General features: G+C 44.5%; 3 protein-coding genes and 1 long non-coding RNA gene across 8 annotated transcripts; all 4 read right to left on the minus strand.

Annotated features, from left to right (window-relative positions):
* Positions 1–1678: 1678 nt before the first annotated feature.
* LOC127775902 (uncharacterized) lies at positions 1679–10306 on the minus strand. Of its 2 annotated transcripts, XM_052302213.1 has the most exons (3): positions 9290–10300; positions 2129–2173; positions 1679–2011 (listed from the first exon to the last, which is right to left on the minus strand). In XM_052302213.1, exons 1-3 carry the CDS (start codon positions 10101–10103, stop codon positions 1887–1889), a joined length of 984 nt encoding a protein of 327 aa, XP_052158173.1. In that variant the 5' UTR covers positions 10104–10300; the 3' UTR covers positions 1679–1886. The 2 variants fall into 2 exon arrangements, with proteins under 2 accessions (XP_052158173.1, XP_052158174.1); XM_052302214.1 differs by lacking the exons at positions 1679–2011; positions 2129–2173 and adding an exon at positions 3789–5536 and having other exon boundaries at positions 9290–10306.
* Positions 10307–23287: 12981 nt separating this feature from the next.
* On the minus strand, positions 23288–27248 carry LOC127775637 (uncharacterized). 4 transcript variants are annotated; one of them, XR_008018009.1, is made up of 4 exons: positions 27021–27248; positions 26610–26939; positions 24886–24944; positions 23289–24776 (listed from the first exon to the last, which is right to left on the minus strand). It is a non-coding gene; the product is annotated as an uncharacterized LOC127775637 (long non-coding RNA). The 4 variants fall into 4 exon arrangements; XR_008018008.1 differs by having other exon boundaries at positions 23288–24499; positions 24886–26939; XR_008018006.1 differs by having other exon boundaries at positions 23288–24776; positions 24886–26939.
* Positions 27249–47734: 20486 nt separating this feature from the next.
* LOC127776936 (uncharacterized) lies at positions 47735–89176 on the minus strand. The gene is made up of 5 exons (XM_052303490.1): positions 89036–89176; positions 49899–50767; positions 48583–49229; positions 47873–48036; positions 47735–47782 (listed from the first exon to the last, which is right to left on the minus strand). The coding sequence occupies exons 2-5, from the start codon at positions 50765–50767 to the stop codon at positions 47735–47737; spliced, it is 1728 nt and encodes a 575-aa protein (XP_052159450.1). The 5' UTR covers positions 89036–89176.
* Positions 89177–100252: 11076 nt separating this feature from the next.
* On the minus strand, positions 100253–101610 carry LOC127776937 (uncharacterized; the record flags this gene model as incomplete). The annotated part of the gene is made up of 1 exon (XM_052303492.1): positions 100253–101610. A coding segment is annotated over exon 1 (603 nt), but the record flags the coding sequence as incomplete, so codon positions are not given.
* Positions 101611–141680: the final 40070 nt, after the last annotated feature.

Here is a 141680-nt window from a genome sequence, read left to right on the forward strand (position 1 = left end):
CGGACCTCCTCTTCAGTTTCCCCTCTTTTTCCCAAGCTGTCGTGCCCTAGCCGCCTCTCCCCGTGCTAGCCTCATCTCTCCGCCGCCGGCCATCACTCCAGCCACGCCATGCCGCCTCCCTGGTCGACGCCGCCCTATGCCATCGCCTCCATCTGCTCCGCAAGGACGAGGGCTACCTCGGCCGCCATTTCCCTTGCGCCAAATCTCGTCAGCAGCTGCTCGCCGACGTGAACCTAAGAGCCGCCGTTGCCGCTGCCTCTCCAGCTGCCATCCATCGTCGCTCCATGGTGGCCGGACCTCGCCACAGCCTCCGTCGGCATCGCAGCAGTGAGGGGAAGCCCGGCCGCCCTCTCGTCTCCACCAGAGATTGTTGTAAAGTCGTCGCCACCGTCGTCCCGATCTCGCCGCCGCTCGAAGCTCGTCACTGGCTGCTAGTCTTCGCCTTTCGTCGTCGTGTAAGTATCGGTAAGGACCGTCTTGCTCTCCTCTTCGTGTTGGTGTCATCGGTTCCCGCCGCCGTGCTATCGTTTGCCGTCGCTGGCCGTCTCCCGTTGCCGTTTCTCGTTGCCGTCGCCATTGGTGAGAATGTCGTCGCCTCCTCTCTCTCCCAGAGCTGTCGCTTGTCGCCGGAGCACCGTCGTTCAGTCGTCGCTGCCGTCCAGAGCCACCCGCTGGTGATGACGTCATCGCTGACATCAGCGCCATCTCAAGCCATTGCAAAATCAATATAAATCCTGTTATCTCATTTAATGATATATTATTCCTTTTTAATATATGTCATCTACCAAATATGATCTAATCTATTTTCGGAGGATGTTTTAATCTTTAATCCCAGTTATAAATCATTTGTAAATTGTTTAATTAATTTGGAATAGTCTTTTCTTTAATAGGCTTTAATTGGGATTAATTTTGTAAAATTGATAACTAATTCATACGAACTCGGAATGAGGTAGTTCGAGTCTCATAATTCATCTAAATTCAAGCTCTACCCATTTATGAACTTTAATTGTACTATTTATTTAGTTTTTATTAGTGTTTTTCCTTGTTTTGCGTTCTAGGTTTAGTTTTTGGTCGTTTCGAAGGAGCGTTTGTTCACTAGAGAAGTTCCTAAAAACGAATTGAAGACGCTTGTTTGTAAGACAAGTCACACAGATCTCAAACAACCCTTTGAGCATGTTCAACCCGTTTAAAGCTAAGTTTTATTTCAACTTATGCATTATTTTCGAATATCATCGGGTGGTGAGCCTTTCCCAAATAATTATAGCCGAAGATGACTTTATTTTCCTATAGGTTATAATTTGATTAGCTAGGACCTTATATATTGGTTTGGTTCAGCTATATGATTATTAAAGATGCTTAGCCATGCTTAGAAACAATAGCTCATTAATGGGGTTAATCATGTTTCACTATCACTTATTGTTATACTCTTAATGATAGCTCACGATGGTCAATCGTGTTATAATAATTATTTTGATAATTAAAATCTGATTAATGATGGGTTGTAAGCACATGGTTTTGATGGTCGTGCTCTTGACAATTAAGGATCGGTTCGTGAGCTACTGTTGTGAAACATTAACCGTGACTAAATGGCTAGTTCAAGTTGTGTTTAAACATCGACTTAACCTAAAACATCATTTAACCATACACATAATCAAATTTGCCACTACTTGTGTGAAAATAGTTGATAAATATTTATATATACATGACATAATAAATCAATTAATTCAAAAATTTCAAGTTATTCAAATGAAGTTCTCGAATATGACGAAAAGAAACAAGGGTGTTGCCATCCAGGCCTCTACCCTCATCAAAATATTCCATGTAGTCATCTCAAATTAAAAATATATATTCTCATTGCTTTGAACCCTCCTTGTAGTCATCTCAAATTAAAAAAATCTATTCTCATTGCTTTGAACCCCACAAGTCACCACTTTGGTCGATTTGATCTTGCGAATGTACCACACAAGTCCAGTGATACCAACGGCTGCTGAGATTGAGAACACAGCGCTTGCTGAAAAAAAAAATGACTGAAATCATTTTTGAAATCTCACTGTTTTATCCAAAGAAAATGTAGTAATCTTATTAATTCAATTCGGATCAAGATTGTATTTTAAGATGTGGTGCTCACCGGCAACAACTCCAGCTGATGAATGATACCTTGAGGCAGGACCATCTGCACATAAAAAGATCATACTGACATTAACTGCCTCTGAAATATTTTTTTTCTAAAGACAATGAAAGTAACTTTCAGTATTTGTATCACCTATCGATACGTATACCCATTAATTGCGAGCAATTACTCCCTCCGTCGTTTTTTAATATATGACATTATTGACTTTTGTTACAATTTTGACTATTTCGTCTTATTAAAAATTATATGCAAATCTTAAAAAATATAAATATTGTTTAAATTAAGCCAAAAAAATTTAACATAATATATAAAGTCAATGATCACATATGTTAAAAAACAGAGGTAGTATATGATACTCCCTCCATTCCAAAATATAAGGCATAACTACCCTTAACCCAAAGAACAAGAAATAATTATTATCATCTTTTAGTTTGGATTATTCTAATAAATATAATGCATGCATCCAATAGAATTAGATAACATGAGAGTGGAGGATTTAAAAAAGTAATAATTTAATAGAAAAGATGCTATAGTTAATTGCATGCTTGTATACATGCCTTATAATATTATAGAACATAAAAGTGGTTGTGTCTTATATTATGGAATGGAGAGAGTATAATTTAGGGATTTCTTTCTCTCCAAAGAAATATGAGGGACATAATCCGTAAGAGATCCAACATCATCGTTCATAAATTTCACCATCTTTATCACTTCATGCTACAACCAGTACTAACGGCTGATCACGGTGGCAACTGGAAACATGGAGGAACAAATTTAGAACTTGTTTTAGAACACAAATATAGTTTTTTAGTTATGCATCGTTTTCTGTAGAAATTTAAATTTGTGGTTATTTTTGGGTTGCTGAAGAAATTTAAATTTGTATTCATTATAGTTCCTTTTGCAAATTAGATTAAGATTAGATAAAATATATTATCCAGCAGTCAAGCCCCCCTATTTTTCTTTATTTACACGACCCAATATTCTCAATTTCAACCTGAATTATTTAAGAAAAGCTTTTTGGCCAAAAGCCAAACCGTCCTAGGCCAGATTGAAACAGTTTATTAACAGTATTATCATAGTAAAATTATCTACACAGTTATATATAAAATTAAATATATTGATATATGAACTTAAAATAGCTTAGAATAAGATCTAAATAATACAATAGAAGAACCGAGATAGTTAAAAGAACACAAATCAACTTATTTTGGAACAAATTTTAAACTCATCAACTATTTTTGGACATAAGTAGTACTATTTTGATTTTAGCACTTTAATTTTCCTTGTTCTCGCCTTTTGCCTCACCAAAATTTCCTGATTGATCATTGCAATTGTTAATTACTACCTATTGTTGACTTATACACGTGTTTGGTTCAACCCAAATTTTCGAAACAAAGGCAGAAGTTCAACCCAAATTTTCGAAACAAAGGCAGAAGCTCTGCCTCCCTTTTTTCATTGACTAGAAAAATGGCCCGTGCGTTGCAATAGCTGAAGATTTTTTTAAAAAAAATATGAAATTAAATTTTTAAAAATACAGAAAACCTAAACCCGAATACTATTTGGAAAAAAATAGTAGTAGCAGAGAAAAAGATACGACAGCAGTAGTTCCACAGTGACGCATGGACATTCTCTATTCTGCTCTAGTTCTCCCCACCAGCCTGGACCAAGTCATAATCTATGCTCTTTCTTCGGTTGGAAGAAGCACATGTTCATAATAAAGAGCGCATCAAGAGAGCAGCGAGGGAGCAGACCAGGCCAACCGAATGGGTGTCCCTCACCCAATCTCAAGCAGGCAACAAAGACACGCTCGGGGGCAAGCGACAACTGCTGGCAACCCGCGTGGAGCAGCAGAGCTATCGAGGGACCACAGGGCACAAGAGGCCGCCACTTTCCCTTACGCGGCGACGGCAGGAAGCCGGCATCTTGAGCACAGAGATCAGGGGACGATGCCAGACATGCGGATGATGTCGGAGAGGAGTTGGTGCGGGGGTGCAGGGGGCAAGGCCCCATCGGCGAGGCTAGCGGATAGTTGCGGGGCAGTACCAGTAGCCTAACGATGACTCTTGGCCTACGCAAAGGTTGGGGAAGAGTGGAGGAGGGGCCGGCTGTTGAGAACAAATCTGTGCTCGGCAGATGGTGCCAGATCCGTGTTGGCGTGAGAGTCCTACTTAGTTTCAGTGCAGGTCCAAAATATTGATGAGATGCAAATCGTGCTGGTCAGTTTGATCCTGTAACTGGCAAAATAAATAAATATGTTGATCACCAAAGAGCCGATCGGCTAACGAGCCAATGTCGATACCAGCTGATGTCGATAGGGTTTTGAGCAATCGACTGTACATGTCATCGGCTGGTGTCCTGATTTCATCACATCCAAATGATCAGATAAACGGTGAAACATTTGTTCCGATAGGCTATATTCAACTTGTATGTAATCCTCATAAGCCGATGCAACATCTAGATAACTCATCGGCTAAAACCTCGATAAAACCCTTATTGGCAATCAATAAGCAGGCTAGAGATTATGGTTCTAAGCACGACTTAGTAGATCAAACTTAACTGATGCAACACTAAGTAGGAAAACAAACATAATATATAGACAATCAAGCATTTGACTGGTTTCTAAGCCAACAATGTAATCTAGCCAATATCGACAAAACCCTAGATGGAGATTGGTCGATGCAAGTAGAAAACACTGTCAATCTATCTTATATAATGCATACGACAACTCGACGTCTTACATGGACAAGATTAGAGTGTCGAAGCGATGGAAGCACTAGTCGCAACAATGCAAGCTGCCATAACAAGCCTTACTCCTCGTCGGAGATCGAAGCCGATGCTGCCCAACTTGAAACAAGAACTCGTCGAATGTAAAAGGGTGGCGATGCGCCGAAAGTAGATTGTGTTGATCTATGGAGATAGGATACAGGGACAACAGGTGTACATATTTATACCCATGGGTAGATACTAGTCCTTATTGGACACGATACAAACTTTCCTAAAGATAAAAAGAAAAACATAAAGTCCTTATCGGACACTAAACACACTTTCCTATAGATAGAAGGAAATTACTAAATCCTGCCTAATTAATAGATAGAATTAAGCCGTCATGCCATAGTCTTCATGTTTCCTTTTGGATAAGTTTCTTCTGGATAAGTTTCCATTGGTTGATTGTGCTCTTTCCTTAACCAAATTCACTAAAGAATCTTACCAAATTTTGGCATTAACCGGGCAGGATAAGTCCCTCTGTATGCTGGCGGTGGAGAGTGTGTCATGGCGGCGGGGCCGACCGACGCTAGCGCTAGGTGGCGGTAGCATGGTGGGAGGGGTCAGCGTAAGGAGCTTGGTGAAGATGACCTAAGCGGAGGAAGTTGAGCTGGAGGAACCAATGCCCCTAGCGGCGGCCATCTGTTAACAACGGAATGTTGCATCAGACTCGGAACGATAGAAGCAAGATCGAAGCGGATTTGGTGCCCAAGTCGAGTTGGTTTCAAAGTCGGACAGCGCATCAGCTGGCATCATATCGGCTGGAAATAGAGTACATGTTTGATTTGGCCGATATAGCAAGTGGCCGATACAATAAGGCTTCGGCTCCGTGTGGTCCTAATTTGGAATAACCGCCATTGCCAATTAGAGATAGATCTCAATAAAGACAATTGTATCTATTAATTAGGGTATTTTTGTTGGTTTTTGTTAGAGATATGGTAAGAGATCGTCGTATGGTCTTGTTTGTATTTTATCTTTAGAAAATTTTGAGTCGTGTCCATAATGGACTAAGTTTGTACTCGGTGTATAAATATAGACCCCGGATCCTTGTAATAGAGGACAAAAAAATCCATTACAACTTCGGCACATTGCCACCCTTTTGTTCTTCTTTTCGGAGAGTTCTCTCGACAAGAGGTAACTTGTCTCGATGACTTATGCTATCGGGGATTACATCTGGATTTCATCTGTCTGTTTCGAACCAGGATGATAACTAAATAACACGTGATTTGTGATTTTCAGCGGAACTGCTCGCTATCGGGCAACCAGCGCGGCGGGAGCAAAATCGGGCGATCAACCCCCTCCCTCCCCCCGCCCCCCCGTCGACGCGCATGCCCCCCTAGGCCCCACCATTTGTCCTGCCTCCACTTGCCACGTGTCCCTACCAAACATGTTTCACCTAGTATACTCGCAATGTTTCACTATGTATAGATCTAATGTTGCAGTGAATTAAAATATTCTTTTGCAACAAATCACCCACATATTTTGGAAACCCTCTATTACGGGAATTCGTTTCATTTTTTGTTCCACAAAAAAATGTTTCACCTAGTGTACTCACAATGTTTCACTATGTATAGATCTAATATTACAGTGAACGAAACATTCTTTTGCAACAAATCACTCACATATTTTAGAAACCCTCTATTAAGGGAATTCGTTTTATTTTTTTGTTCCACCAACGATGTTTCACGTAGTGTACTTATAATGTTTCACTATATATGGATCAAATGTTGCAGTGAACTGAAACATTCTTTCGCTATTTGTTGAAACATTGTTTTTATATAAGGTGAAACAACGTCCGATTTAAACGATTGAAACATTTTCGATCTACTCAGTGAAACAATTCCGATATACCTGGTGGAACATCGTGCAACATTTAAAAATAATTCAATAATAAGCTAAAAAAAATTTTCATCGGAATAGATCTATGTGTGGTCTTGTTTTAAAGATTTAATTGCAATGAATTTAATGGTGCAATCGGATCATGATTTGGATAAATAATTTACGAGAAAAAATAGTTTAAAGTGTTTTTGCATGCTGCATGACACTGACAAAATGCTGACGGCAGCGCCCGATTTTACCCCCTCCCTATAGGGCCGCCGACCAGGTGTCGCCTCCGATTTTCTGTCGTAACATATTCGTTTTTTAATCGATATAACGTGCGCGATCCATTTTTCTGTTCTTTCCATTTGCTGCTTGCTGCCTGCCGGCTGGTCTTTGCTTGCTGCTGCCCTGCCTCCTCCTACTGCCTGTACTTGGCTGCTCTCCTTGCCCTTGACAGACAGCTTCCGCCGCCCGGATGGCCGGATGCCCTGCTGCTGCCGCTTCCTGCACTGCTGCTGCCGCCTGTAGCAGCTGTGCTCGGGTGCCCTGACTCCGCGACCTTTGACTGCTCCGCATCCCCCTGCCGATGGGTGCCTCGGGACGAGCCCCCAGCGGCCGGCGCCCTTCTGCGGCTCCACCCCCTCCCACGCACAAAGACGTACGGAGTTGGAGAATTTTGGAGGACACAGGTTTTGGGTGGACTGGAAGGACAGGAGGAGGAAAGAAGGCCAGAAATTCGAGTCGATTTCCAATTCGCGGTGGCGCGGGGTGGCGTTTGCTCACGGTGGCTATCGGCGGCAGCGGACGTATGGGATGAAGGAAAAGCGAACAGAGTTCTGTCGAGCAGATTTCTCTCGGGCTGGATTTGACCGAAGAAGGAAACTCAAAATACAAAAATACCCCCACGCAAAAAGATGGAAGACAATTTTACCCTTTTCAATTTATACTCTAAATTAATCTAAAGAAACATTAGATGAATCTACACCAATAGATCGTTTATACTGCCAGTATATACTTGCAGTATAGTGTACCGTAAAAATCCTCTACTTTTAATGTTGTTCACTTTACCCCGATTAAGTTTTAGCTGGTTTGATGCTATGTTAGACTCCAAATGTGCAAATATCCATGTTTGAGGGGGAGAGAGATGGGGTCCCACATATCCGTGTCACTCACTCACTCTATCTTCTTCCTCCCCATCTGTCACCACCCCTGCCCCTTTCCTAGGCTGTTGGGGACTCGGAGAGGAGCTCAAGCTCCACCGCCGCTGTGAGCCCCCTACTCACCTCTGTGCTTGATCCATGTGTTTATAATGAAGATACACGTGGGTATTGGGTTTATGACTTAGTGCAAATGTAGTAGTTAGTGGTACTGGACTACCAACAAACTAGAATTGGGAGCCGTATTTGCAATAGCAGCAACCGATGGTGTAGTTGGTGTGGGAGCAGGCTTTTGCACTAACCCTATTCTTCATGCTAGCTCCGTACGTTGTCGCCTCTACGTTACCTCTGTCTCAGCAACCACTAGGCAAGTTGGAGATGACAGCGCTCGCTGAGCCACTGAGGACTGTGGTCGAACCCATGGCTGGGTGTGCTGGAGGTGGTGGTCGCCTGGTCGGCGGTTGCTGAGTGGCCGGCGTGCATATAGAGAGGAGGGGAGAGGAACAGAGAAAAGAGTGGTAGAACTGGCATATGGGCCCAACGATTTTCAATTTAAGTTTGCTGACTGGATAACCATGTAGGCGTCGTATAGGCTAAAACCACCTATTGAAGGTGTAAACTAAATGGTTTTAGGAGTTAGGGTGTTAGATGTCAGATTTTAAAGCTGAGCGGTGTATTTTACGCAAACACAATAGGTAAGAGGGGTAAAATGTACTTACCCCTTCTGTTGAGAATTTTGGATTTATTTTGTTCATGGCCAGCTACTTTCTGAATTTGCGAGCCCACCATTCAAAATTTCATTTTCGTTCATAAGAAACTCAATCCGTTACAGGTTCCATCTAAACGCTCTAAAGGAGGTGGTTTACATGGGGAAACCAAACAAATCACGAAGCAAATGGATATAAGGGCAGTCCCAACCCTCCACCTAGGATGGTTTTTATGGCATTAACTATATTGCCATGTAGGACTTTTAGCTTATGTGGTACTATATTAATTAAGAGAGAGTGAAGAGAGAAAGAAACTGGGTCTCATGCAAGACCCAGCTTCGACCCAGCTTAACACGAGAACCTATGCACTAGACACTATCAAGTTTTGCATTGTGAGAGAACAGTGTCTTCATAATAGATGAATAATAAATATGATTGGTAGAGAAGAGAGATAATGTATTTATTAATGACCCACTTTAAGAAATTATGGGTTGTGGAGTCTAGTTTCTATTGTGATGCTTTATTGACATGGCACCATAGACACTGTTTATAGATATTATGGATTGGGACTGCCATAATGTAATCACTTGTTGCAATCATTTTCATGACCATTACGGTTACCATGTTCCAACCAAAAAGCACCATAGTGTAACTGCTAATTGTTTGGCCTATAAATACTGATTGAATAGGGGAGAACTTGGCGAGCGCACCTGCACAGTCCGTGGTGGAGTTCCTAGCGTCGTTGCAGATGCAGACGAAGTCCCTCGTCACCGGGTCGAATCCGCACGTGCCCCCCGCACCGCGCCGCCGGTCCTCGCACTGTAGGCACCGCGTCGTGACGGGGATCTCGAAGTCCACCCGCACACCGTACGCCGGCACCTGGTCGTAGGGCGGGAACTTGTCCCCGACCGCGCGCCAGTATACGCTCGTGTACGACTCGCAGTGCCGCAGCATCAGCCGCAGCGACTCCGCCGCCCGCGGCCGGTACGCGCAGCAGCTCATGTTGTTCTCCTCCAGCGCGCCCCGGCAACCCGGCAGGTTCCGGCAAAGGTACCCCGCGCTGTCGCACGTCGAGTCGCACCGCTCAGGGTACCGGTCGCAAACCGCCGGCCGCGGCTCCACGATCACGCGCTCCTCGTCGCAGTCGAAGAAGAGGTAGTCGTTCCTCGGCGACAACGAGAAGCGGGTGCTGGTGTCCAGGCTGAAGGGCGCGGCACGGACGGAGGTGAAGGGCCGCTCGCACGTCCACATGGAAGGGTCCGTCACCACGAGGTGCGGGTCCGCGTAGTCGGCGCCGACGACTGGGTACGTGCCCGACGGCGTGCGGAGGCGGAGCGTGGCGTTGTCGGCGCAGGTCAGCATGTTGCGGTAGTATGGGCTGCCGCACCCGTCGTCGATGCTCAGCGGGTAGCGCACCGGGATGCCTCCGCAGCTGTCGCGGCAGAGCCCACCGGCGGCGGGGCCACCCAACATCGGCACAACTACAAGGATCGCTAAGAAATGGAGATGGAGATGAATCTCCATTGGTTTGTTGAGTGGTACTGGTGCAATGCAACTGCAGCAAGGGAACTAGGGAAGTGACTGATCGATAGCTTGTTGCATGTTATGCGAGAACCAATTAAAGACAAATAAGTAAATTAAGGAGTGAGGGCCATGTAGCTTATGGTTAGGCCACTGCTTTTGCACTTTGGGTTTGGAGCTTTAAGGCTTTGGGCTTTCACTTTGCTCGGGTTAGTGTTAATACATTTGCCGGAATCTAATACTGTTGTCGTGTCTATGACTCTATGGTCGGCAACGTACCACCGAAGCAAAGAATAGCGCAACAACTTGGCTTACTTTCATGGCGAATCATATCTCCAGCAAGAAGACAATGATTTTGTCTACATGTCTTTATGTCTTTTGCCCTATTGATCCACTGTGCAGCCTTCAGCAGAGTCCGACGTTAGAATGGTGCTTAGCGCTTCTGCAAATGAGCACGCGAGAATGTGACCACATCAGAAGAGGGGGAAGAGGAGAATTAATGTTAGGGACAGATCCTTTCTTCCTATATAATTGATCGGTAGCGCTATTCCGTACTCTACAGCGTGGAATATTAGTTCGAGCACCGCACAATACCCTCTCCTTCGTTTTTTTCTTTTTTACCATTCCACTTTCCGTGTTTCTTTTTTCTCTTTTCCATCTAATCTGTATATTATCAATGGGCCCAACCAATCCGTATATTATCAATGGGCCCGGTGAAATATTAACCATGCAGATTTTTCTATTTTTCGTTCCTTTTTGTAGTTTTTCTATTTTCGCGTTTTAGTAGAATATTTACTGTCTAGTTTTTCTTTCCGAGTTTCCGTTTTTCTAGTATCTCCCCACGTTTGAAAAGTAACAAATTTACTCCGTGGAGTTTTTCGTTTACTCCTATCGTCCCACATCTGCTCACTCAAAAGTAATAAATTTACACGCATGGCTAATAATTCTTTTACCAATATTATAAATATTGTTTAGATTTCGTGGTCTATGAGTAAAACAATTATTACCTTTCTCTCCATATAGCCCATGATCTCGTAGCCACCGTGTAGTAATATGTTTATTGATGTGTTCAATACACAGTATAAGAGTAAAAACTGAGATTTCATGGTCTGTGAGTAAAACAATTGTTGGTATTTCTTAACGACATTACTAGAAATATAATTCCCAGCAATGGCGCATAAATAATCCTGGTATATTATGGTTACAGAGTTTATCCGCAAGCGCACGGATATACCATTGTAGCAATTCACCCGAAAGTATTCCAAGGGTATTGTATTTATTTAATCCCGTGGGAAGATCATGATAGAGAGAACTTGACTAATAATTTATATATTACTTATGATAATCATATCCTAAGTAGGGGTTAAGATAATCCAAGGGTAGAGTGACATACAAGTATTAAGCTACTCATTCTCATAATAAAATATCTAAGCTAAGTGGAAAGAAAAGAGAAAGATAATCTATTCCTATACTTCTAGTATACATAGTATACATACATTCTAGCCATCTGATATACTAACTAATACCCTCTATCTAATGCCCTCCTGGTACTTCGAGAAGCCACCCTGACTGCCGAGTTCCTTACGACAGCCTATCATGACCATACAACCGGGGCTAAATACGGAGGAGTACCCTCCCCTGGGAATTAACTTAGGACTATATACACGCGCGGAGGAATACCCGTATTGAGCTGTCACCATCAGCGGCACACCTCTCATCCACAGCATATAACCCCAAATAATGATATCCCGTAATCTAGACACCACGTCCGAACTACCAGATACTACTCTAATATCATCATCATGACATAGAGTAATTGCATAAGCAAATATTATATCCGCACCAAAACATCTCCCAGATAACCTAGCACTATAATCGGTATAACATGAAAATAATGTAAAGTAGGCATTCATATACTCGGAAAGTATTTCAATGCCATAAATGTATAAAGAAGAGTATTCTAAATAAAGTACAAAGCTTACAAAAGAGAAGAGAAGAGCTACCAGAGCCATACCCGAACTCTTCCGAAGACTTCTGGACTCCTGATTTCTACTCTATTCCAATTCCACTAGCTAGATAACACTAACTAAACTTGAGAGAATATGAGAGAGCTCTTGCTTGAGGTGTGTGAGTGAAGTGAGGATGAGAGCTCCTTTTATAGCTTGAGAATGATGGTTGTGACGGTTGGAAAGGTCGGTAATACCCACCAACCATCATTGGGGAGCCATCTCAGCCGTCTAGGAGAAACCTGGATCAAACGGCGCTGCGTGTGGTTCGGCCAAACCCAATGGTTCGGCCGAACCATGGGCTGGCCCAACCTGGCCTAAAATCAGCAGGTGGCCTCCTCCGTTGCTCTCTTTCGTAGACTTGTGAATTTTAGCCCAATTCGTCGTGTCAGTTCTGAGTTCTTGGCCCATTCATACATAAGTCTGGTTCTCGACATCGTCCGATTGATTTATCGTCTGAGTTGATGTCGATTCTCCTCCACTTTATGGTTATTCTCTGCAAAAGGGTTAGTGAACCAAATACTAGTGGAATATTATTATTCTAACATGTATATGCATTGCAAGCATAACTAGTTCTCCTCTATTTTGGTAATATTGATGGTCGAAACTGATTGCTAACGACTGTCAACAACATTTACCACCTTCCTCTCGATATAGCCATGATCTCGTAGCCACCGTGTAGTAATATGTTTATTGATGTGTTTAATATACAATATAAGAGTAAAAACTGATACTAAGAGTATTGTTGATCCGTATCACAAAATAGTCGTATGAATGAAAAAATTATAGGCTCAATCACACACAAGCGATAAAATGATTCAGACGAAAATCCATCTGGTGGCTTTGTTGGATCTTGCAGGATGAAGAGCACGGTCTGTGTCTTGTGACTGGTAGTGCAGAGGGCAACCGGGCGGTGAGCAGTAGTCGATGATGGAATCATGGAAGGATGTAGCGGTGTGGTATAGAGATGAGCACGACTTTGTGCAGTAGCAGCCATCCATCATCTAGCAAGCACGGAAAAAATGCAAAAACATTCTCGTTCATGTCAATAGAGCAAAAGAAAAATAGCAAACAACCTCCATCACCGGCGGACTCCACCCTATCCTCTGCGGCCAGCCACATGGAGCACGATGTGCAAATGTAGGACCTGTGCAGTCCATTAATTGAGATCAGGTAATATTGGAGATTGCACGTTAATTTGATTTGCAAACAAAAAAAAATTTGGGCTTCATGCGTGAAGTTGAAGGAGAGTATGCAGATGCAAATCAGAGTGTCATTTCCTTACTTGCTTGTTCTATCAATGTCGCCGACGTGGAGCAGCCGCTGGTTGTTGCTATTGGCCCGGTTGAAGACCTCCTTGCTAGTTAAGGTGTTGCCCAGCGTCCAGCAGCGAGGCCCGAAGCAATGCGTTCGCCTCAACCGCCACCGGCCACCGCTCGCTGGCCACCGCCATCAACTGCCACGGTGTCGTCGTCCTCTTCCATGGTGTGTCGCCGATCTGTGGGCTGGGATGGTGGATCAATTCAGATCTGAAAAAAAAGGAAAAAAATAAAATGGGGGCGAGAGTGGTTAGTTGGGTACGGAAAAATAGAATATATACCGGAAGCAGAGAAGTTGTTTTTATCGAAGTAAATCATTTACTCCGATAATGGCAGGAGCACGATGCAGGACGTAGGATGGGATCGGAAGCAGGGGAGTTATTTTAATTATCGAAGTAAATCGTTTAATTGAATAAAGGTGTGTGGTTGAGGCGCGTGATAGGAGTAAATCGTTTACTCCAACAACGGTAGGAGTGGGATGACGGGACGTGGGGTGGGGTGGGCCTGGGCTGATGTATGTTTGGCGCTTGAAATATTAGGAGCGCGATGTAGTAGTTCTATATAATCGATACCCACTATAAGCATTAACTCCTGTAAAGCAAGCTCCACGTTAAGCCACATCATCAGCACATTAGAGCCGCTGGATCTAGCACATTGGAACCATTGGATCAATTGCCATGTTGGTTTAACAAGCATGCATGAATTGTCCATTCAAGGGCCATTCAGAATTGCTAATAAAGGCCAAAATGAATGTAAACCAGATGGACTCCTAGCCTCCCACTCCAGCCCGGCCCGTGCGTTTGATCTTCCGCCTTCCGAAACTGTTGTAATATACATGCACATATTGTATTATTTGTGGCTGATCTATGTAATTATGCACAGGTTGTATTATCTGTGGCTGATATAGAAACTGACATTGGCTTTTGAAGAGTCAATTTGGATTGCACTATATGTATGCGGGACGTTGATCTTCCTCTGGATCAGCTACCTAGCCTCATGCTGTCATGCATAGGAAAATCCTTCCAGCACAGCCACGGCTCTTTACCTCTCCAATGTTGGCCATTCATTGTTTGCTTCATAGATAGCCTCTTCACAGCACATCCATCATCTGCATGTGGTTCACCATTGCCTTTTTTCCCCTCTTCTCCTGCCCTTGCTCTGCGCATTTTGATCGATCTATGTTTTTATTTGTGTTTTAGGACTGTTTCATACTAACTTCGCTTATCTTGTATTCCATAGAATTTTACTTCCATCCATAAAGCTTTTTTTTTCATTACATATCATATAGAACTATACTTTGACTCTTTCGATATAAATCATAACAGTTTTTTCTATGTATATTGTTGCAGATAGTTAGACAAGGAAATGCATACATATGTGGGGTTCATGAAGGAAATGCATGTTTGTATGGTGTACTGAATTGGAATATGAACTAGAAAAAGATTTGTCCATCTCTTTTTATTTGGCAACTCATATTTAAAAAGATTTGTCAGCTTCTTTGTTTAATTCGATAGATAGATCATAACTTGGCATTGCCAATTTAGTCTCCACACAGTTCCTCTCATTCACTCATTGATGAACATATTTCCGGAAAAATCATTACCATTTTGATGTACTCAACAACTATTTTTTAAGATCATGTATCATGTAGTAGCTATCGGTATTTTCTCTTAATTTGTCGTCTCGCAGAAAATCATGTTCTCTTTATTGTTAAAATATCACAATCAAGTCAATTAAATATTAATTAGTCATTTTAATACTCTCTATTTTATTTACATTATTTTGAACTAACCAACATGAAAAAAAAACAGAGGGAGTACATGATAAAGATACTCATGTTTGCTGGCTTCCATGATTCTTACTAATTGGATTATCTTAAGTGGAACTCATGTTATTTCTTTTCATAGCAACATAATTACGTCAAATGTTTATATCTCCATATGTTTCATTTTGTAGCCAAAGTACTCCTATCGTAGACGATATAAATTATAGAATTGCATCTTTTAATTATATATATAGATGTCCCGCGGTGTAACATACCCGAATTCTAGGATTAAGGAATTTCCATCAAAACTAGTTGAAAGGAAAGTTCTTCAATTTTGTGGACCAAAAATTTCCATTTTAAACCTAGGTAAATTTGATCTAACTCTTGCATGAATAAAATTCTAGGACAAATTAAAACCTTTTCATTTATAACCTAGGATAAAAATGTAAACCTATGTGTAAGCATGCATACTCTCATAGGACATGTTTAGACTTGAGTCCATATGCATTTGGATTTTCGATTTTCATTTCATAATAGGTCTCATGAATATAATTACAATCTAGACAAACAACTAAACCATTAGGGCCTAGTTCTAACTAATGGAAAATAATACATAGGAACCATAATACACCTTAAAAATATATCAACAAGGCCAATGTCAAGCCCCACTAAACTAATTTGGTCATCCATCTGAAGAAAAGTCATGAACACGGAAGTGAACAAATAAAATAACTCATACAAGGTATATTCTATCTTAATCATGTCTATAAGCATTCTCTTAATTTAATACTAAAGTAAACTTATTCAAAAATAGGTAAGAAGCTCATGACATGTGTAAGGTAAACTGTAATTCTAACATATCAACATCACCTCAGGTTAAGAAGAGTCCAAATAAAACTTTTATAAACATTTACATGCATTTAGGAAAAGGATACACATATAAGAGATAAGTCTTGCTAATTATCTAAAATAATTCGTGCAAGATAAAATCATGGGAAAATTCATGCAGGCTCTACTTAACACATGCAACTCACTGTAATTTTGGTATAATTTACTAACTAAATTTGTACCTTAAATAAATAAGTCAAACCAAACAATAGACTAAATATAGTTCTTAATCGGCTAAAACAATACCTAACTAAAATGTGCATTAGACTGTATAGAAGTGCATGAGTGAAATAATTTATTCAAATACTAGGTTAATTATCATGAATAAATATAATTTTTCCAGAATTTATCTTCTCTGTCTCCTAAAAATCCAAACTAGTTTCCAATGAGCCCATCTTCTTCTAATTTCTGTGTGTAATCTATCCATAATTCTTGAGTGCAACCAAAGAAAATGGAATCTGGGCATCTTCATCTACCTCCAGAAAAATCCACACTAATACATAATGTCCACAAATTAATCTATGAATTAACAAAGATGGGGAAGAGAAATAAATCCGGTAAATAATTGAAAATCGACTTTCACTTAATCTCTACCCATACCACTCTCACCCACCTAGCAACCATCGCCCTGGACCCACCTGTCATCGTCCCTAGGTCACCCCATCTCTGTATCTGTTCCCCAGCCGACCAAGAGACACTGAGGCTCTGATTGGCAAATGGGATGAGGAGTGTGGGAAATGGATGTTATTTCCATTTTTCATATTTCCACCATTTGGGTGTGGATGGGAGTGGGATATGGAATCCTGCTTTATTGAGGGTGGATTGACTGCTAGGGAAAATTACTGAATTACCCTCACCATTTGAACTTATAGCTGTGCTGTTTGTTTACTCATTTAGCATAGTTTGAAGGGGTATTTTGGTCATTCTTCTAGAAACTTATTTTTCCAATCCATCCAACCAAACATGGGATAAAATTTCCATTCATATAAACTACCACCACATCCTACCAGGGTATTATATCTATTTCCCAATGGGTATATATAACCCATTAGCCAAACGGAGCCTGAGGGAAAGAGAGAGCGAGGAGGAAGCGGTGCCGACCGGCACTGGACGCTCGCGACGCGTGGCCGAGACGTGGCAACGCCGAGCCGAGCCTCCTTCTCCTCCCAGCCGCATCGCCCATCTCACTCCTCACTCTAGTGCCGACCAAAGTCACCAAACCGAGAGAGAGAGCCCTCGGACTTAACATCACCCAAGAACTTGTCGCCGGCCGTGAAAAAGATGAAAGCTTCCATCGACGTCAAGCCGCGCTCGACATCAACTCTTTTCCGTTCCATACTCTTCTCTCCATGCCGAGAAAATCCTGTTTTGACTCCATCTTGTTTCGTCCACTACAGCGACGGGAACGCGACCTTGTCTACGGGAGCTCTGGAGCGCGCTCCAAGCGTCCCCGCAGCCGACATCGTCGTCGTTCTGACCGCTGTAGACCAAGCCAAGCCGAGCCGTCGCACCAACGTCTTCTCCTTGAAGTCCTCCTCAAAACCCCTCAAGAATCCCAGGCAATGAAGCAGCAAGTGCGGAGATCGGCCACCGTCTTCTTCACCTCCGGTCACCGTCGCCGTTGCCGAATCCACCTCCTCCGGTGAGTCCCAATCCGATTCCATGCATCAGTAGCATCCATGGGACCTCACTAATCTCATGGGCATACATGTATGGCAATCCATTGAAGGAATCGAGCCGACGCCGTTCAACCGGAGTAGAGCGCCGTCGCCAAGCCGTTCCGCAAGCCACCGCTGCCGCCAAGACCTCGGCAAACCTCGCTAGACTCACGGTGAGCATCCTTGAGGCTTTAGTGTCGCATTCATGCACTTTATTCATCTAGATCCGGCCCCTAAGGTCACATGCAGCACCACCCGAAACCATCCTCCACTCGGACTCACCGCCGGCGTTACTCCGATGTCCACTAACCGATAAAAGTGAATGGAATCGCAATAACATGATCTTCATTTTGTCTTTTGGTCGCACCCCCAAACGAGCCATCGTTTGCTGCTGGCGAGCTCGAGATCGAGCTCGGCCATGGCGCTCTGTTCTGTCCAGGTCGCAGGGACTTTGTTTTGAGAATTTAAATAAATATAAGGTTCAATATGCAAACATACTAAGCACTGACATATGGGCTTAGGACTGCGGGTTGGTTTCTAGAAATCTCAAGGGCCTTTTTTGCATATTGGCCATAGGACTGACAGTGGACCCCTAGAAACAAAATCTGAGATTATATAAGAAAAGTACCTAAACCTTGTAAAATCCATATAAAATCAAATATAACTCTTTTTGAGATGATTCGAGTTTGTGTGAACTCACTAAGTTATGAACTTTAATGTTATGAAATAAAAAGAGTAAATTGCATTGGTGGTACACAAACTTGTTAGGTGGTTGCAATTTAGTACATGAACTTGTAAAATGCTTGTTTTGGTACAGGAACTTATCTAATCCGTGTGAACTAGGTCCAAAATGGCTTGGCAAGGTTAATTTTACCTAGCTGATGTTGATTAGTATTTGGCGTGCATACGTATAGTGAGTATATATAAAACATGCTATATTTATAAATTTGTTCTCTACTTTATCTTGAATTTCGTATGTTTCTAACCCATGTATCATTGCTCGGTATTTTATATCTTTCTCTACAATCACTATATCTCATTCTATCTTTTTATTGAATAGGTGTATGTCTAAGTAGCAACCTTCTTATATATATATATATATATATATATATATATATATATATATATATATATATATATATATATATATATATATATGTTTACGTAGTATCCTAATCAGCACCTAAATCAACAAAATTAGTCATGTAATATCCTTTTGACCTTAGTTCGCACGCGCAAGATAAGTTCGTGAACCAAAATGAGCATTTTACAAGTTCATGTACTAGATTGCACCGACCTAAGAAGTTCGTGTACCGCCGATGCAATTTACTCAAATAAAAACTTGCACACACTGTACAAATTTTGTCTCTAAAATTTATCTAAGATAAATCACACATAAAGCATGTACAAACTTATAAAATGCATATAAAATTCATCTCAACTTATTTTTGAACAAACTTAAGTTCCACAGATTCACCAACTTACACTCTCTGGTTAGGTGAAATAAAAGCATATACTTACTTTATGCCGAATGCCTCTAAAACTATTATCTTTAAAATATTGAGATTTAGATAAGCTGAACTTTAAAGGTTTATATAAAATTCATTTCAACTCATTTTTGAGTAAACTCAAGTTCTGTAGGATCACCAAGATATGTACTTCCAAGTTGTAAAATTTAAATATATTCTTACTGTATAATAATAGCTCCTAAATATTTATGTAAAGAATAACCAACCTAGGGCAACCTTTAATTTGTACGATTTATAGAAAATTTATCTTTAGTTCAATTAGAATGAACTAAGTTTCTATAAAACCAGCAAATTGCATACTTCAACATAAAAAAATAAAACTTGGCACCTTTTGTAGAGAACATAGTTCAAAACCTTAATTTAGTGAAATAAAAGTTTAAACACATAGTGTTGTCAAAGCAATACATAGATATATATAAGTATATATATGCACTTTAGCTCTAAATAAACCTAAATAAAACTTGTTGGACCAGAGAAACCATACGTTCCATCCCTAACCACCAAAACTTGGCACACTTAGCTCATTTATCAATTGGGATGGAACCACCAAAACTTGGCACACTTAGCTCATATATCAATTTCTAGGTTGATATGTTACATGACTAACATAGGACACTCCCTAGCTTATAAAATATATGTAGTAGAGTAATATAAAGTCTAAAATTATGAACTAAGATTAGATTGGTTAACTGAAATATTCATTTTATACATCTCTAGCAAATAGAACATGTTCTGTACATAAAACTTCTAAAGCCATGTATACATAGAGACTATATGCCTAGAACACGTTATAAATTGTAAAATATATAAGGAATTCATAGTAACTCCAAAAATTGTGAAACCAACTGTGTTAGTCCTAGAAAACACACCACTACACCCCTGTGAAGTCTAATCTAATAAAAATCACTTGGCAAAAATATTTCATAATGCTACCAAAGCCAATACTACTATATATCATAACTTCTAAAATTCATAACTCTCAAATAAAATAAGATAAAATAGAAATTATTTCACATAAATTCATTTTAGACCAATACCTAATCATTGTGCACAAATCATGCATTTTACATTATTAAATCATGCATTTTACATTATTTTGGATTTTCAGCTCTTTCGGTGTTTAATTGCATAACATGTATTTATTTAGATAAATGCATAAATGGTGAAGGAGTGGATTAGGTGCTAACATTTCTCAATATCAAGGCAAGTTTTTCTCCTCCCATACTTTGAACACAATGAATCCCATGATTTGAGGAATGAAAATGTTTGTTTGCAAAGTTGCATGTAAATTTAGACTATATCGGTATTTAAAATTGGGATAAGGTAGTTATGACCTATTTGCTGCATACCCTACCTTGAATAATTGTGATCCTTTCTGCTTGAACCCCTATAAATGGTTAGAGTACTCTCGTTGTGCTCAAATGGGTTTATGTATGCTCTATGTGCAACTACTTGCTTAGCCATGCTTAGAAATATGCAAATGCTCATTCCATCTATGATTAAAATGTGATTTTGACACATGAACCTTTGCTGGAATAAAATGAATGTGATGGGTATTTGTGAACTAAAATGTGAATTTAGACTTGGGCGGCAAGTGATGTGCATATGATGTTTGTTGCATACCGACAGGGGGAGTGTTTGCCCAAGTCCGTAAGAACTGAACTTGTGTCACCCACTTAAAGTTATTCGTACATCTACATGTGCTAGTATGGGATGGCTTAGGCTGATTAATCTATTTAGGACTAGCCTTGCATTCTAGTAGGCCGGTGTGTATGAGTTAGTCGATAATTCTTAGGAATAAGTCGATGATTCAGAGGAACTTCCTATTTACCCCGACGTGGTAGTTTAGGTGACTAAGTCTGTCCAATACAACGGTATTGTGCCACGTGGTGGGTTCCCGTCGTGTCCGCCGCCACGGCCTTAAGTTTAAAGCATGGGCCCGCCACTTAACGATTCTAGGCATATTCCAAGTATGCCTAGGATGGAGTTCCCCTAAAAAAAAAGTATGCCTAGGATGGAGGAACACGCATCGTGCTGGTGCAAGGCTAGGCTCTAAGTAGTTTAAAGGCTTCGTTATGACCTCTAGACCACATTCAACATGAAGAGTGTGGTGGAGTTTTGCAAACTCAAAACAAACTGGAGAGTTCATATCATGTGGGTAAAGCTGTACAAACTCTGCAGAGTTCTAAATACTAATCGATTAATCGTGCTCACGATCATGAGCGCTTTGGTGAAGTGTCATGAGTACAGACTCTATGTTTTAAAATGTGAACATGTGACTTGGTTTGAAATTGTGTATGTGGTGATATATTATGACGTTGTCAAGGATGACATCAAGAGATTGATTATGATGGAATTATAAAGAACTTAATGTTGAAACTTAAATTTTGTTTTTGTTAATTGAAGCATCAAATCCTTTACAAAAGAATTGCGAAACAAAACTTACTTTACGCTGAAATTGAACTACATATAGGGTGTGTTTGAGGAGATGGGGATTGGGAAGATACGCAAAATGAGGTGAGCCATTAGCGTATGATTAGTTGAGTATTAACTATTTTAAATTTTAAAAATGGATTAATATGATTTTTTTTAAAGCAACTTTCCTATAGAATTTTTTTGCAAAAAACGCACCGTTTAGTAGTTTGGGAAACGTGCGCGCGGAAAACGAGATGTTTTCTCTCTCAATCTCCCAGAACACCTGGGAACGAACGAAGCCATAGTCTTCCTTTGAATATATGCCTTAACATGTAGTATGCTAGGATTGACTTGTGCTTGCCAGTAATGTACTGACTTTTGCTGTTGATATAACCTTTTGCTTGCAGGTATATATTTAGTTGCTGAGTGATGCGGGTTTCAATTGCTTCTTCTAGAATGAGAACTTAAATGAGGTGAACCCCTAGTCGGTGTGCTTGTGAAATATCCGTTGTTCTCTAATAAGTCTATTTGGTCGGTCGGCCTATGTATCTCTAAATTAGTTGTAAATTTTAATCGCTTTCATCTTATTGTGTGTGCTATGTATAACCATGCTTAGGATGAAAGTGTGAATCTAGTGCACATCCTAGGAACTAGATTCACATGAGTATGAGTTAAGAATATTTGAGATGTTGTAGATTTTTAGCTATTTTGTCAAGTCTCCTGAATTTGTAACACATATGGTCGCCGCCTTCGAGTGATTCGACGGGCATATCTCAGGCTGAAGTTGACTGGCAGGCTAAAAGCCTTGCTCCAATATTCCTCTCTCGAGACGTCGGATATTTCATTATGTTTGTTTGATGATTTGAATTATTCATTTTCATCTCTCAATTATAATGGAAGGTCCGAAGAGTCTACGACACGCGGCGACGGGAGGGGTACCAAGTAGTTCTAGATATAATTAGACCTGTTATTTATATCTAGCCTAAATAGTCATATATTTTTTTTAAAAAAGAATTGGATAGATTAATTGTTAGTATTTATCTATCCATACCTATACTAATTGGCACTTTCTACTGGCTCTCACCTTGATTAGAAAAATCTTGCCGTTGATTGGATAAATCCAATCATCACAACTGTAGATCTTAAATTTTATAAAACTACAGATACTTTACACAATCTATCATAAAACTACATATTTTAGAACTAGTTTTACAAAACTACAGATTCAATGTCTTCGTTTATCACAAAACTACATGTAATTTGAACAATATATCACAAAACTACAGATTTAAGAACTTGTTTCACAAAACTACAGGTTTAATATCTTCATTTATCACAAAACTACAGATTTAGTGTCTCCATTCTCACAAAACTATACTGTGAGAATGGAGACACTAAATATGTAGTTTTGTGATAATGAAGACACTAAATGTGTAGCACTGTGATAAACGAATACACTAAATCTATATTTTTTGAAACAAGTTCTTAAATATATAGTTTTGTGATAGATTGTATAAAGTACATGTAGTTTTGTGATAAACGAAGACAATAAATCTGTAGTTTTGTGAAACAAGCTCTTAAATCTGTAGTTTTGTGATAAATTGTGCAAAATAGCTGTAGTTTTGTGAAATTTACTCTAAAATTTAATTAATTCGGTTTATTGCGGTGGGCCACCATTAAAGTCGATGCAATCTACGTTGTCTACCGTATCTGATGTTGTTGCCAATTAACTAATTGGGTACTTTCTACTAGCTCTCACGTTAATCAGAAAAATCTAGCCGTTGATTGAATAAATCCAATCATTGTAGATCTTAAAATTTAATTAATTCGGTTTAATGCAGTAGGCCACCATTAAAGTCGATGCAATCTACGTTGTGTCTACCGTATTTGATGTTGTTGCCGATCGTATCTCCGATATCGTTAATACGAACACAACTACACAAAGCGTCCTAAAAAATTCATTAGCGGACGGAAGCTACGCAGTCGCCCTCTATCCTGATCGTCGCTGATCTTGAATTACACTAGAGCCTGGGACGCGCCAATGGCGCGCCGCTTGGAGGCAAGCAAGGTAACCATGGTTGCTTCGCCAGATGTATGTAAGCATCAAGCAAAGAAACTGTTTTGGTAAGCGGACAATACAATTAAAGCGTTGGAAAGCTTTTCTGTTAAAAGCAATCAAATATATCGCATTGCTAATTAGGTACAGAAACATTGGTGTTTAGTGGTCTTCAATAGTAGACATATAGATATAGATGTTGGCTTAAATTTACATGCAAGTGTATCAGGCACATTAGGTGCCTATAGTCCACTGATAGCAAAAGGTTGTTTGTAAGGTAAGGTAATTAGGTAAATCACTAAGTTGTTTTTCACAGGAGATCAACTGTTAGTCCAACGTGGGATCAACTGTTAGTCCAACGTGGGTTGCCTTGTAGAAAAGGAACATGCAAATTGCCTGGAGGCGTATGCCGTTGATTGCCGCAAAATCCTTCCATCTTTTTTCAAGTTGCAACGGCCATCTGTTGACATGCATATGAAGCAGCATGTTGGCTGAAATACCTTCTGGTGTTTGGACTTCAATACTGATGGTTTTCTTGTTTCCCATGAGCGGTTCTATATACTTTGAAAATTCCTTAGCTAAGTACTTTAAAAGACATCATATGTGAGCTATTCGATATAGTTGTAAGGAGAGGGAAAATAATTAATGTAGGTACAAGGTAAAATGATAGCAGGCAGCGGAACTCACAACTGTTTTGTTTCATGAATGAGTTCATAGCGACAACGTAAAGCTTTGCTTTAAGGATGTAGAGTCTGGGCAATATCTGTGATATAGTGTTTCATGCGAGATGTTAGCTAAACGTTTTGCGCACAGAAGCACACATCCCTAAATTTACGCCTTGTGTTGCTTGCATTGTATTTTCGGAAAGTATTTTCTTTGGTCACTGAGAAAGGAGTATGTGCTCTACAGTAACTACCATTCACAGATATTGGTAAGCAATTAGTTACAAATGATGTCATATTTTATCAGAATGCATACGATTCAAACGTAGATGCAGGTTCTAAGAAAAGTTCCCCTACTTCAATATAAGAAAAGTTCACCTGAAAACAAAGGGGAACATTATCTATAGCAGAAAAGGAGTTCTCTAATGAACAAAAGGGTCTATGCACTGTAGCATCAGTGATAAGATAGAAAGGACTAAGAGCATACCTCATAACTACCAACTCCATTTTTCTCATCACAAATCCTGTTGCCATAGATAAACTGCCCTGAAAAGACATGTAAAATATATCATATCTACCATATCAGATGTTAAATGAGCATACATTTGTAAAACTACTTGCCAATTTTATCCTGAAAAAATGAAGATTCTCAGTTGTATTACGTCCTAAATACTTTTGAAAGAGAAGAAAAGAGTTGGTTTCTATATAATTCCAGAAAAGAAGTTGCAGGTAAAAAATATATCCATATCCAAAATAAAAGGAAAATGAATAAAAAAATTAGGACAATATACTCACCAATTATTTAAACAATAACAAGATATAGTTTTCATTAAAAATTGGATTCAACATACCCATCAACCAACATAAGTAAGGTAGGGGTGGCAAGTAACCAGGAACAGGAAATTAGTAAAGAAAAACATGAATTTTATTCAGATGGTTGATCATGCATGTGCACTTAAAAAATATAGAACTTTCAGATGGTCATACAAACAAAGTAAAATCTGAGCTGTGCATATTCTTGGAAGGTTAGGGTATGTGTATATGAATCTGATTTCATTTAAAAATATTGAAAATCAACCCGGATTTAATAGAGGAACCATCATAAATTATTAATCATTTGAATTGTAGAATAGCATGTGAAACCAGTAGGTTATGAATCTGGGTTAAGTTTGCATATGTATCTAGTTCTTTACTACAAAACTCTGAAAAGAAACCATAGGATGAATTTTAAGTACATCTAAGTATGCATAGTGATAAATAGTCATAGTTCTACTAAATTTCAATAACTTAACAGAACATATAAGTTTTTTTTCTACCAAATCATTTACTGTAAAAATGGTTAGTTAATCAATAGTTTATTTTTTTCCTGCATCAACAACTCTAATCTAGTAAATTAAAGTCACAATATACAGTCAGCAGCAGTAAATCATCTGTATTCAAGGTCAGGTTTCATGGGGTTATAATTCCATTCTCTATAGTACATATCTTGTCATGATTTCAAAGTATAGAACCATGTAAAATACTGCATCATTCAATATGATTTATTCGAGAATATGATCCTGTTGATGTGCCAAATTCAATTATTTCATCATGCAAGCATATACAAGGACTTAATTATGTTAGTGTGTTTTTTATTAGCTTTTCTAGTTCCAGTACTGCACTTGCATCAGCATTCATTCATTCACTCATGGCATACAGAAATTTATTCATCCAACCCTAGCAAGCCAATTTATCTAGTACCCTAGAAACAGTAATTACAATCCTGACTATAACATCATCAAGTTGGTCGCTAGGATTAGTTCACAATCATCACAATTCAGAGCATGTTATTGCTAGTTATTGGATGATTACGAAAACAGAGAGCATATCCATGGTTTGCAGAATAGAAGCACAAATGAAGTGAAAATCATTGTGTATATGCAATCTTAATCTTCCCGATCATTTGCCCATTTATATCTATCAACCTGTCGAATTTCTTGTTCACTCATCCGATGTTTGATATATAAATTGCAACTTGACACCTAATCACTCAATTCAGTCAATAAAGTTTGATATATTTAAGATTGGCTAGTAACATGCATAAACCTGCAGTATAATCCTAGTGAAATATCATTGTTATTCGCTGAAATAGAAAAGGAACAAAAGGCTTCCAGAAGTTGGGAAGAACAGGAGTTTGCAAAGAAAAGAAATTTATCTCGTCGGTTGTGCTACCGGCATCGACTCAGTGCGGAAAGAGGCGTGGGCGAAGTGGCACAGTTTCGCATTGCAGCATTTTAAAAGCATATCCCTCTCCAAAACAAGTATATGCAGTAATAGTACTCGCTTTTGGCCTTGAGCCACCTGTGCCTCCACTCGCCGCCGCGCCGCACACCTACGCAACTCATAGCTGCCGCACCCTCGCCCACAGCCTCCGCCGGGGTTGACGCTCTACTGACCGCAATGCCACATGCATGTGCCACCCACAGGCAGCCGCCGCCACACACATGCATCTCCAACAGCATGAGAATGCACATGCATACAAATAATTTCAGGTTCCGTGGCCTGTGCAACATGAGAAAATCAACCAACTTATACATACAAAGACAACACAGGTGGGAAAGGATGGTGGATGGGGGTATTTACTTGTAGGTTGCGGCGACGGCGAGATACGACGATGGGGACAACGGTGGCGGCGAGATCCCCTATCCGGGCCGACAGGTCTAGGACTGGGGAAGGCGGCGGCCTCGACAGCGAATGACGGCGCGGAGGAGAAGGGCGACGCTGATGGATGGACGGGGCCGGCGGTGGGACGGCACCGGCGGAGGGCTGGATCTGGAGGGGGATCGCGGGCACTCGGTATGGGAGAAGCGGTGTTGGGAGGCGTACGGGACGGGAGTCGGGAGGGGAGAAAAGAAAAACCGTGTGGGGCCCATGCATGGGGCCCACGAAAGGTAGGGCGAATTTACGATAATACCCATGAAATTAATAGGGGTGTAAGGGCAATCTTTACAAACTCTGATGACAGAAAAGTAATTTAATCTCGAAATACTTTGAGCCCAGGCGCCTAAAGGATGCTTTTGGCTCCCGCCATACTGAAATGTTGAAATCTTTTGCGCCGAAGCCCATAATTTCCTTATTTTTAGCACATCAATTAATAAAATTAATACCTGAAATAATTAATAGAGCAACTAAGCGGTATATCTCTATATGAATATATTAATAAAATAGTATAATAATGAGTGAAAAGGGTTTAAAAGTGGATTTATGTTGTATTTCAAAACACCCATCTCTATCAGAAATAGTTGGGCCTTTTGGGCCGAAAGAAGCTTTGTTTCATTCCATCTCTATTTAACATTTTCCTTTTTCTTTTTATTTTATTATACCATTGTGAAGTAACACACAAAAATAATTATCTTATATACACCAATACATTTTTTATATGTGATAGACTGCGTATAAGTAGTTATGTAGAAGTTTCACGAATTTTGGAACTGGTTTATTATTTTCTATATGTTAAATAAATTTATACAATGTTATGTAAATTAATTCTAAAGCAAACTGTGTGCATCTAATGGTATACAAAAAAATTGCACAAAAATTATATTTCGGCTCATATGGTCCATTCTAACCCATGTCGTGGAGATAGATGAAAATTAAATTGTCTTCTAGGGGCAAACTTCTATCTTCAAATTACCATATAATAATTACAATAATATCTAAATTTGGTCACAGAATTCTAAAAATTGACATGACAACTTATTTTTGGTCCATACTATTACCATAAAAAATTTAAAAGGTTTTAATAAAGTGGTACCATATATTGTTCACAAATGGATACATTTCTCACATAGTTTCTTATAACACAAGTCAAACTTGGAGATTTGAATACCTCATAACATTTTCCAACTCGTATGCACCTCAAATTTTGATATAATCTTATGTTCAACATAATAATAGATAATATGAAGTTACATTAGCATTTGTTATGCAAAGACCTGTTTTTCTATTCTCTACTAAGGTGGAAGAAAACAAACCATATTAAAAAGATCCAATTAACATAAAAAAGATGCAACTACATGAAACATCAAGATTTTAAAAAAAATCAGAAAAAAAGAACCATCAAATTTGGAGTTATTATGAGAGAGAAATACCAATTACAAATTCTAAATCCAGATTAAAAAGAGAATAATGAGCCATATATGTGTTATTCATCTTAATCCACATTGCGGGCCCCATGTGCCAATGGCTGCAGCGACTTATCCTGCTCCGACTGGGCCGGCCCACGAAATGGCCCATTCTGGAGGGGAAAGGAGAAAAACTATTTTCTTTTTATTTAATTGCTCTTAAGTGTTTTTAATCAACTAAAATTAGTCTAAATTATTTGAAAATTCCAGTAAAAATTGTTTAAGCATTTGGAGTCATAAGGAAGATTATAAAAAAATTCCAAGACACAATTTCTTTTGTCTTGAGTGCTCGATTGCTGACAACATAGAATGCACTGTCCAAGCACCCGCACACTCAGTTACAAACCCCTATCCATTGGCATCAACCCGTCTTGCCTCGTCAGTCGCTCGCCATCACTACCATGGATAGCTGCTAGATCTAATGATGTGGCCCCATCCACCAGCCATATTGTTGAGCATCGCCGCTAGTGACAAGGGTTGTCGTCTAGATGCCACTAAACTTGAGGAACTTATCGAGAGAGTTAAGGTAAGCTCTCATGGCATTGAAATGTAGGAGGGAGTAAAAAAAATGAACATAGTATAATTGAGATTTGAAAACAAGCACTAGTCAATTTTTATTTCTTTTGAAATTTAAAAGTAATAGATCATAATAAATAATTTATTAATTACATGTAGTAATCAAGGTTGGGATTCGGTCCAAAAAGTTTGAATTTCAGTGAGGTCCAAGACCTTGGGTTTAAGAAGTAGTTGACCAATCTTTCTAGCTCCATTGTGAAACCACGCCCAAAAAGCAAGATGCAAATCAAGAACATTCACAGTTTGATCACATCTTTCTTCACTTGCTTCTTTCTAGTAAACTGAATTTTACCCTATTTCAGTACCATTTGATAAGCCCATATCCGTCTGACCAATTCACTCGTATTTGCCTAAATATGGATCAGTTTTACCAAAATTTGTCAAACTTGGTTTAAGTTGATCAATTTTCATTTGATTATTCCGAAATTCGTCCATTTCGGTGTACTCCGTGATAGTAATAGAAAAACATAGTCATGGTAAAAAAATAAATAACATTCAATAATGGCAACCTGCAGCCCTTTGTTGTGTGTTGTTGTGTTCGTGCATAATCCAAACAATGAAATGTTATTATAGGCGCTTTTAGAAATTTGTGGCTGAGTACATAAATAGAGAATTGAAAATCTTAGGTGAAGATCGGACGGCGGAGAATATGGCAGCAAGCACACCATTATACTCCATCGTAAAAACAATTCACTCAATCCTCTCTCTAGATCAGTGGCGCCAAATCCACCTCCTTGGCGGCAAATTACCTGCACTAAATTTTCATTGACGCACGAAATCTCTCTCATGGCACGCCTAATCTCTCCTCAATTTGAGCTCGCCACCCTCCCCACCTCGCGCAGATCGGGGGGAGTGGGCAGCATGGAGGAGCTCGCGGAGCTCGACAGCGGCGACCACAGCGGGGAGCTTGGCGGCGGCGCCAGATCCGTCCTCGAGTTCACCGCTCCTCCCCACCTCGCGCAGATCGGCAGGCATGGAGGTTGGCGGCGCAGCTTGGAGGAGCTCGATGTCCCCTGCGCAGACGCAGCCCCTCATCTCCCTACTGACTTCCTGAAAGTGTCAATTAGGCCTAGAGGGGGGGGTGAATAGGCTAATTCAAAAATTCAACTAAAAGCGGAAGCAGTAATTTTTGGATATTTCCGAATTTTTCAGATATATCCGAAAATTTTCGGAGTCAGCACAAACAACAAAGTAAATCCTAGATCTAGAAGCCTACAACAAGAATATGCTAGCACAAACAGCAACTAGACCTATAGCGGCTCAAACAAGCAAAGCTAGTGGAGAGGGAGGAAGTAAAGTCACCAAAGACGAAGCTCACGAGGTTGTTCCCGAAGTTCGAATCCTTGAGGGGATTCTACTCTTCGTTGAGAAGCTCACTAAGAGCCGGGTCTTAGCTAACCCTTTCCTCGAGAGGTTGCACTAAGCACTCTCCTTCCACTAAGGGTATCTCTTCCCTTTCGGAGGCGAGATCCGACCTTCACAAACTTCTCCCGGCCAACCACAATTAGATCGGTGGCTCAGGAGCGACACCTAGCCGCTTAAGAGTCCTCAACCTTCAAGAGTAACAAATGAAGCAAAGAACTAAGGAGATGATGCAAGTGCTCACAAATCTTCACGAAGACAACAACAAGCACTCACACAAACTCGAATCCACAACTCTCACACACACACCAAATCCAAATCGAACACGGGTGAGAGGGGAAACAAGAAAGCAAGGCTCAAAAGTGCTAGAGAGATAGAGCAAGCCAAGGGCACAAATGATTGGAATGGAACCAGCAGCCCTCACAAGTGAGGGGAGGGGGCTATTTATAGCCACAGCCCAGATTCTGCCCGTTATGCACAATAATTGAGATTTTCGGATATTCCGAAAGATTTTCGGACATGTCCGAAAATTCCAGCTCAGCACCAACAGCAAAGTCAACGAAAGAATTTTCGGACATTCCGAAAATTTTTCGGATAAGTCCGAAAATTTTCAGCACCAAAACATCATTCTGGATGTTTTCGGAAAAGTCCGAAAATCACTTTCGGACAAGTCCGAAAATACATAGAAGCGACTTTTGCCTTTGCTGAAGTTTTTCGGAAACTCCGAAAATCAGTTTCGGAAAAGTCCGAAAATGAACAGAAGCGAAATTGACTCTACTGATGGTTTTCGGAAAATCCGAAAATCAGTTTCGGACAAGTCCGAAAATATACAGAACCACTTTTGCCTTCGCAGTCATTTTCGGAAAGTCCGAAAATCACTTTCGGATATGTCCGAAAATTTCCAGAAGAGAAAATCTGTTTCTGTGTGTTTTCGAAAAGTCCGAAAATGAGTTTCGGAAAACTCCGAAAAAATCCAGAACACACCAAACTGAGGAGAAACACTTTTTAAAAATAGATTTTGAGCACTTTGATCACTCCTCATATGTCAATGCATCATCCCTCTTACTAGTGCGGCATTCCTATTGACTCAAACAAAAGGAAAAGTTACAATATACCATTTGTCCTTTGCCGCATCACATCTCATCAACGTATTTGACGGGATATGCATTATGCTAATTCATTGAGGACATAACAACCTTCACATTTGCTCAAATAAAAATGTTAGTCCTCTCTAATCGCATTGTAATTAATCACCAAAATCATTTGGGCCCTAGATGCACTTTCAATCTCCCCCTTTTTGGTGATTGATGACAATACGATTAGAACACAAGAGAGAATGAATATAATTTAAGGTTTTTGGTGCAAAGTTTTAGTGAAAGCTCCCCCTAAGAGTGTGCATAAAAGCAAGTGGAGAGCTCCCCTTAAATCATTGCATCCACATTGAAGCTCACAAGAGAATAAATATATCACATATGCTCATCACATCCAACACATCACATGCAAATGAATAATTACATCTCATCACAAGCACCATATAAAGAGGATAAGACATTGCACCACATTAAAGATAATAAGATCCATTACATCACAAGCATTCATAATTAAACAATAGTCTTACAAAGCTTTAAACTTAACATAAAAACCACAATAGTCTCAAACAGATAAAAACCAACAGTGCTCGACTCTAAGGACAAGATAGATAAACTAAAGCCGTGATAGATATTCTCCCTCTTTGGCATCAAGACACCAAAAAGAGAGGACGAGGAGACGATGACTCAAGCGAAGGGCGCCTGAGGAGGATCCTCGGGAGGTGGAGGAGGAGGATAGCCATAGCCATGGCCATATCCAAAGAAGTCGAAGTCGGAAGGCAACCCGGCAAAAGGATCCTCAATCTCTTCATCCTCTGGCTCATCGGGCTCGGCCTCGAAACCCGGAGGAGAAGGAGGGATATCAATGTGGTGGTCCTCATAATACCGTGCCTTTAGGAACTTGACATCACGAGACGTCTTCTTTGCCGAATTCCGCAATTGGCGGTTCTTTTTGGCCTCCGCGGAGCAAAGACGAAAAAGACTCCGCAAAATGCGGAATAAGGGAGACGGCTCACGACGAGCCGCAGAGGCAGGGCGCTCAGGAGCAGGAGGCGGCTAAGTGGAAGAGGAGGGTATGTCCTGAGCAGCCGAGGAGCGGGGGGCCTTAATAAGGCGCAAGTGCAGCTGAGAATGAGTCACATCATGGCGGAACTGGAGCTGAGTCACAGTCTCAATCACCCGCATAATGTGAGGGGCATAGACCAACCCCTTCTTGTACTGAATTGAAGCCATGCGGATCTCCTCCCACACAAAGTGATAGACATGGAAGCGATGAGGAGGGGGATCAAACCGGAGAAGCACGGTCCTAGAGAGGTGGTTGATGCTGCTAGCATCACCATCCTTGGGCACAAAAGACCGGCGAAACATCCGGTTCAAGTAGGCAAAGTACGGCTTGAGACCGTTGACTTTGCCCAACACCACATTTGGATCATTTGGAGTGTAAAGGGGAAGCAACTCTGAGTTGGCAGGAATTTGAAGATTATGAAGATCATCAAGGTTGAGCAAAGAACGAAGACGGAAGCCCCAGATCTCAGCCAACTGCTGATAAGAAACAGAGTACCAGGTCCCCTGAGTCATCCAGTGCATGGCACGATAGCGATCAAAGTATACAGTGGCATAAAACTGAGCAATGATCTCGTTGCACCAATTTTGCTGCAACGTCATGAAGGAGCGGATACCCATGAGATCACAATTGGCAATCACAGAGTTGATCACCGGATCATTGTGTGCCTGCAACTCTTCCCAATTGATCCATTGCATAGGAACAGTGGGATGAGCTTTGGACTTAATCACAGACTCATAAAAGTCTTGTTGAAAGAGAGTCCAAAACCGCGGATCCGTGGCGGTGCGGCGAAGGGAGCGCGGATCCTCATCCCGACGAGGAGCAACAACCTCAGACTTGCGCCGCCAATCATACACTTGGCGAATCACCGCCGGATCCCTCTCGGGGGTATGAATGCGGAGAGGCCCAATGGGGACATTGGGTTGGTGCGGCGGTGTTTGCGGTTGACGAGAGGAGCCCTCACCATCACCACCACCACCATGAGCATGAGTAGACCGCCGAGCCACCCGCGCAACCTGAGGAACCGCATCCTCTCCACCGGACCAATCACTGTCCGAATCATCATGAGAAGATGGAGTGGGAGAGCGATCCCTCGGGCGCTTGGACTTGTGGGAGGTTTGCTTGCGGGGAGGCATCCTTCAAACAATAGAGATACAAGGAATCAGGTATGGAAGCCAAAGAGACAAGAAACAAGTGATTGAGGGCAAGAAACATGCAAATCCGAAGTGATAGGGGTCGGCCAGGAATTTTCGGATATATCCGAAAATTTTCGGACAAGTCCGAAAAATTCCGGCCGAACCCTATAACTCAGATACCGCACAAATCCGCCAACAAAAACTTGTGAAATTGAATCTGCAGGGCCTATGGAACTAGGGGAACATCTCCACCAAAGGAAATCGCAAGATAAAACTTGAGGAATCTAGGGATTTGATTTTAGGGCAAATACCTCAAGAACGCGAAGAACACGTGAAGAACGCGGTGAAGATCGACAATGTAGGGCCCAAGAAGTGCCCCAAACGTGCTCCCTCGAGGTTGGAGAGGAGGGGAGTCACGGGAGGTCGCCAGAGAGGAGGAGGTCGCCGGGGGGTCGCCGGTGGGGAGGGAGGAGGGAGTCAACCCGTGGGGAAAAGAAGTGGAAAGGAGAGAGAAGGGAGTCCACGGGGTGATATATAAAGACCCCGAAATTTTTCGGATATTTCCGAAAATTTTCGGATATGTCCGAAAGGATACAGAAGAGTTGCGCACGGTTCTGATGTTTTTCGGACATGTCCGAAAATTTTTCGGAAAGTCCAAAAAATCCTGGGATGGCAGCAATGGAAAGAGCGACGGGACAGGGATTTTCGGAATGTCCGAAAATTTTTCGGAAAGTCCGAAAATTCCTGGAAAACTCAGTTTTGCAATGAGATTTCGCCGGGAATTTTGATGAAACTATTTTTCAAACATTTTAAAGGAATTTTGCAAGGGACAAGCACCGGGAATTTTGACCAAAAACAATTTTTTTACAATGATTTTTGATAGGATTTAGGAAGGAAGGGATGGTCAAGCACTAGAGGCTCCATTTGAATTTGTGACTAGCACACAATCAATCACACAAAACAATAGTCACAAGTCAAATGGACGATCCAAGGGATCAAAAGAGAGGGAATTATCATGAGACAAGATAATCCACCCTCGAGAGAGGGAATGTGTGAATCTATTTCAAGTTGTGCTAGGACCAAAATTCATTGAAAAATGAGATCCCCATACACATAGATTCAAAATCTCTACAAAAGTGACTAGTGTCCATCCATGAATTGAATGACCATTTTGTCACAAAGTGGTATGCAAACCTATTCTACCAAACAAACATGCATGCAATAGATCAAGACACATTCCGAGAATCCAAAATATTTAGTTCACTCCTCAACTCACAAAACCTAGCTTCATCTAGAGGCTTGGTAAAGATATCCGCCAATTGTTTGTCGGTTCTCACATGTTGGATGTCTATGTCGCCTCTTGTGGAATGATCTCTCAAGAAATGATGGCGAATATCGATATGTTTGGTTCGGGAGTGTTGAACGGGGTTGTTGGCTATCTTAATGGCGCTCTCATTGTCACATAGGAGTGGGATTTTGGATACATTGAGGCCATAGTCTCTCAAGGTTTGCTTCATCCAAAGAAGTTGAGCACAACAACTCCCCGCCAAAACATATTCCGCTTCGGCGGTGGATAGGGCGACGGAGTTTTGCTTCTTGGAAGACCAAGAAACAAGGGACCTACCCAAGAATTGGCAAGTACCCGATGTGCTTTTCCTATCCACTTTGCACCCGACATAATCTGCATCGGCATAGCCAATGAGATCAAACCTCGCTCCCTTAGGATACCAAAGACCAAGGTTAGGTGTGTGCACTAAATATCTAAGAATTCTCTTCACGGCCACTAGGTGACACTCCTTTGGAGCGGCTTGAAATCTTGCACACATGCACACACTAAGCATAATATCGGGCCTAGATGCACAAAGGTAAAGAAGTGAGCCAATGATGGAACGGTATACCTTTTGATCGACGTCTTTACCTTGCTCGTTGAGGTCGAGGTGGCCATTTGTTGGCATGGGAGTGTGAATTGGCTTGGCGTTCTCCATCCCAAACTTCTTGAGCATGTCCTTCAAATACTTTGTTTGGCAAATGAAAGTTCCTTCCTTGAGTTGCTTGATTTGAAGGCCGAGGAAGAACTTCAATTCACCCATCATGGACATCTCAAAACGTTTGGTCATCATCCTACTAAACTCTTCACTAAAAGACTTGTTAGCAGAACCAAATATAATGTCATCGACATATATTTGGCACACAAAAATATCATTATTATGTCTCTTAGTAAAAAGAGTTGAATCGGCTTTCCCGATTTCAAAGCCGTTTTTCACAAGAAAGTTGCGAAGACACTCATACCAAGCTCTAGGGGCTTGCTTAAGCTCGTAGAGTGCCTTGTGGAGCTTGTACACGTGGTTGGGATACTTCGGATCCTCGAAGCCCGGTGGTTGCTCCACGTATACCAACTTGTTGATAGGCCCGTTGAGGAAGGCGCTCTTGACATCCATTTGATATAGCTTAAAATTGAGGTTAGTAGCAAAAGCAAGCAATATGCGAATCAACTCAAGTCTAGCTACCGGCGCAAAAGTTTCACTGAAATCTAATCCTTCGATTTGGGTGAACCCTTGCGCCACTAACCTCGCCTTGTTCCTTATTACGACCCCGGCCTCGTCTTGCTTGTTGCGGAAGATCCACTTTGTGCCAATCACATTTTGCCGAGGTCGCTCCACCAAAGTCCACACTTCATTCCGGGTGAAATTGTTCAACTCCTCTTGCATCGCCATCACCCAATCCGGATCATTTAGAGCTTCTTCCACCCTTAGAGGTTCAAGAGAAGACACAAACGAGTAATGCTCATAAAAATTTGCAATACGAGAACGAGTGGACACTCCCTTGTTGATGTCTCCTAAGATGTTGTCGGTGGGATGATCTCTTTGGATACTTTGGTGGATTCTTGGGCGAGCTAAGTTGATCGGTGAGGGTGGCACTTGCTCGCCTTCTTCACCTTGATTCAAGCTTGAGGTAGAGGGAACGTCGGCTTGGGTTGATGTAGGTGGCTCCACTTGTGTTGAGGAAGAGTCTCCTTGTTGTGGCTCCCTAGGACGCACGTCCCCAAGAGCCAATCTTTTGATTGCTTCGCTCGGATCCTCCTCTTCACCTAACACATGTGAGTCAACTTGCTCTACTTGAGAGCCAATAGTTTCGTCAAATGTCACATCACGCGCGATCTCAACAATGCCGGAGGTTTTGTTGAAAACGCGGTATGCGCATTCATTTAACCCATACCCAAGCAAGAATCCCTCATCCACTTTGGGAGCGAACTTAGAGGATCTAGCCTTCTTATTAAGAATGTAACACTTACTACCGAAAACACGAAAGTAAGAGACATTTAGTTTGTTACCGGTAAGAAGCTCATAGGGAGTCTTCTTAAGAAGGCGGTGAAGATAAAGGCGGTTGATGGCGTGGCATGCGGTGTTGACGGCTTCAGCCCAAAAGTGGTCCGATGTCTTGTACTCATCCAACATGGTCCTCGCTATCTCAATGAGAATCCTATTCTTCCTCTTGGCCACACCATTTTGTTGAGGTGAATATGGAGCCGAGAACTCGTGCTTGATGCCTTCTTCATCAAGGAAACTCTCGATGCATGTGTTCTTGAAGTCCTTGCCATTGTCGCTTCGAATGTTCTTGATCTTGAGGTCGAACTCGTTTTGTGCTCTTCTTGCAAACTTCTTGAAGATAGCTTGTGTCTCACTCTTGTCATGCAAAAAGAACACCCACGTGAAGCGTGAAAAGTCATCAACAATAACAAGACCATATTTGTTACCTCCAATGCTTAGATAAGCAATTGGCCCGAAGAGGTCCATGTGGAGAAGCTCCAATGGTCTTGTAGTGGTCATCACATTCTTGACGGGGTGATGTGCTCCAATTTGTTTGCCGGCTTGACATGCGCTACACACCCTATCTTTCTCAAATTGAACATTTGTTAGTCCAAGGATGTGATCGTGCTTTAGAAGCTTGTGAAGATTCCTCATACCAACATGGGCTAGCCTCCGATGCCAAAGCCACCCCGTGTTGGACTTAGCCACTAAGCATGTCTCACGTTTGGCTTTACTTGAGGAAAAATCCACAAGGTAAAGCTTTCCCTTGAGAACACCCTTAAAGACTACGGAGGAATCATTCCTTCTATAGACGGTCACATCAACATCAGTAAAAAGACAATTGTAACCCATAGAACATAATTGAGAAACGGACAAAAGATTGTAGTTTAGAGATTTTACCAAGAGAACGTTGGCAATGGAAAGATCATTAGGGATTGCAATCTTACCCAATCCCATAACCTTTCCCTTTCCATCGTCCCCGAACACTATGTTATCTTGTGAAGTGCCATTTGGATCAAGAGTTGAAAACATTGATTCTTCTCCGGTCATGTGATTTGTTCATCCATTATCAATCACCCAACTTCTTCCACCGGAGACATATTCCTACAAGAGATCAATTTCTAGTTTTAGGTACCCATACTTGCTTGGGTCCTCTCATGTTAGTAACAAGTGCCTTAGGCACCCAAAGAACTCTCTTGATAGAAATATTCTTGCCCCTTGGGCCTACATACTTAGCAACAACACGACCACTAGCATTCTTCCTATGAATATAAGATGCATCAAAAGAACAATGTGAAGCATAATCATTAGGAAGGATACTTTTGGCCTTAACAAAATTGCTAAGACCTTGGGGCCTCTTGATCATCACACTCTTGTCCACCTTTCCTTTTGGTGGAGGAACATACCCAAGACCCTCATGGTTGAAGTTGTCCTTTTGATAGCCTAGGTACTCCTTTAGGGCCTTACTACCCATATGGCACTTAAGTAGGCCATTGTGAAGAAGTCCCATAAGCTTCTCATTTTGCTTTTGCAAAGCACTCAAGGAAATAGAGTTAGTAGCACAAGCTTCAATATCAATATCTTTGCATCTCACACATGGTTCATTGCTTGGGACAATTTTGGAACAAGATGGCTCGCCAGGGAGAGAGACACTATTCTTTAAGGTTTGAACTTCTCTTCAAGAGTGAGGTATGCTTTGTCCAAGCTATCCACTCTCTCTTGAAGTTGAGCGTTCGCCATCTCAAGATTAGCATGAGACTCTTTGGTTTGCTTGTAAAGCCGTACCTATGCCTCATTTCTCTCTCTCCTTAGCGAGCTCACTCTTGAGTTCATGAGACCGCTCTTTCTCACGAATGAGCAAAATCTCTTGTCTCTCAAGAGTTGCATATTGGTCCTCAATTCTCCCAAACAACTCACTCAAGTGTGGTGTCACGCCCAGAAATTCCCGAACAGAATTCCAAGCAGAATGTGCATTAAAATCCCCGTCCAGGACCGGCCGGGGTACACAAACGACAAAGTTGACATACAGATCCACGTCTTACAAACATTATAAAGTCTTACATAAATGCAGCGGAAAAACAAAGATAACTTGAGCTAAGCCTTGACTTGATCTGTAGCGGGAACACCACTCCATAGGCATCCTCGATGGCACGGACGAAGCCTACTCCTCGGAGAACCCACCATCTGACGCATACTCAAACTCTGGGGTTTGGGGAAAATAGAGCAAGACTGAGTACTACCCACTGTACTCAGCAAGTCATACCGGAATAGGGGAATGGTGCAGGGATTTATCAAGGGACAGCTATAATGGTTCATTTGCATAAAACTGGCATTTATAAACAGAAGTTGAATGCGGAAAAAATAGTTGTAATAATTAATCAATATTAATCATCCACTGTCCAACGCTATACCACGTTGCAACAGGCCCAACCATCCACCTATACTATCCAATTTCATTAAACTAAACTAGGATGAGACTAATCACGGTGAATCTGGTTGACCGCCCATAACCGCGGGCACGGCTATTCGAATAGTTTTACTCTGATCAGAGGTGTACAACTGTACCCACAAGACACAGCCCCACGACACGTTTCCGTGTGCCGGCAGCCACCACGACATACCGGAAAGAGGCCGTGACAGGACCCTTCGCATAACCTCCTCTAACCAAGCACACCACACCTCAGGTTTCACCCCCACTCCTCGCAAGGCAGCGGGCAGTCCCCTCTCGTGCCTAGGTGAATCCGGAAGCCGCAAAGGCCGTCGCAGGGCCCATCCAAACTCCATCACGCCCACCCTTGCCTGGATGCGTCAGCTAGAGGAAAGCTACACTACAAGCCCAGCCGTTGCCCATGCTGGCTTGTGGTAAGTACGATAAGTTCTTCCAAGGCATCCCGCGAACCGGTCCTTAATTGCCATGGGTGCGACTAGCAAAACCATGCACCCACAGCCCACCATGTGATTTATTTTAATTAACCAACACCAAAGCGGTGGTACTAATCCAACATTACCATTAGAACCTACAGTCTATATTTTAATAGGATTTTCCCCATTGTGTGCTAGTTGAACTAAGCATGGCTAAGCAATCCCTAGTCCAATGTCTATTCATGTTATAACCCAAGCTAACAAAGGAGCATGGTACCAAAATAGCATGGCTGTAACAATAGGTAAACATCCCATAGTATTATTGCAAAACAATGCAGTATTTGAAGGAAACATTAGAACATTTGCAATAACGGATCAACATGTTCAAGTAACAAGCATGACTTGCCTTGCTCTGCTGCTGGAGGAACCTCGGCGACTATCTCGAAGTACACCGGAGCGTCGGAAGAGCCGGAATCTAAGCGACAAACAAAGCAAACAATACATACAGGCTATAAGACTACTAAAACAGAGAACAAAACCATTTTAATGGATTCTACACATTTTTCTTGATTTACTGAGACTTGAATGGGCTTAAACGGAGCTCGGATGAATTAGTTATGATTTTTAGAAGATTCACTGTGTTTATTATTAGAAAAGAAAAGTCCTTAATGAATTATTGCGCAATAAAGACCCAGGGCTGATGTCATCAAAGGGGTGGGGCGGCGCCGACAGGCGGGGCCCGCATGTCAGTGGCGCAAGGGGAGAGAGAGGGGGCGCCGACAAGTGGGCCCCACAGGTCAGCGTGTCACGCCCTAAAATCGCCTAATTTAAAAATACATTGTTTAAGTCATTTTTAGAAATTAAATTAAAAGCCTACAAGCTAAACCCTAATAATCTAGGAAAATTTTCAACATAAAAATAAGCTAGATAAAATTTTATTAAATACTTTGCTTGTTCCTCTATTTTCTAGAATTTTCTGGGAATTATTTGAGTAATGGAAGTATTTTTAATAATTGGAACAACATTTCACAAATTATTTTAATTAAAAAGTTCCAAACCCCTCCCTAAGGTTGTTGGGCCGTTTTTGGCCCAACTTGCCTTTTCCCACCCGCGGCCGAGCCGGCCCAGCCGACTCAGCCGGCCCAGCCGAGCCGCCAGCCCCCTCTCCCCTCACGTGGAGGCCGACAGGTGGGGCCCACCTGTCGGTGGTGTCTCCCACCTCCAGCCGGCCGGCTGCAGCCGAGCCCTAGCCGGCCGAGCGCCGCCTTGCCGCTCCAAATCCGCACCCAATCCGGCCCCTTTTCTTCCGATTGTTTGAGGGGTTTTTATCCTCTCATCCGCCTCTATCTTTACCCCCAAAAATCGGAGCAAATCGTTGAGTATTTTATCCGAATCGAACTCGTTTTCGGGTTTATCTCCAAAACCGAGTTTTTGATTTCCCGGGCCGATTTCTTGTGGGAGGAGTCCGATCTCTTCAATCCAAGGCTATAAATAGGACCCGCTAGTCCTCCTCTTTCGTTTGCCCCAACTCCCAAGCTTTCCCATGCTCCGTAGCCTCGTCGCCACCGCCGCTTTGCTCGCCATCGCCGCCGGCCATCTTCCATCCGCGCCGCGCAGCCGCGTCCGCCGTCGCCGTCGGTCGCCGTCACCGTCGTGGGCTTCGCCAAGCCGTGGGGAAGCTCGGCCCCCCGTCCCCCTTAGCCGCCGGCCGCCGTAGCCCGCCGCCACCGCCGACCGAGCCGCCGCCGTTGTTCGTCGTTTGGCACGAGGGTGAGTACCGTTGGGTTCGTCTCGTCGTCCTCTACGTGTACATGTCCTCCAAATTCGCAGCCGACCATCCAATCTCCGGCGAGGTCGCCATCTTGGTTCGGCCGCCATTGATGATGTCATATCATCGGTTTTTTCTTTTTCCCGATTTTCTAATAGATTAAATCTTCAGAAAATCATAACTAAATAACCGTAGATCCGTTTCAGGTGGTTCAAGTTGCTAAATTTTTATAAAATCAAGATCTACATGTTAAAAATATTTACATGTACTGTTTATTCTTGTTTTTATATTGTTTTGTTGATTTTTGTTTAATTGCTTTAGTTTCCGACGTTCCGGAGGAGAGCGTTTCTGTTGAGGAAGGTTTCGAAGCGTTTGCGGAAGCTCAAGGCAAGTCACACAGATCCCAAACAACCCTTTGAGCATGTTGAACCCGTTTAAAGCTATTATTTTATTTCAACTATGCATTGTTTTTGAATTGTCATCGGGTGGTGAACCTTTCCCAATTAATTAATGGCCGAAGATGACTTTATTTTCTTATGGGTTATAATTTGATTAGCATGAACCTTATATATTGGATTGGTTCAGCTAAATGCTATATGTATGTTTGCTTAGCCATGCTTAGAAACATTAGCTAACTAAAGGGGTTAATTATAAACTATATTATATTATTATTATTAATTATGGTTATATTTAATGGTAGCTCACGATGGTTAATCGTGTGAGGTTAATTAAAGGATAATTAAAACCTGGTTAAGGTGGGTTGTGAGCATATGGTTTTGATGGTTGTGCTCATGACAATTAAGGACCGGTTCACGAGCTACTGTTGTGAAACATTTACCGTGCCAACCACAAGCCAGCGTGGGCAACGGCTTTATCTTTTGTATAGCATGATTCATTATAGTGTGCCAGACTGTGAAGCGGCGAGAAGTCCGTGGGGGTCGCTGGGGAGTCCATTGCCTCTGGTTTTGAGGGGGAGATTATGATCCAGGAACGGTGCACTGTGGTGAGTTGTGTTGTGCGAGGGGTATTGTCACAGTTCCTTTCCGAGGTACCGTGGTGGTGCTGAGGCGCATGGTAACATGTTGTGGGATTGTGTCTTATGGGTACAGTGGTACACCTCTGATCAGAGTTTAATCTATTCGAATAGCCGTACCCGCGGTTATGGGTGAGTTGAGCAATGTTTTTCGTGATTAGTCTCATATTACACATTAAATGGTAACGGTGTTAATTAATGTGACTCCTGGTTTGGAATGGTATATTCCTGGTTTGGAGGTTTGGTGTGTTCAACCGGGGTTGGTTGTTCAAATGAGGTAGGGTCTATGCAACACGGGTGTGTTGTATGGTGATTATTTAATATTGATTAATTATTCAACTGTTTTATTATTCTCTTAAATATTTATTAAATGTTGTTTATGCAAATGAGCTATATTATGCCATCCTTTGTTATCCTGTGCACTTGCATATTTGCTGTGTGACTTGTTGAGTATGTCATATGCTCATTCTTGCAATATTCAATCATCAGAAGAGGAGTATCTCAGCGAAGGTGATGATCTGGAGGATTAAGCTTGTTCCTGGTTAAGATGCCTGTGGAGTGGAGTCGCCATAGCTGTTCCGTTGTTTGCTTTAGTTTTATTTTCCGCTGCGTAGAATGTTATTCTTTGAGAGGAACTATCCACCTCTGTAATAATTTATTATTTGCGAATATTAAATAGTTATTTATTTGTATCTATTATCAATTTGTTATTGTGTGCCTTGGTTGATTCCTAGACGAGGGTTTAACACACATGTAAGCGTTTGGAATTTTGGATTGAAATTCCGGGCGTGACACAGCGGCACTAAGCGGCCGGTCCACCGTGGACTGGGACCACGCGGGTGGTCCACCGCCGGTCCACAGGACCGACGGCCCGGATCAGCCCGGGGCCGATCGGACGGTGCGCGTGGCGGCCTGGCACGGCTCGGTTCGGCACAAAGCCGGCCGGCCGGCCATGGGGGTGCGGCGGCGGCGCACGCGACCACCGGCGACGGCAAGCGGCGGCGTGAGCGGCGGCGGCGGACGGCGGACGGCGCACCGGACGGCGGCGTTGACCGAAGGCGACGGCGAGCGCGTGAAGAGAGCGGCGGCGCACGGGGAAAAGGGGAAAGGAAGGAGGGGGGGAAGAGAATCCTCACCGGCGAGTATGGCGGCTGGAGCGGAGGATGAAGGTAGCGGCGACGACCCGGCGACGAGGAGGAGCGGACGGGCGGCGGCGACACCTAAGGAGGAAGAGGAGAGGGGTTAGGGGTTGGGAGGAAACCCGCGGCGACAAAAATGGCCGGCCGGAGTTGGAGGGAATGGAGGGGCTCACCGACGAGCGAGGAAACCGGAGTTCCCGTGGGGTTCGGGCGATGCGAGGCGGCGGCCGAGATGCTCCGAGCGGCGGCGAAGCTAACGGCGGCGGCAGCTCTAGAGGCGGAGGGGCGCAGCTGGAGGCGGCGGCGTTGGCGGTGAGCGGCGCGACGGCGGTAGGAGGCGCGGGATGGAGCGGCGAGAGCGGAAAACGAGAGAGGAGGGCACGGGGAACATTTTATAGGCGGAGGGGGAGGCGGACGTGGCCGGGAGGACCTCCGATTTCGCCGGCGACGTGGGGAGGAGAGAGGAAATGGGGGGATTCAAAATGCGAATCCCGCCCCTTTCGTGCGCGCGCGCGGGCCGGGAGACGCGGGGAGAGGGCGGCGACGTGGCGTGGGCGCTAGGCGACGCGGCGTGGGCGCGGGAGAAGTGGAGGAGGTGGGCGCGGCGGTTTCGGTGGCAGCTTGGCGACGTGGGGCGGGCGGCCGGAGGAAGGGGACGACCCCGACAGGTGGGGCCCAAATGTCGGCGTCCCGGGGAGAGAGGGAGGCGGCCGGCTCAGCTGGGCCTCGGCCTGCGGCCGGCCCAGCGGAGAGGGGGCGAGAAGGAGAATGGGCCGGCGGCCCATTCGAAAAAAAAGGGAAAAAGAAAAGGAAAAAGGAGGAAATGAATTTCCTAGAATTAAATATTGCTTGTGCTCATTTTTAATTGGTTAAAATTATTTCGAGGGCTCTGAAAATTCCACTAAAATTCTTGTTAGCGAATTTCGACGTGTAGAACTCAAGAAAAATTCCACATGCCAATTCCGATTATTATTTGCATTGATTTATTAGGATTTACTCTTGCTTTTACACCGATATTTTCTTGGGACCATTTAAAAAATTAATTTAGGTTTGGGAGGAGAACTTCAGGGTGTGACAAATCTACCCCCCTTAAACGGAATCTTGGCCCCGAGATTCGGAGGAGCTGGCGAAGAGGTGCGGATGGGCGGCGTTCAACTCATCTTCGCTTTCCCAAGTTGCTTCCTCCTCTGAATGGTGGCTCCACTGAACCCGGCAAAACCTGGTGACCTTGTTTCTAGTCCTCCTTTCGCTGGTCTCAAGGATGCGAACTGGCTTCTCCACGTAGGTCAGATCCTCCTGGATATCGATGTGCTCCGAATCGGCCTGTTCTTCGGGTACCCTCAAGCACTTCTTTAATTGGGACACGTGGAACACGTCATGGATGCCGATCATATTGGATGGAAGCTCTAGCTGATAAGCAACTTCTCACTTTCGTTCCAAGATTTTGTATGGTCCCACGAAGCGTGGTGCCAACTTGCCTTTAGTTTGAAAACGGTGTACTCCCCGGAGCGGAGTAACACGAAGGTACACGTAATCCCCTGTTTCAAAAGTGAGCTCCCTTCGGCGGTTGTCCGCGTAGCTCTTCTGTCGAGACTGGGCAATTCTCAACCTTTCTCTGATAGTTCTGACTTTCTCTTCTGCTTCCGTTAACACCTCTGTTCCGAACAGTTGACGCTCGCCTGTCTAGTCCCAGAAGAGAGGTGTGCGGCACTTCCGACCGTATAATGCTTCGAACGGTGCCATTTGAAGACTAGCTTGGTAACTGTTGTTGTAAGAGAACTCCGCCTACGGCAAGCTTTTGTCCCAAGCTCCACCAAAATCAAGTGCACAAGCCCTTAACATGTCTTCCAATATTTGATTGACTCGTTCGGTCTGACCATCGGTCTGCGGATGGTAGGCTGTGCTGAAATTCAATCGGGTTCCCAATTCCTCTTGCAATTTCTGCCAGAACTTTGAAGTGAATTGGCTCCCTCGATCAGATACTATCTTTTTGGGTACTCCATGTAGACACATGATTCTCGAGAGGTAGAGCTCTGCCAACCTTTTGCCCGTATGCGTGGTATGTACTGGTATGAAGTGAGCCACCTTAGTGAGTCGATCCACGACTACCCAGATTGAATCGTGACCCGGTGATGTCCGGGGCAGTCCTGTTATAAAGTCCATTCCAATCTTCTCCCATTTCCATTCCGGGATTTGAAGAGGTTGGAGTAAACCTGCTGGCCTTTGGTGCTCTGCCTTCACTCGTTGGCAAACGTCGCAGAGTGCGACGAATTCAGCTATTTCCCTTCTCATGCTGACCCACCAAAACTTTTCTTTGAGGTCTTGGTACATTTTGGTGCTGCCTGGATGAATGGAGTACTGAGTCTGATGAGCCTCGGTGAGGATCAAATCCTTCAGTTCCTTGTCGTCAGGTACACACAGTCTTTCTCCCATCCAGATTGTGCCATGTTCATCCTCAAGGAAGTCCCGTGCTTTTCCAACCCTCATATTCTTTTTCAGTTCAGCTATCTCAGGATCCGTCACTTGAGCTGCTTTGACTTGATCCATGAGCGTAGGCCGTGCTTCTAGAGCGGCTATGAACCCGTGTTCAACGATTCCCACGTTGAGACGTTCAAACTCCTGCTGCAATTCTTCACACATGCCCTCGGTGCATAGGGCATTGCAGTAGCTTTTCTTGCTTAATGCATCTGCCACCACATTGGCTTTACCCGGATGGTAGTGAATGCTCATGTCATAATCTTTGATTAGTTCCAACCATCTTCGTTGTCGGAGATTTAGATCCGGTTGGGTGAAGATGTATTTCAGACTCTTGTGGTCCGTATATACTTTGCAGCGGTTGCCAATCAGATAGTGCCTCCAGATCTTCAAAGCATGAACCATTGCTGCCAATTCCAGGTCATGAGTTGGATAATTCCCCTCATGTGGGCGCAACTGCCGCGAGGCATACGCGACCACTCTGCCCTCCTGCATTAGAACACATCCAAACCCGTGGCGGGATGCGTCGCAATAGACTTGGAAGTCTTTCATCTGGTCGGGCAGAATCAGAACTGGTGCAGATACTAGTTTCTTCTTGAGCTCCTCAAAACTCTTGTCACACTCAGCTGTCCATTTAAACTTCTCATCTTTCTTAAGCAACTGAGTCATGGGTCGGGCGATCCTGGAGAAGTTTTCAATGAATCGGCGGTAATAACCCGCAAGTCCAAGAAAACTCCGAATCTGCGACACGGTCTTAGGTGGGGTCCATTTGGTAACTGACTCCACATTCGATGGATCAACTGCCACGCCCTGAGCTGTAATAACGTGGCCCAGAAATTAGACTTCCGACAACCAGAAGTCACACTTGCTAAACTTGGCATATAACTGGTGCTCCTTCAACTTCTTGAGTACCAGACGGAGATGTTGCTCATGTTCTTCTTCGGACTTTGAATAGATAAGTATGTCGTCGATGAATACCACAACAAACTTGTCCAGAAATTCCATGAACACTTTGTTCATCAGATTCATGAAGAATGCGGGTGCGTTGGTAAGTCCGAAAGACACACTCATACAACCCATACCGAGTGGTGAAGGCTGTCTTTGGAATATCCTCTTCCCGAATTCTCAACTGGTGGTAGCCTGATCGCAGGTCTATCTTAGAAAACACTTTAGCTCCTTTCAGCTGATCAAACAAATCATCGATCCGCGGTAAAGGATATTTGTTCTTGATTGTGACCTCATTGAGTGCGCGATAGTCGACACACATTCTCTTCGTCTTGTCCTTCTTCTCCACAAAAATGACCGGAGCACCCCAAGGTGAAGTACTTGGTCGAATGTACCCTTTCTGCAGCTGCTCATCAACCTACTTCTTGACCTCTGCTAGCTCGTTGGCTGCCATCCTGTACGGTCTCTTGTAAATTGGAGCGGTTCCCGATGCCAAATCAATCCGGAATTCAATCTCTCTCTTGGGTGGCATGGTAGTGAGGTCTTCGGGAAACACTTCTGGGTACTCGCAGACTATGGGGATCTCTTCCAATTTCCTCAAACTCTTCCCCTCGGTGACCACTGGGATTTCCACCTCAATCTGATTCAAGGAGACCCCTTGCTTTGGTGAGACTAGCGATTTGTACACTACTGTGTCTCCCTTCTCGTTGGTCAAGGTGACTGTGCGATTCGCACAATCAATGACTCCCTTGAACTTGGTCAGCCAATCCATCCCAAGAATGACATCTAGGTCCTTGGATTCAAGAAGGATGAGGTTGGCTAGAAATGGTGATCTTTGAATTTCTATTAGCACTGAAGGGCTATAACTGACCGAGGTTGAACTATTTCCCGGGGTATGAACCCTCATTGGTGTACTAAGCTCTTCTTTTCTTAACCCATGCATCCCCACAAATTTCTTTGAAATGAAAGAATGCGTTGCACCAGAATCAAAAAGTACTGTAGCAGGGACTGAGTTGACAGAAAACGTACCCAGTACGACCTCTGGTGCTGCTTGTGCCTCCTTTGCGGACGCGTGGTTGACACGAGCCTGGACGAACCTTGGCCCGGCACGCCTAGGCTTCGGGCATTTGTCAGCGAAGTGGCCAAGCTCGCCACAGTTGAAGCAGGACCCTGGCTTTGCTCCAGTCTCCTTCTTGGCTTGCGTGGACGGAGCTGACTGTACTGGTGCCATTGGTGGACGCGGAGCTGCACTGCGGTTGGGCTGACCTCCATGGTGGTTCTGGCTGCCACTGGCGCCCTGATGGAAGTTGCTTGAGTTGAAAGGGCGGTGCTGGCGGACGATCATGGTGGTAGGTCCACCCTGCTGTCCGGGAGTGAAGCGCGGTCGCTGATGGCTTCCTTGGTTGGACCGGAACTGCGCCGCCTTTCTCTTCCTGTCCATTTTGTTGCGCTGATCCTCCTGACGGATTGCCTTGTCAACCAACCTCTCAAAGTCGGCGTAGTCTCCAGAGATCAGCTGGTTGGTTATTTCGTCATCCAGACCTGCTAGGAATTTCTCCTGCTTCTCGGCGTCAGTGCGGACATCCTCCGGCGCATATCGCGCGAGGCGATTGAACTCATGGAGATACTCTGTCACTGTCCTGTTGCCTTGGTGGAGTGCCCGGAATTCCCTCTTCTTTTGTGCCACGACCCCGTCTGGCACCTGCGCCTTCCTAAAGCTGCGACAGAACTCCGCCCAAGTGACCACAGTGCCTGGCGGGCGGGTGGCCATGTGATTGTCCCACCAAGCTGACGCGGGACCTTGGAGCTGGTGCGTGGCGAAGGCGACCTTCTCCTGATCGTTGCATTGCAGGAGGTTTAGTTTCTTCTCTATGGCATGTAGCCAGTCATTCGCCTCCATGGGGTTGGTCGTGCTGGAGAAAGTGGGTGGCCTGACGCGTAGAAACTCTGGCAGTTTGGACTGAGGGGGAGGGGGACCAAACTGCTGCTGATGCTGCTCGGCTTGCTGCTGCATCCTCTGGTGCATCTGCTGGTGCTGCTGCTGCATTTGCTGCATCATGGCTGCCATCATCTGAGTCTGATGAGCCATTACTTGGGCCAGAGTCGGATTCTCGGGGAGTGGTGGCGGACCATTGCCGGAATCGCTGTTGGGATGCACACCGTCAGTGCGCTCTTCGCCGTTGCTGCCCTCGCCTGTTGTGCGGCTACCATTCCTGGTGTAGACCATCTGGAGGAAGAGCACACCGGGGGAGGGGGGGTAGAAGAAAAACAGATGCTCAGGAACTAAGCTTTATTATATAGGAATTTTAAACTGCAATTGTTCTGATCTGAATTAAAACACTTAAACAGCAAGGAAAATCCTTATTAAGACAGCCATATCATAGGCACATGATATCGACCGTCGACTGACCCACAAGCGAGCAGACCTAAACACACAAACTAACAGACAAATACTAAACAGTCGATAAACTAATGGAAAGCGAGCCTAATGCTCGGAACGGCTCTTGCGGTCGGTGGAGTCGAAGGCGTCCTCCTGCTCGTCACCAGGTCCCTCTGAGCGGCTCCTGGAGTCTAGCAGATACGTCTCGCCGCTGCCCGGCTCTGAGCCACTGGAGCTGCTGCTACTATGGTCGCGGCTGCCACTGGGAGTGGCAGGCAACCAACCCCCGTTGCCACTGGCTGGGCCCCTGACGGCTGATGCTGGAGCGAAGGAGAGAGCAAACGCGGGAGCTGACACTAGAACAGGAGCTTGAACTGGCGCTAGAGCTGCAGGAGCTACGGGAACTGCGGGCGGAGCCGGAGGAGCGGCGGGAGATGCAGGCGGAGGTGGGTTCCTGGGCGCAAGTTGAATGCGCACGGGTGCCGTCGTCGACTTGCGGGGCGTGGTGCGGATCCGGACTCCTCCTGGCGCGGGGAGACCCTTCAACTGAGCATTCTCCCTCTTCAGGCGTGCTATCTCATCCTTCAGAGCTATGATCCTCACGAGCTTCCCATCATTCAAGGCCTTGGACGCCTTGTGCAGATCCGAGTGCATCCTGTCCATCCCCCTCATCACGGCGCACATGTGGCCGAAGGTGGTGTCGTTCTCACCGGCTGTCTGACGGAAGGTACTGACATCGTCGCCGCTGGCTCGACGAGGGTGAAACCGGTACGCCGTGTTGCAGAAGATGTAGTTGTGGCGCTCCCCTAGTCTGGCCATCATCTGGTATGCTGCCTCCTGACAAACGTGATCTGCTGTGCCTCTGGATGCCTCGACCACCATGTTAGCGAGGCAGGTACCCACATATCCATGGACCTCCAGGCGAACACGGTGAGGAAGCTCGCCACTGAGCGGTGGAACCGTCGAGTACTCTGGCGCGTTGGGGTAGCCCACCACCAGTGTCATGCGAGCCAATTCTGCCACGAAATCATCCATGCCTTCTCCGCGGTGGTTGGGTGGGTGCTCGGCCATCTAGAGAAGACAAAGGGGGTAGGATCAATGCATGCTCAAATCCAATTTTAAATAAAGCAGTAAAGGACTCAAATAAGAGAAGCTAATAAGAGCGGAATTTTATGCATAGATCATTTTGCATGAGAGCGAATAAATAAGACAGACTTACATAGCGGTAAAATAATCAGAAAATTAGATACATACTAATAATAACAATAAAAGCATAAATACCTTGCAACCCATATTCCTGAGCTAGGACCTAATGCATTTCACCCATCAAATCCCAACTGACTGTCAAATATATCTCAAATAATTTTACTAAAACCCTAGACTGACTTGTTTCGACAAATCTCACTTAAACGAGCGACCAAGATTTTTCCCTTGAACCACAAGAACAGATCCCAATTTTTCCCGGAACAAATCCAATTGCAAAGAACATATGCAATGAAAAGGATTCAGAGGGCTTTTAGGTTTTCCATTTGGCTTGTCCTACGGTCAAGGTCGGCTCTGATACCAACTTGTCACGCCCAGAAATTCCCGAACAGAATTCCAAGCAGAATGTGCATTAAAATCCCCGTCCAGGACCGGCCGGGGTACACAAACGACAAAGTTGACATACAGATCCACGTCTTACAAACATTATAAAGTCTTACATAAATGCAGCGGAAAAAAAAAGATAACTGGAGCTAAGCCTTGACTTGATCTGCAGCGAGAACACCACTCCACAGGCATCCTGGACGGCACGGACGAAGCCTACTCCTCGGAGAACCCACCATCTGACGCATACTCAAACTCTAGGGTTTGGGGAAAATAGAGCAAGACTGAGTACTACCCACTGTACTCAGCAAGTCATACCAGAATAGGGGAATGGTGCAGGGATTTATCAAGGGACAGCTATAATGGTTCATTTGCAAAAAACTGGCATTTATAAACAGAAGTTGAATGCGGAAAAAATAGTTGTAATAATTAATCAATATTAATCATCCACTGTCCAACGCTATACCACGTTGCAACAGGCCCAACCATCCACCTATACTATCCAATTTCATTAAACTAAACTAGGATGAGACTAATCACGGTGAATCTGGTTGACCGCCCATAACCGCGGGCACGGCTATTAAAATAGTTTTACTCTGATAAGAGGTGTATAACTGTACCCACAAGACACAGCCCCACGACACGTTTCCGTGTGCCGGCATGCCACCACGACATACCGGAAAGAGGCCGTGACAGGACCCTTCGCATAACCTCCTCTAACCAAGCACACCACACCTCAGCTTTCACCCCCACTCCTCGCAAGGCAGCGGGCAGTCCCCTCTCGTGCCTAGGTGAATCCGGAAGCCGCATAGGCCGTCGCAGGGCCCATCCAAACTCCATCACGCCCACCCTTGCTTGGATGCGTCAGCTAGAGGAAAGCTACACTACAAGCGACGGCGGTAGGAGGCGCGGGATGGAGCGGCGAGAGCGGAAAACGAGAGAGGAGGGCACGGGGAACATTTTATAGGCGGAGGGGGAGGCGGACGTGGCCGGGAGGACCTCCGATTTCGCCGGCGACGTAGGGAGGAGAGAGAGGAAATGGGGGGGATTCAAAATGCGAATCCCGCCCCTTTCGTGCGCGCGCGCGGGCCGGGAGACGCGGGGAGAGGGCGGCGACGTGGCGTGGGCGCGGGGCGACGCGGAGGAGGTGGGCGCGGCGGTTTCGGCAGCGGGTTGGCGACGTGGGGCGGGCGGCCGGAGGAAGGGGACGATCCCGACAGGTGGGGCCCACCTGTCGGCGTCCCGGGGAGAGAGGGAGGCGGCCGGCTCAGCTGGGCCTCGGCCTGCGGCCGGCCCAGCGGGAAGGGGGCGAGAAGGAGAATGGACCGGCGGCCCATTCGAAATAAAAGGGAAAAAGAAAAGGAAAAAGGAGGAAATTAATTTCCTGGAATTAAATATTGCTTGTGCTAATTTTTAATTGGTTAAAATTATTTCGAGGGCTCTGAAAATTCCACTAAAAATCTTGTTACCGAATTTCGACATGTAGAACTCAAGAAAAATTCCACATGCCAATTCCGATTATTATTTGCATTGATTTATTAGGATTTACTCTTGCTTTTACACCGATATTTTCTTGGGACCATTTAAAAATTTAATTTAGGCTTGGGAGGAGAACTTCACGGTGTGACATGTGGTAGGGATTCCTTAGTTATGGACATGAACAATTCATCATCCATAACCTCATCAACCTCATCCTCCTCATCACTAACAAGATCAACATTAAATGACTTGAGGGGAGAAGGTACCTTAGGCTCCTTTGCTGATGTGACCATGGCTACCACGGATGCAACCATTGCTCACATCATGGATGAACAAGAAGGTATTGAGATCACATCGTCCAAGTGCTGGAATCCGATTCGGCCACCTGCTACACTGCTGACTTCAAACGGCCGCCGAATCTGCATACGACCTCCGTTTTTGGCCCGTGAGTACTTGATGGAAAGCTCTCGGATCCCTCTTTCCAACGGATCCAGCCTCATCTCCGAATTCCATCTCGTGTGGCCGGAATCACAGGCACAAGGTGCTGCGTCACCTATAATGGGCCTATGGGCTTGTAACTTCATTTGGGACCCCGGCCCAGGTGGGGCCCATGTGGGGTGCGCCCCAACCAGGTGGAGCACGACCCTAGGCACCCCTAGGTCGTCCTCCCACCCCTATATATAGCTAGGTACCCCTTCAGGGTTTCTTGGGTTTTGATAGATTAAAGTTTAGCCATTGCTACTTGCTTGCAGCGCGCGTGTCGGCTAGACCGTCCGTTTGCTTGTTCTTCGGAACCCCAACTTATCATTTGTATTAAATTCCTATTTGCAATATCAGATTGCTTTTTATCTTGTTCTTGCTTGTTTCTTTGATTTGCTTGCAGGAATAGGGTTGATCTGCATCGGCAAGATCAACAACCCACGGAGAGGTGTATCGATCGCTAAGGCGCAACACAACGTCTAGTACGGTTGTAGTCAGATCGTCAACGTTTCTCCCAAATCGTAGTTATCACAACTCACCGAAAGATCGGGCCAACAACAGCCTTGAGTGCCGAGTGGAGCTCAGGGTTCATCAGGTGGTATCAGAGCTTTCGTTGCTCGGTGAGTTTTTATCTTCCTATAACCAGAAAATAGCCATACAAAAAAAATTGCATCATTTACCTAGCCATATTTGTGCCATTGCATTGTTCATTTCAGTTTTTGCTTTGTTGAGTTTGCGTTGCATCGTCTAGTCCTGTTGCTGGTGTTAGCGTTTAGTCCGTTTAGAGTTTCGAGTTCTGGTCACGTTTAGTACCACTGTCGTGTCTTTGTTATCGTCGGGACCTACAAAAACGGAATCGTCTTTCCGCCAAGGTTCCATTTTTCTAGTTTTCAGAAGCTTTTGTCGGTCGGTCTTGGAGTTGCTGAGTTGCATCAAGGGTTTGTCGTCTGTATTTGGCCGTGCTTGTTTCTTTTGCGCGAGGAAGAGGAGAGAAAGAAAAGATAACAGATCGGTTTTTGGAGGAAGTTTTGCAGATTAGATCAATCAGGTTGGTTAGTTTCCATCTAAGGCCAAACTTTCCACTTGGGCCGAGTCTATTTCCTCCCCCACGTGTGAAGACCGGTTGGCGCCATCTCCTTTTGTCGCCCACTATAGCTGAGTCCGACTCCCTCCCTCTCACGTCGGTTTCACCTGTTCCGAGTTGTGTCAAACACCTTGGTGAATTTTTGTTTGGTGTCAGTTTCGAGATCCGTTTGGAAAAACGGAACCAGTATAAATTCAGCATTCCATTTTTGTATAATTTTAATTTTTGGGTTTAGACTTTTACATTTGAGTCCCTGTAATTTTTATATTTACGTTTGAGTCCCTGTAGCCTTACATTGAGGTCCTTGAATATATTTTTGTAAAAAAAATCAAAAAAAAAGAAAGAAAAAAAAAGGCAGTAAGGTGCATAAAAAAGGTGAAAAAAAAGCCGCACCGAAAAAAAAAGAAAGGAAAGAAAAAAAAAGGGAGAAAAAAAAGAAAAGAAAGAAAGAAAAGAGAAAATATTGTTATGTTTGAGCTGAACTTCATATATCAGAGTTTCATATATCATAGTTGTGCATGAGTTGTTCCTAGTGCTATCTTGTGGTATCGTTTGTGTCTAGGCTCGCGTCTCTAGTACGTTCTAGCCTAGGACCAGCACGGTACTTGACTTTGAACGATCATTCAACTTTGCATTCTCTGATTTGAGCATTTGCTATCCCTTTGCTACATACTTAAGCCTACCCAGAGCTCCACAGATCTGATTGCAGCCGTACAGCAAGTGTTTGCCAAGGCATCGATACATCCAACCTCCATTGGGGTGCTTGGTTAAGTCGGAGTACGTCACCTTTCCGCTTGCTTTGTTAAGAACTTGTAAGAGCTTGGTTAAAAGCTTGAGTGTGTGTGATATTTGAGCTGCCACTACCTAGTAGTTGATAGGAGCGTGCATATTTTTGTGTGTTTCTTGTTTGCTACTAACCATGGCAGGATTGCGTAAGGGAATACGGGAACATCGACTTCTACACCTTCGACGAGATATGACGACTTCTCCACGTGATGCATATGAGGTACATGACTATAATTTTGAACAAGTTGCATCTAAGTTACCATTCTAGGATGGGAAGTATAATTCTGTTGCATACATTGATTGGGAGCTAGCAGTAGACAATGAATTTGATATATATGATTTTTCTGATGCTCAAATGATTAAGGCTGCTAGTAATAAGTTTACCTCTTCTGCATAATTTTGGTGGACTTATGTTAGTAATAAACCTGAAACTTGGGATGAATTGAAAACCATGATGAGAAAACGCTTTGTGACATCTTATTACAAATGTACTCTTCGGGAGAAATTAGAACATCTGAAACAAGGTGATAGAACTGTTAGGGAGTACATTCATGAATTTAAGGTCTGTATCATCTACAGTGGTCTCAAAGAGTGCAATAAAAATACAATGCGTAGATTTTTCAATGGGCTTAATTCTGAAATTCAGGTTTTGCTTGATAATGTGACATATAATCATATTGGGCACCTATTCATGCTTGCTCGTAGCATTGAGAGTCAGATCATATCAAAGGCGAGGATGCATGACCAATGTGATTTATCTCCTATTTCTGAATTCCCAATATACTTATGTAATGATGATGTGCAAACATTGGAGGAGCAATCTTTTGTCTCCCCTGTTACTAACGTTTTTTAGGAAGATCAACACATCCAAGAAAAGGAGAATGGTTGTCACACCCTAAAAATTTCAAATATATAAATTTCTATTTAATTGGAATTATTAGAATTGATTTTAAAAGCCTAGAAGAGAAGATCTAATTTTTAAATAATAAATTCCAATATAAAATGGGGCTAGATAAAATTTTATTAAATACTTTGCTTAATTCTATAATTCCTAGATTTTTCTGGGATTTATTTGAGCTAAGGAAGTATTTTTAATAAATGGAATTGCATTTCATGAATAATTTAAATGGAAAAAGTTTTTTTAAAAGTCTCTTTTGGCTTTGGGCCGAAAGTCGGCCCAAAACCTTCTCTCTCTCCTCCTCGGCCCAAGTCGGCCCAGTCCGCAGCCGCAGCCGTCGCTCGCGCGCGCGTCCGCCCGCTGACAGGTGGGGCCCGCCTGTCAGGGTCGTCGTCTTCCTCGCGCCGCCGCCGCCCGAAACCCTAGCGCTGCGCCGCCGCCGTCTCTTTCCAAATCCGGCCGATCCTTTCCGTTTCCGGTGAAATCAATAGAGGGGAAATGATCTTCTCGATCTCCTCTACCTTTTCCCTTTTGGAACTTCGGCTAAAATCGTTTGGAAAGCGGAGGATTCGATCTCGAATCTGATCGGTCTCTCTCCTCCGAACCCTAGACTTTCCTTCTCGTCGCCGGCCGCCGTGGGCCTTCGCCGCCGTGTTCTTGCCCCTATAAAAGGATCCCCGGTGTCTCCGCTACCCGTCGCCACCCTCGCCTTCGCCTCTCGTCGTCCGTAGAGCCCTAGCGCCGTGAGTCCTCGCGCCACCGTCGTCGTCGCCGCTCCAGCCGTGCGCCGCCGTCACTCCAGTCGTCGCCGTCGCTCGGGAAGGCCGCTGTCGTGGTCGCCGTCGCGTCGCCGTCCTCGTCCGCCCCTTCGCCGTCGCTGTCGACCGCCGGAACATCGTCGCCGTCGTCAAGCCGGAGGTCGCCGCCGTTTCTTCCTCGTCGCCGACGTCGTCCGGTCATCGTCCGCCGTCGCTTTGGTCGTCGGTGAGTTCGCCGTGCCGTCCGCTACCCGTAGGTGCTCTCCGTTCGCGCCGCCACGCCGTCGTTCGCCGGCGAGCTCGCGCGGTTCGGTCGCCGCCGGAGGTGACGTCATCGCCGACGTCATCGATGCCGTCCGCCGTGGTCCGGCCGTGGACCGGTCGATCTCGGCCGTTCGTTTTGGATGGATCGATCTCGGCCGTCCAATCTTGTGAACCGTCGCCGTGCACCCGGTCCACCGCTAACCCTAGCCGCTGACGCAATAAATCCTCTTTTCCTTTTCAAAAATAATTCATTATTGCGTCATAATTCAATTAAAATCCATATAAGTGTTTTAATCCGATTTAATCTTTAAAAATTCATAACTAATTCATCTTAGCTCGGATTTAGTTGGTTCAAGTCTCTAAATTTTTCTAAAATTGAGATCTACATGCTAAAAATATCCACATGTACTGTTCATGCTTGTTTATGTGCTGTTTTGGTGTTTTGCTCTTTTCTGTTTAGATTCCGACGTTTCCGGAGAGTCCGTTTTCGCAGGAGAAGAATTTGAAGAGTTCCAAGGCCAGCAAGGCAAGTCACACAGATCCCAAATAACCCTTTGAACATGTTGATCCCGTTTAAAGCTATTGTTTCTATTCAACTATTGCATTTATTTTCGAATGTCATTGGGTGGAATTAACCTATTGTTTGTTATAGCCCTTTTGTTCTTGATTACTTTATTCCTTGATACCTTGGGTTCTTATAAATTGACTAGTTGAGCTTACTGGTTCAGCTAGATATTAGATGTGATTGCTTAGCCATGCTTAGAAACATTAGCACACTATTGGGATAACTTATGACTCCCTATTATAACTCATGATGGTTAATCATGATTGGTTAATTAATTAATTTGCCAACTAAAACCTGTTAATGGTGGGTTGTGAGCACATGGTTTTGATGGTCGTGCTCATGACAATTAAGGACCGGTTCACGAGTTTCGGTTGTGAAACATTAACCGTGCCAACCACAAGCCAGCGTGGGCAACGGCTTTACCTTTTGTATAGCATAGTTCATTGCGGGGCACCAGACTGAGAAGTGGCGGAGATAAGCCCACGGGGGTCGCTGGGGAGTCCATGCCTTGTTTATAAGGGGGTGATTATGATCCAGGAACAGTGCGCTGTGGTGGATTGTGTTGTGCGAGGGGTACTGTCACAGCTCCTTTCTGAGGTACCGTGGTGGTATCAAGGCGCATGGTGACATGTCGTGGGGCTGTGTCTTGTGGGTACAGTGGTACACCTCTGGTCAGAGTAAAACTATTCGAATAGCCGTGCCCGCGGTTATGGGCGGGTTTAACAATGTCTTTCGTGATTAGTCTCATACCTCTCATCATAATAAAAGATACTATGACTGGTAATAATTTGATTAGCTCCTGGTTTGGAATGGTATATTCCTGGTTTGGAGATAGAACTGTGCAGCCGGGATTGGTTGTTCAGAATGGTTGGGCCTATGCAACAGGGTATGTTGTATAGCGTTGGAATAATATTGTTTAATTATTACTCAACTGTTTTACTAAATTCTGAAATGTTTATTAAATGCTGTTTATGCAAATGAAACCCTATTATGCCATCCTTTGTTATCCTGTGCACTTGCATATTGGCTGCGTGGCTTGCTGAGTATGTCATATACTCACCTTGCAATCATTCATCAGAGGAGGAGTTCTACAGTGATGCTGATGGTGTGGAGGATTAGGTGTAGCCCTGGTCAAGCTGCCTGTGGAGTGGAATCGTCTGCGCCGTTTATCTTATTTTCCGCTGCTTAGATCTTTATTGATTGAGAGGAACTATCTACCTCTGTAATGACATTTTATTCGCTTATTAATTAGAGTAAAAATTGTACTCTATTATCAATTTGTTATTGTGTGCCTCGGCTGATTCCTGGACGAGGGTTCGCGCACATGTAAGCGTTTGGAATTTTGGATAGAAATTCCGGGCGTGACAATGGTATACTTGAGAAGAAAGAGGATGAAGCACCTGCGATGTCTGAAGAAAGTTCGCAAGGTAAATTAAATGGTGCTGAGAGAAATGAAGGTGAGTATTCTCAAGGTGAGCTACACTTGTCCACTTTTCATGCTATAGTAGAGCTCATTAGTGGAATCAATTGCTGAGTTGCCTTTGTCACAAGTTGATTTACTTGTTGTTCCTTGTGATAAAGAAGAGTTGTGCGATAATGCTTCACTTATATCCATGCCACAACTAGTGAATGAACATGCTATTCCTGTTGTTAATACTAAGTGCGCTGATTTTAGGCATGTTGTTCACATTGCTAATAGAGTAGAGGAACGTGAATTGACATCTTCTTTAAATACTTTGGGCTATATTCTGTTTGATGATTCTTGTGAGCTCAATTGTTTGAAGAACAAAATATTTGCTCATTCTGATTTGCCATGTCCTCGTAATGTTATATTTCACATCTTTGGTGAATATAATGATCTTGGAATATATTTGGTGCATAGAGTTTATATATGTTCGGATTTAGAACCTCCTGTACATGTGGATAAAACTTGCAAGCTAGAGAGGCATGTAATTTCTAATCATATTACTTCCAGTTTGTCTTGTTTTGATTGGATGAAACATGTTGTTTTAAATCGACCACGCGATGAGAACCATATGGAAAAACCGAGGACGGTTTTCCTCGAAGAAGGGGAGGATGATGTGACCATGGCTACTACGGATACAACCATTGCTCACATCATGGATGAACAAGGAGATATCAAGATCAAGTCCTCCAAGTATTGGAATCCGATTCGGCCACCTGTTACACTGCTGACTTCAAACGGCTGCCGAATCTGCATACGACCTCCGTTTTCAGCCCGTGAGTACTTGACGGAAAGCTCTCGGAGCCCTCTTTCCAACGGATCTGGCCCCATCGCCAATTTCCATGTCGTTTGGCCGCAATCATATAAACAATGTGCTGCGACACCTGTAATGGGCCTATGAGCTTGTAACTTCATTTGGGACCCCGGCCCAGGTGGGGCCCATGTGGGGTGCGCCCCAAGCTGGTGGAGCACGACCCTAGGCACCCCTAGGTCGTCCTCCCACCCCTATATATAGCTAGTTACCCCTTCAGGGTTTCTCGGGTTTTGTTTAGATGAAAGTTTAGCCATTGCTACTTCCTTGCAGCGCGCGTGTCGGCTAGACCGTCCGTCTACTTGTATTCGAAACCCCAACTTATCGTGTGTATTCATTCCTATTTGCAATATCAGATTGCTTTTATCTTGTTCTTGCTTGTTTCTTCTAGTTTGTCTTGTTTTGATTGGGAGCTAGCAGCACCGACAAAACTTGTGACATTTACGACGCTCTCTCTAGCAAGTGAAAATGATTATTGATACCGTCAAAATGATTATTGAAAGCGGGAGTTGCAACAATTTAGCAAGTGAAGAGATGGTCAAGAAGCTTGGCTTGACTACCCATCCACATCCACATCCGTATCATATTCTGTGGTTTAATACATGTGGTAAGATGAAGGTAACCCGCTTGGTTAAAATACCTTTTTCTATAGGCTCCTACCATGATCAAATTGAATGTGATGTTGTGCATATGCAAGCTTGTTCTGTTATTTTGGGGCGACCATGGCAATATGATAGAGAAGTTGTTTTTGATGGTAGGACTAATACATATAATTTTATGTTCGATGGTAAAAGAGTTGTTTTGCATTCTATGACTCCAGCCGCTGCTTTGAAAGATGATTTTGCAAGACTTGAATGTGAAAAGAAAGCGAAAAGTGAAAATCAGATTATTGCTAAACATCCTGCTTCAACTAGTAAAATAGAACCAAGTACCACAAAGAATGAAATTAAGTTGAAGGGTGCTTTGTTGGCTTCTACATATAATATTTGTGCACTAGATGAGCCAGATTCTTGTTGCTATGCTCTATTTTGCAAAGATCCTATACTCACATTGGCTACTGCTCCTAGTACTTTATATTCTTTGCCACCCGCTATTACTAACCTTTTGCAGGAATATGAGGATGTTTTTCACGATGAGATACCTCCAAGGATGGCCAATGGACGAGAGAGTGCACACAATCAAGAAGATGGGATTGAGTCGAGGATGACTCCAATTCAAGAAGGGGAGGATGATGAGGACATCACTTCGTCGGATACGCTCATAACTTCACACGCTCCAATGATAATTCCAAGTCCAAGTCCAGTTCGGCCTCTGGAGACAGCACTGACTTCAAACTGACCTAGCGCCTTCATGCTATCTCCGATTTGGGTGATCTTGGACTTCGTGGAAAGCTTATCTCGCTAACTTTCAAACGCATCTAGTCTCATGTCCAAATTCATCTCGAGTCAACGGGAATCGCCAAAATAAGACAGTTCTGTTGCTGAAACCGAACTTGGGCCTTGGGCCTTGTAATAGACTAGGCCCATCCCGGACGTGTCTCCCTCCACCTCCACGAATTAGCACTTAACCCTAGCTTTATTTTCCTCTATAAATAACTTTGTACATCCTCAAAAAAATTGGGTTTTGTTTAGTTGAATTTTGCCAAGTGACATTCACCTTGTCTCTAGTCCTCGCTCGATTAGTCGGCGACTATAGATTCAGTGCCCCCAATAGTTGTTGTGTTGATTTGCCGGGTCGATTAGATCTACCACTTCAATCACAACTATTCCTTTGTGCTTAATCACCTATTCGCAATATTTAGATTGCATCTTATCTTGTTCTTGCAGTGTTCTCTCGTTTGCATTGCAGGGATCATCAACCGCGCGTCACGGTTGGTATGACATCGTTTGTGGTGTAGCGATTGCACGGCGTCCTGGACTTGTTCTGGTTGGTAGCCACGTCGTAAACGTCACACTCGATCAAAGCGAGAGTTATCCCCTCACCAGAAGATCGGGCCACGAGAGAGAGCGTCATCAGTTGGTATCAGAGCAAAGCTCTGATACAACCAGGTGGTATCAGAGCTTTCGTTGCTCGGTGAGTTTTTATCTTCCTATAACCAGAAAATAGCCATACAAAAAAAATCGTATCATTTACCTAGCCATATTGTGCCATTGCATAGTTCTTTTCAGTTTTTGCTTTGTTGAATTTTGTGTTGCATCGTCACGTCGTGTTGCTTGTCTTAGCTTTTAGTCCGTTTAGAGTTTCGAGTTCTGGTCACGTTTAGTGCCACTATCGCCACCACCGCCGTGTCTTTGTTGTCATCGGGACCTACGAAAACGGAATCGTCTTTCCGCCAGGGTTCCATTTTTGTAGTTTTCAGAAGTTTCTGTCGGTTAGTTTTGGAGTTGTAGAGTTGCATCTGGGTTTCGGTTGTGTGGTTCCCGTGCTCTTGTTGCTCTGATGTGCGCGAGAGAGGAGGAAGAAGAGTTTTCCAAATCTGTTTTTGGAAGTATAAGAGTTTAATCTGGAAAGAAATAGTAGATCAGATTGATAGAAAATAAGTTTCCCTTTTTCTCTCACCATATCCGGACTCCTCCACACGTCGCCCACCACCACCGTGAGGAGTCCGACCCCCTCCCTCTCCTCTCGGCTTCGGTTTCAATGCATACCGTGAGTTGCTAGACACCTTGGTGAATTTTTTTGTTTGGTGTCAGTTTCCTGATCTGTTTGGAAAAACGGAACCAGTATAAATTTAGCATTCCATTTTTATATAATTTTAATTTTGAGTTTGGACTTTTACATTTGAGTCCCTGTAATTTTTATATTTACGTTTGAGTCCCTGTAACCTTGCATTAAGGTCCTTGAGTTGGTTTTTGCTGAAAAAAAAAGAAAAAAAGGCAGAAAGGTGCTAAAAACAAAGAAAACAAAAGCCGCACCGAAAACAAAAAGAAAAGAAAGTAAAAAAAAAGATAGAAAAAAAGAAAGAAAAGAGAAAAAAAATCAGTTGTATCTTTGAGTTTGTTTTCATGTATCAGAGTTGTGCTTGAGTTGTGCTATCATGTGGTATCGTTTGTGTCTAGGCTCGCGTCTCTAGTACGTTCTAGCCTAGGACCAGCACGGTACTTGACTTTGAACCATTATTCAACTTTGCATTCTCTGATTTAAGCATTTGCTATCCCTTTGCTACATATTTAAGCCTACCCAGAGCTCCACAGATCTGATTGCAGCCGTACAGCAAGTGTTTGCCAAGGCATCGATACATCCAAACTCCATTGGGGTGCTTGGTTAAGTCGGTGTACATCACCATTCCGCTTGCTTTGGTAAGAACTTGTAAGAGCTTGGTTAAAAGCTTGAGTGTGTGTGATATTTGAGCTGCCACTACCTAGTAGTTGATAGGAGCGTGCATATTTTTGTGTGTTTCTTGTTTCCTACTAACCATGGCAGGATTGCGTAAGGGAATACGAGAACATCGACTTCTACACCTTCGACGAGATATGACGACTTCTCCACGTGATGCATATGAGGTACATGACTATAATTTTGAACAAGTTGCATCTAAGTTACCATTCTATGATGGGAAGTATGATTCTGTTGCATACATTGATTGGGAGCTAGCAGTAGACAATGAATTTGATATATATGATTTTTCTGATGCTCAAATGATTAAGGCTGCTAGTAATAAGTTTACCTCTTCTACATTATTTTGGTGGACTTATGTTAGTAATAAACCTGAAACTTGGGATGAATTGAAAACCATGATGAGAAAACGCTTTGTGACATCTTATTACAAATGTACTCTTCGGGAGAAATTAGAACATCTGAAACAAGGTGATAGAACTGTTAGGGAGTACATTCATGAATTTAAGGTCTGTATCATCTACAGTGGTCTCAAAGAGTGCAATGAAAATACAATGCGTAGATTTTTCAATGGGCTTAATTCTGAAATTCAGGTTTTGCTTGATAATGTGACATATAATCATATTGGGCACCTATTCATGATTGCTCGTAGCATTGAGAGTCAGATCATATCAAAGGCGAGGATGCATGACCAATGTGATTTATCTCCTATTTCTGAATTCCCAATATACTTATGTAATGATGATGTGCAAACATTGGAGGAGCAATCTTTTGTCTCCCCTGTTACTAACGTTTTGCAGGAAGATGAGCACATCCAAGAAAAGGAGAATGGTATACTTGAGGAGAAAGAGGATGAAGCACCTGCGATGTCTGAAGAAAGTTCGCAAGGTAAATTAAATGGTGCTGAGAGAAATGAAGGTGAGTATTCTCGAGGTGAGCTACACTTGTCCACTTTTCATGCTATAGTAGAGCAACCATTAGTGGAATCAATTGCTGAGTTGCCTTTGTCACAAGTTGATTTACTTGCTGTTCCTTGTGATAAAGAAGAGTTGTGCGATAATGCTTCACTTATATCCATGCCACAACTAGTGAATGAACATGCTATTCCTGTTGTTAGTACTAACTGCGCTGATTTTAAGCATGTTGTTCACATTGCTAATAGAGTAGAGGAACGTGAATTGACATCTTCTTTAAATACTTTGGGCTATGTTCAGTTTGCTGATTTTCATGAGCTCGATAATTTGAAGGAGAAATTATTTGCTAAGTCTGATTTGCCATGTCCAAGTAACGCTATTTTTCATCTCTTTGGTGAATATAATGATAGAGGAATATATTTGGTGCATAGAGTTTACATCTGTTCAGATTTAGAGCCTCCTGTACATGTGGATAAAACATGCAAGCTAGAGAGAAATGTTATTGCTAACAATATTGTCTCGAGTTTGTCTTGTTTTAATTGGACGAAACAGGTTGTTGTAAATGGACTACGCATAGAGCACCATATGGAAAAACCGAGGACGGTTTTCCGTGAACAAGGGGAGGATGATGTGACCATGGCTACCACGGATGCAACCATTGCTCACATCATGGATGAACAAGAAGGTATTGAGATCACATCGTCCAAGTGCTGGAATCCGATTCGGCCACCTGCTACACTGCTGACTTCAAACGGCCGCCGAATCTGCATACGACCTCCGTTTTTGGCTCGTGAGTACTTGATGGAAAGCTCTCGGATCCCTCTTTCCAATGGATCTAGCCTCATCTCCGAATTCCATCTCGTGTGGCTGGAATCACAGGCACAAGGTGCTGCGTCACCTATAATGGGCCTATGGGCTTGTAACTTCATTTGGGACCCCGGCCCAGGTGGGGCCCATGTGGGGTGCGCCCCAACCAGGTGGAGCACGACCCTAGGCACCCCTAGGTCGTCCTCCCACCCCTATGTATAGCTAGGTACCCCTTCAGGGTTTCTTGGGTTTTGATAGATTAAAGTTTAGCCATTGCTACTTGCTTGCAGCGCGCGTGTCGGCTAGACCGTCCGTCTGCTTGTTCTTCGGAACCCCAACTTATCATTTGTATTAAATTCCTATTTGCAATATCAGATTGCTTTTTATCTTGTTCTTGCTTGTTTCTTCGATTTGCTTGCAGGAATAGGGTTGATCTGCACCGGCAAGATCAACAACCCACGGAGAGGTGTATCGATCGCTAAGGCGCAACACAACGTCTAGTACGGTTGTAGTCGGATCGTCAACGTTTCTCCCAAATCGTAGTTATCACAACTCACCGAAAGATCGGGCCAACAACAGCCTTGAGTGCCGAGTGGAGCTCAGGGTTCATCATTTGCCATGAGGCAAACCGGAGCATCCTCATCACTTGAGTAGTCGAAGAGTCTCGGTGGTGATGAAGGCTTGACGGCGAACGTGGCGACTCCTTCATCACTTGAGCTTGACTCGGAGTCAGAGCCAAAGATCATCCCAAGGTGAGCTTGGCCATAATGTTCCCTCTTGCTATGCTTGTGCTTCTCCTTCTTCTCATCTTTCTTCTCACTCTTCTTCTTATCTTCCTTGATGTGGGAACCATCCTTGAGGTGGGGGCAATCCGCAATGAAGTGCCCGGGCTCTTTGCACACGTAGCACACTCTTGCAGAGTGTCTTCCACTTGACTTGTTGGAGTAGTGCTTGGAAGATCCTCCCTTGAAGAAGCCGCTTCGCCTCATGAACTTGCCGAACTTCTTGACGAAGAGAGCCATATCTTCATCATCGATCTCCGCCTTGCTCTTGCTCTTGCGGTTTTCTTCTTCTTCTTCCTTTACCTTCAAAGCCAAGTCTTCCTTCTTGATGCTTGCGGTTGAGCTTTGGTTGATGTATTGGATGACATCCTTGGACTCTTGCACGAGCATGTCATGGGCAAGGATGCGTCCGAGCAAATCATGAGGTGTGAGAGTCTTGTAGTCCGGACGCTCACGAATGATGGTCACCAAGGTAGAGTTCCTTGGAGTGATTGCTCGAACCATCTTCTTGACCACAACCTCATCGGTCATGTCCTTGGAGCTAAGTCCCTTGATCTCATTGACGATCTTGCTCAACTGGTCGTACATGTCGCTTGGGGTCTCACCATCCAACATCACAAATCTCTCAAATCGCCCCTTGAGGATCTCCACCATGGACTCACGAATACTATCCGTGCCTTCATGCAAGTTCCGAAGCGTGTCCCAAATCACTTTGGCACTCTCAATGCCATCCACACGGTTGAACTCACTTCCACTCAAGGCGCTAAGTATTGCATTAGCGGCTTGAGCGTTCTTGTGCTCGTTCTCATCGTCCTCCTTGGTGGGATCTTCTGGATTCTGCAAAACATAGCCTTTTTCGACTATTCTCCAAATAGATGGGTTAATAGACTTCAAATGCATCTTCATCTTATGCTTCCAAGCGGCATAGTCCGTACCGTTGAAATACGGAGCTTTGCCGCTATAGGTACTCACATAAGATGCAGATGTAGAGGGATAGTCATAAGGGATCTTAGCTCCCCTATCACCATCGTTCCCATCCCCCGCTTGGCCCGACATGATCTCTCCAAGCGATTAAGCCTAATTAGGAGATTAGGCTCTGATACCAATTGAAAGTGTCAATTAGGCCTAGAGGGGGGGTGAATAGGCTAATTCAAAAATTCAACTAAAAGCGGAAGCAGTAATTTTCGGATATTTCCGAAATTTTCGGATATATCCGAAAATTTTTGGAGTCAGCACAAACCAGAAAGTAAATCCTAGATCTAGAAGCCTACAACAAGAATATGCTAGCACAAACAGCAACTAGACCTATAGCGGCTCAAACAAGCAAAGCTAGTGGAGAGGGAGGAAGTAAAGTCACCAAAGATGAAGCTCACGAGGTTGTTCCCGAAGTTTGAATCCTTGAGGGGATTCTACTCTCCGTTGAGGAGCTCACTAAGAGCTGGGTCTTAGCTAACCCTTTCCTCGAGAGGTTGCACTAAGCACTCCTCCTTCCACTAAGGGTATCTCTTCCGTTTTGGAGGTGAGATCCGACCTTCACAAACTTCTCCCGGCCAACCACAAGTAGATCGGTGGCTCGGGAGCGACACCTAGCCGCCTAGGAGTCCTCAACCTCCAAGAGTAACAAATGAAGCAAAGAACTAAGGAGATGATCCAAGTGCTCACAAATCTTCACGAAGACAACAACAAGCACTCACAAAAACTCGAATCCACAACTCTCTCACACACACCAAATCCAAATCGAACACGGGTGAGAGGGGAAACAAGAAAGCAAGGCTCAAAAGTGCTAGAGAGAGAGAGCAAGCCAAGGGCATAAATGATTAGAATGGAACCAGCAGCCCTCACAAGTGAGGGGAGGGGGCTATTTATAGCCACAGCCCAGATTCTGCCCGTTATGCACAATAATTGAGATTTTCGGATATTCCAAAAGATTTTCGGACATGTCCGAAAATTCTAGCTCAGCACCAACAGCAAAGTCAACGAAAGATTTTTCGGACATTCCGAAAATTTTTCGGATAAGTCCGAAAATTTTCAGCACCAAAACATCGTTCTGGATGTTTTCGGAAAAGTCCGAAAATCACTTTCGGACAAGTCCGAAAATACACAGAAGCGACTTTTGCCTTTGCTGAAGTTTTTTGGAAACTTTGAAAATCAGTTTCGGAAAAGTCCGAAAATGAACAGAAGCGAAATTGACTCTACTAATGGTTTTCGGAAAATCCGAAAATATACAGAACCACTTTTGCCTCCGCAGTCATTTTCGGAAAGTCCGAAAATCACTTTCGGATATGTCCGAAAATTTCCAGAAGAGAAAATCTGTTTCTGTGTGTTTTCGGAAAGTCCGAAAATGAGTTTCGGAAAACTCCGAAAAAATCCAGAACACACCAAACTGAGGAGAAACACTTTTTAAAAATAGATTTTGAGCCCTTTGATCACTCCTCATTTGTCAATGCATCATCCCTCTTAATAGTGCGGCATTCCTATTGACTCAAACCAAAGGAAAAGTTACAATATACCATTTGTCCTTTGCCGGATCACATCTCATCAACGTATTTGACGGGATATGCATTATGCTAATTCATTGAGGACATAACAACCTTCACATTTGCTCAAATAAAAATGTTAGTCCTCTCTAATCGCATTGTAATTAATCACATAAATCATTAGGGGCCTAGATGCACTTTCACTTCCCCACCGTCGGCGGCGGCCGGTGGCCCCCACCTTCTTCTCCACCCCCCAGCCCCCGACGCCGGTGGACCCCTTCCCCCTTCTTCTCCCTGTCCTGTAGGTTGCAGCAGCGCTAGCAACATCCACCATGCTAGCAGCAGCGGACACATCGCCAAGATGAAAGCCCTCTTAAAGTCCAAGCCAGGTATGCTGGCCAGCGTCATGCAGCAGACGCACGAACTCCTCACCTTCGTCGACCTCCACTCTGGATCACGCGGTGTTGTCGATATGAAGTTATCAATGCAAATCTTTTGCAATTTTGAGGATGCTAATTTCTTTATTGCCTTTTGAAATATATGCAGAGGAAACTACGTACAAAACTCTTGTTTTCCTATGTCAAATGGGGGTACCAGCCCCCTGAGCATCACACCATTTTACTATGTCATTTTAGTCATACTTTCAAAGATGCAAGGATGAACTCGTGTTGAATCTTTAATTGCATTCGCATTTTCACAGGAGCTTATGAATGTCATGCGCAAGGATTTGTGGAGAAGAATCGGGATGAATGGGGATAGATTGGATTATAGTAGATGAAATAACAAGGAACGGTCCTGAACGTAAATGGCGCGACGCTCTCCGTCGCACTGAGAAGGCAGGCCGACAGGCACTAAGATAAATCTTGATCTAATGCCTAATTGACCTAGGATAGGATCCCCTCCTTATATAAATGGATGACTCATTAATCTAGTCCTAACAAACCCTAACTCTATCAAATGGGCCTAGGACTCCTAGCCCAAAGCCCATGACATTACTCCCCTCTTTTTGAGCAGCTCGTCCTCGAGCTGCAGCACACCTGGCTAGACTCAAACGAAACACCATACCCTAAACTAAAACTTTAAGCCTTTTACATCTCGGCTTTTATGAAAAACAGAAATAAAAAACAATTCATGCGCAGGAGGACCCCAACCTGAGGCACCTAAGGAGAGGAAAAGCCCATTCCTTGATCCAAATCAGAAGGCTCAGACCAAAATTCCTTGGCTCAAAATATGAGAAAGATCCACCTTTGCATCATATGTCAACAAGGAAACCACCCAGCCCAACTGAGAGAGGGCAGAAACCCTATCTCCTTTCCTTTCAGGAGACCACGCCGCTACGAGCGACGCAGCCGTGGTCGATCCGCCAACTTCGCGAACCAGCACGTGGGGCCGGCACGATCTGCGCCATCGCGACGCGTGAATGCCACGCCCACCCGTCACGCCTGCGAATCGTGCCGCACGCACGCCGCCAAGCTCTACTCCAAACATCACCGATACGTGCGCCTCCACCTGCGGAAACAAAGCCGCATCGCCGGAAAATAGCGCCTGAAAACCAAGCCCGTACCGTGTTGTATCATCATCGAAGTGGAAATCGCCGCCGTTGAGGGCGCCAACGGCGACGGTGCCATCGCTAGTCCCAACGGCGAGGTGGAGGTTGCGCTGCCACTCTTGGACTTGGCGCCGCCGGAAGAGGAAACATGAGCGCCTCGCCACGAGTCACGCCGCCCCTGCGTTGTTGCAGCGTCACCGCTGAATGTTGCCGCCATCCGTGCTGCTTGAAGACGCGCCCTCGCGAACGCAAGGCCACCGCATACCGGTATAATGGTTCGGCCTCCTCAAGGAAAGTTGTCAGCTCGGCTGACTGAGCCGCCATGGCCCGGAGTTGCGTCGCCAAGTCCATCATCTTCTCCGAGATGTCGGCAAGGCCTTCGCTAATGTTGGGAACCGTAGCGATCTCGGCACCCATGGGCACAGAATCGAAGCTCTGATACCAAGTTGTCACGCGCAAGGATTAGTGGAGAAGAATTGGGAAGAATGGGGATAGATTGGATTACAGTAGATGAAATAACAACGAACGGTCCTGAATCTAAACGGCGCGACGCTCTCCGTCGCACTGAGAAGGCAGGCCGACGGGCACTAAGATAAATCTTGATCTAACGCCTAATTGACCTAGGATAGGATCCCCTCCTTATATAGATGGATGACTCCTTAATCTAATCCTAACAAACCCTATCTAATCCTAACAAACCCTAACTCTATCTAATGGGCCTAGGACTCCCAGCCCAAAGCCCATGACAATGAAGTACAATTGTAACACCCTGAAAATTCGACAAATAAAACAAAACCTGAAATTGAGTACTTTCAAAAACTTTTAAATAAATTGCATCATGCCGATGTTATTGGTTCTTTTGTTGTGCATCATGATGGATGTTATGGTCGTAATTGCTTGCCAAACTATAAAATGTCACAAATGAAAATTAAGCTAAAGCTATACAACTGCGTAACAATTATAAAAATAAGATATTTATTATGAACCATATAAATATTTACGCAGAACACAACAAAACCATCCAAGGAGAAGGTTAACTACTAATTAATTTATAGGTCAAATGTTAAATACTTGGAGCATGTTGACAAGTGTCATGATATCCAAGTAACCATGAGATAGTCGCCACTACAACTACCCTATATATAATGGAGTGTCCTCACGAATAATTAATTTGATATTTATAACTTTCATTGAGTCTCTCATGGAATAGAATGCACTCATATAAATGTTGACGAAAAACACGAGGCCTGGGAGATCTGCTTAACTCCAGTGCAGGTCCAAAACTTGCCTTTGGGTATGCTAGCGTGCAAGTTGATTTGATCTTGCAATCAACAAGAAATAAAGACAAATAGACCGTGGTTAAATCCATAAATGATAGCCGATCGGCTAGGTGCCGATGGCGTATCATTTATCTTTGAGCTGATGTCATATGTAAATCGATCGGCAGTTATAAATAGATAATAAAGAACTAAATCTACTCGATCGGCTGTAGATATTAACAATATATATATAATCCTGGTGTCGATATATACTTAAATCAAGTGATTGGGATAGATCGGTCGCCGTACCGAGACAGTATAAATCAAATATATATTAACAACAAGACTATATATGTTCATAGCCGATCAGATAGATCTAGCATGTATCGGCTAATACTCTGATACAACTCTATGTTAAGATATTAAAACAAACAGAATATACCAAACGGAAGCTTAATATACTTAGATGCAATAAGATCTTGACGTAAAGGGCAGATTTAACATGTCAATAAAACATATAGAGCAAATGTAGTTAAATCAGATAAGATCGGCTGAAACCCCGACGCTACCCTAATCAGCAGCCAGAAGGCAGGCTAGAGATTGATATTCTAAGCACGACTTAATAGATCAAACTCAACTGATGCAGCGTTAAGTATGAAAAGAAGAACAATATTTAGACAATCAAGCCGCTGGAAATTTCATAGAGTGGTAGATATCCTATATAATCTAAGTCAACATCGATGTCTAACCTAATCGGCTGCCCTCTACCGACAGATGTTAGCCGATTGTAGGTTAGATAGCGATATTGCCAGAGATTATGTAAGATATATGATAACTCGACGAATTACATAAACAAGATTAGAGTATCATAAAGATGGAAGCACTCGTCGAAATAAAACTAAAACAAAAGGGTGGCGATGCGCCGAGATTGTATTGAACGTGTGTGTTAATTGATTACATGGGGTTCGGGGTCTATTTATACCTACAAATTACAAACTATGTCCATATCGGACATGACTTTTATCTCTAACAAACTCTAAGATACCATAAGTCTTTATGGCAGACTTTTGCCCAAACATATCTCTAAGGAAATTACATAAAATATCCCAATTAATAGATACAATTGCCTTCCCAGGACTCTATCCATGCGTGGCAACCATCTCGAAGCATATCAACTCAACCCGATGTCGTACACCAAGTCGTATTGTCGGAATCGGCTGCATCACCAAACCAAGTCTGACTCGAATTTAGCCGATCCAATCGTAGCCGATCCGGACTTCAGCCAATTCTTACTCTGTTCCCGCGATAATCCTTATCTCTGATTCTGCTTCGATCTAATCTTCCTTTCCGATGCCGATATTACCAAATTTGGTTGTTAACAATAAAATAATTAGTTATGTAAATAAATTGAGTTTTATATATAAAAAGGGCTTATAGGAGTATTCGATTCACTGTTTAGACCAACATTGCACAAGTCTCATAATACCTTCATAGAATAAAACTTAAATAAATTAAATCTATCTGTGCAAAATATATTGTTATACAAATAAACTCGATCAATGTGTCGTCTGTTAGTAGGGACACATCTGAATATATAATCCAATGTTATTCTCAAATCTCCAAAATATATAAGTTCACATTAGGTCAAAAATCCAAATTAATCTAAAACAATTCATTTGTGATAGAAATAAATAAATATTCAAATACAACATTTGAATTCTCAAAACCCAAAATGTATAGATTCCATCTCATTCCATATCCAACCTACTACATTGCAGATTAGCCCCTGCCTCTCCCTCTTTTCCAATTTCTTCATTTTCTCTCTTTTCCATTTAGCCACTGTTCATGGGCCACCAACCATTCGATCTAGGTCTAGCCCAGACCGAACTCTTCCCGACCCAGCGCCGCTCATCCCCGATCGCCACTGAGCCATGCGCGCGCCTTCCCAGCCCGTGCGCCGCACCAAGCGTGACCATGCGCCGCGCTGCGTCGCGCCACGCTCGCGTGGGCCCCGTCACCCAACCGAGCCGCCGGATTTCCGCAAAAAGTTGCGCCGCCACGCGCGCTGGCGTCACCTCGTCCCATAGAGAGTCGCCATCGAAGTTGAGGGATAACGGCCGCCACGTCGCCCGGCGTCACCCTAGAAAATAGTCCTGCACCTCCCTATCGGAGGCCTTTACCACTGCCCATCGCTGCCAATCATGTCACCATCGCATCACCATCTCGTCGCCCCTAGCTGAGACCATTGGATAATGCGGTGTTCCTTCCCCAGCTATCGATTCCTTCCCTGCCACCCTACCACATAGGTTATCATTCCAAGCCGATTCATTGAACCCGAATCATAGGAGGAGGAAAGCTTAGTCGCGTCAACCTCCCTAAACCTAGGCCGTAGACAGCCATCGAGCGCGCCTGTCATCGACCTTATCCTCCACGCCATACTGGCTTATTCCCAAGCCAAACCCCCATAAAAACCCCATCCCTCTCTGCGCTTTTTATCAAATACATTTCGTTGAACACCTTGTATGCGTTCCTCCACTGCCATGAGTTGAAGCCGGAGCCAATGCCTTGACCGCGGGAGCTGTGACTCGGGCCGCCTCTACTGCTGCTGCTGCCATGGATCAACGTCGGGTGCCGCTCGAGCCGGAGGACTTGCTGTCGAACACCTGCACGCTCGCCGCCGTCGGCATCCTCTGCTTTCTTACCACCTCCCCACCGCGACGCCGCGTTTCGCCGACTTGCCTTCTCACGGTACACCCTCGTGCCCGTAGCGTCCTCTATTCCAGTAGTAGGTAGCTCCTGTTCCAATATTGGCGATTAGCGCCTATGGCCGTGCCGGCCCGGCCGCCGTTCCGCCGCCGGCGAGCACCCCGTGGACATGCTATCCCGGAGGCTCTCCCTTCCATCTTGTTAGAAAAACGGAATCAACATAAGCTGTAGAAGCTCGTGCGCCAACCCAATTGATTAGAGACCTCGCCACTCACCGAGTCCCCTTGCACCCCGGAGCTAAGCCATGGCGGCCATGCCGCGCTGCTCGCCTCCGCGTCGCCACGCGCTGTGGCAGCCGACGGGAGATCACCGGAGCTCCTCCGCGCCTCCCTCTCACTCTTTTCCATTTTCTTCATTTTCTCATTTTTCCAGTTAGCCACTGTTCATGGGCCACCAACCATTCGATATGGGTCTAGCCCAGACCGAACTCTTCCTGACCTAGCTTCGCTCCTCCCCGATCGCTATTGAGCCACGCGCGCGCCTTCCAAGCCCATGCGCCGCACCAAGCGTGACCATGCGCCGCGCCGCGTCGCGCCACGCTCGCGTGGGCCCCGTCACCCAACCGAGCCGGCGGATTTCCGCAAAAAGTTGCCGCCACGCGCGCTGGCGTCACCTCGTCCCATTGCGAGTCGCCATCGAAGTTGAGGGATAACGGCCGCCACGTCGCCCGGCGTCACCCTAGAAAATAGGCCTGCACCTCCATATCGGAGGCCGTTACCACTGCCCGTCGCTGCCAATCATGTCGCCATCGCATCACCATCTCGTCGCCCCAAGCTGAGACCATTGGATAATGCGGTGTTCCTTCCCCAGCTATCGATTCCTTCCGTGCCACCCTACCACATAGGTTATCATTCCAAGCCGATTCATTGATCCCGAATCATAGGAGGAGGAAAGCATAGCCGTGTCAACCTCCCTAAACCTAGGCTGTAGACAGCCATCGAGCGCGCCTTTCATCGACCTTATCCTCCACGCCATTCTGGCTTATCCCCAAGCCAAACCCCCATAAAAACCCCATCCGTCCCTGCCCTTTTCATCAAATACATTTCGTCGAACACCTTGTATGCGTTCCCCCACTGCCATGAGTTGAAGCCGGAGCCAGTGCCTTGACTGCGGAAGCTGTGACTCGGGCAACCTCTACTGCTGCTGCTTCCTTGGATCAACGCCGGGTGCTGCTGGAGCCCGAGGACATGCTGTCGAACGCCTGCACGCTCGCCGCCGTCGGCATCCTCTGCTTCCTTACCGCCTCCCCATAGCGACGCCGCGTTTCGCCGACTCGACTTCTCACGGTACACCCTCGCGCCCGTAGCGTCCTCTATTCCAGTAGTAGCTAGCTCCGGTTCCAATTTTGGCGATTAGCGCCTATGGCCGTGCCGGCCCGGCCGCCGTTCCGCCGCCGGCGAGCTCCCCATGGACATGCTATCCCGGAAGCTCTCCCTTCCATCTTGTTACAAAAACGGAATCAATATAAGCCGTAGATGCTCGTGCGCCAACCTAATTGATTAGCGACCTAGCAACTCGCCGAGTCCCCTTGCACCCCGGAGCTCGGCCATGGCGGCCATGCCGCACCGCTCGCCTCCGCGTCGCCACGCACTGTGGCCGCCGGCGGGAGATCTTCGGAACTCCTCCGCGCCTCCCCCGGACGTCGCCGAGCCGCTCGCCGCCGTCCCGGCTCGGGCCGACTGCGCCGAGCCACGCGTGCCGCACCTCTGCTCGTCGCGTGCGGGAGGTAGAAGACGATGGGGAAAAAGGAAAGAACGAGAGAGGGAGACCGTGTGGGACCCACATGTAATTAGCGCACAGTAATCCTGCACCTAATGGATATTAGCCCACTCAATGACATGTGGGGTCCCTGTTATTAAAAGCTAAGAAAACATAATTATGATTTTGTGTCCATGACACGTGGGTCCGGATGATTAGAAGTCTAATTAAAACCAATATTAATCTTACTGTCTATGACAAGTGGGACCCACCAACAGGGCCGGTCCCACCTGTCAATAACACAACTTGTTTCCATTAGAAAATAAAACCGAGAAAAGAAATATATGAATGGACCCACCTTTCAGCCTCTGAAGCTTATGGATAAGGTGAGAATAAAAACAAATCACGTGCGCACAGTACCCTTTCACAATTAGTTGAATTAATTCAAACTTGAATCTTTAAACTAGCATAACTCACTCATTTTAACTCGGATTTGAATGAAACTTGAACCTAAATTCATCTAAAATCAAGATCTATCTGATAGGACCACTTTCTCAATTTACTTTGCACTGTTTGAATTTTTGGTGATTTTATTTGAATTCTAATTGAATTCGAATCAAATCTTTCGCACGTAAATTTAGATTCCGAAGAAGTTGCTGAGTTAATCGAAGATCCGGGCCAGCAAATCTGTGAGCAAGGCAAGTCATCACTAATCTTTGAGCATATTGGACCTATTGCGAACTTATTTTGATTTAAATAAAGTTTGCATGCTATTTATATATGAATGCCCTACTTTGTTATATGCCATACCTTTGATACTGATTATCCATATAATCTTTGTAATCCATGATATCGTGCGTCTTTAGTCAATATTTGACAAATGCTTAGCCCATGCTAATTGAGATCCATGCATATTCATATTTATCAAAATGCTTTACGCTTGGGCAATCGCCTTGGGAAGGTAATTGACATACGGCATGTGGAGACATGAGCGTCACATTCCCATGATATTGATGAGATGATTTATGAAATAAATTTAAACTAAACAAATGTTTTCGACTGGTGCGGCTGGAGGACTTGGGTGGTGTCCGGAAAAGGCTAGTGCCGTCCCTGGTCAGTTAAGGACCAAGCCATGAAGCTAAGCATGAAACGACCCCCGTACAACCGTACTTCTCGAATGGGTATAGACCTAGTGGAGTAAATAGCCGAGCGGAGGCAGTACCCCTGCATAGTGATTTCTTTCAGGTGTGTGAAGCGACAAGCAGTCGGCTGGCGGATGCCCCGTAAGGGTGGCCAGAGATTGACTTAACAAGACTACAAGAAGATACCCAAGAGAAGACAGCTGATACGGACTAGGTTCAACTACAGGAAGCAACATTAGGAATGTGTGTGTTTTTCCCTTCCTGGGAGCGCCAGAGCTCCTCTCACTGCTAGAAACTTATGACGCCTAGACTGCGTGAGGATATAAGTTCATGGAACGGGTACTGCCAATGTGAGGTTATTGAAAGGCTTTGCCGTGACGCGTCTCATGTGTTGGGACGAGGCTCATGTGTTGGGCAGTCGCGGAGTATGGGTAAAGTGTACATCCACTGCAGTGTGAGTAAACCAAATCTATTCGAATAGCCGTGCTCGCGGTTAATGAGCACCGGGACATGTATTATATTTGGCTAGACTCTAAACTCTTAAAATGATGGGTGGGATATGCATGATGATTTTTAGACTGGTGGATCACCTTCTCGAGAGGCGAGAAGGGGTAGACCCCAGAAAACCATGACGACCAGTGGCGGGAAGCTATCCTTGGGAACAGAATGGATGGTGGACAGAACCGTCGCTGTTTAATGAACTATGGAGATAAAATTTGATCAGTTGACGCTAGGTCTTAGGCTTGTGAAAAAAATTGCAAAATTGGTTTTATGCAAATAAACCATTAGCCCTTCATTGAATATCCTCTATCATATGCATCGTTGTTGTGGTGACTTGCTGAGTACGGTTGGTACTCACTCTTGCTATTTACAAATTCCATCAGAAGCCAGGGATGAAGTCTCGGATGGCCCATATGCTTACTACCAGGAGGGTGAAGAAGATGGCGGCGCTTAGTAGGTCTTAGTTATGGTCGTTGCCTGTGGCAATGGCGTCGCCGTTGCCTTGATTCCGCTGCTTATCTATTTATGCTTTTGGGATGTATTCCGGACCGTTTGGTCCTATGTTCTAAGACTGCCTGCGGGCCTATGATGTAATAATTCGCGCTAGACAATCTATGTATGCGCAATTGATATTCCAGCAATGTAATCGTGAGTACCAGACTACTTGATCCAGGGAAATGGTACTATTAACACGAGAGATTCCTGTTATAAAAATGGGGGTCTACAGAGCTGGTATCAGAGCCATACGACTGTAGGAAAAAACCAAATGGCGCACACACCACCGTAGTTGGCCAAGGCAGAAAATTCCCATATATGGATACTTTTAAAATAAAACGCTATGTTTATAAAACCAAATATGTTTTCCACCTTACTCTTGTCTACCTTCTTCACAAAAATAAGTTTTACGTTTATCTAACTTTGGTTTTTCTTAAAAATAGATGGCCGGCCGACGTCGGGCATCGAGTAACAATGAAGAACCCCCGGAACCCGACCTAACCACTTTGGCCGGAGTTATGGCTACACAAACCCAACTGCTACAGGCCATTGCCAACAACCAAGGAGGCCGTGAAGGCTCAAGCTGTGGCGCGTTCATGAGGACTAAGCCACCCACCTTCGCTACGGCGGAAGATCCTATGGAGGCGGAAGATTGGCTACGCATCATAGAGAAGAAACTGACCCTTGTTCGGGTGTGCGAAGCCGACAAAGTGTTCTTCGTGGTGAACCAACTGGAGGGACTAGCTGGCGATTGGTGGGATACTTACAAGGAAGTTCGAGAAGAAGATGTTGGAGAACCCACTTGGGAAGAATTCATCGTGCCAACTGCTGTGATGCGCATGAAGAAGAACAAGTTCAGAAGACTGTGATTGGGAAATACAACTGTGCAAGAGTACCTGAACCGGTTCACTCAGCTGGCCCGTTACGCAACTGGGGACCTTGCTAATGAAGAAGAGAAGATCGACAAATTCATCGAGGGGCTGAATGATGAGTTGCGGTGGGCCTATGATTGGACAAGATTATGATAGTTTCTAGAGCCTGATCAACAAAGTCGTTAGGTTGGAGAATGATCAAAGGACTGTAGAGCACAACCGCAAGAGGAGGCTTGCTATGAATCGCCCACCTCAGGGAGCGCCTCAGTGGCTCAAGGGAGTTACTTCATTGGGATGGAAGCCCATCGTGGTGACAACCAACCGCCCTATTACACCTAACAACTTCAATAGACCAGTTGCGACTCCGCCCCGCGCATCGACACCAACCCTGGCCGCTCCTGGAGGAAAGAAGAATGTGGACTGCTTGAACTGTGGGGAGTATGGGCACTATGCCAACAACTGCCCACATCCACGCAAAAACCCCTGTCCATACCGGTGCCAATGCAATTGCCGTTCGCGGGACTACTACCCCTGCTGCTGGACGAGCCCTATTCAGGACACCACAGACCAACAGGTCTGCTACCGGATTTGGCCGCGGACAAGTCAACCATGTGCGAGCTGAGGAGGCATAGGAAGATCAGGGCGTACCGATGGGTATGCTTTCTATCAATTATACCCCAATTAAAGTTCTATTTGATTCGGGTGCTCCACTCATTCATATCTTTGAAAGCAAACCAACAACACAACATGACCTGTGCGGAATTAAAGAAACCCATGTTAATACACTCACCTAGGGGAGAAATAAGGGTTTGTACATTTCAGTTCCTCTCCTTAGGGAGCCCCTATACTATTTGTTAAGAGAAATGATAGCAGCATGAGGATGTGCGTAGATTATCGCTCGTTGACTGAAGTGACTATAAGTACACACAACCGAGTAACAAACGGTAAGAAATCTCGGGACGAGATTTATTTAAGGGAGGTAGGTTTGTAACTCCCTGAAAATTTGACAAATAAAAAGAAACCTGAAATTGAGTACTTTCAAAAACTTTTAAATAAATTGCATCATGCCGATGTTATTGGTTCTTTTGTTGTGCATCATGATGGATGTTATGGTCATTATTGCTTGCCAAACTATAAAATGTCACAAATGAAAATTAAGCTAAAGCTATACAACTCCGTAACAATTATAAAAATAAGATATTTATTATGAACCCTATAAATATTTACGTAGAACACAACAAAACCATACAAAGAGAAGGTTAACTAGTAATTAATTTATAGGTCAAATGTTAAATACTTGAAGCATGTTGACAAGTGTCATGATATCCAAGTAACCATGAGATAGTCGCCACTACAATTACCCTATATATAATGGAGTGTCCTCACGAATAATTAATTTGATATTTATAACTTTCATCGAGTCTCTCATGGAATAGAATTCACTCATATAAAATAATTAGTTATGTAAATAAATTGAGTTTTATATATAAAAAGGGCTTATAGGAGTATTCGATTCAATGTTTAGACCAACATTGCACAAGTCTCATAATACCTTCATAGAATATAACTTAAATAAATTAAATCTATCTATGTAAAATATATTGTTATACAAATAAACTCGATCAATGTGTCGTCTATTAGTAGGGAGACGTCTGAATATATAATCCAATGTTATTCTCAAATCTCCAAAATATATAAGTTCACAATAGGTCAAAAATCAACATTAATCTAAAACAATTCATTTGTAATAGAAATAAATAAATATTCAAATAGAACATTTGAATTCTCAAAACCCAAAATGTTTAGATTCCATCTCATTCCAAATCCAACCTACTACTTTGCAGATTAGCCCCTCCCTCTCCCTCTTTTCCATTTTCTTCATTGTCTCTCTTTTCCAGTTAGCCACTGTTCATGGGCCACCAACCGTTCGATCTGGGTCTAGCCCAGACCGAACTCTTCCCGACCCAGCGCCGCTCCTCCCCGATCGCTACTGAGCCACGCGCGCGCCTTCCCAGCCCGTGCGCCGCACCAAGCGTGACCATGCGCCGCGCCGCGTCGCGCCATGCTCGCGTGGGCCCCGTCCCCCGACCGAGCCGCCGAATTTCCGCAAAAAGTTGCGCCGCCACGCGCGCTGGCGTCACCTCGTCCCATAGCGAGTCGCCATCGAAGTTGAGGGATAACGGACGCCACGTCGCCCGGCGTCACCCTAGAAAATAGTCCTGCACCTCCCTATCAGAGGCCGTTACCACTGCCCGTCGCCGCCAATCATGTCGCCATTGCATCACCATCTCGTCGCCCCTAGCTGAGACCATTGGATAATGCGGTGTTCCTTCCCCAGCTATCGATTCCTTCCCTGCCACCCTACCACATAGGTTATCATTCCAAGCCGATTCATTGAACCCGAATCATAGGAGGAGGAAAGCTTAGCCGCGTCAACCTCCCTAAACCTAGGCCGTAGACAGCCATCGAGCGCGCCTGTCATCGATCTTATCCTCCACGCCATTCTGGCTTATCCCCAAGCAAAACCCCCCAGAAAAACCCCATCCCTCTCTGCCCTTTTTATTAAATACATTTCGTCGAACACCTTGTATGCGTTCTTCCACTGCCATGAGTTGAAGCCGGAGCCGGTGCCTTGACCGCGGGAGCTGTGACTCGGGCCGCCTCAACTGCTGCTGCTGCCTTGGATCAACGCCCGGTCCCGCTGGAGCCGGAGGACCTGCTGTCGAACGCCTGCACGCTCGCCGCCGTCGGCATCCTCTGCTTCCTTACCGCCTCCCCACTGCGACGCCGCGTTTCGCCGACTCGCCTTCTCACGGTACACCCTCGTGCCCGTAGCGTCCTTTATTCCACTAGTAGCTAACTCCTGTTCCATTTTTGGCGATTAGCGCCTATGGCCGTGCCGGCCCGGCCGCCGTTCCGCCGCCGGCGAGCTCCGCGTGGACATGCTATCCCGGAGGCTCTCCCTTCCATCTTGTTAGAAAAACGGAATCAACATAAGCCGTAGAAGCTCGTGCGCCAACCCAATTGATTAGAGACCTCGCCACTCACCGAGTCCCCTTGCACCCCAGAGCTCGGCCATGGCGGCCATGCCGTGCCGCTCGCCTCCGCGTCGCCACGCGCTGTGGCCGTCGACGGGAGATCACCGGAGCTCCTCCGAGCCTCCCCCGGACGTCGTTGAGCCGCTCGCCACCGTCCCGGCTCGGGCCGACTGTGCCGAGCGCGCGTGCCGCACCTCTGCTCGTCGCGTGCGGGAGGTAGAAGACGATGGGGAAAAAGGAAAGAACGAGAGAGAAAGAAACCGTGTGGGACCCACATGTAATTTAGCGCACAGTAATCCTCCACCTAACGGTTATTAGCCCACTCAATGACATGTGGGGTCCTTGTTATTAAAATCTAAGAAAATTTAATTGTAGATTTTGTGTCCATGACACGTGGGTCCGGATGATTAGAAGTCTAATTAAAACCAATATTAATTTTACTGTCTATGACAAGTGGGACCCACCGGTGATTAAAAGGGCCGGTTGGTCCTAATCAACAGGGCTGGTCCCACCTGCCAATAACACAGCTTGTTTCCATTAGAAAATAAAACCGAGAAAAGAAATATATGAATGGACCCACCTTTCAGCCTCTGAAGCTTATGGATAAGGTTAGAATAAAAATAAATCACGTGCGCACAGTACCCTTTCACAATTAGTTGAATTAATTCAAACTTGAATCTTTATAAACGAGCATAACTCACTCATTTTAACTCGGATTTGAATGAAACTTAAACCAAAATTCATCTAAAATCATGATCTATCTGATAGGACCACTTTCTCAATTTACTTTGTACTGTTTGAATTTTTGGTGATTTTATTTGAATTCTGATTGAATTCAAATCAAATCATTCGCACATAAATTTAGATTCCGAAGAAGTTGCTGAGTTAATCGAAGATCCGGGCCAGCAAATCTGTGAGCAAGGCAAGTCATCACTAATCTTTGAGCATATTGGACCTATTGCGGACTTATTTTGATTTAAAGAAAGTTTGCATGCTATTTATATATGAATGCCCTACTTTGTTATATGCCATACTTTTGATATTGATTATCCATATAATCTTTGTAATCCATGATATCGTGCGTCTTTAGTCAAATTTGACAAATTCTTAGCCCATGCTAATTGAGATCCATGCATATTCATATTTATTAAAATGCTTTACGCTTGGGCAATTGCCTTGGGAAGGTAATTGACATACGGCATGTGGCGACATGAGCGCCACATTCCCATGATATTTATGAGATGATTTGTGAAAGAAAATTAAACTAAACAAATGTTTTCGAGTGGGGGCGGCTGGAGGACTTGGGGAGGTGCCCGGAAAAGACTAGTGCTGTCCCTGGTCAGTTAAGGACCGAGCCATGAAGCTATGCATGAAACGACCCCCGTACAACCGTACTTCTCGAATGGGTATAGACCTAGCGGAGTAAATAGCCGAGCGGCGGTAGTACCCCTGCATAGTGGTTTCTTTTAGGTGTGTGAAGCGACAAGCAGTCGGCTGGCGGATGCCCGGTAAGGATGGCCAGAGACTGACTTGACAAGACTACAAGAAGATACCCAAGAGAAGATAGTTGATATGGACTAGGTTCAACTACAGGAAGCAACGTTAGGAATGTGTGTGTTTTTCCCGTCCCGGGAGCGCCAAAACTCCTCTCACTGCTAGAAACTTATGACGCCTAGAGTGCATGAGAATATAAGTTCATGGAGCGTGTACTTCCAATGTGAGGTTATTGAAAGGCTTTGCCGTGACACGTCTCATGTGTTGGGACGAGGCTCACGTGTTGGGCAGTCGCGGAGTACGGGTAAAGTGTACATCCAGTGGTATGTTGGAGTTCTTATTACAGGATCTTAAGCTTTAGTCTATAAACAATCACCTCTTTCTTATGCGGAAAAATAATTGATCAGCTGACCTGTGTTTGAAGGCATTGCTGTTCTTCTTTCTTCTTCTTCTAGAGATGCCTCACGAATCCCTTCCAGTGCCTAGATCAATCGGGCAATTAATTTAGGGTTTGAGGTTAGAGAGAGAGAGAGAGAGAGTTTGGTCATCTGCCTCCTTCCTTCTCTTTCTTTATATAGGCGACACTGGTGGGGCTCGGGGGTTATCTCAATTAGTTTAGGATTCTGTTTTCTGTACCGATCACAGAAAAAACGAATTATCTCTTAGTTTGTTTCTTGTTAGGATAAGGAAACCGGTGGTTTAGATCATCTCCTTACCCTTATCGACACAAGTCGACAAAATCAACCAACATTCTCCCCTTGATTTTGAGACTTACTTACAAGTCTATTAAATAAAATAGCTCCCCAAGGCAATGTGTCTTCAACAACATATTATGTGTCACTAAGACAACAAGACCTATAGCTCACTATAGTACTCAAATAAACTCAAGCTTAACTTAGTGGGTGTTGATTGAAAAATTTAGTCCCCCTCATCCAGGATCTTAGTAAGGCTCTAATTTACATATGTACTGGTCAGAACATAATCTTAATTAATCTTAATTTTATGAGCCTTTAGAGTATGGATCCATTAGCAAATGCTTAGCTTAATAATTTGATCATGGGACATATCTTTCACAACCATATCAATGTGTTAGGCAGAAAACACACAACATGTTGCTACTAGAATAGAAAATTGTGTTCAATTAGTGCACAACTTATAACACAGTATATTTTGGGTGGTTTACACCTTTTGAGTGGTTTATGAGCGCTATTTACCACTCTTAGTTCTGGGAAATATTCTTATGATTAATCATAACATGCTTTAAAATCTAACTGCATCGTCAACTATGCAGTAAGAGATTATTTTGGAGCTTTTCCATGGTTATTGCTCCCCTATGTGTGGACATAGCTTAATCTTAGTTAACTTAATAATCTTTATAAATATCCACACATCTCACAAAATAAGTGTCCAAATGTCTCTAAACTTCTGATATCATTGGACTTTAGAAATATGAGCATGTTACTTGAGATTGCCTTGCAAATAATACAAAACATTCTTAATACCAGTGGTCTAGTCTGGATTTAATTAATACTGCCAAGATTCCCTGTAAAATGTATGCCAAATCTGTATGCATCCAGATTTGAGCTAATCTCAAGCTTCTGTCAGCTGAGTCTAACTTTAGAATTTAATCTCAGCTTGACTAACTTTAACTAAATTCTCTCAAATTATTTCTTTAATTTATGTCAATGTATGACTTACTGATATAAGCCCAGTACTCCTTCAGACCAAAATAATTCATGGAAAAAATTCTTTAGTTTCTAACAGCAATTTGCATTGCTTGACAATAAAGTCATTAGTATAGAGTACCGGTGAATGAAAATTCCCACCTTTAATTTTTATGCAGCTGTCCACCTCACTTGAATTGTTCGAAATTTCCATTAGAGTCAGGCTTAATTTTATTAACCCACTTAAATGACTCATTTAGAAACTTCAACTAAATTCTTTATTACATGGTTCGAAAACCATTTAGATGAACACTTTAATGTCTTATCTTGTTCATCAATCTCAATTTATTCTTACATGGTTCGAAAACCATTTGGATGAACGCTTATTTTTAATGTCTTCATCGGGTGAAACAAGCTTTATTTAGTGTTTACCACCATAATCCGATCTCATAACTTAATTTAATTTCAGCATTAGTATCTTAAATTTCTTAAAGGAAATCGGAGGTTGCTTATGAGTAAACATAGCCTTATGGGTAAACATAGCCAAAAGTAATTTGTTGGCTAAATTCTTAACTTAGTGAATCTTCCCTTAAAGCTTAAATAACATCACTAAAATCAATCCAAGGGAAAGAATATCTCCAACTTATGAGACGTTCTAACCTCCCCTAGAAATGTGACATCAGTCACAATGTCACAATTTCAATGACGTCTCATCTTTTGTCATTACAGGCAATTATTATAATAGTCACATGATCATCCAAAAAGAACAAATATGACTATCGTGCACAAGGACAAGACCAATCACTTTATTATCACACTTAATATAACATGTTCTATTTGGAAAAATAACGGACATGACCCGTTTCTCACATGACTTTAAATAATTAAACTAGTAAAGTTTCTCTTAAAAGAGTAAACAAATGAGACATTATTGCAACTGCTGGAGAAACTAAATGTGAGGTCTCCAACAACCCATCACTTTCATCTTCACTCCATCAGTTACTCTGAGTGTTCACTCCCCTCTTTGCTACCGTTTGGACGGTGCGAGTTTCCTGTAATGAGTTAGAAACATGCACAGCGGCATTGAGTCAAACTCACTAAGTATTAAGGGAAAATTCATCACAAGGGATTTATTTAATTTCATTTATACCTTTCTTGACTAACCACGTTGTGAAGCGTGTGCAATTTCTCTACCAATGTCCATCTGACGCACAGAAGTGGCAGTAGGGACTTGTACTTAAAGGAACAACTGAAGTTGAGGCCTTGATCCCTTCTTGCTTCTGCTCACCCTCTGGCTCGCTATTCTTATTAGAGGATTCCCCTTGATAGACCTTTTTGCCTTTATCAAAGGCATTAGTGAGGTTGAGCCGGTCTTTAATCTTCTGCTTTTCAGCTTTCTGGCGCTCTTCCTCTTCCACGGAGTGTAAGATTAATTCTTGTATGGTCCACTCCTCTTTCTGAGTGTTATATTTTATTTTGAATGGATCATAGTTAGGACCAAGAGATCTCATGATGATGTGCACTAAAAATCCATTAGATATTTTCATATCCATGGATCTGAGTTGATTTGCCATATGAGTCATCTCAAGGATGTGCTTCCTTATACCACTTTTGCCATCGTAATGACTAGTGATCATCTCATTTACAAGCGTATTGGCATGAGTCTCAGGTGCAAATTCAAAACTTTCTTCAATGTTTGCTAGATACGTCTTAGTGTCATTAGAGTCCATGATTCCTCCAATAACTTCTGGAGAGATGGCACCCTTGACATAAATTAAGCACATTCTGTTGGACTTCTCCCAGTTGGCTAACTTCTTATTGTAGGCCCACATGAGATTATCATATTCTTCCCCAATTATATTGAGTTCTTCGGCCGGTTGAGGTTCCTCCAGAGGATCCTCTCTTATGGCTAAGTCATAATCCAACATGGCTAAGTTAATAAGCACATTATTTCTCCCTTCAACGTAATTTGATCCATCAAGAAGCTGAATAGCCTTAAGATGTCCTAATGCTGAAAAATTAATTATTAATTAAACATTAGTAATGCATGCAATTAATTTCCATTGGCTTAATTAATCACATACAAATGAATCTTAATTTTCATAATAAAACACCATAGGGTAGAAAAGATTATGAAATGGCAGAGAATAATGAATTACTAAAAATTAATATCCTAAATCAAATTACCAAAAGTAGGTAGATATGATATAGGGCATAATGCCATTAGTAAATGACATGAAATTAAAATCCTTAGCCATATCACCGTTGGGCAGAAATGGTAAAGGAATTAAGCTTAGTAACAAATTAGAGATCATTGATCATATCACCGTAAGGCACGAGTGACAGACGAATTAATGCACTAATGGCATAAGTAAAATTCTAAGTCATATCACCGTAAAGGCCAAAATGACAAAGAAAATGAAAATAATGATTGACGATACTTAGATGTTTCCTTAATTACATCACCGTTGGGCATAAATAATTAAGGAAATACTAATCTTAATGAAATCATCATTCTTTCTAGATAAACTTCCCGTTGGTTCCTTTAATCTAGAAATAATTTACTCAGTATTGCAACTGATCTTAAATAATAAGCATTGCTAATTGCATATAATGAGTTTACCATGGCTTAATCAATCACATGCAAAATAAACTTACAATTTCATAGTCAAAGCACCATTGGTCAAAAATGATTAAGTATAATCTTAAAATTAATTCCTTAATTATATCACCATTTGGTAGAAAATAACTAAGGAATAAAAATTATAATTGACATGCAATTATAATAACGTGGGTTAAATATAACTTCTCATCTTAATGCTTTCTAGTCGAATTTCTCGTTGGTTCCATTCGACTATAAATAATTAATATACTAAGGAAATGACCATCATAATGATGTTGACATGAAATCATAAATAGTTTCTAGTTAAATTTCCATTCAAGTAGAAATAAATTAAGTGGCTTAAGGAAATAATAATCTTAATAAATATTGACATGAGATTATATTAACGTTGGTCAAATATAATATCATACCATTAATTTCTTTCTAGCTAAACTTCCCGTTGGTTCCATTTAACTAGAAATAATTTTCTAAGTGATCAAATAATTGACCATAATTTTCCAGCAATTTAAATGGCTAAGAAAACTCATAAATAAATTTCTAGAAATAAATAAGACATAAATGGAGGGCTTAAAATAATAATGCGGCCCATCACTTCCCAAGCCGGCCCATAAAAACGGGCTAAATAAATTCTGAGAAAATTAAATTCACGGGCTTAATAAATTAAAAACAAAGGCCCACACTTATCGAAAATCCGGCCCAAAACGGACCGGCCCATTATGCGCGCGCGCGGCGCTTTGGCGGACGCGGCCCAGATCGGCGCGGCCCATGACGGCGACGGCCCGACGCGGGGCCGATCTCAGCCGTCCGATCTGATGGACGGTTTGGATCGGTCCTGCGCCGATCAAATCGCCTGCCGGTGTTGGAAAAGGGTTTCCAACCCTAACCCTAATCTCTTCCCTCTCTTCGACGGCTCTCTCACCCGGGCGAGTGAGCGAGCGGCGACGATGGCGACGACAGTCCGGCGAGGCGGCGTGCGCGCGCGCGGCAAGCGCCGCAGCGGCTCCATCTCGGCCGGCTGGGGGGCGCACCCGAAGGGCGGCGCCAAGCTGTGTGCAATGGCGTCGGCAATCCGGCGAGGCTGTGCGCAGGCGACGGCGAACGTCGACGTGGCCGAAGCTCGTCGGCGGGGGGGCGTAGCCCGAAGGCAGCCGCCAAGCCAGCGCTTCCCGTCCCCGGCGAGGGACGGTGGAGGGACACTCCAAGACGGCGCGCGCACGGGAAAACCGATGTGGCCGCAAGGAGGTGAAGTGGCGGCGATGCCGCTTCCGGTTTAGGGGGCTTCAAAATCCGGTAAGTCACCGAACCCGAGCCTAATTTTCTTCCATTTGGATTTAATTCGGACTTTGTGACTTAGGGTTCTTCCCCAAAAAATTAGGGTTTCTGAGGTGTGGATTTTGGGAATTTCAATCTTGTTTATCCCAAACTCCTCTTTTCTGAGATAAATAAATTCTTCAATAACTTTGCTTCTTCTACTGTTGGCCGAGACAAACAGTATAACATGGTTTAATATGCAACCAAGACTTAAAGAAATTAATCTAATCTAATTCAAAATTGTTCATGCTGAATCAATCTTGAACCTTTTTAAGGATGGCTTCTAATCACAGGGATGATGTGATTATGAGGGATTGAGTGGACTAAAGATCAGCTCTGATACCACAATGTTGGAGTTCTTATTACATGATCTTAAGATTTAGTCTATAAACAATCACCTCTTTCTTATGCGGAAAAATAATTGATCTACTGACCTGTGTTTGAAGCCATTGCTGTTCTTCTTTCTTCTTCTTCTAGAGATGCCTCACGAACCCCTTCCAGTGCCTAGATCAATCAGGCGATTAATTTAGGGTTTGAGATTAGAGAGAGAGAGAGAGAGTTTGGTCATCTGCCTCCTTTCTTCTCTTTCTTTATATAGGCGACACTGGTGGGGCTCGGGGGTTATCTCAATTAGTTTAGGATTCTGTTTTCTGTACCGATCACACAAAAAACAAATTATCTCTTTGTTTGTTTCTTGTTAGGATAAGGAAACCGGTGGTTTAGATCCTCTCCTAACCCTTATCGACACAAGTCGACAAAATCAACCAACATGGTAGACCCCAGAAAACCATGACGACCAGTGGCGGGAAGCTATCTTTGGGAACAGAATGGATGGTGGACAGAACCGTCGCTGTTTAATGAACTAGTGAGATAAAATTTGATTAGTTGATGCTAGGTCTTAGGCTTGTGAAAAGAATTGAAAAATTGGCTTTATGCAAATAAACTATTAGCTCTTCATCGAATATCCTCTATCATATGCATCGTTGTTGTGGTGGCTTGCTGAGTACGGTTGGTACTCACTCTTGCTATTTACAAATTCCCTCAGAAGCCGAGGATGAAGTCTCGGATGACCCATATGCTTACTACCAGGAGGGTGAAGAAGATGGCGGCCGCTTAGTAGGTCTTAGTTACGGTCGTTGCCTGTGGCAATGGCGTCGCCGCTGCCTTGATTCCGCTGCTTATCTATTTATGCTTTTGGGATGTATTCCGGACCGCTTGGTCCTATGTTCTAAGACTGCCTGCGGGCCTATAATGTAATAATTCGCGCTAGACAATCTATGTATGCGCAATTGATATTCCAGCAATGTAATCGTGAGTACTAGACTACTTGATCCAGGAAAATGATCCTATTAACACGAGAGATTCCTATTATAAAAACAAGGGTCTACAACAATAATGCATCACAAATGGCTGTTGTCGAGGCTATGGAGGCAACTTCTGCTGCAGAGAACTTGCCCCAATGTTTAAGGTCAATTTTCCACTGCCAGATTATTATGTTATATGTTGAAATCAGAAAGCAGTATTTACATGGTATAAAAAGCAAAATTGTCTAGACAATTCCTTTCTAGCAAATTAGGTTATTCAGAAATCAGAACCTGCTGGTGTAAACAAGTAAAGGAAAGTCTGAACACTGAATTATTTTTGTGACTGGTCTGAACAACTCAACTATGAGCAATAATTTCATGTACTAACACTAATCAAGTCATGAATGCGTCTATACTCTGATCAAATATTCTTCTGTCTGACCTTGAATGATAAGGAAATACTTTGGTCTGAAAACTAAACATAATTGGTATTCACTGTTAAGTATTTATGTGCTGTTATTGCTTTTACTGGGATCTTTCCTGTTTTTATTCTTTAAGCTTTCATATATTCATGAGCTCCCTATAATTCGTGTTTTTACTGTAGTCTCCTTTTCCTGTCATGTAGGAACTAGGAAGTGCCAGATGGAAGGAAAGAGAGTCCTGGTGGGGCTTGGCACTTTGTTGCTCTCCTGCATGCCCACTCTTTGATCCTCCAAGGCATGAAAGTGCATAAACAATTCGAATGGCACTTAACCTTGGTGTAAATGTAAAGATGATCACAGGTACTCTTCCAATTGGGAAAAGAAAATCCAGATGTTCTATTTTTTTATATTTTTTTATCACATTTCCAAAAAAAATTAATTATTTCAGGTTGTTATGGTGGTGATAGTTCATGTTCAGTTATTATATGGTGGATCAGTAACTGTAATTTTCATCTACAATATGATGAACAACTAGCATAAATGTTCAGTACTGCAACCTGTTCAATCGGAAATGCATTATTATAATGTGCCATAAATAAGTAACTCAATTTTCTTCATTAAAAAAAATTAAAAAATCCATTGCTCTTCTGTCATTGTTTGGAGCCATGGGACCATCACCAGTTCAAAGAGTCTTTAGCTCTCATTTACTGAAAAGAAGCTGCTGTTGTGTCTCTTGACCATTGTGATCTATTTAATCATAACTAGTGAACGTGCACATGCAAGGCACGTTTTCGTAATATATATTTTTTGCTGTTCATATACTGGTACAGTATTAAAGAATCATCATAGGCACCGGTAAAAATATAATTATTGCATTGGTCATTCATGAAATAAACCTAATTTGTTATTTTATTACATAGCAACGGAATGGGAAAAATGTAAATTTTTTGTCATGATAGATTTCATGTCCACTTCCAGACCAGTCGCTTTCATGAGATGAGGTAGCGTCGTTTAGCTCTGATTTGACCGTCCTACATCTGATGGCATTATTGAGGTATTCATGGATCCGAGATGAGGTAGTGTCGTTCAGCTCTGACTGGGCCGTCCTACGTGGATCCTGATATCGTTTAGTAGGTCGTCTTGAACATATGGATGCACATGTATATAATACGACACATTTAGTATTATGTATTTTGTATATTTAAGTAGAAGAAATGAAATATGTGCATGTACCTCGAAGGGAACCGTACACCTCACTTTTTGGGAATAGAGATTTACAAACAAGCTGCAAAACAACCAAATTGTGTACCAACACTTTATTAAATTATTTTGTTTGTATGAAAAAAAATATTGACCAGATTACAATGTCTTCAAATCGCCTGATCGACCCTAATCGCACAGGCGGCCATTTACATAAAAATGGTTGAGATGCAACCAACATTAATCATTTCAACTCAAAATTGTATTTTGCACAATATCAAACACATACTGGTAAATTGTTCCTTTAGTCAATTCACATACCACTTGGCATGTGTAAGATTATACATTATACAAACAGCTTGGAGAGCAACAACAGTGACAATTGTAACATACAGTCATGAACAGCAATAACCTTAATGTATCTAAAAAAACATTTATCAAAAAATCTGTAGTAACCCTGTGGTGAAAACAACTTTAGAAAAACAACTCTCACAGCACGTTACTGGGAGAGCCACTTACCATGGTTTCCCTTTCAACGAGCTGAAATACCAAAGGTCCAAAGTTACATCCATTTCATTGATTTGACATCATTGCATGCTACCTCTGCTAAAGTATGTCCATTCGTCATAACTTAACTGACGTTTTATTTCCAACACCCAAAAACGCAAGTTCTACTTTCTCTATCCTTTCTATTTAAGTTTTTCTATTCAGTAAGGGCTAAATATATGAAGTATCTGAGTTAGAAATATTTGATTGTGTCTTGGAAATGCTATTAGCTCATATTATCATAGATAGTATTATTTTACCTCTATACCAGAGATTAGAAATGTACTTTTTACTGTTGTTGGCTACAATTACGATTTGCAAAGCTCAAAGAACTGTCATTTTAGTGCATTTTGCTCTTGGAAGGTACAATCTGATTTTGTATTTTGTTGTTCTGATTCTAAAAAAATATCTATAAAAAATGTATTGTTCCTTAAAATACAATATAAAGAAATGGATTTCTATAGGATATAAATGCATAGCAATCAAACTGAAATTCAATAAGCCAGTAATTTACATATATTGAATTAATGAAGTGAGTATTTGGATGTACCTGCACTGTCTCAAGATATCAACACAGTAGGCATCTCTAGTACACATAGATTCATCTCACCACTGCAAATTAAGAAATAAAGTTAAATAAAGGAACTGACAAAGGTGAAAGGAAAAAAAATCGTTAAATGAAATCCAAATCTCAAAATACTCTACCTCTTCTTTGTTGTCTCCTCAACCCCTAAACTTCACAAAAGAACAAGAAATCCTAAAACCATCACAGTTCCTGCAAACTGGAAAAGCAGGCCGTTGCATGATCCTCTCATATTGCGTTTTATTTCTTATGACCAACGTAGTGTCGTGCGCCAAAACATGTTTCTCACCTACCATGACCTGATGTTACCAATGTAGTGCACCTCAATGACAAGATAGACAATAGTACAGTCCGGCTGCTGGTTGAACTAAAGCTCTCACATTAAAGGCCCTATATGATCAGATAAATACCTCTACTTCTACCCCTTTTCCAATCTGGGAATTTGTATAGAAGAATTCAACCCCCCTCTGGGTGCAATAACTTTTGTGTGGCTTTCTCTTCAAAAATCGCCTACCAACAAAGACAAATTTTCCCACGAAGAACATTGTGGAAACAGCAAAATACAAAATCTGCTTGCATCAAGACAAAGATGGCGATCACTTATTCTTCAAGTGCTCCTTTGCTGAAGCTTTCAGCGAATCGATGTTTGCCTAGAAGGCACAGAAAAGAAAAGAGAAACTTTATGATATATAAATAGTATAAATGTGAAATAAAAAAAATAACTCTTTTTGCGGGCAATCCAGAAAAACACTTTTGTGAAATGAACAACCGATAATATATGTCACGCCCAGAATTTCTATCCAAAATTCCAAACGCTTACATGTGCGCGAACCCTCGTCCAGGAATCAGCCGAGGCACACAATAACAAATTGATAATAGAGTACAATTATTACTCTAATTAATAAGCGAATAAAATGTCATTACAGAGGTAGATAGTTCCTCTCAATCAATAAAGATCTAAGCAGCGGAAAATAAGATAAACGGCGCAGACGATTCCACTCCACAGGCAGCTTGACCAGGGCTACACCTAATCCTCCACACCATCAGCATCACTGTAGAACTCCTCCTCTGATGAATGATTGCAAGGTGAGTATATGACATACTCAGCAAGCCACGCAGCAAATATGCAAGTGCACAGGATAACAAAGGATGGCATAATAGGGTTTCATTTGCATAAACAGCATTTAATAAACATTTCAGAATTTAGTAAAACAGTTGAGTAATAATTAAACAATATTATTCCAACGCTATACAACATACCCTGTTGCATAGGCCCAACCATTCTGAACAACCAATCCCGGCTGCACAGTTCTATCTCCAAACCAGGAATATACCATTCCAAACCAGGAGCTAATCAAATTATTACCAGTCATAGTATCTTTTATTATGATGAGAGGTATGAGACTAATCACGAAAGACATTGTTAGACCCGCCCATAACCGCGGGCACGGCTATTCGAATAGTTTTACTCTGACCAGAGGTGTACCACTGTACCCACAAGACACAGCCCCACGACATGTCACCATGCGCCTTGATACCACCACGGTACCTCAGAAAGGAGCTGTGACAGTACCCCTCGCACAACACAATCCACCACAGCGCACCGTTCCTGGATCATAATCACCCCCTTATAAACAAGGCATGGACTCCCCAGCGACCCCCGTGGGCTTATCTCCGCCACTTCTCAGTCTGGTGCCCCGCAATGAACTATGCTATACAAAAGGTAAAGCCGTTGCCCACGCTGGCTTGTGGTTGGCACGGTTAATGTTTCACAACCGAAACTCGTGAACCGGTCCTTAATTGTCATGAGCACGACCATCAAAACCATGTGCTCACAACCCACCATTAACAGGTTTTAGTTGGCAAATTAATTAATTAACCAATCATGATTAACCATCATGAGTTATCATTAAGCCATCATTAAATAATAGTGAGTCATAAGTTATCCCAATAGTGTGCTAATGTTTCTAAGCATGGCTAAGCAATCACATCTAATATCTAGCTGAACCAATATATAAAGCTCAACTAGTCATTTTATAATAACCCAAGTTATCAAGGAATAAAGTAATCAAGAACAAAAGGGCTATAACAAACAATAGGTTAATTCCACCCAATGACATTCGAAAATAAATGCAATAGTTGAATAGAAACAATAGCTTTAAACGGGATCAACATGCTCAAAGGGGTTGTTTGGGATCTGTGTGACTTGCCTTGCTGGCCTTGGAACTCTTCAAATTCTTCTCCTGCGAAAACGGACTCTCCGGAAACGTTGGAATCTAAACAGAAAAGAGCAAAACACCAAAACAGCACATAAACAAGCATGAACAGTACATGTGGATATTTTTAACATGTAAATCTCAATTTTAGAAAAATTTAGAGACTTGAACCAACTAAATCCGAGCTAAGATGAATTAGTTATGAATTTTTAAAGATTAAATCGGATTAAAACACTTATATGGATTTTAATTGAATTATGACGCAATAATGAATTATTTTTGAAAAGGAAAAGAGGATTTATTGCGTCAGCGGCTAGGGTTAGCGGTGGACCGGGTGCACAGCGACGGTTCACGAGAACGGACGGCCGAGATCGATCCATCCAAAACGAACGGCCGGGATCGATCGGTCCACAGCCAGACCACAGCGGTCGGCACCGATGGCGTCAGCGGTGACGTCACCTCCGGCGGCGACCGAACCGCGCGAGCTCGCCGGCGAACGACGGCGCGGCGGCGCGAACGGAGAGCACCTACGGGTAGCGGACGGCACGGCGAACTCACCGGTGACCAAAGAAGCGGCGGAAGAACAACGGACGGCGACAGCGGCGAAGAAGAAGCGGCGGCGACCTCCGGCTTGACGACGGCGACGATGTTCCGGTGGTCGACAGCGACGGCGGAGGGGCGGACGAGGACGGCAACGCGACGGCGACCACGACGGCGGCCTTCCCGAGCGACGGCGACGACCGGAGCGACGGCGGCGCACGGCTGGAGCGACGGCGGCGACGGCGGCGCTAAGCTACACGGTGCTAGAGCTCTACCGGCGACGAGAGGCGAAGGCGAGGGTGGTGACGGGTAGCGGAGACACCGGGGATCCTTTTATAGGGGCAAGAACACGGCGGCGAAGGCCCACGGCGGCCGGCGACGAGAAGGAAAGTCTAGGGTTCGGAGGAGAGAGACCGATCCGATTCGAGATCGAATCCTCCGCTTTCCAAACGATTTTAGCCGAAGTTCCAAAAGGGAAAAGGTAGAGGAGATCGAGAAGATCATTTCCCCTCTATTGATTTCACCGGAAACGGAAAGGATCGGCCGGATTTGGAAAGAGACGGCGGCGGCGCGGCGCTAGGGTTTCGGGCGGCGGCGGCGCGAGGAAGACGACGACCCTGACAGGCGGGCCCCACCTGTCAGCGGGCGGACGCGCGCGCGAGCGACGGCTGCGGCTGCGGACTGGGCCGACTTGGGCCGAGGAGGAGAGAGAGAAGGTTTTGGGCCGACTTTCGGCCCAAAGCCAAAAGAGACTTTTAAAAACCTTTTTCCATTTAAATTATTCATGAAATGCAATTCCATTTATTAAAAATACTTCCTTAGCTCAAATAAATCCCAGAAAAATCTAGGAATTATAGAATTAAGCAAAGTATTTAATAAAATTTTATCTAGCCCCATTTTATATTGGAATTTATTATTTAAAATTAGATCTTCTCTTCTAGGCTTTTAACATCAATTCTAATAATTCCAATTAAACAACAATTTATATATTTGAAATTTTTAGGGTGTGACAAACCTACCCCCCTTAAACAGAATCTCGTCCTCGAGATTCGGAAGAACTGGCGAACAGATGCGGATGAGCTGACTTCAATTCATCTTCTCGTTCCCAAGTTGATTCTTCTTCCGAGTGATTACTCCACTGAACTTTACAAAAACGGATAACTCGATTCCTAGTTCTTCTCTCATCTGTTTCCAAGATACGGATCGGTTTCTCAATATAGGTCAGATCCTCTTGGACTTCTATCTGTTCAAGATTAGCTTCTTCGGTTGGTACCCTTAGACACTTTTTCAATTGCGACACATGGAACACATTATGGACTCCTGTTAGAGATTGAGGTAACTCCAACTGATAAGCGACCTCTCCTCTTCTACTGACAATCTTGTAAGGTCCCACGAAACGCGGTGCCAATTTTCCTTTAGTGTGGAAGCGATGAACTCCTCGAAGAGGCGTGACACGAAGGTACACATAATCTCCTTCATCAAAACTTAGATCTCTACGACGACTGTCGGCATAACTCTTATGACGGGACTGGGCCACACGCAATCTTTCTTGAATGATTTTTACCTTTTCTTCTGCTTCCCTTAGAATATCAGTCCCAAAAACCTGACGTTCTCCCGTTTGATCCCACAAAAGCGGAGTGCGGCACTTCCGACCATACAGTGCTTCATAAGGAGCCATCTGTAGACTAGCTTGATAACTGTTGTTATACGAGAATTCCGCATAAGGTAAATTCTTATCCCAACTTCCACCGAAGTCTAAAGCACAAGCTCTCAACATGTCCTCCAAAATCTGATTTACCCTTTCGGTTTGTCCGTCTGTCTGCGGATGATAAGCAGTACTAAAGTTCAGCTTAGAACCCATCTCTTCTTGAAGCTTCTTCCAAAACTGTGAAGTAAACTGACTACCTCGATCAGACACTATTTTCTTAGGGACACCATGCAAGCACACAATCCTTGCCATATACAATTCAGCCAACCGACTTCCGGAATATGTTGTCTTTACTGGGATGAAATGAGCCACTTTGGTAAGTCTGTCGACTATCACCCAAATAGAGTCGTGGCCTGATGATGCTCTGGGTAGACCAGTGATGAAATCCATACCGATTTCCTCCCACTTCCATTCAGGAATCTTCAAAGGCTGCAGCAAACCTGCGGGCTTCTGATGTTCTGCCTTGACTCGCTGACAAACATCACATACTGCTACGTATTCTGCGATTTCACGCTTCATACTTGCCCACCAAAATCTTTCCTTGAGATCCTGGTACATCTTGGTACTACCAGGGTGAATGGAGTACAAAGTATCATGAGCTTCCTTCAGGATTGCATCTTTTAAACCTTTGTTGTCTGGGACGCAGATTCTCTCGCCCAACCATACAGTTCCTTGCTCATCTTCCAAGAAACCGATAGCTTTTCCTCTTCTCATATTCTTCTTAATTTCTTGAATATCGGGGTCATTAATTTGAGCTTATCTAACTTGATCAATTAGAGTAGGCTTTGCTTCTAAGGCTGCAACAAAACCTCTACTAACAATTCCCAAATTTAATCTTTCAAATTCCTTGCATAACTCCAATGGCAACTGTCGTCCTTCCGTAGCATTGCAATAACCTTTCCTGCTAAGAGCATCTGCTACAACATTAGCCTTTCCCGGGTGATAATGAATTCCCATGTCATAATCCTTAATTAATTCCAACCACCTCCGTTGTCTCATGTTCAGATCTGGCTGAGTGAAGATATACTTTAAACTCTTGTGATCGGTGTACACCTCTGTACGAGTACCGAAAAGATAATGACGCCAAATTTTCAATGCATGAACCACTGCAGCCAACTCAAGATCATGAGTAGGGTAGTTCTTCTCATGCGGGCGTAACTGACGAGATGCATAGGCAACCACCTTCCCATCTTGCATCAGAACACAACCTAAGCCAAGCTTAGATGCATCGCAATACATTTGGAAACCCTTCTTTGGATCAGGTAAAATTAAAATAGGAGCTGATGTTAAGCGATTCTTCAGCTCTTGAAAACTCTGCTCACATTCTTCTGACCACTTGTACTTTACATCCTTCTGAAGCAGTCGTGTCATGGGCTTAGCAATCTTGGAGAAATTCTCTATGAACCTCCGGTAATAACCTGCAAGACCCAGGAAACTGCGAATCTCTGAAACTGTCTTCGGTTGTTTCCAGTTGGTTACGGATTCCACATTACTAGGATCAACGGCAACTCCTCCGGCTGATATGACGTGACCAAGGAACTTCACTTCAGACAACCAAAATTCACATTTGCTAAACTTGGCATACAACTGATGTTCTCGCAGCTTCTCTAGTGCAAGACGAAGATGTTCTTCATGCTCTTCTTTTGTTTGGGAGTAGATAAGAATGTCATCAATAAAGACCACCACGAACTTGTCTAGGTATTCCATAAACACCTTATTCATTAAGTTCATGAAGAAAGCGGGGGCATTGGTAAGTCCAAAAGACATAACAGTACATTCGAACAATCCATACCTAGTGGTAAAAGCCGTCTTAGGTATATCCTCTTCTTTAATCCTCAACTGGTGATACCCTGATCGAAGATCTATCTTGGAGAAAACGATGGCACCTTTGAGCTGATCAAACAAATCATCAATTCTGGGCAGCGGGTACTTATTCTTGATAGTCACATCATTTAATGCACGATAGTCCACACACATCCTCTGGGTATGATCTTTCTTTTCCACAAAAATAACTGGAGCTCCCCATGGAGATGAACTCGGTCTGATGTATCCCTTTTGAAGCAAATCGTCGACTTGCCTTTTGACTTCTGCCAACTCATTGGCTGCCATTCTGTAAGGTCTCTTATGGATCGGAGTTGTTCCGGGTATCAGATCTATTCTGAATTCAATATCTCTCTTAGGCGGCATACCAGGTAAATCGTCCGGGAACACGTCCGGGTATTCCTGTACTACGGGAATCTCTTCCAAAGCTATTTGGTTCAGACTTGACCTTAAAGACTCAGAGGACAGTGCATGAACTGTTACAACTCGACCATCATTGCTGGTGAGAGTTACTTTTCTGTTGGCACAGTCTATCACACCTTTATACCTGACTAACCAGTCCATCCCTAGGATGACATCAAGATCTTTGGATTCTAACAAGATAAGGTTGGCCAGAAACGGCACTTCTTGAATTTCTATTCTGACAGAGGGGCTACGTTGCAAAGAGAGTACTTGATTACTCGGGGTACTAACCATCAAAGGACGTCTAAGATCTTCTACTTCCATCCCATGATTTCCCGCAAAACTCATAGATAAAAATGAATGTGTAGCACCAGAATCAAAAAGCACTGTTGCAGGGACTGAGTTAACAAGGAACGTACCCAAAATTACATCTGGAGCACCTTGAGCTTCTGCAGCAGCAACATGATTGACACGAGCCTTTGGCGTAGGTGCGGTAAAGTTACTCTGGGTAGGGGCAACCTTCACGCGTCGGGGCTTCGGACACTTGTCAGAGTAATGTCCTGGTTCACCACAGTTGAAGCATACTCCGGGCTTGCTGCCTTGCTCCTTCTTGGCAGGCTGTTGTTGTGTTGGAGCTGCCACAGGACGTGGAGCTTGATTTCGGATGTTGTTGCCAGCATTGTTGTTGAAGAACTGACGCTGCGGACGAACAACAGACGAAGAACCTCCTTGTGGCATGGACTGGGGTCCTAAAGTAAGACGCGGCCTCTGACTATTCCCTTGTTGTGCCTTGAAGTGAGCAATCCGATGTTTCTTCTGCTCCATGCGGTTGTACTTGTCCTCCTGACGAATAGCCTTATCCACTAACTTCTGGAAATCATGGTAATCCCCAGTCATGAGTGGGTAAGAAAGCTCATCATTAAGTCCTTCCAAGAACCTCTCCTGGCGCTCTTCATCAGTGCGCACATCTTCTGGAGCATAACGAGCCAGACGATTGAACTCGTGCAGATACTCGGTGACCGTGCGAGACCCTTGGGTGAGCGACCTAAATTCTTTCTTCTTGAGAGACACCACTCCCGATGGTATATGCGTCTTCCGAAAAGCAGCGGTGAATTCAAGCCAAGTGATAGGTTCAGCAGTAGTCCTGTTAAGGCGGAAGTGATCCCACCACTCAGAGGCAGGGCCATGCAGTTGGTGTGATGCAAATGAGACCTTCTCCTGATCAGTGCACTGAAGCAAATCCAACTTCTTCTCTATGGCGTGCAGCCAATCACCAGCTTCCACAGGATTAGTGGTGCTAGAGAAAGTGGGCGGCCTCACACGAAGAAATTCTGCTAACTTGTTCTGGGGAGGTGCGTGGTTATTTCCCTGATTCTGCTGGTTCTGGAGTTGCTGCATCATCATGTTCATAAGCTGTGCTTGTTGAGCCAGGACTTGAGCAAGTGTGGGATTCTCTCCATTGTTGTTGTTGTTGTTGTTGGGGCCATTCCCGTTGCTGCGAGTGAGCACCATCTGGCATGGGCAAGAGCACAAGAAGAGAAACCGGGGAAAACTACTTAGGACAGAGAAGTAATTTTTCTTCTAACTTAACTTTTATTGATCTTAACTGAGTTTCATTATTACAAAACTGAAGACTCTCTCACACCACTAAACTCACCAACTACCTAACACTCGAAAGCAAACAAACGCATGCACTTACATCCCACCATTGATGTAAACCACATGCAGGACCCACACACACAACCAAACTTAAAACAAGCAAACTAACACAACGATCTAGGACAACGGCTTGACAAGGAACTCTAGGTCTTCCGGGCATCGGAGTTGATTGAAGGCTCGTTCGGCTCGTCTTCATCATCTTGAGTGGCTCCCCACTCGACCTTTGAATGGGTGCGCTTCGATTCTTCTCCTTCATCATCACTTATATTGACGACCGGAGGATCTGCTAGGGCTGGGGTAACTTCTTTCTCCACCACACGGACCTTTGGCGCCAATTGGTAGCGAGGGACGAATAGAGCTCTCTTCCTTGCGGTAAGACGAACCCTGGCCTTCTGCGGCAGTGCTTCCCCCTTCAAAGCGGCTAGTTCTTTCTCCAAACGATCCACCTTGTCTTCTAGCTTGCAAATCTTTCCACGATTCCGGTCTTCACGATCTTGAGCTGCTAGCACAACCTCCGCGCGGGTCTCATCCATAGCCCACAGCATTTCAACCAAATGCCTTGTGGTAGCATCATCCTCAATCCCCTCAGTCTCAAGGTAGCTGCCACGGTCACTTCCCTGCGGTTGGCGAGGATGGTAGCGATACTCAGTGTCGGCCAACTGATCACTGTAGCGATCACGGAGCTCTCCTATGGCTATCCTTGCCACCTCCTGACATGCATGAATATAATTTCCCCCTCCAGCTTCGAACATCACTGATGGGATATCTTCACTATTACTGTTTAAGGTGGCTTTGACTCGACACTTCTCTTTATCCCGATCATGAGGAATCTGGGCATACATAGGGGCAGTCCCAAATCCTATGGCAAAGGACATCGTACGCAACTCCTGGACAAATCCCTCAACACCAAACAAGTACTCAGGCTTGTAGTGCGGCATCTAAAGACAAGTGAAAGGAGGGAGTTAAGACGTTTGTCCAATTAATAGCACAAGTTTTTGGATTAATTTGAATAAATTTAGAAAATCAAAGTAAAAGATAAGTAAATAAGGTAAACCAAGCTTGCAAGATAAGTTGAAACAGTTGGAAACAGGATCACAAATTTTGCACTTTTGAACAACAGGTTTCAACATAAAAGAAAAGTTATAAAATCAACCTGCTAAATTTATTTCATTGTAACAAGATAAAATAATGTTGTAAAACTTTTGCTGGTAAATGAGCCATTAGTACGGTAATAGATGTACGGTACTAATAGCACAGGATTAATAATAAATAAATTTTTAAATGAGAACAATTAAAGGAATTATAACTGCATGTGCCATTTGTTTGGTTTAATTAAAAGAGAAAGAGAGGAGAATAGTTCTATTTTTCCAATATTTTTAGAGGGCTTCTATGGGTAACCATTTGGCATAACCTAGGGTCAAGGAGGCTCTGATACCAACTTGTCACGCCCAGAATTTCTATCCAAAATTCCAAACGCTTACATGTGCGCGAACCCTCGTCCAGGAATCAACCGAGCCACACAATAACAAATTGATAATAGAGTACAATTATTACTCTAATTAATAAGCGAATAAAATGTCATTACAGAGGTAGATAGTTCCTCTCAATCAATAAAGATCTAAGCAGCGGAAAATAAGATAAACGGCGCAGACGATTCCACTCCACAGGCAGCTTGACCAGGGCTACACCTAATCCTCCACACCATCAGCATCACTGTAGAACTCCTCCTCTGATGAATGATTGCAAGGTGAGTATATGACATACTCAGCAAGCCACGCAGCAAATATGCAAGTGCACAGGATAACAAAGGATGGCATAATAGGGTTTCATTTGCATAAACAGCATTTAATAAACATTTCAGAATTTAGTAAAACAGTTGAGTAATAATTAAACAATATTATTCCAACGCTATACAACATACCCTGTTGCATAGGCCCAACCATTCTGAACAACCAATCCCGGCTGCACAGTTCTATCTCCAAACCAGGAATATACCATTCCAAACCAGGAGCTAATCAAATTATTACCAGTCATAGTATCTTTTATTATGATGAGAGGTATGAGACTAATCACGAAAGACATTGTTAGACCCGCCCATAACCGCGGGCACGGCTATTCGAATAGTTTTACTCTGACCAGAGGTGTACCACTGTACCCACAAGACACAGCCCCACGACATGTCACCATGCGCCTTGATACCACCACGGTACCTCAGAAAGGAGCTGTGACAGTACCCCTCGCACAACACAATCCACCACAGCGCACCGTTCCTGGATCATAATCACCCCCTTATAAACAAGGCATGGACTCCCCAGCGACCCCCGTGGGCTTATCTCCGCCACTTCTCAGTCTGGTGCCCCGCAATGAACTATGCTATACAAAAGGTAAAGCCGTTGCCCACGCTGGCTTGTGGTTGGCACGGTTAATGTTTCACAACCGAAACTCGTGAACCGGTCCTTAATTGTCATGAGCACGACCATCAAAACCATGTGCTCACAACCCACCATTAACAGGTTTTAGTTGGCAAATTAATTAATTAACCAATCATGATTAACCATCATGAGTTATCATTAAGCCATCATTAAATAATAGTGAGTCATAAGTTATCCCAATAGTGTGCTAATGTTTCTAAGCATGGCTAAGCAATCACATCTAATATCTAGCTGAACCAATATATAAAGCTCAACTAGTCATTTTATAATAACCCAAGTTATCAAGGAATAAAGTAATCAAGAACAAAAGGGCTATAACAAACAATAGGTTAATTCCACCCAATGACATTCGAAAATAAATGCAATAGTTGAATAGAAACAATAGCTTTAAACGGGATCAACATGCTCAAAGGGGTTGTTTGGGATCTGTGTGACTTGCCTTGCTGGCCTTGGAACTCTTCAAATTCTTCTCCTGCGAAAACGGACTCTCCGGAAACGTCGGAATCTAAACAGAAAAGAGCAAAACACCAAAACAGCACATAAACAAGCATGAACAGTACATGTGGATATTTTTAACATGTAAATCTCAATTTTAGAAAAATTTAGAGACTTGAACCAACTAAATCCGAGCTAAGATGAATTAGTTATGAATTTTTAAAGATTAAATCGGATTAAAACACTTATATGGATTTTAATTGAATTATGACGCAATAATGAAATATTTTTGAAAAGGAAAAGAGGATTTATTGCGTCAGCGGCTAGGGTTAGCGGTGGACCGGGTGCACAGCGACGGTTCACGAGAACGGACGGCCGAGATCGATCCATCCAAAACGAACGGCCGGGATCGATCGGTCCACAGCCAGACCACAGCGGTCGGCACCGATGGCGTCAGCGGTGACGTCACCTCCGGCGGCGACCGAACCGCGCGAGCTCGCCGGCGAACGACGGCGCGGCGGCGCGAACGGAGAGCACCTACGGGTAGCGGACGGCACGGCGAACTCACCGGTGACCAAAGAAGCGGCGGAAGAACAACGGACGGCGACAGCGGCGAAGAAGAAGCGGCGGCGACCTCCGGCTTGACGACGGCGACGATGTTCCGGCGGTCGACAGCGACGGCGGAGGGGCGGACGAGGACGGCGACGCGACGGCGACCACGACGGCGGCCTTCCCGAGCGACGGCGACGACCGGAGCGACGGCGGCGCACGGCTGGAGCGACGGCGGCGACGGCGGCGCTAAGCTACACGGTGCTAGAGCTCTACCGGCGACGAGAGGCGAAGGCGAGGGTGGTGACGGGTAGCGGAGACACCGGGGATCCTTTTATAGGGGCAAGAACACGGCGGCGAAGGCCCACGGCGGCCGGCGACGAGAAGGAAAGTCTAGGGTTCGGAGGAGAGAGACCGATCCGATTCGAGATCGAATCCTCCGCTTTCCAAACGATTTTAGCCGAAGTTCCAAAAGGGAAAAGGTAGAGGAGATCGAGAAGATCATTTCCCCTCTATTGATTTCACCGGAAACGGAAAGGATCGGCCGGATTTGGAAAGAGACGGCGGCGGCGCGGCGCTAGGGTTTCGGGCGGCGGCGGCGCGAGGAAGACGACGACCCTGACAGGCGGGCCCCACCTGTCAGCGGGCGGACGCGCGCGCGAGCGACGGCTGCGGCTGCGGACTGGGCCGACTTGGGCCGAGGAGGAGAGAGAGAAGGTTTTGGGCCGACTTTCGGCCCAAAGCCAAAAGAGACTTTTAAAAACCTTTTTCCATTTAAATTATTCATGAAATGCAATTCCATTTATTAAAAATACTTCCTTAGCTCAAATAAATCCCAGAAAAATCTAGGAATTATAGAATTAAGCAAAGTATTTAATAAAATTTTATCTAGCCCCATTTTATATTGGAATTTATTATTTAAAATTAGATCTTCTCTTCTAGGCTTTTAACATCAATTCTAATAATTCCAATTAAACAACAATTTATATATTTGAAATTTTTAGGGTGTGACAATATATAACACAACCCCTATCTCCCTCGGTTTACTCAGGTTGCTAGCGCTCCGGTTTTCTCGGTGCATGAGTATGGGCGATCTCCGGTGATCTCGTCCATGGTGACGCCGGCACCGCCGGGAGGATGGAATTTCTCTCCCGGTGATGCTATTCGTGAGGAGGCTTGGCGTCGCTTCCGTTCGCCGGTCCATTTCTCATCGAAATTTAGTTCATCACCTTTCCGGTTAGTTGTGGATCTTCCCCGTGCTAGCTTTCGTCTCACTACTTCTTCGGTGGCTGTGGCCCTTAGGGCTGCTATTGGTGGATCTCCTACCGATCTTGTGGTCACTCATCTTAAGGATCGTTCTTACTCCTTCGTGGTCTGTTCGAAGCAAGTGGGTTTGTGGATTTATCGTCTTAAATCTTACACTTGCGGCGATTTTGTTCTTCGTTTCTTCCTTTGGAGACATGGGGGACCGAATTGGCAGTGGGAATTTGATTCTTGGTGTCGGGAACAGGAAAAGGAATGGGTGCTTGTGGCTCCCAAGAAACGATCTACCTCTTCCTTAAGACGGCCGGATCGTTCTTATGCTCAAGTTGTTCAGCACCATGATATCCCGATTAAGCAGTTTTTTTCAAGTCTAAAGGACTCCTTCTTACGTGCCTCCAAGCCTGACCAACAAAGAATTTCTGTTTTCCACCGGCTTGATAAGAGGAAAACGTTTTCTGTCACTTCTCCGGTGACCTCCAAGGCGGCCGACGCTGCGCAGTCGTCTATTCCAGCAACGGAGTTAATTACGCATGCGTAAGGTACGCGGGATCCTAATTTGTCGCCCATTTCAAATTTGGAAAACACTCCTTTCGGACGTTGCCTGTTAAAAGGCCATTCTCGGGTTTCTTGTTCTGCATTGCTTAGATGTCGGGCCTGTCTCATTCCGGGTCACTTAGCCCGCTTCTGTTTGACCACTAAGCCCACAAAAGCCCAACACCCTAAAAAGCCGAAACCGTCGGCTCGGACTACTGCTGTTTGGAAGGCCAAAACTAAAACTCCGGAAATCTCGCCTTCTTCCTCCTGAAACCCCTCTTGTCCCAAACACATAGTGCTTCCCACCAAAAGCTTCCCTCTGCCCCCAATGGCAAATCTTAACCATAATCCGCAGCGCTTCCTAAGGCAGGGTCACGCTGTGAATGTTGGGGGTGACTTCCGTATCCCACGGGTCGACCTCACTGTCCCGCAGCACCATGCTCGGCGCCATGAAGACTTCTATGTGGCCATTGTAGAGCCAATCCCCTTGGAGCAGGACTGGGATCATCATCGGGCCCTCATTGCCAACTTCGTACAAGATGAGCTACACTATGAGGTTCGTAATAGCTTCTGGCAACCGTCTACAGTAGGTTTCTTCCAGATGAGGTCTGCGATGAATAGGGATGCTCTGGTCCTCTCCCCGCCCGAGTTCTATGATGGGGTTCACTCTGTTACTTTTGTTAATCATGACCAAGGTCCTAATTGGAGGGCGCTAACTACCATAGAGAGGGATGGTTCATGTTCCTAGATTTTCTGCTTGATTTCATTGATCGCCATCATGTGCACCTGGCAGTTGCCTCTTTTGGTCAGTTAACCTTTTGGGCGGATGCAGACAGAATGTTGGGAAGGGTTTTTGTTAGGGCAAAGTACATGGACCAGGATTCTGTTCTGAGAAAGATTGTTCTCTTTGATCCTCTTGGTGCTGGGGGTGGGGGTGAATCTTGGACAATCTCGGTTTTCATGCTACAGGGGGATTTTATTAATTTCCCCCCTGAAGAGGATCTCCCCCCTGCCGGTCCACAGCCGGGCCCTGATGATGCAGCTGATGAGGACCTTGATGATGGTAATGTTTGGTAGTTTGGCAACCCTGGGAACCAGGGGGCCAGAGGTTGGGATGAGGCAGTGCAGCAACATCAGGCTACAAATGAACAGCAAGAAGATGCCTGGGCCAAGACCATCCAATGGGGCAGATTGAAGAAAACCCTGGTCAACTTATTCTGCCTCAACAGATGGCCACACCTCTCTCATCAGCTAGGAAGGCAACAGTCCAGGGTCCTATTCTAGACCCACAAGTCTAGGAATTCTTAGCTCGGCTGAACAGAATTGCTAGAAATGAAACTCCAAGGCACCCCTACTTTTATCCAATGAAAGGCATATTGGACAAGATTGACTTTATCTATAAAGCAAAGGGCATCATGCAGACTTTGATCCAGGACAAGCCTATCCCTGCTGCTTTGAGAATGGCCAATCCTTTCTCGACATTGGTCCTGCCAAGGAAGTCCATCTTTGATCCCTCAGTGGGCCAACATGAACCTGAATGGGCTTTACAACCTTTCGAGTCTAATTCCCCTCCTCTGCCGGAAAGGGTGATTGAGGATGTTCTACCAATTAGTGTGAGGCCCCCTTCTAGCCCAATAAGTGTGGCCCCTGTTGCCCTGCTTCCCCCCAAGGCACCTGTAAAGAAGAAAGATGGGAAGACCATTCTTTACAGTCCTTATAGAAGACAAAGCTCTAGACTTCTGCAGGACAAGGCAACCAAAGAATTGCAGATGGATCCAAGAATGGGCATTGGGAAGCCAAGGGGCAGGTCTGCTAAAAAGCTTAAGGAATTTGCAGGTATTGCAAAACTCTTTATTGATAGTAGTATGCATGAGTCTGATTTCAATGAAACTTCTTATAGTGATATGAACTCTGACTCCTCTCCCTCTGATTGTTCACTTTCGGTCATACAAAAGATGGGGGTAGACATGTGTGTAACAGCCCTAGGTTCATAACCAGGTATTTAGAAGTGCTTTTGTTGTCCTGTAGATTTCATATTTACTATATTACAATTTGATCATAGGCGATGCCAAAGTTAACTCTAATCGATAAAATTGAAACCACTTCTATTTGAACAATAACTTGAACAGAAGTGTACATGTATAATAATTTATTCAAATACTAGTTTATTTATCACCAACAAATATAAATTTTGTGGAATTTTTACTCTCTGTTTAGGCCTCCTAAAAATTCAAACCAACTATCAGCCTAACCAATTTCATCTTTTCACCAGAATTAAAATATTTCGAATTTTTGAGTGAAACTTTGAAAAATGGAACCTAGAAACCGACACCTATCACCACACTAGATCCCTTAATTTTTGAACTAGTTTTATCTAGTCAAATTAAATTTACCAAGAGAGGGAAAGAAAATAAATCCTGGAAATTGCAAGAACGAATCTATACTCAGTTTTTCACCCACCTCTCTCACCCTCATAGATAGCCACGACTTGGGCCCACTTGTCACTGACCTTGGGTGCCTTTTTAGCCCAAAACCCACCCTTGGGCATTCTCCCCACCTCAGGACATAAGGTGGGCAGAGGAAAACTCCTTCTTCCTCCCCTTTCACTTCCCTTGCTTGTTCTTTCTTTTCCTCATCAAGCTGAGCTCCCGGCTCACTTCTCCTCCCCAAATCCCATCTAAGAACCCAAACACAAGCTCTGCATGTTAGACCACAACAATCCCCATCATCCAAGCTTTCCATCCATCCCAACATCTTGCACATGCGTGGAGAGTTGAGAGAGATCGAGAAGGAATAACAGAGTGGTGGTTTCAGCCTGTAGGGCTGCAGCAGCAGCATTTTGTTTTCCTCCATTTGGTGAGCTTCCTTTTCATCCATGGTGCCTCTTTTGAATTCCCTCCATGTTGAACATCTATAGCAACGTTCTATAGGTTGTCCACTCCATTGCAGCAGCTAGAAGGTGGCTGCAACTCACCCCGAGTTCATCTCTTTTGATTTTGGTTGAAGCAGCCCTAGGCAACGTCTCTTGCCGTTAGCCCAAGACCTTGCTCCACATCTTGCCATCAGCCCGAGGCCTTAGCCTTGCACGACCCTACGTCCAGGTTGCTTCCATGTGAGCGAAGTCCGGTGGAAGTTGGAGAAAAGGGGAGTGAAAATAGAAATCGATTTCTGAGATAGCTATTGAGCTGAAAGAGGTATGCGCTTTAAAAATTCATAACTAATTCATATGAACTCAGAATTCAGTGAACCAAAATTTTGTGGATTAAGAAAAACGTGATATTCAATGTTGTAAAATAAAAATGACCAACTTTTGTACTGGTTTTCCCAGTAAAAATATAAATAGCTATATGTATCCCTTGTGTGGTCTAGCTCTTAATAAATTCGTAAGAAATTATTGGTAAAAGCTAAAATTGTGAAACCAATTTTGTTGAGCTTATATTTTAGTACTCTTTGCTTTTGTGGTGTTTTTTTTGGCAAAACTACATCTTAAATCATGTTTAGGAGTTTATTTAGCATTCCTATGTTTTTAACTTGTAAAACCCATATATAAATAATGACAACACATACAGCTGTGAAATATTTTTTCTTAGGACCTGTGAGTGATGTACTTTACTTAAAAATAATCATTATTATGAAAACTTGGTTTGATTTGCAAGTTGCTTGTAATGCTCTAAAGGAAACATTAATATTTACAGAACTGCCATTTTCAGCACCTGAGAGCTTGTCATTTTCATATCTCCCAAACCATAAGTGATAATCTGGTGATTCTTTCACCTAAATTCAAGTTAAAATAATATCTACCCACTGTATTTATTTCATAATTTATTGATCATTTTGCATGTGCATGTTTATTTGGCTCTTATTCGCATATTGCTTCTTTTCGATGGATTCGGAGATTCCGTAGAGTAACGAGGCATATCCCGAGGAGGATAGTGACTACCCTCAGCAGCAAGGCAAGCACCTAAGCATATAGAACCTATGCTTTCTCTAAAAATGATTTGGTTGCAATCTATACGTATATATATGCATGCGTTGCCTACATATTAATATTGTCGGTTTATGGTGTATGAGAAGAACCTATTTATGCATTTAGTTCTTGTAATATTGCTGTCCTTATACCCTATTACCACTGGTTGGGATTACTTGGGATGCCTTATTCATTAATGCTTAGCCATGCTTAGTGCTAATAGAACTATAGGGATAGACAGTGCTATTAATTGTGGTATATAGACAACTTGCATTATTGGGCATAAAACTTGAGCACTTACACTAAATAATGGTTGATGAAATATGTTGGACTTGGACGGATGATAAGGTGATGAAGGGAGGTTGGTTTTTCTCTGATGCAAGTAGCCCCATCTGAGTCATTAAGGACCGAACATTTTGACATCTATTGAAGCACCCTTCGTACTTACCACATGCCTTATTTGGGACCGGCTTGTCCTTTACTAGTTCTATTGTCATCATTTATACCACGTTGGAGAGACGTGAGGGCAGGTAGCCCTTTGGAGGGCCTCGGGTGCCTATGTTGGCCGAGGGTGCCTCCCGCGTGGCGCGCCCGCCTTGGTCACATCACGCACGCACGTGACTAAGTCGTCGGGAACCCCAGCGTGGTATAGGTGGTTGGGGTGGGGCTAAGAAAGGGCATGTAATGAGATTGAATCACTTGTGTACCGCACTCGACGGGGTGTGTAGCATTTGATCTTTGTTCATTTCGTGTGGGTCCAGTTGTACACCTTTGATCAGAGTATAATCTATTTGAATAGCCACGTCCTCGGTTATTGACATTGCTTGATGTGTATCTCACTCATGTTAGCATCAAATGTGGATTATTATGGATGGGATTATGTTTGATGGTGGTGTTGGCATGTTGTGCCATGTTGGTATGGACTTTGGTGGTCCATGGTTGATGATGAGAGCGCCATTTGGGCTCATTTGCTTATACATTTCAGAATTATATACTTGCTGTCCATAAATTAAAATGATGCTAGATTTACTTGTCCTTGCTTATTTTACTCATTAATTTCTCAACAAAATTAGCTTTATGCAAATGTTGAACCTAGAGACCCACTATAGGCTAGAAAGCTTGCATACTTCTCTCTCCCTTATGTATTTATAATTTTGGGTAAGACTTGCAAGTACATTTTTGTACTTAACCCGGTGTCTGCAATTTCAGGAGAGGAATCCGGTTTTGAGTTATGCTTCTTGTGTGGTCATTGCTCTGCTGAGAGCGGCGAGGGCAATGAGTGATCTCTTGCGGCTTGGCTCTTGCCCGGTTGGTTTGCCCTAGTGGGGTTGTGGCACCACCGGTTTTATCTTTTGCTTATGAACTCTATTTGAGACTTCCGCTGCTATATTTATGTGTTGTATGTTGGGACCTCAGACCCTATTATGTGTCATGTACCTCGCTGCACTTTAACCCTATTATGGTACTTGCTATGTTTATTAATTGCTTGCGATGAAAGTGAGGCTAGTCGCATTCCTGGGGACTAGCTAAGCATAAGTAACGGGTTTTGATCGCTTGAGATAATTGGGGATAGCGCTTTGGATCGAGTCACTGGGGTATGCTTTTGGTTGCCACTTTCGAGTGGTTGACGGGCATATGACGTGGTGGACTGGCAAGCTATCTTACGGTTATGTCTTGCGCTCACTACTCGACATTTCGTTTATTATAACAGAAGGTTGTCAACCGCGATCATGGACACATTGAGGACGAGTGGCTATTTATGCGTGTATGGATCCCACTTATCCAATAGTATGTGGTGGTCGCGTTGGACACTGGATGGTATAATACTCGGGGTGTCCACAATGTGCAGGCTCTCTCCTGAAGAGGTGGCAGAATCCAGTCTGGGGGGGGGGTGAAAGAAGACAGAAGATCCCCAGGCCAAACATGGAGGATAAATAATGACGAAAGATTCAGTCTTGTTGACAGGCCTATGTTTTCCATTTGTCATGCTCCAAGGGTCTGTAATTTGATTACTGTCAAAGTTGTTTTATTAGATATTTGTCCTGTCAGACTGCCAAGACTTGTGTGAATGTCTTTTGGTTTGTTTTTCGGTTAGCTGTGCTAGCCTGGGTACTTTTGCCCCTCCCACAATGCTGTGATAATGAATAGTAATTTTAAATCTTGGAATGTCTTGTGCTGGAACATCAGAGGAATGAATGCCGAAAATAAGCTATTGTCTTTAAGGCAGAATATTGAAGGGAGTGGTTGCCAGGTTTTATGTCTGCAAGAAACGAAAAAGGAAAACTTTGAGCTTTCTGACATCAAGAAATTTGCCCCCAAGCGCTTTGACTCTTTTGCTCTTGCCCCCTCCATGGGTGCATTAGGTGGTATTCTAATTGTTTGGGCATCAAGAGTTTTCACTGGGACACCCAAAGAAGTTAACCCTTTCTCTGTGACTTTGGAGTTAACTTCTAGATTCACCTCCCAAGTTTGGTCCTTGACTTGTGTGTATGGGCCATGTAATGGCCCTCAAAGATCAGATTTTGTGACCTGGTTTAAAAACATCCAGATTGATGCTAAACAGAACTGGCTTTTCCTAGGGGACTTTAATTTCTACAGATCTATTTATGACAGAAATAAAGTGGGAGCTGATATGAATGATATTTTCACAGGAACTTCCTTCTTTATTCAGAGTCCTAACACTAGAGCAGTTAGTACGAATACTAAACAATGAACCCACAAAGATGGAAATCTATCTTACTTAGACTAAGTAATTAAATAACATAAGAAAGGATCCTGCATGCTTACTTAATAGAAGAAGTTTCTCCGAACCCGGAGCAGTGTACCGACATACTCCTCCAGAATTCCTCATAGAAAACTATACCCGTTGTGGAAGAAGTCGGAGAGAGCGCCAAACTTCCGGGCACTCCTCCAGAGCTTCCCCTCACTCTCTATCTATTTTCTAATGTACAAAAGATACAATAGAGCCTCTTGTAATTCAGCTCAAAGTTGTGTGTTGTGAAGTGTGATGGAGTCCTCATTTTATTGCCTCCAAATGACGGTTATGGCCATGGGAAATGTTCAAACTACCCTCCAACCATCATCAGGAAGTAATCAAGAGCGTACACATGGAAGATGGCAATCAACGGCCCCAGAACGGGTTCAGTCGAAGTTCTGGGGCGCCTCCCGGCCTCCCCTTTGGCTGGTAGACTTCTTATTGGGCCCCCAACATCATGTACTATGGTTGGGCTCAATCCTAGGTGTTTTTTATTGACTTTTGGGGCCTCCAATCCGTGTAAAACGCGTCCTAATCTTTCAGAGGTGTATTTTGTTGCACAGCGGGTGGTTTTCATCCATAAAATAACTGCATACACATATTTCACCAACACTAGTGAAAATGATTAGTAATAACCCCTACCACTAAGTTCCAATAAGTTGGATACCATATTTTACTTCATTATATGCAGGCATTGACGGTCAGATATTATGATTTAAGGACTGTCAACAACACTCCCACAGTTAACCTTTGCTCGTCCCGAGTGAAGGCTATGGACTCTACAATAGGGTTATGACTTCCTTACTAATAATCATGCAAACAAAATATTCAAAGCCATACCAATACTTGTGGGTCTTTGTAGTGTCTACCATGCGATCCTGGGCAATTGAGAAATGAAACAATCTTGACTGAAGTCACCCTAACTTCTCATGAAGAACAACTTGGGGTTTTTCAAGTAACACAAAGTTAAAACTTTGCTTTGCTCTTCAATTGATTCTCTCAATCACTCAAGGTGTATACATGATCCCTCACAAATGCATATGATTGTGCCTTTTCTTTTCCTACCATCTAATAAGTCTTATGTGGAGCTCAAGGTATGGAAAATAGTAGAGCACTACTTGTATCACATATATTGCAAAGTCAAATAATGCATCCAAGGAAATACAAGTCATACTTTCTGATCAAGAATGTGCATTTCTATGTGTATGGTAAATTTGTGGATGAAAAAAGGAAACATAGTAATAATAAAAATAACTCCTTTTGTATACCTCCTCCTTCATTTCTTTTCTCTTTTGAAGTTTGAGAGAGTGCATGGTATCTATTTTTTTTCTTTGCTCTCTTTTTTTCCTTCATCATGATGCTCCATAGTTGTATGAGCAATATTTTTTTCTTTGTTTACGCATAGCCATGCCTCTCTCTTTTCTTTAATGAACTTTGGAGAAAGAGTGTAATGCCCCGATTTTCGTTCGGGATTAAAAATCAACTAATAATGCATATCTAGAAATTAAATAAAAGTTAAAGCAATTTAATCAAGTGAAATAATAGGGAAAATTAAAATTTCCTTTAAAAATCATTGGCCAAAAATATTTTGTAATATTCTTTGTGCCCTAATATACCCTTCGGATATTTCGGTGAATTTTCAGAGCTCAAGTAATTTTAACATCACAAAGTTCATTTAAACCAATTAAATTAAATGAAAAACAATAAAATCCCTCCCCTCCTTCCTTGGGCTCGGCCCAGTCCTTCTCCCTCCTCCTCCCAGCAGCCCGCCCACCTCCTCCCCCTCTCGGGCCTCCCTCTCTCTCGGCCCGTCCCATGAAAAAGTCTACATCACCTCCCCCTGGCCTCCTCTCTCCCTCCAACCGACAGGTGGACCCATGGGCCCCACCTGTCAACTCCCTCTTCCTCCTCCGGTTCCAATTGCCGGCATGGCCGCCCCACCATGCCGCCCACGTCGTCACCGATTCCGGCCCCTCCCGCTCGCGCCCAAACCTCGTGGATGCGGTTGCCATCCACTCATCCACCCTCTCCCCCATTTTTCCCCAAATTTCCACGCCAGATTCGAGCTCCACCTCACCCACGTCGGCGCCGGCCGTTGCCGCCCTCCCGCATGCCCATATAAAGCATCCCCGTGCTCCCCTCGTTCGTTTCCCCAACTCATCCGAGATCCCCCATGCCCGAAACCACTCCGACACCACCAATCTCCCTCCGCCACCGCCAGTTGCCACCTCCTGCCGGCCACCACTGCCGCCCTAGCCACCGCCATTCTGGGCCACCACCATCATCGGCACTGCCGTGCCGAATTCCACCCCTTCCCCCACTCCACTTTCCCCAATAGCCCCCGCAAACCGTCTCCACCGCGAAGCCGAGCCGCCACCTTTTCCATCACCTCCAGCCGCTCGCCACCACCACTAAAGCCACTGCCGCACACCACCGTTAGTCCCGCCGGCTTCGCCGTGCCTTGCCGCCGCCAGTCCACCGCTCCTTTTCCGCTCGCACCCCCTGGAACTCTATTTCTGCTGCCAACCAGAGCCACCACCGGCTCTACCGCCTTCAGCCGGTCACCGGCACCACTCCCGCCATCGCCGCGCCCCGCCCCGCCGCTAGCGCCATCAGCTTCACCGCGTCGTGCAAATAAATATGCATGTTTTGCTAATTACATGGGAATAGGGTTTACCTATCTGCTCGCTTGTGCCATGTTTACTTGTTACCCGTCCTTTATCAACCTTGGGTGATAATTTATCTAGCTCGTGATACTTATGTTGATCTAGCTATAATTATATATGCTTGGCCATGCTTAATTACCACTAGCTCACATAATGGGATAATTACATTATTGTACATCTAATATTCTGACGAGCTGCGTCCTAGGGACATCCAGCCATGTTTTATTGGTCGTAATTATCCAACTAAAATAGGACTGAATGTTGGGCTGTGGGTGCATGGTTTTACTAGTCGCACCCATGGAAATTAAGGACCGGTTCATGGGAAACCCTGGAAAAATTACAGTGCTTACCATAAGCGGGAGTGGGTAACTGCTTGATCTGTAGTATAGCTCGACCCTTTCCTAGGCACCGGTGGCAAGGGTGGGTGTGATGGAGTTGGGTCGGCCAGGGTGTCCGGTTGTCCAGCTGCCGGATTCACCGTGGCGCACGAGCGGACTGCCCACCTCCGGGGTAGGGGGTGGGGGTGAAACCTTAGCGTGGTTTTCTTAAGAAATACCAACAAAGAGCAGCCTAATAACTATGGCGCAGGCAAGCCCATTCTGTGGCAAGCTGAATGAGGACGCAAGTGCTCATCTGCAGTACCTACACTATTAAGGGTGTCAGTCCGGACGCCATCATGCTCCGTTTGTTCCCTTTCTCTACCGGGCAACAGTCAACACATGGGACAAGTGCTCCACTACGTTCTTCTCAAAGTTATTCCCGATGGGCAAGACCAACGCCCTTCGTGGAAGGATTTCGAGCTTTCAGCAGACAAGGGATGAATCAATTCCCGAAGCATGGGAACCAGGGGCGGGCCCACTTCAATTCATGGGTATTCAAATGAATACCCAAGATTTTTGCACAAAAAATACATATATGAAGTATATATTCCATATGTATATATAGGAAAAAAGAAAAAAAATGCTTATACCCATTCAAAACTCAAAAGAAGCCCAAACTGAACCCTCCCACCACCCACCATTTCAGGCCCATTGGCCCAATAGCAAAGAAAAGCCCACTTCCTTTCTAAACCTATCTCTTCTCCTCACTTCCCTTCCCATCCCCAGCCGCCACGCCAGCCGCCGCCAGCTCGCCAGCCGCCTGCGCGCGCGCGCCTCGCCGGTCGCGGCGTCGCCCCGCTCACAGCCCCCTCGCGCCTGAGCGGCGGCCGCCTGCGCAGCTGCGCTGCGCGCCTGCGCCTGCGTGTCTTGCCGCCTGCCTGGCTGCGCCCCGCCCGGCTGCCCGTCGGGCGTCGGCCGTCGCCCGCGGCGACGCGGCCCACCGCCTGCCCGCCGACGCCGCCTCGCCGCCTCCTGGCTCTTGCCCAGCTGCGGAGCTGCCCTCCTCGTCTCCTCCCGTCCTCGACAGCAGTCAGCAAGTCAGCAAGACAGCAACCGAGCAACGGTGAGTCGGTGAGCCGGTGAGGAAATACTAGGATATCGATTAATGAATTATGAGGATTGAGGATATTGCTTGAATGCTTGAATGAGGATATTGCTTGAATGCTTGAATGACTAATGAGGATATTGTTTGAATGCTTGTTCAGACTGAACTGAAGTGTATTGATTATTTGAATGATTGCAAGAAGCAAGATGGGGCCAAAATATTTGAATGATTGCTTGGTTACATTCATTGATTGAGATTTCTTCTTGCAATTAAGAATGAAGACATCATCAATCATTTTCAAAATATCAAGAAACGAAAAGTTCTTCTCTAAATTGTAAGATTTTTTATCATTTTGCCATTTTATATGCTCTATAAATTTGATATGTTTTGTCAATTAATAGTTTAGTAATGTACTCTAATATGCTTAACGCATTCAATTTATGGTCAATTCTATCTATTTATGACTTTATAAAATCATGCTTATACCATTACATATTATACAACTATTAGACCTTAGGTTAGAAAATTTTCTCTTACAATTTCGAATACCCAAGTTGAAAAACCTGGGCCCGCCCCTGATGGGAACATCTGCAGGAATACGTGGCCACTTGTCCTCATCATGGGATGGACGACTGGCTCATCCTGCAGAGTTTCTATAATGGAGTCACTTCCTCGTCCAGGGATCACCTGGACGCTGCTGCTGGAGGAGCCTTCTTCTCAAAGACGGTTCGTGTGGCCGTCGACCTTATTGAGAAGATGGTGTCAAACATGGGCTGGAGCGAAAAACGACTCCAGACCCGACAGCGTGGCATGCATACTGTCAAGGAGACGGAAATGCTAGCTGCAAAGCTGGATCTCCTTATGAAGAGGCTCGACGATCAGGAGAAAGCCAAACCGCTGGTTGATGTCAAAGCGCTGGACTCGCACCTCATCTATGAGGTCTGCGGGAACACGGGTCACTCGGGGAATGACTGCCCCAAGATCCATGAAGAAGCCTTGTTCATGGGGAACAATGGCTACCGGCTGCAAGGAGGCCAGCGGTGGAACCAGCCCCGGCCATACTATCAAGGAGGCAACAACGGCAACACACAACAATAACGGTAACTTCAATCAGCCCTCCTTGAAGTACTTAGTTTTTGCACAAGCTAAAACTAGGGATGCTATAAACAAAAAGCTTGCCTTAAATGATAAAGTTCTAGAGAACATAAATGTTAAGCTAGAAGGCTTCGCTTCAGCTTTCCAAAACCAGCTGAGTTTTAATAAAATGACAGACTCAGCTAGCGCAGCTAGCCGCTCTAGTTCCTGCTAAGGAAGAGGGATGGATTCCAGGGCAACCTGAACCGTCCCTAGAAAATGTTAAGCAGATCACCACGAGGGGAGGAAAATCCACTCGGGATTCGCCGAATCCTAGCACTATAGGAGCAAGACAAGCTGCTAAGGAGGCACGACAGCCTAGCTCATCAGAACCCGAGGAAGAAGAAGAGGCACAACCCGAGAAAACTACGCTGCAGGGATACTGCAACACTACGCTACTGTCGTTTTCTCAACGCCAGAAGAAGCCCTCCGTGGACGAGCAATTTGCTTAGTTCATGGATATCATCCAAAAGATCCACATTAACATCCCGTTGATGGACGCTATACGGGGGTCGACATATGCCTGCTACCTTAAGGACATCCTGAACAAAAAGAGGCCGCTGCATACCACGGAGATGATCAAGCTTACGGAGGAGTGTAGCAACGGTATACTCCACCGGCTCCCGGAGAAGAAGAAGGATCCAGGGTGTCCCACAATCTCATGCTCGATTAGGACACAACACTTCGCGTCATGCCGAAGGACGTCTTCGACAGGCTGAACTACACGGTGTTGATTTCAACACCCATGAGGCTCCAGCTGGCAGACTCCTCTGTCCACTATCAATCGGGCATCGCCGAGGATGTGCCAGTGAAGATTCGGGATTTCTTCATCCCGGTAGATTTCGTGGTACTCGAGATGGACTCAGACAAGGAAATACCCTTGATCGAGGATCGTCCATTTTTTAGTACCGCGGAAGCCAGCATTGATGTGGGGGCTGGGAACATCCGGTTCCAAATCAATGGAAAGGAGGAGAAGTTCGATTTCAGACCAAGAGCAGAGCAATACTCTATGGTCAAGATCACATACGGGCCGAGTGCACAGAACATCAAGGAAGTTAAAGTGCAGCCGCCGAAGATGGAAAACCTCATTGCCTTCGTGAAGAAATCCCTGGAGATTGAACCAACCAGGAAGAGGCCCTGTCCAAAGAAGACATCGGTGAAGACTGGTGCACATACCAAGAAGCCACAACTCCGGCTCCCAAGAAGCCGCCGCCCGCACCCAAGATCAAGAAGGTGTGGCGGGTAAAGCAAACGATGACCACTCCATCACATCCGTAGATGGATAGAAAGTCTTCAAGCAAAACTGACGGAGGAACGGTCCCGCCCATCGGACCTTAATTGATGATGCCCTCGCCAATAGGTAAAATTGGTATGTATCTCATATTTGCTTTCACCAACTTAGTTTTTGCATAAAAGCATATTTGAATTTTCCAAACACTTTGCATTAAGAATTTTAAATTTTGAGACAAATATGCACAATGAATTTCGGAGCAAAAAAAATTATTTTGGTTGTTTGTCAGCATGACTCCCACACATGTAGCCGTTGGAGTTCAACGGTCGAATATGGAGCTAGCTGGGCCCACCAGTGGTTCGGCCGAACCCCTCTCTCCTTTTGCATACCAACGGCTAGTGGGTCCCACCTCACAATTATAGCCGTTGGAGATGCACTATAAGAAGAGGATGGCCGGTTGAAGGAGTTTATCCCAAATTCAACTCATTTACACTCCTCAATTTCTATTTTGCTCTCAAATTCATTCCAAGCTAGTGCAAGCTCGCCTCATAGTTAAAATCCTCCATTCTCGCATTAGCAAGTTGCTTTTGGTGCAAAGTTAATTGGCGGGTATATTGTCTTGTGCTAAACCCCGCTCGAGTTCGCTTTGTATTCTTGCCTTTGTGCAGTCATGAGGAGTCGACTCTCCCGCTTGCTCAAGGGATACGGCTCCCGATCCGACCAGTTGAGTGATCGGTCATCTACTGACGTGTCAATGGAGGACACGGACACTGTACCACAGCTCCTGACCGGCAACGACCTCGACCTCGTTGACAGACGAGAGAAACAAGCCTACCGGATGCTGAAGGACCGATCGTTCGCTCACACCCGAGCGTACGATCCAGAGCTACTTCGGAAAACATGTATGGATGTAGATTTTGGTGTCATTTGGAGAACCATGGGTTGGCACGACTTTGCAACAGTAGACGAGCCTGGCTCTCGTCTACTAACCATATAGTTTCTGTGCACGCTTAGAGAAGTAGAGGGTGGTGATACTTTTCGACTTTTCCGTAAAGAGTTTAATCTTTTATGGAGTGATTTGAGTACACTTCTCGGTTTCCCCGAATCCTGTAGAGTCGATTTTCGGAAGGCAACTTCCGGTTTTGAGAAAAACATATTCTGGGAAGATATTTCTGGTGCACCGATTTGTAAGAAACGCAGAACCAATGACATCCATAATCCAACTCTTAGGCTTATGCATAAATGGATTGCCATGACTCTGTTTGCTAGAGGAGATCTTAGACCTATTCATGATAATGAATTGATTATTCTGTATGCCATGGTTCACAAAATTAAAGATTCTCCTGTGCAACCTATGATTAGGCAATGGTTAGAAAGTATAAAGATCTCTGCTCCAGTTGAATGCACTTCTTTGATCACTCGTATAGCAAGAGGGCATGGAGTTATTACAAATGATCAAATTGCTTATATCTCAACCTCTCGTGTTTATATCATGAATCGTACTTAGTGCAAGGTCATACTTTGAAACATGGAGCAGATGGGGTCCTTAGTATTTTTCTATCCCGGTTGTACAAATGAAATCCTGTTACCTAACCAGGGGTATCATTTATATAACTGTTATGCGCTAACCATCCCCTGCAGACGGTAGAGGAATCTCGTACAGGTGCGACGCACAGGAATAACCGCAAGGCGGCATCAGAGGAACAGGAAGATTCAACCTACTCACCACCCACTCATACTTATGAGGGTGGCTAGGATTCAGCTATAGAGATGCCTCTGGCTGGGCCCAAGCCCCACGTCACAGCACTGGAGGATCTGCTTGGCAGAGTGCAGGCAGTTCCCAGTGGCAGACACCTCATGAGGTGCGCTGGGGGCACACCAATTCAATAGGCTCAAGTGGCATGCCTCCAACCTCCAGCTGGTGGCGCTCGAGCTCCTCTCGTTGGGACTTAGGTGAGCTCACCAGGAGAATGGACTCACTTGAGATGCAAGCTGGTGAGATACAACAGACACTCGAAGGACACGTGATCCAGGCGCAAGAGTGGCAGCAAAGTGTTGATGCGCAGTTCTCCAACCTCAATAACATGATGCAACAACAACAAGCTGATCTGTAAGCCTACTTCCGCCATCAAGGATTTAATCCTTATCCTGGACCGTGAGCAAGAAGCAAGCTTGGGGGGATGGTCCCTCCCCCGCAAAGGTGACTTGTATCTGCATATCCATTGTATATTTCCTTTCTAGCATTGCATTTATAAATTTAAAAACAACATAAAAATTTGTAAAATAGAAAATACCGAAAATATATAGGATAGATTTTGTCATGCTAGGTAAGACAACCTAGTTCTCCGTGTTGAAATGATGAAAAGTTGCTCTTCTTTATATCTCTAATGTATGTGTTCATAGTTAAGTACTCTCTCAAGTTTTAAGTGAAATTAGCCAGCTGTCGAAGAGCAATCCTCTCTAGCGGGAGATCGTGAGATCCCCCTTTTTGTGAGTTCGGCCGGGGGAAAAGGCTCGCTTGGGGAGATCACGTATCCGCCCTGAACGCTACTAAAACGCTTGTGAGCCCCAGGATTATACAGGTTCGGGCCGCTGTGTAGCGTAACACCCTACTCCTATGTGTGGAATTATGGTTGAGTGTTACAAGGACTCCTAAACTCCGGAGAGGGCTCTCGCTCTTCTTCTCCTGGAGTTCAGGCTTACTGAGAGTCATCCCTTTTCTCGGTGGGCAAGGTCCTCCTTTTATAGCTCAAGGGGATACCACATGCACCGCCTCTACCTACTTTTTCATGGGAGGAGGAACCACTTTACCTTGTCTGGGCCACGATCCGCGCCTTCACCCGGAAGCTAAGCAGCAGCCCGTCCTTAAGGGGGACCCAGCGCCGCCCCTCGCCCGACACGGGGGACAGCCCTGTCATTCCCTCATAAATGGGTGAAGACTTGTGGTGGTCCTCCTCTCATGGAGGGAGCTCCGAATGACACTCCGATGGGACGGGTCATACCTACCTCCACTCCGCCGAATACAGAGGCGACGCGGGGGCACGGCCGCCCGTCCAATCGGTCGTGACTGGCGACAGGCCGGTCATAGACTGGTCAGTCCTAACTGACGTGCGTCAGTCGGGCGGCACTGCACGTCTGCCCCTACCGCATTAAATGTGGTGAGGGGCAGTTGGGGCGCCGCGCGCATTGATAGCGGTTCAGCCTGAGTCCCCTCCTCGCTCGCTCCACCCGCCACACGGCAGTTGGGCGAGGGCCTTGGGGCAAGGCAGCGCAAGGGCCTGAGGGGCATCACGTGGCACTCCGAGGCCCCCCCGGCCGCTTTTGCGATTCACGAGGTGCGGGGGTAGGGCCAGGCTGTAGGGCCACGTGGCTGGATGGGAAGGTAAATTCCCCTCACTTTGCATACCCCCGGGCCCATATCTCTGACACCAACCATTATCCGGGATCTTGAGAGATGTGAGTTGCTATTGTGAGATATGATATAGTAAAATAGAGTTGCTATAATCTTGATCCAAACTTGGTTTGGATTCTGGATGATTTGTTTTTCAAAATGGTCAACGTGAAAGTTCCTCATTTGATATATATTCCTACCACAGCCAAATATAGTTTACAATTGGAAACCTTATGCAATATTTGATTGCTTGTAGTTCTATTGAACTTTGTCAAATCTTGCAACTTGTGTAGAGACTTCACATACCTTATGATCAAGATCATACACCCACATGCTAAACTTCTACGCTGGAAGATAGCATCCATGACGTCCACCATACCCATGTTATCATCCACAAATAAACTCTCATCCATGCCTTACTTCTGCGAAGAAAAAAATCTTTTGCAAAAAGAAAAGAAAAAGGAGGGAAAGGTGTGGCTATATTTATAAAAAAATAAGTAATAAACTCTTGCTGTTCCAAAATATGGAGCATGATGAAAAAATAATAATAGCCATATCCTCTCCATGAAAAATGAAAGATGTTTTGAGGAGAAGCACAAGCACAAAGGAGAAGCATTATCTTTATCCGCATTTTATTTTCCCCCATACGTTCCACGCACTTTGCACGATCTTGATCTAGGTATGACTTTAGTCTAGATTTTTTACAAAGGATCTGTATGTTCATGGCTAGTTCACCTCCCGCCATACTCGATTTCTTCATGGGCAGATCTGTGGCAGCAGTTTGTCGCCAACTTCCAAGGGACTTACATGCGCCACGCGATCGAAGACGACCTACACGCGTTGACCCAAAATCCGGGCGAATCATTGAGGGACTATGTTCGGCGCTTTAATGAGTGCCGAAATACGATCCCCGAAATCACCGATGCTTCTGTGATCCGCGCTTTCAAAACTGGTGTCAGAGATCGCTATACCACCCAGGAGTTGGCAACAAGGCGGATCACGACTGCTTGAAAATTATTCGAGATTATCGATCGATGCGCTCACGTGGACGACGCACTGAGACGCAAGAACGACAAGCCAAAGACGGGGGGAGAGAAGAAACCAGCTAAGGACGCACCTGAATCAAGCAAGAAGAAAAGTCACAAGAGTGGGAAAAGGAAAGCCCAAGCGGAAGTCCTCACGGCAGAGTACGCGGACCCTCCCAAACACCCATACCCACAAGGCGGCGACACGAAGAAAATATGGTGCCCTATACACAAGTCGGACAGACACTCTCTGGAGGATTGCTTCGTCTTCAAAAAGTCACTCACAAAGCAACTGGCATTGAGGAAGGGCAAGCGAGTACGTGTAGTCGAGAAGGCCGCGGAAGCAGCTACTCAGGACTCGGACTCAGCATACCCAGATTCCGACCTCCACGTCTCACACATCTTCGGAGGTTCTACAGCGTACTCTTCGAAGCGAGAGTACAAGAAAGTGGAACGTGAAGTTTGTTCGACATGGCAGGGAGCTGCGCCCAAGATGAAGTGGTCTGAGCAGAAGATCGAATTCTCAGAAGAAGACCACTCCAAGACTGCTGTCACCCAAGGACGATATCCGATCGTGGTCAAGCCCACTATTCGGAACATTAAAGTCGCACGGGTCCTCATCGATGGTGGTAGCTCGATCAATCTACTCTTCGCTAGCACCTTGGACGCAATGGGGATTCCACGAAGCGAGTTGACGTGCACCGATCAACCCTTCCATGGAATTACTCCTCAGTCATCATCCAAGCCATTGGGCAAGATTACGTTGCCTGTGACTTTCGGCCAAGCAAATAACTTCTGAACAGAGCAGATCACCTTCGATGTCGCTGAATTTGATACAGCATACAATGCCATCATCGGGAGAACTGCACTCGCGAAGTTCATAGCCGCATCTCACTACGCATATCAAGTGCTCAAGATGCCTGGGCCGAAGGGAACAATCACTATTCAGGGGAACGCAAAGCTGGTGGTGCAATGCGACAAGCGGAGCCTTGATATGGTCGAGCACACGCCCAACCCACCCGCCACAGCTGAGCCACCCAAGAAAGTGAGCAAAACAAACAAGACGCCGAAACCAGACGGTGCAATCAAGATCGTTCCGCTCTCCAGTGCCAACCCCGACAAGACCGTCAAGATCGGGGCATCACTGGGCGAGAAATAGGAACTCGCGCTCATCACCTTCCTCCGCAATAATGCAGACGTGTTCGCTTGGCAGCCGTCCGACATGCCGGGGGTCCCTAGGGAGGTGATTCAGCACAAACTCATAGTGCGACCCGATGCCAAGTCAGTAAAACAAAAACTGCGGAGATTTGCACCAGATCAAAAACAGGCCATACGAGAAGAGCTCGACAAGCTCCTCTAAGCTGGCTTCATCAGAGAGATACTCCACCCAGAGTGGCTAGCCAATCCAGTCATAGTGCGGAAGGCCAACGGGAAGTGGAGGATGTCTGTCGATTTCACCGACCTCAACAAGGCGTGTCCCAAGGATCACTTCCCTCTTCCTCAAATAGACCAATTGGTGGACTCAACAGCTGGTTATGAGTTGTTAAGCTTTCTTGACGCCTACTCCGGCTACCACCAAATCAGCATGGCGAAAGAGGACGAGGAGAAGACAGCATTCATCACGCCTTTCGGCGTATTCTGTTACGTTAAGATGCCATTTGGACTGATAACCAGAGGAAACACTTTCCAACGCATGGTCCAAGGGGCACTTAACGATCAGCTTGGGAACAATGTCGAGGCATACGTCGATGACATTGTTGTCAAGACCAAGACAAGCGACTCATTGATTGACGATCTACGGGAAACGTTCGACAATCTCCGACGACATCGCCTCATGCTCAATCTAGAGAAGTGCACGTTCGGAGTACCGTCGGGAAAGCTGCTCGGGTTCCTCATCTCTGGAAGAGGGATCGAAGCAAATCCCGAGAAGATCAAGGCAATCGAGAACATGAAGTCGCCGACAAGACTCAAGGAAGTCCAGAAGTTAACTAGATGCATGGCGGCACTGAGCAGATTCGTCGCTAGGATGGGAGAACGAGGACAGCCCTTCTTCGCTCTGCTGAAGAAACAAGACAAATTTGTATGGACACAGGAAGCCGAAGAGGCGTTCATCGCACTCAAGCGCTACCTATCAAACCCCCCTATACTTGTTGCTCCCCCACGTAATGAAGAACTATTCCTCTATATCGCCGCCACGCAGTATTCTGTGAGTACTGTCATTGTTGTCGAGAGAGAGAAGGTGCAAAGACCAGTCTACAACGTCAGCGAAGCTCTCCACGACGCGAAGACAAGATACCCACAGATCCAAAAACTGATCTATGCAGTAATCATGACATCAAGAAAGCTACGCCACTGATTCCAAGCCCACAGGGTCACAGTTGTTTCCTCATTCCCTCTTGGTGAAGTCGTGAGAAACAAAGACGTTGTCGGCCGCATTGTGAAATGGGTAGTCGAGCTAAGCCAGTTTGATGTCCACTTCGTGCCACGGACAGCCATCAAGTCCTAAGTCCTCGCCGATTTCATAGCTGACTGGACTATGCCTGAAAACAGGTCGGACAGTGTCACACCCTAAAAATTTCAAATATATAAATTGTTGTTTAATTGGAATTATTAGAATTGATGTTAAAAGCCTAGAAGAGAAGATCTAATTTTAAATAATAAATTCCAATATAAAATGGGGCTAGATAAAATTTTATTAAATACTTTGCTTAATTCTATAATTCCTAGATTTTTCTGGGATTTATTTGAGCTAAGGAAGTATTTTTAATAAATGGAATTTCATTTCATGAATAATTTAAATGGAAAAAGGTTTTTAAAAGTCTCTTTTGGCTTTGGGCCGAAAGTCGGCCCAAAACCTTCTCTCTCTCCTCCTCGGCCCAAGTCGGCCCAGTCCGCAGCCGCAGCCGTCGCTCGCGCGCGCGTCCGCCCGCTGACAGGTGGGGCCCGCCTGTCAGGGTCGTCGTCTTCCTCGCGCCGCCGCCGCCCGAAACCCTAGCGCCGCGCCGCCGCCGTCTCTTTCCAAATCCGGCCGATCCTTTCCGTTTCCGGTGAAATCAATAGAGGGGAAATGATCTTCTCGATCTCCTCTACCTTTTCCCTTTTGGAACTTCGGCTAAAATCGTTTGGAAAGCGGAGGATTCGATCTCGAATCGGATCGGTCTCTCTCCTCCGAACCCTAGACTTTCCTTCTCGTCGCCGGCCGCCTTGGGCCTTCGCCGCCGTGTTCTTGCCCCTATAAAAGGATCCCCGGTGTCTCCGCTACCCGTCGCCACCCTCGCCTTCGCCTCTCGTCGCCGGTAGAGCTCTAGCACCGTGTAGCTTAGCGCCGCCGTCGCTCCAGCCATGCGCCGCCGTCGCTCCAGCCATGCGCCGCCGTCACTCCGGTCGTCGCCGTCGCTCGGGAAGGCCGCCATCGTGGTCGCCGTCGCGTCGCCGTCCTCGTCCGCCCCTCCGCCGTCGCTGTCGACCGCCGGAACATCGTCGCCGTCGTCAAGCCGGAGGTCGCCGCCGCTTCTTTTTCGCCGCTGTCGCCGTCCGTTGTTCTTCCGCCGCTTCTTTGGTCACCGGTGAGTTCGCCGTGCCGTCCGCTACCCGTAGGTGCTCTCCGTTCGCGCCGCCGCGCCGTCGTTCGCCGGCGAGCTCGCGCGGTTCGGTCGCCGCCGGAGGTGACGTCACCGCTGACGCCATCGGTGCCGACCGCTGTGGTCTGGCTGTGGACCGATCGATCCCGGCCGTTCGTTTTGGATGGATCGATCTCGGCCGTCCGTTCTCGTGAACCGTCGCTGTGCACCCGGTCCACCGCTAACCCTAGCCGCTGACGCAATAAATCCTCTTTTCCTTTTCAAAAATAATTCATTATTGCGTCATAATTCAATTAAAATCCATATAAGTGTTTTAATCCGATTTAATCTTTAAAAATTCATAACTAATTCATCTTAGCTCGGATTTAGTTGGTTCAAGTCTCTAAATTTTTCTAAAATTGAGATTTACATGTTAAAAATATCCACATGTACTGTTCATGCTTGTTTATGTGCTGTTTTGGTGTTTTGCTCTTTTCTGTTTAGATTCCGACGTTTCCGGAGAGTCCGTTTTCGCAGGAGAAGAATTTGAAGAGTTCCAAGGCCAGCAAGGCAAGTCACACAGATCCCAAACAACCCCTTTGAGCATGTTGATCCCGTTTAAAGCTATTGTTTCTATTCAACTATTGCATTTATTTTCGAATGTCATTGGGTGGAATTAACCTATTGTTTGTTATAGCCCTTTTGTTCTTGATTACTTTATTCCTTGATAACTTGGGTTATTATAAAATGACTAGTTGAGCTTTATATATTGGTTCAGCTAGATATTAGATGTGATTGCTTAGCCATGCTTAGAAACATTAGCACACTATTGGGATAACTTATGACTCACTATTATTTAATGATGGCTTAATGATAACTCATGATGGTTAATCATGATTGGTTAATTAATTAATTTGCCAACTAAAACCTGTTAATGGTGGGTTGTGAGCACATGGTTTTGATGGTCGTGCTCATGACAATTAAGGACCGGTTCACGAGTTTCGGTTGTGAAACATTAACCGTGCCAACCACAAGCCAGCGTGGGCAACGGCTTTACCTTTTGTATAGCATAGTTCATTGCGGGGCACCAGACTGAGAAGTGGCGGAGATAAGCCCACGGGGGTCGCTGGGGAGTCCATGCCTTGTTTATAAGGGGGTGATTATGATCCAGGAACGGTGCGCTGTGGTGGATTGTGTTGTGCGAGGGGTACTGTCACAGCTCCTTTCTGAGGTACCGTGGTGGTATCAAGGCGCATGGTGACATGTCGTGGGGCTGTGTCTTGTGGGTACAGTGGTACACCTCTGGTCAGAGTAAAACTATTCGAATAGCCGTGCCCGCGGTTATGGGCGGGTCTAACAATGTCTTTCGTGATTAGTCTCATACCTCTCATCATAATAAAAGATACTATGATTGGTAATAATTTGATTATCTCCTGGTTTGGAATGGTATATTCCTGGTTTGGAGATAGAACTGTGCAGCCGGGATTGGTTGTTCAGAATGGTTGGGCCTATGCAACAGGGTATGTTGTATAGCGTTGGAATAATATTGTTTAATTATTACTCAACTGTTTTACTAAATTCTGAAATGTTTATTAAATGCTGTTTATGCAAATGAAACCCTATTATGCCATCCTTTGTTATCCTGTGCACTTGCATATTTGCTGCGTGGCTTGCTGAGTATGTCATATACTCACCTTGCAATCATTCATCAGAGGAGGAGTTCTACAGTGATGCTGATGGTGTGGAGGATTAGGTGTAGCCCTGGTCAAGCTGCCTGTGGAGTGGAATCGTCTGCGCCGTTTATCTTATTTTCCGCTGCTTAGATCTTTATTGATTGAGAGGAACTATCTACCTCTGTAATGACATTTTATTCGCTTATTAATTAGAGTAATAATTGTACTCTATTATCAATTTGTTATTGTGCCTCGGCTGATTCCTGGACGAGGGTTCGCGCACATGTAAGCGTTTGGAATTTTGGATAGAAATTCTGGGCGTGACAAGTTGGTATCAGAGCCTCCTTGACCCTAGGTTATGCCAAATGGTTACCCATAGAAGCCCTCTAAAAATATTGGAAAAATAGAACTATTCTCCTCTCTTTCTCTTTTAATTAAACCAAACAAATGGCACATGCAGTTTATAATTCCTTTAATTGTTCTCATTTAAAAATTTATTTATTATTAATCCTGTGCTATTAGTACCGTACATCTATTACCGTACTAATGGCTCATTTACCAGCAAAAGTTTTACAACATTATTTTATCTTGTTACAATGAAATAAATTTAGCAGGTTGATTTTATAACTTTTCTTTTATGTTGAAACCTGTTGTTCAAAAGTGCAAAATTTGTGATCCTGTTTCCAACTGTTTCAACTTATCTTGCAAGCTTGGTTTACCTTATTTACTTATCTTTTACTTTGATTTTCTAAATTTATTCAAATTAATCCAAAAACTTGTGCTATTAATTGGACAAACGTCTTAACTCCCTCCTTTCACTTGTCTTTAGATGCCGCACTACAAGCCTGAGTACTTGTTTGGTGTTGAGGGATTTGTCCAGGAGTTGCGTACGATGTCCTTTGCCATAGGATTTGGGACTGCCCCTATGTATGCCCAGATTCCTCATGATCGGGATGAAGAGAAGTGTCGAGTCAAAGCCACCTTAAACAGTAATAGTGAAGATATCCCATCAGTGATGTTCGAAGCTGGAGGGGGAAATTATATTCATGCATGTCAGGAGGTGGCAAGGATAGCCATAGGAGAGCTCCGTGATCGCTACAGTGATCAGTTGGCCGACACTGAGTATCGCTACCATCCTCGCCAACCACAGGGAAGTGACCGTGGCAGCTACCTTGAGACTGAGGGGATTGAGGATGATGCTACCACAAGGCATTTGGTTGAAATGCTGTGGGCTATGGATGAGACCCGCGCGGAGGTTGTGCTAGCAGCTCAAGATCGTGAAGACCGGAATCGTGGAAAGATTTGCAAGCTAGAAGACAAGGTGGATCGTTTGGAGAAAGAACTAGCCGCTTTGAAGGGGGAAGCACTGCCGCAGAAGGCCAGGGTTCGTCTTACCGCAAGGAAGAGAGCTCTATTCGTCCCTCGCTACCAATTGGCGCCAAAGGTCCGTGTGGTGGAGAAAGAAGTTACCCCAGCCCTAGCAGATCCTCCGGTCGTCAATATAAGTGATGATGAAGGAGAAGAATCGAAGCGCACCCATTCAAAGGTCGAGTGGGGAGCCACTCAAGATGATGAAGACGAGCCGAACGAGCCTTCAATCAACTCCGATGCCCGGAAGACCTAGAGTTCCTTGTCAAGCCGTTGTCCTAGATCGTTGTGTTAGTTTGCTTGTTTTAAGTTTGGTTGTGTGTGTGGGTCCTGCATGTGGTTTACATCAATGGTGGGATGTAAGTGCATGCGTTTGTTTGCTTTCGAGTGTTAGGTAGTTGGTGAGTTTAGTGGTGTGAGAGAGTCTTCAGTTTTGTAATAATGAAACTCAGTTAAGATCAATAAAAGTTAAGTTAGAAGAAAAATTACTTCTCTGTCCTAAGTAGTTTTCCCCGGTTTCTCTTCTTGTGCTCTTGCCCATGCCAGATGGTGCTCACTCGCAGCAACGGGAATGGCCCCAACAACAACAACAACAACAATGGAGAGAATCCCACACTTGCTCAAGTCCTGGCTCAACAAGCACAGCTTATGAACATGATGATGCAGCAACTCCAGAACCAGCAGAATCAGGGAAATAACCACGCACCTCCCCAGAACAAGTTAGCAGAATTTCTTCGTGTGAGGCCGCCCACTTTCTCTAGCACCACTAATCCTGTGGAAGCTGGTGATTGGCTGCACGCCATAGAGAAGAAGTTGGATTTGCTTCAGTGCACTGATCAGGAGAAGGTCTCATTTGCATCACACCAACTGCATGGCCCTGCCTCTGAGTGGTGGGATCACTTCCGCCTTAACAGGACTACTGCTGAACCTATCACTTGGCTTGAATTCACCGCTGCTTTTCGGAAGACGCATATACCATCGGGAGTGGTGTCTCTCAAGAAGAAAGAATTTAGGTCGCTCACCCAAGGGTCTCGCACGGTCACCGAGTATCTGCACGAGTTCAATCGTCTGGCTCGTTATGCTCCAGAAGATGTGCGCACTGATGAAGAGCGCCAGGAGAGGTTCTTGGAAGGACTTAATGATGAGCTTTCTTACCCACTCATGACTGGGGATTACCATGATTTCCAGAAGTTAGTGGATAAGGCTATTCGTCAGGAGGACAAGTACAACCGCATGGAGCAGAAGAAACGTCGGATTGCTCACTTCAAGGCACAACAAGGGAATAGTCAGAGGCCGCGTCTTACTTTAGGACCCCAGTCCATGCCACAAGGAGGTTCTTCGTCTGTTGTTCGTCCGCAGCGTCAGTTCTTCAACAACAATGCTGGCAACAACATCCGAAATCAAGCTCCACGTCCTGTGGCAGCTCCAACACAACAACAGCCTGCCAAGAAGGAGCAAGGCAGCAAGCCCGGAGTATGCTTCAACTGTGGTGAACCAGGACATTACTCTGACAAGTGTCCGAAGCCCCGACGCGTGAAGGTTGCCCCTACCCAGAGTAACTTTACCGCACCTACGCCAAAGGCTCGTGTCAATCATGTTGCTGCTGCAGAAGCTCAAGGTGCTCCAGATGTAATTTTGGGTACGTTCCTTGTTAACTCAGTCCCTGCAACAGTGCTTTTTGATTCTGGTGCTACACATTCATTTTTATCTATGAGTTTTGCGGGAAATCATGGGATGGAAGTAGAAGATCTTAGACGTCCTTTGATGGTTAGTACCCCGAGTAATCAAGTACTCTCTTTGCAACGTAGCCCCTCTGTCAGAATAGAAATTCAAGAAGTGCCGTTTCTGGCCAACCTTATCTTGTTAGAATCCAAAGATCTTGATGTCATCCTAGGGATGGACTGGTTAGTCAGGTATAAAGGTGTGATAGACTGTGCCAACAGAAAAGTAACTCTCACCAGCAATGATGGTCGAGTTGTAACAGTTCATGCACTGTCCTCTGAGTCTTTAAGGTCAAGTCTGAACCAAATAGCTTTGGAAGAGATTCCCGTAGTACAGGAATACCCAGACGTGTTCCCGGACGATTTACCTGGTATGCCGCCTAAGAGAGATATTGAATTCAGAATAGATCTGATACCCGGAACAACTCCGATCCATAAGAGACCTTACAGAATGGCAGCCAATGAGTTGGCAGAAGTCAAAAGGCAAGTCGACGATTTGCTTCAAAAGGGATACATCAGACCGAGTTCATCTCCATGGGGAGCTCCAGTTATTTTTGTGGAAAAGAAAGATCATACCCAGAGGATGTGTGTGGACTATCGTGCATTAAATGATGTGACTATCAAGAATAAGTACCCGCTGCCCAGAATTGATGATTTGTTTGATCAGCTCAAAGGTGCCATCGTTTTCTCCAAGATAGATCTTCGATCAGGGTATCACCAGTTGAGGATTAAAGAAGAGGATATACCTAAGACGGCTTTTACCACTAGGTATGGATTGTTCGAATGTACTGTTATGTCTTTTGGACTTACCAATGCCCCCGCTTTCTTCATGAACTTAATGAATAAGGTGTTTATGGAATACCTAGACAAGTTCGTGGTGGTCTTTATTGATGACATTCTTATCTACTCCCAAACAAAAGAAGAGCATGAAGAACATCTTCGTCTTGCACTAGAGAAGCTGCGAGAACATAAGTTGTATGCCAAGTTTAGCAAATGTGAATTTTGGTTGTCTGAAGTGAAGTTCCTTGGTCACGTCATATCAGCCGGAGGAGTTGCCGTTGATCCTAGTAATGTGGAATCCGTAACCAACTGGAAACAACCGAAGACAGTTTCAGAGATTCGCAGTTTCCTGGGTCTTGCAGGTTATTACCGGAGGTTCATAGAGAATTTCTCCAAGATTGCTAAGCCCATGACACGACTGCTTCAGAAGGATGTAAAGTACAAGTGGTCAGAAGAATGTGAGCAGAGTTTTCAAGAGCTGAAGAATCGCTTAACATCAGCTCCTATTTTAATTTTACCTGATCCAAAGAAGGGTTTCCAAGTGTATTGCGATGCATCTAAGCTTGGCTTAGGTTGTGTTCTGATGCAAGATGGGAAGGTGGTTGCCTATGCATCTCGTCAGTTACGCCCGCATGAGAAGAACTACCCTACTCATGATCTTGAGTTGGCTGCAGTGGTTCATGCATTGAAAATTTGGCGTCATTATCTTTTCGGTACTCGTACAGAGGTGTACACCGATCACAAGAGTTTAAAGTATATCTTCACTCAGCCAGATCTGAACATGAGACAACGGAGGTGGTTGGAATTAATTAAGGATTATGACATGGGAATTCATTATCACCCGGGAAAGGCTAATGTTGTAGCAGATGCTCTTAGCAGGAAAGGTTATTGCAATGCTACGGAAGGACGACAGTTGCCATTGGAGTTATGCAAGGAATTTGAAAGATTAAATTTGGGAATTGTTAGTAGAGGTTTTGTTGCAGCCTTAGAAGCAAAGCCTACTCTAATTGATCAAGTTAGAGAAGCTCAAATTAATGACCCCGATATTCAAGAAATTAAGAAGAATATGAGAAGAGGAAAAGCTATCGGTTTCTTGGAAGATGAGCAAGGAACTGTATGGTTGGGCGAGAGAATCTGCGTCCCAGACAACAAAGGTTTAAAAGATGCAATCCTGAAGGAAGCTCATGATACTTTGTACTCCATTCACCCTGGTAGTACCAAGATGTACCAGGATCTCAAGGAAAGATTTTGGTGGGCAAGTATGAAGCGTGAAATCGCAGAATACGTAGCAGTATGTGATGTTTGTCAGCGAGTCAAGGCAGAACATCAGAAGCCCGCAGGTTTGCTGCAGCCTTTGAAGATTCCTGAATGGAAGTGGGAGGAAATCGGTATGGATTTCATCACTGGTCTACCCAGAACATCATCAGGCCACGACTCTATTTGGGTGATAGTCGACAGACTTACCAAAGTGGCTCATTTCATCCCAGTAAAGACAACATATTCCGGAAGTCGGTTGGCTGAATTGTATATGGCAAGGATTGTGTGCTTGCATGGTGTCCCTAAGAAAATAGTGTCTGATCGAGGTAGTCAGTTTACTTCACAGTTTTGGAAGAAGCTTCAAGAAGAGATGGGTTCTAAGCTGAACTTTAGTACTGCTTATCATCCGCAGACAGACGGACAAACCGAAAGGGTAAATCAGATTTTGGAGGACATGTTGAGAGCTTGTGCTTTAGACTTCGGTGGAAGTTGGGATAAGAATTTACCTTATGCGGAATTCTCGTATAACAACAGTTATCAAGCTAGTCTACAGATGGCTCCTTATGAAGCACTGTATGGTCGGAAGTGCCGCACTCCGCTTTTGTGGGATCAAACGGGAGAACGTCAGGTTTTTGGGACTGATATTCTAAGGGAAGCAGAAGAAAAGGTAAAAATCATTCAAGAAAGATTGCGTGTGGCCCAGTCCCGTCATAAGAGTTATGCCGACAGTCGTCGTAGAGATCTAAGTTTTGATGAAGGAGATTATGTGTACCTTCGTGTCACGCCTCTTCGAGGAGTTCATCGCTTCCACACTAAAGGAAAATTGGCACCGCGTTTCGTGGGACCTTACAAGATTGTCAGTAGAAGAGGAGAGGTCGCTTATCAGTTGGAGTTACCTCAATCTCTAACAGGAGTCCATAATGTGTTCCATGTGTCGCAATTGAAAAAGTGTCTAAGGGTACCAACCGAAGAAGCTAATCTTGAACAGATAGAAGTCCAAGAGGATCTGACCTATATTGAGAAACCGATCCGTATCTTGGAAACAGATGAGAGAAGAACTAGGAATCGAGTTATCCGTTTTTGTAAAGTTCAGTGGAGTAATCACTCGGAAGAAGAATCAACTTGGGAACGAGAAGATGAATTGAAGTCAGCTCATCCGCATCTGTTCGCCAGTTCTTCCGAATCTCGAGGACGAGATTCTGTTTAAGGGGGGTAGGTTTGTCACACCCTAAAAATTTCAAATATATAAATTGTTGTTTAATTGGAATTATTAGAATTGATGTTAAAAGCCTAGAAGAGAAGATCTAATTTTAAATAATAAATTCCAATATAAAATGGGGCTAGATAAAATTTTATTAAATACTTTGCTTAATTCTATAATTCCTAGATTTTTCTGGGATTTATTTGAGCTAAGGAAGTATTTTTAATAAATGGAATTGCATTTCATGAATAATTTAAATGGAAAAAGGTTTTTAAAAGTCTCTTTTGGCTTTGGGCCGAAAGTCGGCCCAAAACCTTCTCTCTCCCCTCCTCGGCCCAAGTCGGCCCAGTCCGCAACCACAGTCGTCGCTCGCGCGCGCGTCCGCCCGCTGACAGGTGGGGCCCGCCTGTCAGGGTCGTCGTCTTCCTCGCGCCGCCGCCGCCCGAAACCCTAGCGCCGCGCCGCCGCCGTCTCTTTCCAAATCCGGCCGATCCTTTCCGTTTCCGGTGAAATCAATAGAGGGGAAATGATCTTCTCGATCTCCTCTACCTTTTCCCTTTTGGAACTTCGGATAAAATCGTTTGGAAAGCGGAGGATTCGATCTCGAATCGGATCGGTCTCTCTCCTCTGAACCCTAGACTTTCCTTCTCGTCGCCGGCCGCCGTGGGCCTTCGCCGCCGTGTTCTTGCCCCTATAAAAGGATCCCCGGTGTCTCCGCTACCCGTCGCCACCCTCGCCTTCGCCTCTCGTCGCCGGTAGAGCTCTAGCACCGTGTAGCTTAGCGCCGCCGTCGCCGCCGTCGCTCCAGCCGTGCGGCGCCGTCGCTCCGGTCGTCGCCGTCGCTCGGGAAGGCCGCCGTCGTGGTCGCCGTCGCGTCGCCGTCCTCGTCCGCCCCTCCGCCGTCGCTGTCGACCGCCGGAACATCGTCGCCGTCGTCAAGCCGGAGGTCGCCGCCGCTTCTTCTTCGCCGCTGTCGCCGTCCGTTGTTCTTCCGCCGCTTCTTTGGTCACCGGTGAGTTCGCCGTGCCGTCCGCTACCCGTAGGTGCTCTCCGTTCGCGCCGCCGCGCCGTCGTTCGCCGGCGAGCTCGCGCGGTTCGGTCGCCGCCGGAGGTGACGTCACCGCTGACGCCATCGGTGCCGACCGCTGTGGTCTGGCTGTGGACCGATCGATCCCGGCCGTTCGTTTTGGATGGATCGATCTCGGCCGTCCGTTCTCGTGAACCGTCGCTGTGCACCCGGTCCACCGCTAACCCTAGCCGCTGACGCAATAAATCCTCTTTTCCTTTTCAAAAATAATTCATTATTGCGTCATAATTCAATTAAAATCCATATAAGTGTTTTAATCCGATTTAATCTTTAAAAATTCATAACTAATTCATCTTAGCTCGGATTTAGTTGGTTCAAGTCTCTAAATTTTTCTAAAATTGAGATTTACATGTTAAAAATATCCACATGTACTGTTCATGCTTGTTTATGTGCTGTTTTGGTGTTTTGCTCTTTTCTGTTTAGATTCCGACGTTTCCGGAGAGTCCGTTTTCGCAGGAGAAGAATTTGAAGAGTTCCAAGGCCAGCAAGGCAAGTCACACAGATCCCAAACAACCCCTTTGAGCATGTTGATCCCGTTTAAAGCTATTGTTTCTATTCAACTATTGCATTTATTTTCGAATGTCATTGGGTGGAATTAACCTATTGTTTGTTATAGCCCTTTTGTTCTTGATTACTTTATTCCTTGATAACTTGGGTTATTATAAAATGACTAGTTGAGCTTTATATATTGGTTCAGCTAGATATTAGATGTGATTGCTTAGCCATGCTTAGAAACATTAGCACACTATTGGGATAACTTATGACTCACTATTATTTAATGATGGCTTAATGATAACTCATGATGGTTAATCATGATTGGTTAATTAATTAATTTGCCAACTAAAACCTGTTAATGGTGGGTTGTGAGCACATGGTTTTGATGGTCGTGCTCATGACAATTAAGGACCGGTTCACGAGTTTCGGTTGTGAAACATTAACCGTGCCAACCACAAGCCAGCGTGGGCAACGGCTTTACCTTTTGTATAGCATAGTTCATTGCGGGGCACCAGACTGAGAAGTGGCGGAGATAAGCCCACGGGGGTCGCTGGGGAGTCCATGCCTTGTTTATAAGGGGGTGATTATGATCCAGGAACGGTGCGCTGTGGTGGATTGTGTTGTGCGAGGGGTACTGTCACAGCTCCTTTCTGAGGTACCGTGGTGGTATCAAGGCGCATGGTGACATGTCGTGGGGCTGTGTCTTGTGGGTACAGTGGTACACCTCTGGTCAGAGTAAAACTATTCGAATAGCCGTGCCCGCGGTTATGGGCGGGTCTAACAATGTCTTTCGTGATTAGTCTCATACCTCTCATCATAATAAAAGATACTATGACTGGTAATAATTTGATTAGCTCCTGGTTTGGAATGGTATATTCCTGGTTTGGAGATAGAACTGTGCAGCCGGGATTGGTTGTTCAGAATGGTTGGGCCTATGCAACAGGGTATGTTGTATAGCGTTGGAATAATATTGTTTAATTATTACTCAACTGTTTTACTAAATTCTGAAATGTTTATTAAATGCTGTTTATGCAAATGAAACCCTATTATGCCATCCTTTGTTATCCTGTGCACTTGCATATTTGCTGCGTGGCTTGCTGAGTATGTCATATACTCACCTTGCAATCATTCATCAGAGGAGGAGTTCTACAGTGATGCTGATGGTGTGGAGGATTAGGTGTAGCCCTGGTCAAGCTGCCTGTGGAGTGGAATCGTCTGCGCCGTTTATCTTATTTTCCGCTGCTTAGATCTTTATTGATTGAGAGGAACTATCTACCTCTGTAATGACATTTTATTCGCTTATTAATTAGAGTAATAATTGTACTCTATTATCAATTTGTTATTGTGTGCCTCGGCTGATTCCTGGACGAGGGTTCGCGCACATGTAAGCGTTTGGAATTTTGGATAGAAATTCTGGGCGTGACAGACAGTCAAACCGACAGCGAAACATGGACAATGGCGTTCGATGGCGCACTCAACAGCCAAGGAGCAGGGGCAGGGTTCATCTTGACATCACCTTCGGGAGATCAGTTCAAGCATGCAATTCACCTCAACTTCAGGGCGACCAATAACATAGCCGAGTACGAAGGATTATTCGCTGGAATAAGAGCAGCAGCCGCACTTGGAGTCAAGCGACTGATCGTGAAAGGGGATTCCGAACTAGTCGCAAACCAGGTGCACAAAGACTACAAGTGCTCTAGCCCCGAGTTATCCAAGTACCTCACAGAAGTCAGGAAGCTGGAAAAAAGATTTAATGGAATCGAGGTCCGACACGTATACCACAACGACAACATTGAACCGGACGATCTAGCGCGGCGTGCGTCCAGACGGGAGCCACCCGAGCTCGGCACCTTTCTAGACGTCCTGACAAAACCATCGGTGAAAGAGGCAAACGACGAAGATAGCACAGTCGCCCCCGACATTAGCTCGGGGGCTACAGAGGCAGAGCGCGCCGTTGCCGACATCGAGACCACAGACGACTAGCGGATCCCACTCATTAAATTCATAAGTAGTGACGAGTTGCCCGAGGACGATGCAGAAGCCGAGAAAATAACCCGTCAAGCCAATATCTACTGTATGATCGTCAACGATCTATACAAGAAGGCGCCAAACGTGGTACTTCTCAAATGCGTCTCGTCCGATGACAGCAAACATCTCCTCCTCGACATAAATGAAGGGATCTGTGGGTCACATGCCGCCGACCGCACATTGGTCGGAAAATCCTTTAGACAAGGTTTCTTCTGGCCGACCGCTCTCAAAGACGCTTGCGACATGGTTCAGCGGTATGAAGCCTGTCAATTTCACAGTAAACACACAAAGCTACCAGCGTAAGCGCTCCAGACTATCCCTCTCACTTGGCAGTTCTCGTGCTAGGGGCTCGACATACTCGGACCATTCCCATGAGGACAAGGCAGTTACATGTGCCTATTCGTGGCGATCGACAAGTTTACCAAGTGGATCGAAGCAACACCCATGAGGGAAATCAAGGCCGACAACACCATCAAATTCATCAAAGGGATATTCTGCAGATATGGATTACCCCACCGCATCATAACGGACAACGGCTCCCAATTCATCAGTGCCGACTTCCAGGATTATTGCATCAGGCAGGGAGTCAAGATCTGCTTTGCCTCGGTTTCTCACGCTCAGTGCAATGGACAGGTCGAGAGGGCAAACGGCATAGTACTACAAGGAATCAAGACCCGTGTCTACGACAGGCTCATGTCACATAACAAGAAGTGGGTCGAAGAACTCCCCATGGTACTATGGGCTGTGCGTACCACACCGACAACGTCCAACAAGGAGACACCCTTCTTCCTCGTGTACGGCTCAGAGCATGCTCCCCACCGAGCTACGACATCAGAGTACACGAGTACAGAAGTAGTCCGACGAGGATCAGGAGGAGCAGCGAAACGACGACGTCAATCTACTCGACGACGTCACAGCAGCAAGCTACCAACAGGCCCTTCGCCCATACCACGAGAAGCGCATCAGAGCACGCACACTTTCGATCGGTGACTATGTCCTCCGACAGGTTCAAAGCCAAGCAGGGCGTAACAAGCTCTCACCCAAATGGGAAGGACCGTACACGATCATGCAAGTCTTGCGGCCAGGTGAATTCAAGATAGCAGACGGTGATGGTCGAGAGTTAGCAAATTCTTGGAACATTGATCAATTACGTAAATTCTATGTATAAATCAATAGTATCCATGCTTGTAAGACATCTTACAGCTTCAATAAAGTCTATTTTTAGGTAAAGATTACAATCGAAGTGTTTCTTCCCGACGATGCCTTACCACGATGACACCTAGCGTTGAAACCTATCCTCATGTCCCTTTACACCGTCTTGACAAGGCCTCCGAGGAACCTAAAGGAACTTCGGCTGGGGACGCCCATAGCCAATAAGGCCTTGTCGGATCCTGAAGAGACAAAAGACCATGTAAGATCTGGTCGTGTAAGAGTTCTCGTCGTGCGTATTAACCAAGCCGTGTAATTGGAAATTGGGTTTTCCAACTTCACGGCTGGGGGCTAGGATCAGTGCTTATTCAACCGAGGCAGGTCAAAGGTCCAAGAGCTTTATCTTCCGAGAAAAATTCTCCGACGACAAGACTGGGGGCTAGGGAGAGTGTATGACTCAAGTGACTGATCGAAGTCGCGAAGTGAGAAAACACTCGTACACAGCGCATCCAAAGTAAGAAAACTTAGTTAGATTTCTTTTCTATTTCACAAGTACTTCTTACAGTTCGTAAATATTCCAAAATATATTACATGTCTCCCTGAGTTACTTGTCACAGGACATAAAGACTACCAGGAAGGCCAACGTCAGTCTATGGACTGGAAGACTTTCTCTGCAAGTGGCGCCATCGACTTCGCCAGGTTATCTATCTCTGCGGGAGTCCTTCGAGAATGAGAAAACCCTTCGTGGAGGAACTCAAGGTGCAGCTGCGGGCGGTGATCTCGGATACAGGCTAGCACATCGGCTCGATCGATGACACTCCTGCTTCAGGACCTCGTCGATACGCTTGCCGATGCCTTCAAGCTGAGTGCAGGCCCCATTTAACCACGAGATGTACCCGGCCGCCGACTCCTCGGGGTTCCCACGGGGTACTCGGAGCTCCCTGCAGACTCCGGCCATGGACATACAACAACTCCTGAGGTACGAGTTGAACCACACCTCGCGACCACGGAGTGCTTCCACGGCTCGGTCCTTCTTCACCTCCACCATAGTCCTCTCGAGTTCAGCCACCTCAAATTTCGTCCTCCAGTATTGGATTCGACGATCCCGGTAGGCCAGCGCACTCTCAAGGTCTGCTCAACATGGAAATGACTAAGTCAAGTCGTACCCCTCCACCGAGGACACGTCAAATTAAGTCCGTCCGAACGAAAAAGAGCAAAGGAGATGAGGACCAAAATGCCAACCTAAGAAAGTCGTCGCCATGCCCGCCTCCACGGTCAGGTTTTGATCAACGTCGTCCCATGGCACGTATGGCTCAAGCGCAAGTGCCGGAACAACTACCGGAGACTCAGGCTGCCCGCGCTGCTGGACATCCTCGACGTCGACATCTCTACAATGACAACAAAGTACTCGGAATCAATATGCTAAAGAAAACGAAGGAGATGACTGCATACACAAAGGTAGTTTGAACCAACAAAGGTTTTACAAGCATAATTGACTATGGAGTACAGGGAAACTGAAATCCTACTCTTCAAAAAGGGGGAGAACAGACTC

Source organism: Oryza glaberrima, chromosome 6 (genome assembly GCF_000147395.1).
Source record: "Oryza glaberrima chromosome 6, OglaRS2, whole genome shotgun sequence".
NCBI lineage: Eukaryota > Viridiplantae > Streptophyta > Magnoliopsida > Poales > Poaceae > Oryza > Oryza glaberrima.

Bases quoted from the DNA above. Each gene is read 5' to 3' on its own strand.
- LOC127775902 (XM_052302213.1), bottom strand. From the start codon at position 10,103: ATGGAGATTCATCTCCATCTCCATTTCTTAGCGATCCTTGTAGTTGTG. The intron at 2,174-9,289 runs GTGCGCTCGCCA...TTTTATGTGCAG, and splicing joins CTCCACCACGGACTGTGCAG to ATGGTCCTGCCTCAAGGTAT. The intron at 2,012-2,128 runs GTGAGCACCACA...TTTTTTTTTCAG, and splicing joins ATCAGCTGGAGTTGTTGCCG to CAAGCGCTGTGTTCTCAATC.
- LOC127776936 (XM_052303490.1), bottom strand. From the start codon at position 50,767: ATGGCCGAGCACCCACCCAACCACCGCGGAGAAGGCATGGATGATTTC. The intron at 49,230-49,898 runs GTATCTGCTAGA...CACTTTCTCCAG, and splicing joins GAGCCGGGCAGCGGCGAGAC to CACGACCAACCCCATGGAGG. The intron at 48,037-48,582 runs GTCAGCCCAACC...CGAATCGCACAG, and splicing joins CAGCCAGAACCACCATGGAG to TCACCTTGACCAACGAGAAG.